General features: G+C 49.1%; 2 pseudogenes; both read left to right on the top strand.

The window, feature by feature from the left end:
* The first annotated feature begins 53985 nt into the window (after positions 1-53985).
* LOC134434661 (olfactory receptor 14J1-like) lies at positions 53986-109416 on the top strand (annotated as a pseudogene).
* Positions 109417-109942: 526 nt separating this feature from the next.
* Positions 109943-131657, top strand: LOC134434660 (synaptonemal complex protein 1-like; annotated as a pseudogene).
* Positions 131658-144179: the final 12522 nt, after the last annotated feature.

Here is a 144179-nt window from a genome sequence, read left to right as displayed (position 1 = left end):
TGTTCTCCTTGGATCCGCAGTACCACACTGGAGCATTGGTTCAATTTGGCCCCAATGTGCCAAAATGGATTTTGGTTCCATGGTGTTCTGCTGTGTCACAATGGACCCTTTGTTGCATGAGTTTGCACAGTGTCACAGCTGACTCCTTGGTTCTGTGAGAAACCACTGACACCAAATCTCTGAAATATCAGAATAAGGCTCCTTAACACTGATTTGCTACTTAAGAGGGCATAATTTATTCAAGCCTGAGTCCTAGTGAGGGATAATTCCTTACATAGACATGTGATTCTACCTGTATGTTGCTTATACACAGTCACAAAATGTGATAATTTTCCCATTTCCATAAAACCCACTCCTAGTTCCCAGATTCACTCCTTGTTTTCTCTATCCCTGCACCCTTGAGCCAGATGACTTCCAAACTTCTTCTCTTCAAACCATCCTTGCTGGGAAAGCAGCCCCTGCATGCCTTGTTCCTGTGCTGAAAGTTCACGGGTAGGGTAAAAATGGAATGAACCCTTTTGGTATCAGCCCCAGGCTTTGTGTGGGCAGGCAGAGGCAGGCAGGAGGCAGAGCTGTCAGCAAAGGAAAGGCCCAGCCAGGTGGGGCAGCCGGGGGATGCCGACAGCCTGCAGGGACAGAGGCACAGGGCAGGGACACCGTGGGACAGCCTGGGCTGCACAGGGCACAGGGATGGGCAGCAGCTGCAAGACAGCCCTGCCAGAGCCAACTTGGGCAGCACTTTGGCCATGGCTGCTGGCCCTGGGCCTGGGGCCAAGAGGGGACAAGTGACCCTTGCAGGGCTGGGGCCTCATTGCCTCCTTGTCCCTGCTCAGCAGCCTGGCAGGGGCCGCCCCATGCTCCTGCCCTTGCCATTGCACATCCCCACATGCCAGTGCCCATCCCGGGAAGAGCCCTGAGCAAGGAGGGATGGACAGGATCTGCCTGGCCAGGGGCTGGGGCTCAGGCCTTGGCCCTTTGCATTCCTGAAACACATCCAGCTTTGCTCAGCACCAGAGACACCTTTGCCTTGTTTGTCCCCAGCTGCCATCACTGCCTCCAGTGTTCTGCTCTGACTGGAGTGTTCTGCTCTGACTGGAACCTGGGGACACTTTCCCAGTCGTATCCCTCAGCGGAACACATTAAAACTTCATGAAACTTTGGAGTCTAAATTTAACTTTGAGTTCTTGAGAAGTTTTTTGAAGACACTCTCAGGGACTGAGTCTGATGTAAACAACATTAAAGCCCCGAGAGGTTCATTAAAATTTTCCAAGTCATGTTATGGAGACAGATTTCAAACACCTTGTAAAAAAATACACATTCTTATTTTAAGGGATGTATTTTATTTTATTTCTCTTTAGAGCAGAGGTGTTGCAGCATTCTGTGATTTATATTGACCCAGGGTCTCTCCTCAGCAGCTCTGGCCTGCTCACAGAAGCTGTTCCTGGAGCTCTGACCCAGTGTGGACAACCTTGCTCCACATTGCCCAGCCCCATCCTGTCTGTGCTCACTGCCCTTGGACCTGCTGTGCTTGCAGAGCTGGCTGCACCCAGCCTAAGAGGGGTTTTCCCTTTTTGTACTTTTTGCAGCAATCTCAAACTGCTGAGTTTCCCCACTGCAAACACACACTGCTCAGGTGTGTGCCAGCCCCAGGTGCCACCAAAGGCACTGCAGAGCTGCCCTGGGCCAGCTGTGAGGGTGGATCATCAGCCCAAGCTGCACTGGGCACTGCAAGGGGCTGTGGCCATGGGCACTGCACTGACCCCACTGCTGGGTTTGGCTGCCACGGCCACCGAGAGAAATGAAACTGTCCTTGGAAACACTGGGGAGGACTGGGACATACTGGGGACACTGGGAACGCTGTGGGAGACACTGGGACATACTGGGAGTGACACTGGGGAGGACTGGGACAACCTGGGAATACAAGGAATGCTGAGGGGGAATGTGGGTGGACTGGGATGGACTGTAGGGTACACTGGGACATACTGGGAGTGATAGTGGGGCAAGCGGGGCACACTTGGGACATTGCAGGAAAGACTGGGTACACTGGGGCATCCTCTGGAGAAATTGGGGTGAACTGGAAGGGACTGGGAATAAACTCAGGTGTATTGGGAGTGACTAGGCTGTACTGAGGATGAACTGGTCTGTACTGAGAGAGATTGGGGGAGGGTGAATGGGCTCTTCCCACCTCCACCGTATCCCATTTGCCGAGGCTCCCGCCCATCACTGCCTGTAGCCAATCAGCGCCAGGGATCCAGGCCTGGAGGAAGTGCCTAGGCTAGGAGCGATCTTTTCTTTTTGCCTACAACTCCCGTCATGCCCCGCGGCCAAATTGAACCCGATTAGAGCCGGAATTAAGACTCCCATCATGCCCTATGCTCCACAGAACCCCCGGGATCCGCCCCCATCTGTGCCATAAGTGTCCCCCAGACCCTCCAGGATCGATCCGTGCCCCCTCAGCGCCTATTTGGCACCCCCAAAGAGTCCCCGGACCCCCTGAGTGCTCCCAACCCCACAGATGCCCGGTACAGCCACTTCTGGGATTTCATCTCCTCTCATCCCCCGCGGCCCCAGAGCCCCTCAGAACACTCCCGCCCCTAAAACTCCTGCCGTGCCCCGCGCCCTATAGAGCCCGGTTAGAGCTCCCCGAGCTACTCCTAAGGGCTCCCAAAGCGTTTATGTTCCCCCAGAGGATCTCAAGTCGCGGCTCGGACGCAGAAATATCCCCCAAGTGCCTTCCCGGACCCCTAAACGTCGTGTTCGAGCCACTTCCGGGAGTACGGCCCCCATCATGCTCCGCAGCGCATGTAAGCACTATTTTAGTCCGGACTTCATCTCCCATCATGCCCCACGCCTTACCGAGAGCCATTGCTGCTGCGCCTCAAACTCCCGTGATGCTCCGCGGCCCTGTTAAACCGTATGATACCCGCGCCTACAACTCCCGTCATCCCCCGTGCCCCAGGGAGCCCCGTTCGAGTCCCCCAAGGGCCCGCCGGGACCCCGAAGGGCCCCTAATTCCCGTCCCCGACCTCCAAGGGCCCCCGTGGAGCCCCAAGTTCTGCCCCGGACCCCGAACTGTCCCTCAGAATCCCTGAGTGCCCCTCCAAGTGCCCACCTGTCTTCCACAAGTGTTCTCAAGACCCTCAAGTTCTCTCTGAATTCCCTCCCCAGACCCAAAAATGCCCCAAATGTGCCCGAGAAATGTCTCCAGGGAACCCAAAGTGCCCCCCCCCCAACCCTGTATTGTTAAAAGATGATAAAAAGTCTATAAATATATCTAATTACCAGAAAGAGGAATAAATAAATAGCTACTAGAGCTTAGTAAATTAATGAAGGTGTAAAAATCGCCAATCACTTGTTTTTAAAATTTTAAAAGTTTAATTGGAATAAAGTGGTTATAAAAATACTAATACAATTAGAGTAAGAATAATTTGGACAAATTGAATTAGGACAATATGAGAGAATAAAGACAAAGAGTTACAGACGTCCAGGTACCTTTTTATGAGCCTGGAAAAGGACACCTGTTATCAAAGGATTAACGCTTAAACCAATAGCATTTTTGTGAGATGCAAAGCTGTGTTTCATGTCAGGTACAAACAGGCGATGTGTGTACTTGTAAATGCAAATGTGTGGACATGGACAATGGGATAGTTGCAAATTCTAATAATATCTGAGGAAAATAAAGCATGGGAAAAGGCCTTTAAACCTATCTTTTGTTTGCAATTAACCCTGGTTGATTTAGGAGCATTGGAATTAAGGTGTTATGGATGTTGCTTTTTGCTTGCATTTAATCCATAAAAAGCTCTTCAATAATAACCTTTTGAAGTATAATTTTAGAATATTACTTGTATCCTTGAAACTATAGCTTTGGAACATATATAAAGGAAATATGTTTATCTCACACCTTATTGAAACAGAGAAAAACAGCTTGAGAAAGGAAGATGAACATCACCTCAAGGGTTTATGGTTTCGACCAAAGGGAAGCTGGACATCACTGTTATGAGATTTATAGTCTCTGCAGTTAAAAGGTGGACCCACATCCGGGGAGCTGGACTCCACCAGATGGGAGTCATCTTTCTTCTTTCGGAAACTGGACCGTCACCATCTGGGGATACTTCTTTGAGATACATCCTGAGAAATTAAAATCACAATAGTGTATAAAATTGTGATGTAATAATTTCGAATAAGAATTGCTGATGAGTAAAAGACTGGAAATAGAAACTGCTGAAAAAAACTGATGGGTACTCCTATAAATACCTGTAACCCTCAATTATCAGTGTGCAGTTGGAGGGAAAACTTCCCCCACTGTACCCAGCACTGTATTGCTCATATTTACCATATTAAATAATAAATTGATTGCTGCTTGAATATTGGCCTAGTCAAGCTTCTTATTCATAACACTGTTAGCTGTGCTCTTCTATGGGCTGGCCATGGCACTTGGTAATTAATATGCTGTCATGCTGTGAACTGAATTCACACCTTACAGGGCTGTGTTTACTGGGCCTGCTGGATCAGTGCCCACTTCCTTCCTCTGCTCCTCCTCGCTCCAGGACTGTGAGAGACCAGCATGGGGTCAAAGACCCTGCAGTATCATTACCCTCTGGTAATGCTCAGAGGTCCTCTAAGGGCTGTGTAATGCACAGCATCTGGGTGTGGGGCCTGTGCTAAGGAGAAAGAAAGAGTCTGTGAGAAAGCTGAGCTGCTCGTACATGGGACTGAAAAAACGACAGGAACTTTTGGCTCAGGGGCCTGTAAACTGGCCCTTAAGACCTAGGTCTCCACTCCTTGCCCAGATCCCCAGCCTCACGGAGAAAGACTTGGGTTTAGGAGCCATGGCTTTTTCTTCCATCAGACTCCATTAAGAAAAAGTCAAGTTAAGCAGTTCATTAACATTTAAAATACTGCACAGTGTGTAAACCAAATATCCCCCTCCCCACAACAATCCCGTGCTCTCAGCGGACACTCTCATGAAGAATACTGCTTTTGGCACTGTTTGCCTTCTCCTTCTTCTTCTTCTTTATGGGATCCATCTCAAAACAGCGGCAGATCCGCAGTGTTTAATCAGCAGCTGCTGAGGCCACTGCTGTACCATTAGGGCTCATGGTCAGGGTCAAGATTCTATCAGTATGAACTGAGGAGGGGAAGGAATGTGCAATCAGGGCTGAGCTGATCAGCACATGCACATTTACTCCTGTATGCTCCCATGAGCCCTGCCAGCTTGCATAGCTGTCTCCCCAGTGGCTGTGGCAGCATGATTTCAGACCCCAACCATACACTTGGATCAATGGTATCTCTTCCACAGCCCTGTGGGCATGCTTCACTCCTAGCATCATGGCCCCGGATACTGTCCTGTATCAGTGATGCTGCAGGCTCCAACCAAGGAGTGCAGCTGTCTTCAACCTCTAACAGCCCCCCCACCACCACCCAGGCCCTGTCCACCTACCTTGCAGCTCTGCAAACCTTGGTCATTGTTGGATACTTCCATATAACCAGCTGATTCTGTGCAAAGCCATGGCCTGAAATGAGCTCCTTGTAGTTTGTTGACCATAGGATAGAAGAGACCTGCGAAGAGGCAGTGACACAGGTGAGACAAGGTGCATGTGCTGATGCTCACCACTTGGAGGCGAGCATGGTCCCCCTCCTTCCCCATGCCTCTGGGCCTGAGGAGCCAGCAGCTCTGTGGAGGTGTGCTGCCAGAAGGTGTTTATCTCCAAGCTGATGTTCATCTCTCACCTGGGAAAGGGTATAAACAGCACTGAGGCGGGCGCCAGAACACACGTTCCAGATGCGGATATGTCTGTCACTAGTACCACCTGCAGTGGCTGGAACATTCATCTGCCATGGGCACCATGCCACAGCCTGAGAGAGGAGAGTTCATTTTAAAACATACAAGAGACAACCTGCACCCAGCCAGTGCTGCATACCTGCCTTGCACACACATATTCGCCCGTGGCAGCTCTGTGCTCACCTTGACAGCACCCTGGTGCTAAGTGAAGTTCTGTAGAGGAGCAAAGTTACCACCCCCACATTGGGTGCATGGCCAGACATTCGCCAGATTGTCATTGCCACCACTGGCCAGGTAGCGGCCATCCAGAGACCATCTGAGTCCGCATACCTCGTGTGTGTGGCCAGCAAGGGTGGCCACGTGATGCTCAGCCACTCGGACATCGTGGTGATGGATGTGCCCAGTCCGTGCACCACTGCAGAGAGAAGAGAAGGCTTGCAGGGTCAGGCTGCACATTTTCACCCAAATCCATTTTTGTTGTTGCAAGACTGCTATACCTGCCACTGGGTTTCAACCAGTGTTACCAGCAACACAGGTCTGTTGGTGTGAGTGAAACACCCACACAAGCTCTTTACAACTTCAGCACAAATTGCAATACAGGAAAGAGGCCTTCTCCTCACAGTCCCAACAGATAAGGCTGAGTAAGAATCCCAAGCCAGGACAAACTTCTCTCTGCCATCCCTAACCCATGCCAAACATAGATTGATGGATAGGAGTTTGCAACAACTGGAAACTGCCCTTGACCCACTGCTTTATCTGGAGAGAATGTAACTGTTCCAGCTGAGGGTTCCCACACAGGCACAATGGCTGGTCATGGTTCGGAGATGTTTCTGCTGCTCAACGTCCCATAGCTGGAGAGGCAAAGCAAAAAGTTCTTCAGAAGAAACCCAATCCTGTTTCTATGCCCTAGGAACCTCACTGCACAGGCTCTGGCATTCAGCTTTCTCAGTAAGGGAACAGAGAAAATGTGTATCTCATGACTATAGCACAGAAGGTAACGCTGCTTATCAGAAAACGCCCAAACCAAACCCTGCCTTGCACACTGGGCAGTTCCACCCCACACCAGGGAAGACAAGTCAGGCGCATGGCATCCTTCCTCTGCCAGCCAAGGTTTTGTCCCCAGTTCTGTCAATCCCTAGAAAACACCTCTAGTTTTACTCCTGCATTCACCTGAACCTCAGCACTACTTGTGCCAACAGCAAGGTAGTCTCCATCTTTAATCCATGACACAGAGGAAATGTAAACATCTGGATGCTCCATCTGCAGCAGGGGGATAATCTCCCTAGTAGTGTGATTCCACAGATAAACAGTGTCATCCAGAACCACTGCCAGGAAGTTCTGGGAGCTCCAGTCTATGAGATTCAGATCTACACTTTGAAAGAGCAATGCAGGTCACACCATGCTTGGCTAGAGAGCCATGCCCTTCACCCGTGCTGCTGCAGCAGGTGCGGGTGCACATGTGCACACACACACGTGCAGGTGAGGGGCAGCCTTCTGAGTGTCACTATGCCCAGCTGCTGGGGCCAGGTACCCTGCTCCAAGGCATCTACACAGTGCCCTAGACCACTGTCCCAGTAAGGCCACACAGGGACACTCCAGAAGGGGTCTGTGCTAGCCTGGGTACACAAAATAATACAGACAGCCCAGTTACACTGTCCTAGGAAGAGCAATCCAGTGAAGAATGTTCTGGATGCCCAGCACTCAACCCTGTAGCCTACTTACAGTAGTCGTTGAACATCTCTGGTGCATCCAAGACCCGTTCTGGCTTTGAGGGAATATTTCTGCTATTCTTCCTGCTGGATCCAGGTGCCATTTTCTGACTGTAGAGCGCTGTCAGGTTATTCTGACAGCCTGTGTGCAGGGGAACAGGTTTGTTAACCTGAGTTAGTTTCCTCCCAGCTGAGTGCTGCTCACCCAACTAGGAATCCCTTGGAGTGAAAATAAAGTCCTAAGAGAAACACTCACAAGCCTGCAGTGCACTAAAATCACTGGCAGTATGAACTGCTGAACAGGGGTGAGCTACAGTTTCCTCATTCATGGAAACAAATTTAACAAACACTTGGGTTTTTGAATCCCATTATATTTAGTTGCAGTTTAAGCTAGAAAGTGCACAGCAGAGGGTTTGATGCTCTTACAGACTTCATGAAGGTTTGGAACCTGCAGTATAGGTGAAATGTCACCGACATCTTTTCATAAAAATCCTTTCTTTAGGATTTTTCCCCCTTCTGAGAAGCTGTGGCCTCAGCAACAAAATGTAAACAATGGTCATTTGCTGCTGGGGAATGCAACAGGTGGATGCATGATTGGTCTCGGGTGAATGTTTGGATTTACTGACCACTCACAGCAGAGCTGGGTCTCACCCTCTGCTGAGACACAGCCCTTTGTTTATTCATTCTTTTTCTATTCTTAGCTTAGCTAGCTTCTGAGAACTTTCCTTCTATTTCTTTTAGTATAGTAACAATGTAATATATATCATAAAATAATAAATCAAGCCTTCTGAACATGAGGTCAAGATTCTCATCTCTCTCTTCACCCTGAAGACCCTTGCAAGCCCTGTAACAGGTGACCAACTGGCAGTCATAGCACCTCTCCTAAATAAATTCACTGTAACTGTTATGCCCTCCCTCGACCTCAGGAACCTTAAGAAAGGAGACTCCAGCCTGTACAGCTCTCAGAAACCAGTTGATTTCTCCTGTGACCACACACAGAGCCTCTGTGTTGCTGTTCCCCTGACCTGATCTCTGCTGCTGATTCAGCTCACACAGACTCTGTATCACACCTTCTGGAGCATTCTGTTGTTTTCCTCTGAGGTGGAGGATTTTTGCCTCTTCTACATCAAAACCATTCAGATTCACTGCACAGGCTTTCTGTTGCTCCTACAGAGACAAATCACCCTCAGTGCAATGCATTTAAAACAATTCCCACACTGCAATTTAAACAGACACCTAAGTCCCCTTCTCTTAAAATCTGAAGATGTTTGCCTGTGCTGCAAGGGTCAGTCACACAGAGGCAGGTCAAAGCAGTTTTTCCTCAGACTTTCATATATTGTCCTGCTCACATTTTCACACAATGGCAAATTCAGTGTTATTGCCAGTGGGAAAAGCCACAGCCACAAAGCGACCAAATGCTTCACAGATTTCAGAAGACAGTGTAAAACATTCCAGAAGTGTTCCCGGTGGAGACATTGTCCTAGAATAGCTACCACCAGCAGTTCCACTTTGCATAGGCTCACAGCTTTGTGTTTGTGTTGCCTGCTACATTTTAACACCTCATTAGTCAAAAGCTAAATTTTGCTTCCGGAAGCAGCATAGGCTTAGAGTGCATGGCAGTCTCTACAGCTTCAATCACATCCTAGGCTCCTGAAGCCCAGAGCTGCAAGTAGTGATGGCTGGGACTCATCAGTCCAGCGTGCCCACTTGATAGAACCTATTGTTCACTGCTCTGTAAAGGGGCAGGAAGGAGTAGCGGTTGTTGAAGCAATTGTAACTTAGCAACATGCTCACCTTCTTGGTAGGGGAATCCTCAGCAGCGTCATTCTTTTTGCTTAGGAGGAAATTTGCCATCTCCATCTGCATAGTGCTGCGGTTGGGAATGTAGCGATCCCCCCCCGGCCTTTGTGGGGTAGCTTTGAATTTTGGATCAAGATTTACCTGCATTCACATATGAAAATATTGTCTTACAGCTATTTAACAGCCTGTATTAGAGCTTTCACGGGAGTAAACCCAACACTCTTCCACATCACACCCACCAGACAAGTAGGACTCTGAGGTCTCATGCCACTCAGTCACAACTAACTTATATTTTCCTCCCTGCCACCAAGTTGGTTAGGGACTGTGTGCACTTGGGTCTACTGCAACAATTCCAGAGTCCAGAGATAGGGGGAAGATACAGAAATGCTCACAAGATGTAAAGCTGTCAGCTGACAGTCCTGCCCACACTCATCCTAGCATACAGCTGTGCCAGCAAGGCTCAGATGGGCGAACAGCAGCTCGCCAGCCCCAGTGCTCAGAGCTCTGCCCCTCATGCTGGCAAGGAGGTGGGTGGCTGTCAGAAGCACAGCCCACCTCCTCCTGCCTGAGCAGCAGCCGGTAGGGCAGCGTGGCAGGGAGCCCAGAGCCCCATGGTGACAGACAAGCAGCCTGGGCAAGGCTCCCGCACTCAACCTCTGCCACTGGTGGCCAGTGCTCACCGGCTGTCGTGGACGGCGTCTTGCTGGAGCTGTGGGAGCGATTGGCCGGCTTCACGGGCAACACACCAACGGGGCTGGGCCCAGGGCCGCTCTCCTTGGCCTTGAGCTGCCATCGCGCAGGCGGCGCGTTCGGGATCAGCGTGTCCAGCTTCAGCAGCCCGTGCAGGTCCGCCTCGAACAGGAACTGCGCCGTGGTCCTGCGGGCAGGCGGGGTTAGACGTACCCACCGGCCGGGCTGAGCCTACTCTGACAGCCCCGCCAGCCTCCCCACCACTGAAACGTGCTAGCGCTCCGGCCGCTCCTCCCCGCCAACGCACACCCCCACTCTCCCCAGCCGCTCCTCGGGACACTCCGTCAGCCGATACGCCCTCCCTCCGCTCCTCGGGGGTCCTGGATCAGCTGGCACCCCTTCCAGCTGCTCTTTGGGGCTCTCTCAGGTAAGCAACATTCTCCCTTCCCCTGCCTTTCAAGGGCAATCTCGTCCCTGCTCTTTCTCTTCCCCACTGTGCTTTGCCTCTGCCCTGTGCCCCTGGGGCTGCTCTTGGCCAGGCAGCCTCAGTGGGAGCCAGCACTGGCTGCAGCCCCAGCAGGCCCCCCAGGACAAGGCCCAGCAATTAGGAGGCCAATGAAAGCTCTGGGCAGCAGCAGAACCCTCAGCAGAGTTCTTTAAATAATCATGGATTGGCCACACCTACACTGCAGCCTCACTGGGAATGTTTCCTATGTAGAGTAGACTTTCAAAAAAAGCTGTTTGAGGGAAAGGTGAACTAAACACTCACTGTCTTCTCAAGTAAGTCCAAATTCAGACAGAGCATAAGATGAAGATCAGCTCCAAAACAAGCAGGCCTGCTGAGAACCCCAGCCAGCAGCCTGTTCCCTGAGAGAAACCCCTTCCAAGGCCCTTCTGGGCATCAGGAACATGTGCTGTGGTTCCAGCTGCACCTGTGGGAGCAATGGGGAGCGTCAGCCCGTGCTGTGCTGCACTGCTGAGCTGGCAGCACGGTGGATGTGGGCAGGACGTTCTCCATTTCCCCCAGAGCTGGGGCCTGCAGGCACCTTGCCGCCCCTTGGCACAGGCTGTGCCACCCAACAAAGCCCAGCAGGCCGGGAGGAGAGCCCAGAGCCAGCAGGAAGCTGAGAGAAGGCCCTGCTCTAGAACTGAGGGAGTTCCACCAGAAGCAAACAAAGATGGTAACTTGAAGAGATTCCCACTGTGCTCAAAGTTTGTCTGAGAAAACTAAGACGTGAGCTTGTCAAAAATCCAGGAAATATCTGGGAAAAGGTTTTATGTATGTTGGTTGTGACTAGGTACAAAGCTCCTGTAGGAAAACAGCCTCTGCAGCAGGCTGGCTGGCTGAAGGGGTCTTACTTCTTTCTAGAATAAAGATTACCACTCAAATGCAATTTTATTTTTTATTGTATGAGGGGAAAATATTTTCCAGAACTCTAAAACCAGTTTCAAAAATACAGATGTGTTGTGGAAAAAGGAATGAAACATATGGGGATTTCTCTCTACAAGAGATATTTCTAAATATTTCTAAAAATGAAAAGTGAAGACAAAATGAGGTCATTTTTTTGGATTCTAAAGCTACTTAGAAAAATCTTTAACTACTATAGGAATTGGGAAGAAATATTTGGAGGTGTGTCTCTACAGAAAACGATTTTGAAATATTTCTACAAATTTCTAATATTTAAAAGTGAAAAATTAAGAAAATGGGTTCGCTTTTTCTCAGGAGCCCCATGCTGCTGCCTGACCCCTGGGCTCCCCCAGCCCTCGGGACCCCACCTCTGGTCCCAGCAGCCCCTGCCTGGCTCCTGCCTGCCCACACCGTGGGCATCCATGGCTGCTCCTGGCCATGGAGCTCAGCCAGTGCTGCTGCCAGCTGGGCTTTGCTGCTGCTGCCACCCAAACACTGGGATGACAGCACCTTCCCTTTAGTGCAACAAAAGAAAGGGCCATCACCTGGCCTGGCAGAGAGCAGGGTTAACTTCAGTGTTGTTTAGATGGCAGGGCCAGGGGGCTCAGGGGCAGAGGAAGGGACATGTTGGGCTCAGGAGAGGCTGGATGGTGCTGGGCTGCTCCTGGGGTCTTTAGAAGTATTCGGGACGAGACAGAGGAGGATCAAAAAAGAAATGAAAGTAGCTTGGGGATATACATGAGGAGAGGAGGTGGCAGTGGGATCTCCAGGAGAATAGGAGATTTCCTTGTCGATGGCTGTTCTGCAGTCTTCTTCTCAGAACTCTTGACAGGGCTACCCAGGCCCTTCTAACTGCTGGAGGAGCTGCTCCTGCTGTTTGGGTGTGAGGTGCAGCCACTGTCTTACAACTCTTCTCCAGAGGTGGAACTGTGGGAAGAGGGGGTGGCTGAGGCCCCAGCTGCCAGAGGCACACAGGGAGCCTCCTGCACAGCAGGGCCCAGAGCTGGCAAGGCTCCCCAGCACGGCTGGAGCTGCTGGCACAGCTTGGCCCAGCTGCACAGCTGTCCCTCAAGGCCCCGGCCAGCAGGGCACGGCTCTGGGCAGGCTCCCGGGCCAGGAGCGGGCCCCAGAGCACCTCTGCCTTTCAAGGGCAATCTTGTCCCTGCTCTTGCTCCTCCCCACCATGCTTTGCCTCTGCCCTGTGCCCCTGGGGCTGCTCTTGGCCAGGCAGCCTCAGTGGGAGCCAGCACTGGCTGCAGCCCCAGCGGGCCCCCCAGGACAAGGCCCAGCAATTAGGAGGCCAATGAAAGCTCTGGGCAGCAGCAGAACCCTCAGCAGAGTTCTTTGGACAATCATGGACTGGCCAAAACTACACTGCAGCCTCACTGGGAATGTTTTCTGTCTGAAGTACAATTTCAAAAGAAGCTGTTTGAGGGAAAGGTGAACTAAACACTCACCCTTTTCTCTTCCAGCAAGTCCATATTTGGACACAGCATAAGATGAAGATCAGCTCCAAAACAAGCAGGCCTGCCAGTAACCCTAACCAGAAGCCTGTTCCCTTACAGAAACCCTTTCCAAGGCTCTTCTGGGCATCAGGAACATGTGCTGTGGTTCCAGCTGCACCTGTGGGAGCAATGGGGAGCGTCAGCCCGTGCTGTGCTGCACTGCTGAGCTGGCAGCACGGTGGATGCAGGCAGGACATTCTCCGTTTCCCCCAGAGCTGGGGCCTGCAGGCACCTTGCCGCCCCTTGGCACAGGCTGTGCCACCCAACAAAGCCCAGCAGGCCGGGAGGAGAGCCCGGGGGCAGCGCAGCTTTGTGGGCATGAGTCCCCTTTTCCCGGGGCTGTGAACAAGCTCCAAAGGCACCTCCAGCTTTGGCTGCTGCTGGGCCATGCAAGGGCAGGCCCTGGGGGAAGAGCTGCAGCCACCCAGCCCTGCCAAGGGCTGAGCCCTGCTGAGCCTGGCAGAGAAATTACCTTCTGAGCCTGTGCCCGTGCCCATGCCTGTGTTTGGCTTGGCCTTCCATCCTGCAGCAGGGGCTGCCAATTGGCCTCTGCTTCTTTGGGGAAACAACTCCTTCTGTCCTGCCTTTTCGCCTATCACTTGAGAAACAAAAAGTACACCTTAAAAGATGGAACTGTTCTCCATTGCTTTGATGGCATGTTCAGGACGTCATGCTTATGCACAGTCTGGTAAAATCAACAAATCATCTAGGCTTTTTCCGCTGGGCCAGGGCCCACCTTCCTCCAAACAGCTGCCAGTGCTGAGCAGAAGTTGTGCGTGGATCGTGCAGGGCGAGGGCACACATGGCCATGGCTCTCTCCTGGCACCTGCAGCGATGCCCCCCTGGCTGAGCTTTGGGATCTGAGCTGGCAGCTCTCTCAGGGGAAAGGCCTTGACCTACCCTCAGCATCTCCCCGAGGCTCAATCCTGAACGTGGGCTGGGAAGCCAGATCACCTTTAGCAACAGGCTCAGCTGCAAAGAAAGGCAGGACAGAACAGCTCCAATGGTACTGCTGAAGATTCTCCTTCAGGCCCAAGTGGCAGTGAGGGCACCTGGGTGATTGGTGCCATCCAAGGGCACCATGTCTCTGCCTTCCACTCAGGAGCAGGGCCAGTGGGACCTCGTGCCTGCAGCGGCCCCACACTGGGATGGAAGGAGCCCCTTGCGGGGCAGTCAGGGCAGAAAGGACTCCCTGAGCTGCCAGCAGCTCCAAACCCAGCCCCAGGCAGGGCCAGGGCTGGGCAGTGGCAGCAGAAGCAGCTCGGGCTCCCTGGGGGTGGCAAAGGAGCTGAGAAAGGCTCAGCCCCGGGGCACAGCCCTGGGCCCAGCCCCTTCCCTCTCTGCTCTTCTCTGTGGCGGCACAGAGCACACAGAAGGACACAGTGGCATTGCACACGGGAGGAGGATGGACAGCCAAATGCCCCTTCCTCCCACTGACAGCGATCCTGTGGGATCACTCAGGGCTCCAGAAGGGAGCAGGGCAAGGTTTCCAGAACTGATCAACCTTCAGAGGAACTTAAGGGAACGGGCTCATGAGTAAGCTCTTGCCACACTGACACGGATTATTCTGTCAGGAAAGGTACATTGAGAACTTGCCTTCAACATCTGGCAAGGTCTTCAAAGCACCATTCACCAGCAGTTCCAACTAATCCCAGTCATGATCCCAGTCGAGAGGGGAGCACAGATGTTACAGAACCATTTCCATGGTGTGCTGGGATCCCCTTCTGCCTTGGGGAATTGGGCACTGCAAAGGGGTGGGGTAAGGCTGTGGGAGCCTGTGCTGTGGCTCCTGATCACTCTGCACGCTCTTTGCAGGTCCTGTGCAACATGCCTGGAGGGGCAGCTGGAGCAGCCCAGGGCCCTGGGGCTCTCTCCCTCCCACACTGGAAACCCTGACTAAATGCTTGGGGAAATCTGCAGTTCCACAGCTGTCGCTCCCAACCTCCATCCCTCCCTCCTGCTTGCCCACCTGCCCATGGAACAGCTCCCACAGCACAAGGGCACATAGCAAGGCCCTCTCAGGACACACTGGAGCCTTGCTCTCCCCCTCTGCCCTTTCCCCACCATGGGCACCCCGTGCAGCCGCTCCCAGGTTTCGGGACGTGTCTCCCACGGAGGGAGCCCAGCAGGACAGCTCAGTACCCGAGTGCCCTGAGCCTGCTCGGGACAATTCCTCTGGGCTGTGCCCATCTTGTCTGGGCTGTGCCCGCAGTGCCAAGCAGCGGAGAGGGCAGCTCAAGCCTCAGCAGGGCTCAGGCCCAGAGGCACAGCAATTACCTCGTGTGGCTGTGCCTGGCATCGCCTCCCTTCCTGCAGGAAATGCCACCTTCCATAGAGCCTCTCTGTCCATCCCTTGAGAAAGGAAGAGGCACAGCTGGATCAGATGGAATCATCGCACATCCAGGAGGTGGCCTCTTCAGGAGGCAATACTTGTCCAAGACATGGGTAAGGATCAGGAAAATCCTGATCCCCCCAGGCTTTTGGGGCTGGCTATGGCCCTCCCTCCTCGATGCAGCCACACCTCAGGATGTGACTGGGGACCGGGAAAATGCAGGGGATCCTTGGTGAGTTTGGGCTGCGTGGCAGCTGATGCCCAATGCCTTCCTGCAGAGGCTGGGGAGAAGCTGCAGCCAGGCCAGGCTCGTAAACAGCCCTGCAGGGCATGGAAACAGCAGCAGGGTTCTTGCTGCCATGGATCCCTTCCCGCTGTTCCGGGCTCGGCGTGTCCAGACGTGCAGCCAGAGCCCTCGGCTGCTGAGCCCCAGGACAAGGCTGAGGGAAATGCTCTCACCATTCCCTTTGAGCAGTTCTGTCACCATTCGTTTCAAGATGTTATTCGACTCATGGAGTTTCATGTGTCCTGGGGCTTTGTTCTTCCCTCTCAGAGGACCTTAACAGAAAGTAGTTCCATTTCCTAGGAATGGATGCCACAGAAGCAGGGCACAGCCTGTGGGGTCAGCAGGGACAACACTACTCACCCCAGCGATGGGAGCCAGGCTTCTCTGTAGGAATCAGCAAAGGGGCAGGAAAAGTCCTCCCTGCAGACACATCTGTAACACAACAGTCACAGTAGCTTGTATAACCTGGTTGCTGTGAAGTTGTCAACAGTTATTACTGTGTAGGACAGTGAGAACATACCTGAAGGAGGCTCCAAAGGCTTCAACACTTTTCTCAACCAATCTAATGGGGAAGCCTTTCGAGCAACCTCATCTAGAACAGAGCACAGGTGAGAACATTTTTCAGGGTGTGTTGGGATCCCCTTCTGCCTTTGGGAATTGGGCACTGCAAGGGGGTTGGGTACGGCCGTGGGACTCAGATGTAAATGGGTAAGGTCAAACTGCACAGGGGCCTCAGGAGCTCTGGGCAGGCTCCTGGTCACTCTGCAACCTCTTTCCATGACCTGTGCAACATCCATGGTGGGGCGGCTGAAGCAACCCAGAGCCCTGGGAGCTGTCACTTCCACAGCTGCAACTCTTGCTAAATTCCTGGGGAAAACTCAGCAGGCAGTGCCACGGCTATCCCCCTGTCCCATTCCATCCCTCCTGCCCTTTCTCCCTCCCTTTCTACCTACTTCTGTCTCTCCAACCGTCTTTTCCCTGGGACAAATCCCCCAGCACACGGGCACATAGCCAGGCCCTCTCAGGACACACTGGAGCCTTGCTCTCCCCCTCTGCCCTTTCCCCACCATGGGCACCCCGTGCAGCCACTCCCAGGTTTCGGGATGTGTCTCCCACCGAGGGAGCCCAGCAGGACAGCTCAGTACCCGAGTGCCCTGAGCCTGCTCGGGACAATTCCTCTGGGCTGTGCCCATCTTGTCTGGGCTGTGCCCGCAGTGCCAAGCAGCAGAGAGGGCAGCTCAAGCCTCAGCAGGGCTCAGGCCCAGAGGCACAGCAATTACCTCGTGTGGCTGTGCCTGGCATCGCCTCCCTTCCTGCAGAAGAGGCTGTCCATGAGCCACTGCTTCCTCCAGGAAAAGCTTCCTTCTGCACAGCCTCTCCATCTGCTTCTGGAGAAAAGAAAAGAGAGAGCTGGATCAGATTTGGGCTCTTCCCCATTGGAGAGGTGGCATCTTCAGGAGGCAATGCCTCTCAAAGACATGGTTAAGATTCAAAAAATCCCTTTCAACTTTTTGGGTAGGCCATGGCTCTCCCTTCTCCATATAGGTGCCCCTTCTGATTTGCCTGGAGATGGGAAATTTCAGGGCATCTCATGCCTGTGGTGCAGTTTGGTCTGCCTGTCAGCTGATGCCCAATGCCTTCCTGCAGAGGCTGGGGAGAAGCTGCAGCCAGGCCAGGCTGGGAAACTGCCCTGCAGGGCATGGAAGCAGCAGCGGGGCAGTGAGCCTGCCACTGAGCCCGTCCACTGCTGGGCTCAGTGTGTCCAGATGTCCAGCCAGAACCCTCAGCTGCTGAGCCCCAGGTGAATGCTGAGGGAATGCACCCACCTTGTCCTGCCTGCTGCATTTCCTTCAGCATTTCCCTCATTTGTTCAGGTGGCTCATGGGGTTTCTTCTGTCCTGTAGCTTTGTTCTTTCCCCTTGGAGGACCTTAGAGCAACACGGTTCCATTTCCCATGATTGGATGCCACAAAAGCAGGGCTCAGCCTGTGGGGTCAGCAGGGACACACTACTTACCCCTGCGACGGGAGCCTGGCTTCTGCGTAGGAATCATCACAGGGACAGGAAAAGTCCTCCCTGCAGACACATTTGTAACACATCAGGCACAGAAGCTTCTGCCATCTCTGCTCAGCTGCACGGGCACCACTGAGCTGCAGGAGCGGTGAGGGGATCGCGCAGGGCGAGGGCACACACGTGCATGGCTCTGTCCTGGCACCTGCAGCGATGTCCCCCTGGCCGAGCTTTGGGCTCTGAGCTGGCAGCTCTCCCAGGCGAAAGGCCTTGACCTACCCTCACCATCTCCCGGAGGCTCAGGCGTGGATGCAGTTTGGGAAGCCAGATCACCTTCACCAACAGGTTCAGCTGCAAAGAAAGGCAGGACAGAATATCACCTGTGGCACTGTAGGAGATCCTCAGGCTGCAGGCAAGGCTCAGCCCTGGGGTACAGCGCCGGGCCTGCCCCCTGCCCATTATACTCTTCTCTGTGACTGCACAGAGCACACAAAAGGACACAGTGGCATTGCACACGGGAGGAGGATGGACAGCTAAATGCTCCTTCCTCCCACTGACAGCGATCCTGTGGGATCCCTCAGTGCTCCAGAAAGAAGCATGCAAGGTTTACAGAATTCTTCAGCCCTGACTTAACGTTAACAAAAATGGCCGATGGGTGAGCTCTTGCCACATGGACACTGATTATTTTGCCAGTAAAAAGGGAAATTCAGAACTTGCCTCTGGCATTCGCCAAGACATTCAAAGTGTCATTCACCTGGACTTCCAAATCTTCCAAGGTGTGATCCAAATCTAGAATGGAGCAAAGACCTGAACCATTTCCTTTGTGTGCTGGGATCCCCTTCTGCCTTTGGGAATTGGGCACTGCAAGGGGGTCGGGTACGGCCGTGGGGGCCAGGTGTGAATGGGCAAGGTCAAACTGCACAGGGGCCTCGAGAGTTCTGGGCAGGCTCCTGGTCACTCTGCACCCTCTTTCCATGCCCTGTGCAACATCCATGGTGGGACGGCTGAAGCAACCCTGGGCCCTGGGAGCTCTCACTTGCACAGCTGCAAGTCTTGCTAAATTCCTGGGGAAAACTCAGCAGGCAGTGCCACAGCTATCCCCCTGTCCCCCTCCTGCCCTTTCTCCCTCCCTTTCTACCTACTTCTATCCCTCCAACCGTCTTTCCCCTGGGACAAATCTTCCAGCACACGGGCACATGGCCAAGCCCTCTCAGGACACGTTGGAGCAGGGTATGCCTCTCAAAGACATGGTTAAGATTCAGGAAATCCCTTTCAACTTTTGGGGGAGTGCAGGGCTCTCCCTTCTCCATATAGGTTCCCCTTCTGATTTGCCTGGAGATGGGAAATTGCAGGGCATCTCATGCCTGTGGTGCGGTTTGGTCTGCCTGTCAGCTGATGCCCAATGCCTTCCTGCAGAGGCTGGGGAGAAGCTGCAGCCAGGCCAGGCTGGAAGTAGGGCATGGAAGCAGCAGCGGGGCAGTGAGGCTGCCATGGATCCCTTCCTGCTGTGCCAGGCTTGGCGTGTCCAGATGTCCAGCCAGAACCCTCGGCTACTCAGCCCCAGGTGAAGGCTGAGGGAATGCACCCACCTTGTCCTGCCTGCTGCATTTCCTTCAGCATTTCCCTCATTTGTTCAGATGGCTCATGGGGTTTCTTCTGTCCTGTAGGTTTGTTCTTTCCCCTTGGAGGACCTTAGAGCAACACGGTTCCATTCCCCATGAATGGATGCTACAAAAGCAGGGCTCAGCCTGTGGGGTCAGCAGGGACACACTACTTACCCCTGCGACGGGAGCCTGGCTTCTGTGTAGGAATCATCCCAGGGACAGGAAAAGTCCTCCCTGCAGACACATCTGTAACACATCAGGCACAGAAGCTTCTGCCATCTCTGCTCAGCTGCACGGGCACCACTGAGCTGCAGGAGCGGTGAGGGGATCGCGCAGGGCGAGGGCACACACGTGCATGGCTCTGTCCTGGCACCTGCAGCGATGCCCCCCTGGCCGAGCTTTGGGCTCTGAGCTGGCAGCTCTCCCAGGGGAAAGGCCTTGACCTACCCTCACCATCTCCCGGAGGCTCAGGCGTGGATGCAGTTTGGGAAGCCAGATCACCTTCACCAACAGGTTCAGCTGCAAAGAAAGGCAGGACAGAACATCCCCCGTGGCACTGTAGGAGATCCTCAGGCTGCAGGCAAGGCTCAGCCCTGGGGTACAGCCCTGGGCCTGGCCCCTGCCCGTTCTACTCTTCTCTGTGACTGCACAGAGCACACAAAAGGACACAGTGGCATTGCACACGGGAGGAGGATGGACAGCTAAATGCCCCTTTCTCCTGCTGACAGTGATCCTGTGGGATCCCTCAGTGCTCCTGAATGGAGCGGGCCAAGGTTTACAGAATTCTTCAGCCCTGACTTAACGTTAACAAAAATGGCCGATGGGTGAGCTCTTGCCACATGGACACTGATTATTTTGCCAGTAAAAAGGGAAATTCAGAACTTGCCTCTGGCATTCGCCAAGACATTCAAAGTGTCATTCACCTGGACTTCCAAATCTTCCAAGGTGTGATCCAAATCTAGAATGGAGCAAAGACCTGAACCATTTCCTTTGTGTGCTGGGATCCTCTTCTGCCTTTGGGAAGAGGGCACTGCAAGGGGGTTGGTTAAGGCTACGGGAGCCAGGTGTGAATGGACAAGGCCAAACTGCACAGGGCCTGGGGAGTTCTGGCCTGGCTCCTGGTCACTCTGCACCCTCTTTGCAGGCCCTGTGACACATCCCTGGAGAGGAAACTGGGGCTGCCCAGGGCCATGGGGGCTCTCTCCCTCCCCCAGAGTAAACCCTCCCTAAAGGCCTGGGGAAAACCATCCCCAGCACTTCCTGGGGAGCAGGGAGCGCTGTCCCGGGAAAGGGGAGCCAGGCTGCCGGCTCACCTGCTCGCCATGCTGGCAGCGGAGCAGCCTGGGCAGCCCTGGCAGGCAGGGCCACGGCCAGGAGGAGCAGGAGGAAGAGGCGCAGAGCAAGGGCCATGCTGCCTTGCCCTCTGCCAGTCCCGCAGCTCTTGCTGCCACCGCTGTCCTGACAGTGCTGTCCCAATGTCAGCACCACTGCTGCCACCGCCGCTGCTGCTGCCGCAACAGTTGTGCTCAACGACTGAGTGCTCGCTCCTTGTGCTGCTGTGCAACCACCGGGTCTGGCACCTCTGTGACCTCAGAGCCTGCTGTGACCTCAGCCTGCTGTGACCCCTGAGCCTGCTGTGACCTCATGGCCTCAGCTGTAGCCCCAGAGTGTGCCCGCATCTGTACAAAAGGACTGCCTTGATTGTTTGTGTGTATCCCAGGTCCATTGCTCAGCAAAACCTTAATTGTCACCTGCTGACATTGTGGGTCAGACTGTGTCCATGGAGATGCTCTTGATGGCTTCCCTCTTTTCCTGGGCTTGCCACTGGAGGAGGTCCAGGCCCAGATGACGCCAGGGAAGGAAATGTGCCCTCAGCCCAGGGACGCTCAGCATGGGCTCCCCCAGCCCTGGGGACCCCGCCGCTGGTCACAGCAGCCCCTGCCTGGCTCCTGCCTGCCCACACCGTGGGCATCCATGGCTGCTCCTGGGCACGGAGCTGAGCCAGTGTGGCTGCCAGGTGGGCTTTGCTGCTGCTGCCACCCAGACATTGGGGTGACAGCTCCATCTGTTTATTGCAACAGAAATGCTGGGCCGAGCTCTGCCCACCTTCAGTAGGGGCCAGAGATCAGGGCCAGTGCCTTCAGGAGGAGAGGACCTTGTTTGGGTGGTGGCAGAACCTGCACAGCAACAAGTTGGTAAAGCAACTGTAACAGGGGCGTCGGGCATGGGCATGGCGATGGGGAATGTCTGGTACAGGTGTCCCAGACTGAGGCGTTTGGCCGGTCCTGTGAAGCTGCAGACGGACGCCTGTTGAGACAGGAGGGTGCTGAGCTCCCAGTTGCAGCTGGCACACAGAGACCCTCCTGCCCAGCAGGAGATTCCCACTGTGCTCAAAGTTTGCCTCTGAAGTTTGAGAGGTGAGCTTCTCAGAAATCCCAGAAAATATCAGGGAAAAGGTTGGTTGTTGTCGCTCAGTAAGAATGTCCAGTGGGAAAAGAGCCTCTCCAGTACGTTGGGTGCCTTGTGATGACTTAGTTCTTCTTAGAGTAAAGATCACCAATTAAATTCAGTTTTAGTTTTTATTCTGCAAGTAGTAAAGTGTTCTACCTTTTTCAGAATTCTTCAACTACTTTGAAAAATCCTGAACTCCTGTGGGAAAAGGGAAGAAATATATAGGGTTTTTTTTTCTACAAAAACTGTTTCTGAATATTTTGAACATTTTCTGCTATGTAAAAATCCTGAACAATTTCTGCTATGTAAAATGAAGACAAAATGGGGTTGCTTTTTCTCAGGAGCCCCGTGCCCAGCAGCTGTCTGCCCAGCCCTGGCTGTGCCCAGACAAGCAGCTCTGCCAGCGCTGGTGGTAGCACACAGACACCCAAGCTGAAGGCCAAAGATGTTGGTGGACTCAGGCCCTTCCCTGGCAGGAGGGCTGCACCTCCTGGCCTGGATGGACACCAGGGTCAGCACCTTTGGGGACAGAGGGTCCTCTTCTGCATGGTGAAGGCAACAGCATGTCCCCAGCAACAAGCTGATAATGCAGCTGTGGGGAAGGGACAATGGACACTGGCACAGAGATGCAAGATGACAAGTCCAGTTGATTCTAGAAGTGTAAAAATGTTCAAAGTTATTCTGAATTCTAAAACTACCTTGAAAAATCCTTACCAACTATGGAAAAGGGGGGCAAATTTGTGACGATTTCTTTATTAGGAAAAAAATAAACCCTACCTATTTCTAAAAGTTTCTAATTAATAAAATGAAGAACTAAGCTAAAATATGGTGTCTCAGGAGCCCCATGCTTGGCCACTGCCTGCCCACCCATGGCTGTGCCTAGACAAGCAGCTCAGCCTGTGCTGGTGGTAGCTCACAAACACATGAGCTGAAGCCCAAAGACGTTGCTGTACTCAGGCCCTTCCCCGTCTGGAGGGCTGCACCTCCTGGCCTGGCTCTAGAGCAGAGCCAGCCCCACTAGGGACAGAGGGTACTGTTCTGGGTGGTGGTGGCAACAGCATGACCCCAGCAACAAACTGGTATTGCAGCCATGGCAGGGACAATGGACACCGGCACGGGAATGAGAGATGACAGGTCCAGTTCTCCCTGGCTGAGTTATTTGGCCAGTCTTGTGAAGCTGCAGAGGCGCTCCTGTGAAGAGAGGAGGTGGCTGAGGCCCCAGCTGCCAGTGGCACACAGGGAGCCTCCTGCACAGCAGGGCCCAGAGCTGGCAAGGCTCCCCAGCACGGCTGGAGCTGCTGGCACAGCTTGGCCCAGCTGCACAGCTGTCCCTCAAGGCCCCGGCCAGCAGGGCACGGCTCTTGGCAGGCTCCCGGGCCAGGAGCGGGCCCCAGAGCACCTCTGCCTTTCAAGGGCAATCTCGTCCCTGCTCTTTCTCCTCCCCACTGTGCTTTGCCTCTGCCCTGTGCCCCTGGGGCTGCTCTTGGCCAGGCAGCCTCAGTGGGAGCCAGTACTGGCTGCAGCCCCAGCGGGCCCCCCAGGACAAGGCCCAGCAATTAGAAGGCCAATGAAAGCTCTGGGCAGCAGCAGAACCCTCAGCAGAGGTCTTTAAACAATCACGGACTGGCCACACCTTGTCGTGGCTTGACCAGAAATGGGACATCTGGGATATGTTGTTTTTGCTGTGGTTACCAATGGGTGTTCGGATTTTAAGATGAGCACCTGGTTTGACCAGTGGGGCATTGGATCCGCCTCTTGAGACCACAAACCCAAGGAGTTAAAAGCAGGGCTCTTTTCCTTCAGAGCTCTCTTTGGATTTCCGGCGGGAAGGAGTTGGGTCTCTCCCCCGGCCCAGTTGCTGGCTGGGCTGGGGGAGGGGAAAGCCATGTGGCCCATCTACGGTAGGCCGGACCCGGTGGAAGGGTGCAGGGGGCACCGAACGACCTGTTTACCCCCCCCTCCTTTTGGAGATGGAGAGAGAATGCAGCCTGTGCTTGAACTGTTACCTTGAAACTTGATATCATGTGCTGGCAGCACGGCTGGGAGGAGAAGGGGGGGGGGGGGGCAGCAAGCAGCCCAGCCGCTTGGGAGAGCTTTTAACCCTTGTGGATAATGAGAACTTCACGGAACATTACCTTTCCTAGGAAAGGGATAAGAGAGGAGGATGAAGGAAGAAATAGGCCAGTAAGGGGGTCTGGCAAAGAGAAAGAGAGATGTTGAAGGAATGGAGGAAGATGGAGTGGCAATTTTGCTGGACTCTTTTGTTGTATATCCATGGACTGCTTCCTGGTGATACAGAGGCTGCATTGCAGGGGGAAGCGGGGGCTTGGAGCCAGGAGAGTTCAGTGTTGAGACCCCTCAGCCCCAGGGGGTGTAGAAGAAATGGGGGGGACAAAGGTCCCAGAGATGTGAGTGTGCTCTGCTTGGAACGAGACGAGGCATCCTTAAAAAGGTCCACCCTGAAAGCAGGCCTCTGCCCCATCCCATGCCTGGTGGTGAGAGCACCTTGGCATGGAAAGAAGATGTCACGAGATAGCAGGACTCCGGGCGGTGCTAATTGTGACAAGAAGTCCGTGATACAAGGAAGGACTCCGTCTACTCTTCATGAGCTGAAGATTTGATTTTCTAAAGGGTGGTGCCAGACTGAGTGTGGATAATTTTGGGAAATGTAAATGTACTGGGGATCTGGTAGGAGGAGGAGGGGGAAGTGTTTCTGTGTAGTTTTCATTTTCCTTGTTTTTTTTTTTTCCCTTTGTGGTTTAGTTTTTTGTAGTTTAGTTAATAAAGTTTTTTTTCCTTTTTCCTTAAGCAGGAGCCTGCTTTGCTTATTTCCGGGTACCACCTCACAGCAGATGCCAGGGAGAGGGAATTTTCATTGGGGCACTGGCATTGTGCCAGTGTCAAACCATACCAACTCTGAATTGGACTCCCTGAAGAAATACCTACAAGAGATTCTCAGGAGCTCCAAACAAGCAAACAGCCTTTACTGTCAACTTTAGAAAATCAGAGAAACTTTGGCAAATGGTTTATCATGACATTGTAGTGGTTTTGGTTTGTTAATTTAAGACTTTTTCCAATCTTGATATCTCTTAATTAATGTATTGATGAGTGTGGTTGGTTTTAGTGTCGGTTAATTATTTATGTATTTATTTTGTTGTGAGATAGGATTATGAGAAAGGTAAAGTAGGCTTAAAATTTTAAAAGGATATAAAGAAAATTTTATTAAAAGCAAATTTAAAAAAAGGTAGTAAGAAATAAATTCTTTAGAACACTTTTTTTTCAACTTTTTTTTTTTAACCTGACAATGTAAAGAAACTAAACTAAAAATTTCTAGTAGTTTACTATTTCTAGAATCGTCTTTTTTTAGTTTTAGGGAGAGAAGTTTTTCTTGATAAGTTTTTGGAGTTTTTTACAGGAGGAAAAAATAATTTTTTGTGGTTCTTAATTTTGTCATGGATAACAGTTGTCTGGGGAGCTTTGTTACTGTGAAGTTCTTTTATTGCTACAACCTTTTTTACAGCTTATTGATGGGTTGACTAATGAGGTATTGTTCTAGAGGTGAGTTGCTCAAAGGTAAATGTTTTTATTATTTACTTATTAAAATATTTTTATCTCTGGAAATAGAGATCTTCTCTTCTGGGTACTGGATTACTTTTTTTTCAGCCTGAACTTTTTATGAAATTGCAGTTATTTTAAAATTCATTTTAATATGGAGGGTTTTGTTTGATATTATTTTGAATAATTAAATATTTGTTTAGTTTTATGTGTTATAAAGAAAGAGTTTTTTCTTTATAGTTTATAAGAGGATTTTAGTTTCAAGATTAAATATTTTTTCTTTTTTTTATTGGGTATTTATTTCTTCCTTACTGACTATGATGTTTTTATGGGTTTTTTTAATGTTTCTATTTTGTTTTTTTCTTTTACTTGAGGGATGATTGAAGTATTGAGAGGGTTAACATCTGACCCGCCAGTAACTTGTGGTGGAAGTTGTGGTTGGGTTGTGTTAGGATTGGTTTTATGGACAGTTTTTGAGTTTCTTTGTGTTTAGTTGTAGGGTTATTTTGTATGAGTTGTAGGATGTAGGAGTTTTTTGTTTTCATTGTGTTAGGTAGGGAGGGGACACGGTGGTAAGATTTTAATAGCTGTGGCTAGCTTTTTTCTGGTTGGGGTTTTGTAGCCTCTTTTGTTTTCCCAGTCACAGCTCTCCCAGTCCCTTCACCCCTTTCCTTGACTCTGAGCCCCTGAACCTCCTTCCCAGCTCTTCATGTCATGTTGTATTCATATTATTGTATTTCATATTTCTAGAGTCTCATACCTTCTCTCTGTGTTTTCTCACACACAGCTGTTCACAGCAGTGTTGCTCCTGCTTCTTCATCAGGGCTCCTCCAAGACTCTCCCTGACTGCCCCACCCCCTTTTATCCCAGCTACCTCCACGGGCTAGAGCTGCTGCCCAATTAAGGACATCACAGCTGCAGCCCATTTACAATAACTCGAATCAGGGCAGGGTCACTTATACAATACAGAGATCTTTTACTGCAATACATATATTTACTCAGACCCCTATAATGTCCCCCTTTTCCTTGGCCTATGGAACCCCCTGGATCCCCAAACTCTCACTTTCAGCCTCCTAGCTCCTTCAAATCTCCATGTCTCCCCATTCTCCCCTCCCTCCAGTACCGGGAAGTGGTGCTGTTGGAGCCCAACCCAGGGGTCCCCAGTCCTTGATTGTGGGGGATGTGGATGGGACCCCCTGGGAGCGCTGGGGCAGTGAGCGGGGCTGGATGGAGCCACAGAAAGCAGGGATGGTGGGAGGAGCTGAGCTGAGCTATTGGAATACCCAGAGCTGGGATATTGGGATAGCCAGGGCTGGGATATTGTGAGAGCCAGAGCTGTGATATCAGGACAGCCAGAGCTGGGATATTGGGATAGCCAGAGCTGGGACATTGGGAGAGCCAGGGCTGGGATATTGGGATATCCAGCCCCGGCTCAAGGACAGGACCCGGCCCATGGCCAACAGTGCCCTGGAGACGGGGCCGGTACAACCAGAGGGGGGAGAGCCGGGACTGGGTTGAGATCTGTGAGAATGGAGGGCTCTGAGGGGCTGGGATGGGATCTCTGGAGATGGGGGGGATATGTGGGGCTGGGATGGGAATCCAAGGGGCTCCCTGGGTCTGGGACACAACTCCATGGATCTGTTCTCTCCTCGTCCCCAGGTCTCCACATGCTGCAAGTGGTTTCCAGCTGTGACCTTCTGTCCAATGAAGCATCCATGGATCCCACTGGTATGGCTACAAGAGCTGGGATTTCCTCCTCTTTCCAGCTGGGACCCAGGAGCCTTGCAGAGTCCAATGGTGCCACCTGGATCAGCCAGAGGTGCTGGGAATCCAAAGGGATCATGGTGGAGCAGATGAAGCATTACCTGGGACACACCTGGGTGGAAATACATCAGATGGAGTTGGGTGGCTCTGGAGCACAAAGGTGAGTGTGGGGTGGGAGGGGAAGGGCAATTCCTATGGGAATGGGGGATTCAGGAATGGGGGACTTGGGAATGCAGGAATTACCATGGAATTTCCATGGCCAGATTTCACTCTCATTCCAGTCAGGTGAGAATTCCATGGATGGTTCTTCCCCCTAACCCACTGCCATGGGAATTCCATGGGGAAATTATTTGAATGGATGACCAATGCAATGCCAGCAGTGCAATGAGAAGTAATCCCTGCTGGGATTCCATGGGACATCAATCCCAATCCTTTGCCCAGGCCGGCTCTGCTGTGCCCGTGGCAGCACCAGGGGAGTGCCCTGTCCCTGCCCTGAGCCCAGCATGAGCCTTTCCTTGGCTTTTCTGTCCCTGCCTGGGGCAGGAGGGCACTGCCGGAGCAGCTTTGGTGGCCCCGGGCACCCGGCCGGGCTGCAGCCACTGCAGGGGCTCCTGGGGAATGTTCCAGAGCAAAGCTGAAAGCAAACAACGGTTCCTGGAGGGGATTCTGCTCCTGGGCCTGTGCTGGGAGCCCAAGGGCAACAGCCACAAAGTGCTGGAGCTCAGTGTCCCTCGGCCAGGCCATGTTCCCTGGCGGTGCCCTGTCCCGCGGCTGTCCCCTGTCCCTCAGCTGTCCCCTGTCCTTTGGCTGTCCCCGTCCGTGTCCCCTGTCCCTCAGCTGTCCCCTGTCCCTCAGCTGTCCCTTTTCCCTCGGCTCTGTGGGGCCAGGGGTGGAAGCAGGACCCGGGGCAGCCCTGGGGGAGAACAACCCGTAGCCCCAGCTGGGCCAGTTCCCCCAGTTCCCCCCAGGTCACTCCCAGCATGGGCCCTGTGGCTCCCAGTCACCCACAGGATGGTCCCAGTCACTTCCAGTTACACTCAGTATGATCCCAGTATCATCACAGTCACTCCCAGTATGATCCCAGCATGGTCCCAGGTGTTCCCATTCACCCCTACTATAGTTCCAGGCACTGAGACAGAGTAAAGATCCATTCTGAATTAGGTGAAGTGTCTAAGAGAGATGAAAAGTCTGTGAGGCCAAAGCTGAAGGAAGAACTCGCATGCTGAGACAGCAAGGAGACAGAGAAAGAAAAACAGAAAAGACCACAAGGTCGATTTGCCCCCGACTTAGAAATTCCTTTGATAAAGAAGAACTGGTGCTAAATGTCACACGGAATGAATATGTATGAACTTATTGTGAAACTGTATGCATATGCATTTGGAAGGGGGATAAAAGAAGACCCGAGGTCTTCAGTAGCACGCATGCCTTGTTGGGGGACTTGCGTCCGGCGCGCATCGTAATAAAAGCATACCGGGCTTTACAACTTTTATAAAGTTGTGAGGTTTCTTCTTTTCTCCGCAAAACATTATGGCGAGCCAAGCCAGGAGTTCTCTGTCCCCGCAGGGGCAGGGGGGATAGACGGACCTCCAAGGCGCGCCCTAGGATCTTTTCCTGGTGGGGCTCCGCTCGTCTCAATTTGCCACCTGCGAGGACAGACAAGGACCTGCTGGCCTGCGGAGGAAGATACGGTATGTACTGAGGGGCCCCCGGGGGAGGGAAAGGAGAGCAAGGGAGTAAACCACCCAGAGACGTCTGGGTTCAGCTGATAGAGCAGCTGTATTAGAGATGGGGTTCATCATTCTGATAGAGCAGACCGCAAGTGGTTCTGGGGGTGAGCTGGGTGAACCCGTGTATGTGTGTTGGGGGTTAATAGTTCTGATAGAGCAGAACCGCTAGAGGCTCTGGGGGTGAGCCGGGTGAACCCGTGTATGTGTGTTGGGAGTTCATAGTTCTGATAGAGCAGAACTGTTGAGCCCGTGTGTGCTTTGTTTGTGTGTGTGTGATGTCCAGACACTGTGTTGCTGTATGGTTAATGTGTGCATTGTGTGGTCGGTGCACTGTGTTTGTAATCGTGCAAGTGTATAAGTGTATGGTGTATAAAAGAGAATAAATCTACAGTGCGGGGGGTCAGTACTACCCGTGTTTGAAGCAGCCGAGTGAGGCCTGAGGCGCCGGCTGCAGCAGGCTGCGGGGGCAGGGACAGAAGTGCCCCACAGAGAAGTGAGTGGAAGAATGTCAGTGATGGTATTTATCGTGTTTAAATGTAGTGATTTGTGTAGATTTGGTACATTTTAACTGTGATATGAGCTCAGAGAGTTCCTTTGCCTTGGATGTTTGATTTTGATCTCTAGACTGTATGTTGTTATTTTGATTGTGTCCAAGAAAATTGATGTGAGTAAATGCTGAATTATGGTATGCTATGTTGTGTTGAGAAAAGCGAGCACTTTGAGAGATATGCCCTTTCCCAGTGGTTTTGTGTGGTGATTTTCTTCCGCTGCATTGTGGTAATTTGATTCTCAGATTGTATAGTAGTGTTTGTAGAGATTTTAAGATTTTGTTGCAACAAGAGTGGCATTTTACATAGGAGAACTATAGTACGGTGATTTATGCTTAACTACGATAGAGTTAAAGGAATTCTAAGAATTCTCCCCCTCACAGCAATTCAAGCCTTGGCTCTAGGGAATTTGAGATAAAGGGGGGGTGCAGGTGCAAGTGTTTGTGTCTGTGGGCATATCAGAGTTTCGGCTGTGACTAGCACAGTCTTTTTGCAAAGCAGTAAAACAAGTGTAAGTAGACACAGTGCTTAATTAACTTGTGCAAGAAGAGAACTAGAAAAGACTGATATTTTGTTTGATCAGAACATAGTGTCTATGTCACGTTTTTGATTAGCATGCTGTGTGAGGCAACAGTGGCTGTCCCCTGGGCACAGGGGCAGCTCTGGCTGCCCCGTCTCCCCAGGGAACACGAGAATGGCCTGTGAGCAAAAGCTGGATGTGCAGGTATTATTGCAGTGCGGTGTTTATGAGAAACACTGGTATTGCTGTTTTACTGTCCTAATAAGTGTCGGGGCACATGTAAATTAGAGGTTTCTGGAAAAGCAGATTCAGAACCTAAGGTCTTAGAGCTTGTGTGTGGGAACCACATCTGATACCTGCCACCTGGAGCTGTGTGTATAGGAGGAAAGTTGAGAAACTACTGTGAAGGTCTGTAAAAAGGTTTGAGTGGAAGCGAGATAGGGCAAGGAGAAATAAATAATGAGAACTGACCAGAGCAAAGAGGTTCCTAAATTAGCCCCTTTTGGGAGGGGCTCACTGGGAGAAGGCTGCCAGTAGGAGCAGCTCAGAAAATAAAAAGATTTATAATACATCATTGCTGTTAGTACTGTTTTAAAATAGGAGGATAAATGGGATAGAGTTTTGTATGCTGAAATGTCTTTGTGTTTTAAGAAATCACCCAGAATGGCAAAGAGACTGTAAGATCAGACCGCCCTCTGGTCTTGGCCCTTGAAAAAGGAAAACAAGGCAAAGAGAAAGCAAATCAAACATGTTGTTCAGCATGCAGCATAAGATAGCAATGTATGAAATCAAGCAAGAGTTATCATGCTGAAATGTAAAGCAATCACAGTTCACAAAATGAGTACATATGATTTGCTAAAGGCTCCTCCCAAGGTAAGGGAGGAAGGGTAAAGATGACCTCCCCAAAAGGGAAGAATTCTTTTTGACACAAGAGCCATATATTCAGTTTTAAATAAAGCTTTAGTACCTGTGGAGAATGTTTATGTTGCAGTGTGAGGAACAACTGAACAACTGGCCAGTCTGAGAAGGCATCCTTGTGCAAACCTTTAAAGTAATATGTGTACTATGTGTATCTAAAAGCTTTTGTACAATTTGCTCAATTTGCTAAACATTCTCAAATGAGAAAGGTTACTCTGGAGGCAAATGATATAAAGATGTTAGGCTTAACATTAACAGACACTGAAATTAAGAAAGACATTAGTAAGGAGATATTAGAATAAGTAAATAAATGTTTTCAAGAGTATAGGCCTCTGCTGTACCAGGGAGACTGAAAGATGCTCCCCCATGAGCATCAAGCTTAAGGAAAGGACACAACTAGTGAGAACTGAGTAGTACCCTCAAAAGGAAGATAAGGAAGGAATCAGCCCAATAACTGATAGTACTGGATTAAGGGCTGTCAATAAGATAACACAGAATTTATACCCTGTGGTAGCAAATCCATATACTTTACTAACTTGTTTAACACCTGAGCTAACCTGGTTCACTGTTTTAGGCCTAAGAGATGCCTTCTTTTGCCTCCCTATCCACGAAGCCAGCCAGAAAATTTTTGCATTCAAACTCAAGCTCACATAGTCCATGTGCCTGAAGGCTTCAAGATTCCCCACTCCGATTGGAGAACAGCTTGCAAAGACCCAGAGTCCCGGGAAGCTCCACAAGAGGAAAGGAGGCTGTTGCAGTACGTGGACGATCTTCTAGTAGCCACTCGGATGAGGGAAGCGAGAGAAGCCTGGACGGTAAGCCTTTTGAATTTCCTAGGACTCCAAGGACGCAGAGTCTCAAAGAAAAGGCACAGGTAGTGAAACAGAAGGTAATCTACCTGGGGTAAGAAGTGAGTGCTGAGCAGCAGACTTTAAAGCAAAGAAGCCCTGTGCCAAACCCTGAAACCCCAGACAATGAAAGAACTCCAAACCCTCTTAGGCATGGTAGGGTAGTGCCGGCTGTGGGTTTATAATTATGGACTGCTCGCCAGACCCCTTTATGCTCTTATTGCCAATGGAAACAGAGATCTCCAGTGGACACAAGATACCACATGGGCCTTTCGCCAGCTAGAGAGAGTGCCCTCATGTCGGCTCCAGCTTTGAAACTTCCAGATGTAAGTAAACCATTCTTTCTATTTTTCCCACGCAAGGAATTGCCTAGGGAATATTGGCTCAGGACTTGGACCCTTACTGAAGGGCAGTTGCTTACTTCTCTAAGCAACTAGATGCAACAGCCAAAGGATGGCCAGGTTGCCTCAGAGCTGTAGCAGCAGTCATACTGAATATTCAAGAGGCACGCAAGTTTACCCTGGGACAAAAATGACTGTGCTAGTGTCCCACACAGTGTCCGCAGCACTGGAAGTAAAGGGTGGCCACTGGCTCTCACCACAGAGGTTTCTGAAATGCCAGGCCATCATGGTAGAGCAAGACGATGTAGAGATAGTGGTGACTAATATTGTCAACTCAGCTTCTTTTCTCAGTGGAATCAAGGAGAAGCAGTACACCATAGTTGCCTAGAGACCACTGAAGCTACCTACTCCAGCCGCCCAGACTTAAGGGACACTACTCTGGACGATGCAGAGACCTGGTTCACTGACAGGGCAAAGTTCACAGTGACTACCTGCAGAGAGGTAATCGAGTCTGGACCCTTACCAACAGGTACCTCTGCGCAGAAGGCTGAGATAATTGCCCTGACCCGTGCCCTGGAAAGGGCAAAAGGGAGGAGAATAACCATCTACACAGACCCAAGGAATGCATTTGGAGTCATACATGCACATGGAGCCATCTGGAAAGAGAGGGGACTGCTGACCTCACAGGGAAAGAAGAGACAATCCAACTGCTGGAAGCAGTCCAGCTACCTGAAAAAGCATATTAAGGCACACCAGAGAGTGAGCTTAAAATTGGAAGAAAGAAATGAGCTGGAGGATGGAGAGGCAAAGAAAGCAGCAAAGGGTGAGGTACAGATTTTCCTCGAAGGTAAGCCATAATACAATAATACTAACCAAAAGAGACGTACAACTGCAAGGGGTGGGCTACCATTGAAAGAGAGGTAATAATCCCTTCCCATTTTCGTGGTTACTAGTGAAGGAAGGGCACTAGAAAACACACTAGGGGCCTAACTACTTAAAGGCCTTTTATAGAGTGTGGCTCCTTTCTCAAAATGACCAAGGCTGCAAGTGATACAGAGTGCATTGAAATGAAGTGTTGACTTTGAAGTAGTAATTTCCACAGGCTTTCTAGAACACACATCTGTTTGAAACAATCGTTGTATCGTTGTCAGGAATTTATATGCCACTATCACTCAGGTAAGCCGACAATGAGATCCTTGCCTCCAGACTAACCCCAAAACACGCCCCCAGCCAAAACTCGGTCAGACTGGGAGAGGCCATGAGCCTGTACAGCAGTGGCAAATTAACTTTTCAGAACTCCCAAGGAAAGGGGGGTATCAGTATTTACTGGTATTGATAGATACATTTTCAGGGTGGCCAGAAACATTCCCCACCAGAACTGTCAAAGCTCAAGAGGTGACCAGATTATTTTTATAAGGAATAATACCACGCTTCAGAGTTCCAGCCACGATATCCTCAGATAAAGAATCACATTTCATTTCCAACATAGTGCAACAGATTAGTAGCCATCTGGGCATAGATCAGGAACTTCACACCCCATACCACCCCCAATCAAGCGGCCAGGTGGAGAGAATGAATCATTTGATTAAGCAGCAAATCATAGGACTGGGGCAAGAAGTTAATCTACCCTAGCCCAAGCTCTTCCACTAGCAATATTTCAAATTCAAACTAAACCTTGAGCTAAAGGAATGCTGAGTCCTTTTGGAATGCCTTATAGAAGACCATATAGAATACAAAGGGAATGTCCAGAATGTCCACCTACATGGTGGCATCAAGCAAACAGCTCAGAGTAATTGAGAAACATGTGGCTGGAACTCAGAGCAGGGAGTTAGATTGCCTGGGGATGATGTATATGTTAAGTCTCTTACAGAGAAGACTTCGGAACCACAGTGGGACAGACCACTGCGAGTACTTCTCACCAACTTCACTGCAATCAGAATCAAGGAGCAGAATGCCTGGATCCATCACTCTCGAGTGAAGAAGGCCCAGAAACCCCTTAAGGAGTGACGCCAGGAGACAATGAACTGAGATTAAAACTTACTCGGGCAAAGTGAGTATATTGCGGTCGGGAGTAGCTCATATTTTAGTTTGTAGAATTGTATTGTGTGTAATCATAACTGAAGTTTCAGAACTTGAGAGTACCTCTGTTCAAAGTAATGCTAAATGGCCTTGGTCCCGGGCATTTAATTAGTATACTAGATCCATAAGAAAACCTTGTGAGATAAAAGATTTAAACATATCTACTGTAGTAATCCACGAGAATCAGGTACGTGAAGAGCAAGAATAGTAAGAACAAGAACTGTAGACTCTTCAAAGAATCAGAAGAGAAGAAATCAAAGTAGAGTGCCAAGTCATCAATAGGGTAGCTTATGAGAGACCAGATGTAATTAGTGTCTGAACCTCCCTTGGTATATATAAACACCAGGAAGTCTGTGGTAACCTAAGTGAATCAGACTGTTGGTGTAATTTCACCTTGATACAGCCTGTAGAAGTGACCTGCCTTTGAGCTCGAATTACTATCAGAATTTCATTTGAATTCAAAGTGGACACTGCACTTTTTACCACAGCAGGGCCTTATACACCCCATACTAGTTCAGACTCTACCCAAACTCCAAACTTGAACCTAACGTAGTAAAGAATGTGACTGAACAACAGCTCCTTAGGCCATTTTCCAAGCCGGTTGGCTGAACACTCAGGCAATGACTGGTAAAGGGTGCTGAACTGCAGGTGGTAAATTAACCCAAGCAAGAAAGGTGATTTTCTTTATTTATAGCTATCCCTTTTCCTACTGAAATTTAGATCAGTGATTGTCCCAGTCTGAGGCAGTTAGATTCTGCTTAAAAGAGGTAGAGAGAGACCCCCCCTCAGAGCTCAGCAGCAGGCTGTAAGATTTTGAGCATCACTTTTGTGCTAAGTGTTTCAAGTAGCAGAAACCTGATCCCAGTTTCTTCTGAGGCACTGCAATGAATTTAAGCTCTTCTCTTAGACTTCCCCTTCATTATTTACTTAAAGCTTGGACCTGAAGCTAAGGGCAAAGTGAGTGAAGTTTTGTAGACCAGGAGAGACATTCTTGCTTGCCACACATCTGGGAAATCAGGTGCTTTGGAGGGGGAAGGAGATTCCCTGAGGTCTTTACATTTCAGAACAAACATCTGCCTCAAATATGACCTAAACCTCTGTCAGATACACTTGTGAAGTGTGTCTGAATTTGCAGTGTGAGCCCAGCACATCCCTCTGGCAGGGAGGGATGGTCATAAACAGAAAGCAGTTCCTGTTCCCCATAACAAACATCTAACTGGCATATTAGGGACAAGATTAGGAGTTTTAAATGGAATTGATTCAGAAATACTGGTGATTAAACTGGCCACTGCAGCAGGTGGCCTAACAAAATTGAAGCAGCCTTTACAGTAATCTCTATTGGCATTGGGAACTAGCCAATGACAGATTTCAAAAGTACTGCCAAAGTAAGGAAGTATGAAAAGGCCGGGGACCAAAACCACAAGTTGATAGTAGAAGCACTTAGTATAGTTCAAGATAATGTGTCTTTAGCTTTCAGTTGTATACAAGCACAGTTATGGATACAAGCAACAGCAGTTCTGATCATATGGGAAAGGGGTGAAGGTAATTTTCCAGCTCAAATTCAAGAAATTGTGTGGGATAATGCAATTGATGTTGAAAGGAACTTTCAATCCTGGCAGACTATGGTGAATTTCACCTATGATCCTGTTTCTAATGTGGCAACTGCCTTTGTGCTTACCATACATAATGCCACTGTTTATGTTATCCATCCCATCATTGCCCTAAGATTAAACCATGAAAAAACAATACTCTATCTTTCAGAACATAGAGTGTGGGCACGAAAGATGAATGGAAAGTGGCAGACAGTAAACTTAGAATCCTGCATTACTAGAGAACAGATGGGATTCATTTGTGAAAGCAATACTATTAATGCTCAGGATGTGTGTTTGGACACTGAACAGAGTATTTGTCACTTTGGAATTCGTCCAGTCACTGACCAGAAAACTGTGCTCGTATATACTGGAAAAGGGTGTGTGCTTGAGAACTGCTTGTGCTGCTGTACAAATTGATAGCAATTATGTTATTCTGTCTAGTAGAAACCATTCTAATCTCTGTATATGTAATTTTGTTAAGATTATTGGATGTGATCTTTGGGTGGTCACCAACTGCAAATGGAATCTTTAATAAGTTGTGCCACCTCATTATAGTTTTACTACTATTAGTTGGGGTAAGCTTAGGATTATCTATTATATTGTTAATTTGGAACTGGAGAATGCTCCAACGAATAGCTGTACTAACATCTTTGTCAAAAGCACATGGTGAAGCACTAAAAGACACTTACTGTTGTGAAGGTAAGTAAAAGAATTTACTTATTTCCTAGGAAAGGGGGGAATGAGACGGAGTGGGGATCCATTCTGAATTAGGTGAAGTGCCTGGGAGAGGTGAGAGGTCTGTAGGGCCAAAGCTGAAGGAAAGGCCGCATGCTGAGACAGCAAGGAGACAGAGAAAGAAAAACAGAAATTACCGCAAGGTCGATCTGCCCCAGACCTAGGAATTCCTCTGATAAAGAAGAACTAGTGCTAAATGTCACGCAGAATGAATATGTATGAACTTATTGTGAAACTGTATGCATATGCATTTGGGAGGGGGATAAAAGACGACCTGAGGTCTTCAGAGGTACGCATGCCTTGTTGGGGGACTTGCGTCCGGCGCGCGCCGTAAATAAACATACCGGGCTTTACAGCTTTTATAAAGTTGTGAGGTTTCTTCTTTTCTCCGCAAAACAGGTGCCATGGCAGTCTCTGACAACAGCAAAGCCGCTGGGACGTCCGGTGGAAGCAGCGGGGGGGAAGCCGGAACTGGGGAGGGAATCACGCTGATCGTGGGATCCGCCACGGGCTGCTCCGAGGGTCCCGCAGGGTCAGCAGCGTTTCCAACACTGTCCTGAACAGGGACTGACTCGGCTTGAGGCGGCGGGGACGCGTGGGAACACTCCGCCGCCTCGTCCCCCGGCCCTGAAAGCGGCGGCAGGCACGGCACAGGGCCGGTGCCGTCCCCCGCCGCTGACTCCAGGGTCCGCTGCGGAGGTGCAGTTGCAGTCTCCGTCGCAGCGCAAACAGGCAGCAGCAGAGCCGGGAGAAGCGGCGGAGCATCGCTGTTGCTTAGCAACAGGTCAATCGCCAGAAGTGTTGTCTCTTCTGCCTTCTCCGACGCTGAGCCGGAAGCTGGAGACGCATCCTCGTCGTTGCCTAGCAACAGCTCAGGAGGCGGGGAGGCCGGTGAAACTGCGGGCGGGCCTGCCTGGAGAGGCGGAGACGGGATCTCCTGGAGTGACGGCTCTGGCAGGGGCGTGGAGGAAACCTCAGAGACCGGTGCCGCCTCCATGTGTGAAGGAGGCGGAGTCTGAGAGGCCGGCGCTGGCTTGAGCGGCCACTCCCATCCCCCCGGAGAGAGAGAATGGGGGGAGGAGAACACTCCATCTGAGCATGCTCCGGAGAAGAGTAAAAAAAACTTCTTCGCCTGGCGAAATTTCAGCATCCCCCACCGCGAAGCAGGGGGGCTGGGAAGCAGAATGTCCTCCCCCACCGCATCTTCTGCCAAAGGTGGTGGAAACGGAGCTTGTCCATAACAGTTAGAGATCCATTGGAAAAGAGCTGCTCTGCGCTTTAAAACTGGGAAAACCTTTATAAATGCTGGGTAGATAGAAGGCAACACGCGTCCCTGACTGTAGACGCACTGGATAATCGAGTCCATGCACTCCCAGACAAAAACATCTAAAGCGTACAGGACATCAGTAAAAAACCCAAAAAGCTTTGCCCATCGAAAGAACTCATAGAGATCTGTTTTTTCAAAAAAAAATCCGTCTTCTCTGCACCAATGTTGCCAGAGGGCAATAACCTTCTTCTCTGAAGGAGTAAAACGAACCACATGCTTCAAAGGGTATCTCCCCCATATAAACAGCCATAATTTTCTCGCGGCTGAACCCTCAGGGATAGAAAAGTGAACTGTACCTTTTTCAAAAGTCCAGCTTGCTCTGGCCAGCTCTGCAGGTATGCTGCTCTTGTCTACCATGTTTCCTGAAGGTTTTTCAGAAGAAGGTTCTGTTGTGGTCAGCCTTGGCTGTGAACTCTGTCCAAATCAGGATCTTCAGTTCTTCAGCTCCTGGCTTGAATCCACTTTTGTGGTCACTTCAAAGCAACCATCAAATGCTACACATACAGGATTTTTACCCAGTGCAGCAATTTTGCTCCTCTGGTTTTATCAGATTAATTTCTGCTCTGAAACGTCGGAGTCACCAGACATTACTGCGCCTGAGTGGGTCGCTGGTGGTGAGAGAGAGACAGTGAATCTTGTTTCTTGAATCAGAAGGCTTGATTTATTAAGATATTATATATAATGCAGTAAGACTATACTAAATAGAATATCAAGAGTGGTTTTGCAGAGCAGCTAGGCTAGGCTAGGAATAGATAGAAAGAAATCTACAACAAAGCTGTGGCCAAGGACTCAGTCCCCTGGCTTGCACTTTGTGATTGGCCCTTAATTATAAACATAAAAAATGAGCCAATCAGGAAACTCCTGTTACATTCCACAGCATCTGATAATAATTGTTTACCTTGGCTTCTGAGGCCTCTGGCCTCCAGAAGACGCAGAAATCCGAAAGAAAGGATTTCTGTGGAGAAATGTCTGCGACATTACATCACATAGTTTCTGTTTTAATATTATGCTATAGCCTAAAAACTGTATTTACCACATTACTTAAAAGATATTAATACAACACTACTTTCCAATATAACACATATAGTATTCATTTTAATATTTGCAAAGAACCAATCATATAATATGCATTTTTCACACTTGATTCTCTATATTTTACCAGTAAAATTTTGTGTCATTTTGACCTTATAGCTCAGTTGGTTAGAGCATGGTGCTGGTATCACCAAGGCTGTGGCTTCAACCCTGTGTGCGCCATTCACTTAAGAGCTGGACTTGAGGATCCTTGTGGGTCCCTTCCTACCAAGAATATTCTTTAGAATCTGGCCATGTTGAGAATATCTGGTTGATGTTTTTCCTGTGCACCAAACTCAAGTCAAGGAACCTTTGGTTACCCCCAGCATTTCAGTGTTCTGGGGTGTTCCAGCCCTGCAGACTCAAAATGGCCTCTTGATTCCATGAGGCCCCACAGTGTCCCACTGGCCCCTTGGTTCCATGAGGATCTGCAGTGTCAAACAGGTTTGTGACATTTGTCCTTGCTGCCCCTCACATCCCACTGCCCCACAAACAGACCCGAGCCACCTGTGAGAGACAGGCCCTGCTGTCCCAGGCTGGGCTCAGGGCTTGGCCTTTCTGCTTCCCCCAGCCAGCCCAGGCCTTGCTCATCATTGCAGTTCCCTGCTCAGAGCCTTTGACTGCCTGCAATCCTGGCTGCAAGGATCTGCTCTCAGCAGTCCCTGGGGAGCCTTTGGCAGTCCCTGCCCTCAGTGGGGCCCAGCGATGCTCCAAGGGACTTGGAGTTTTGCTTCTGACTCCTTGAGCAGCTTCTTCAGCCTCCTCTCAGTGCCTGAGAGTCCTGGACTTAAGTCCAGCCCCAAATCCACCATAGGGATCATCAAAATACAGAAAGCTTTGGGGGCTCTTTCTCTTCCTTCAGTGGTCTTCAAGGTTCCAGGGCTTGTGTAGCTGATTGGAGTCAGTTTGGTGTTCTTGTAAGGAGGAATATTTCAAAGTGCACCTCATGACATTTTTTCTTTAATCAAGTGAATATTTTTTTATTTTCCAGTTCAGAGAAGAGGTGATAGAAGCATTCCCAAGGTGATCTCAATGCTGAATATCTCTCTTCCAGATTGCAAGATGTATTCCCTTACCATCTGTATGGCAGATTATCTTTTGTCAAGTGGGCAGTTTGCTTTATCTCTCTGAGTGACGACAATCACTCCTCCCTTGGGCGGGGACATTGCTGATAACAGACTATTGAATGTCACTGCATGGCTGATAAGAACTACAACATCCCATTGTGAGATGTGAGCCTAGCAGGAGGAGCCAAGCATTGCTACACAGATATAATCCAGAGGTTTTGAGACACCAGCCCAGCTTTCTCCACTGGATTCCCCAGAGGAACAGCAGCTGTCTCTTTTTCCACTGGATCTTTGGAGGAAGAATACATCCTTCTCTACAGGACCCCCTTCCTCCAACAGAACCACACCTGACACTTCAGGAGGACTGCAGCCACATTTCCAATTGGACTGCTACCAACACCCTGACCCACAGGGTGTCAGGTTGGGTTCTGACTCTGTCAGTTTTGTTCTAGTGTACTGCATTGTTTATTTTATCATTTAATTTTTTTCTTCCCTATTAAAGAACTGTTATTTCCTGCTCTCATATTTTTGCATGAGAGCCCCTTAATTTAAAATTTATAGCAATTCAGAGGAGTGGGGAGGGTTTACATTCTCCATTTCAGTGGAGGCTCCTGCCTTCCTTAGCAGACTCCCATCTTTCCAAACCAAGAAAGATTTTGGTGCCCAATGTGCAGCTAAAGGGCACAGAAACAAAAAGGGAATAACAGTTTTTGAGTAATCTAATTTTTTGTGTGCAGCTATAGAAACCTCATTAAGCGACACCGTGTGGTCCAGCTTACCCTGGTTTGGGTGACACGTGATCATGGCTGTATTTCTCCCATTTGTAGACCCTTATCTAAACACGGGTCCTATAACCAAGGCTACTATGTCTGTTATCCGGTTTGTTTGATGGGTGAATAAGGTGAGGAATTAATGGATTTTTAAATTCCTCTGGAAAGCAGGCACATGGATTCACAGCCATCACACACTAATTGTATGTTTTTCAGGTTATTTTAATAATGGCACCTGCTGTAAGGAAATGACATGGGGTGAAATCTTCTCCCAACCCTTAAACCACCTCTTTACGTCTGCCCAACCAGTTTTTGAAGGGTTTAGATCCACTCTAAATATTAATGATATCATACAGTGGCTGGTGTTGCTGATAGGTCTGCTCTATTTAGCATTTAGACAGAAGGGGACACTAACCTGGATAACCATGCTGACACCTGCCCCAGAACCTAATACGCCACCAGAGTCTAGGGATGGTGCGGCCCCAGAGCCTGACCCCTGCCCCACAGCCCACCCCAGATGTGAACTACCCAGATAATATGGGGCGTCTGGTGAAGGAGATATATGAGATGGGCCAGATGCTGAAGGAATACACTTCCCCAGCTGGTGAGAAGCCCTCCCTCTGCCTCAAAGAGGGAGAGTCTAATAGCGCAGCAGTGGAACTCACAGATGTTACAACTGTCCAGGTTCCAGCTGACCTGCAAAGGCAGACACAACCAGCAGCAGTTGCCCCTGTAGAAACAAGGAGATCTAAGATGACAGCAGAGCACCCAGATAGGGGAGGGCCCTCACAACCCACGGAAGAGCCAGTGGTTGAGATCGTCACCGAGTCCCTAACGAACGAAAGGCTCTGTAATCTGCACAAAGACATTGTATGATGGGGACGTGAGGCTTATACAACCTGGTTACTTTGGGTCTGGGATCTTATGGGAACAGGCGTCCAGCTGGATGGTGGTGAGGCAAGGAATCTGGGACCCTCGACCCAGGACTCAGGTATCAATCAGATTTTTGTGAGGGAGCCAGGGTCCCTTTCCCTCTGATATCAGCTTTTAATAAGTGTCAGAGAGAGGTTTCTCCACAGGGAAAGAATGCAGGACCAGCACCATAGAATGCACTGGAAGACTCTTGAGGAAGGGATCCAACAGCTGAGAGAAGTGGCACTATTGGAGGTAACTCTTTGGGAGGGATGGACAGCATGATAATGACTCTGATAAGGTCAGGTGCAAAGACCAAATGCTGTGGAGCCTGGCAAATCTGGGGCCATCTCAATACACCGCCTTTACTGCAACAATTAATGCCGACACCAACCAAGAGATAGTGGGTTCTGTGGCCAAAAAGCTTAGAAATTATGAAAATATGATCAATGGCCTGATGGAGGCTCATGTCTCTGCCGTGGTCCAAGAACTCAGAGAAGAGATGAGGGAGATGAGGGAGGAGGTAAGGAGAAACAGTTCCCACATGGCACCAGTGCGAGTCACAGGTCCCAGACTCAGAGCTCAACATTCCCCAGCTACAGAGAGAGAGTACACCCCACGGGCTGACCTGTGGTTTTTTCTGCATGACCATGGGGAAGACATGGGAAGGCGGGATGGAAAACCCACTTCTGTCCTGGCAGCACAGGTGTGTCAACTCAAGAAGGGAAGCACTAATCAAGGGAACTCCAGTAAAATGAAGGTAGCCTCAACCTCCCATGACCGAGCTGCTGAATATGATCTGTCAGATCCCCTTGAAGGTACCTCTACCATGTATACCCAGGGTTAGAGAGGTCCTGCCTCTAGCCAGGGAGAGGCACGGGAAAACCGGATCTTCTAGATGGTTGTGTATTTGATGGCCTGGCATATTAGAACCACAAAAGTAAAATGCTTTAGTTGATACTGGCATGCAGTGTACCCTAATACCATCGAGACACGTGGGGGCAGAACCTGTTTCATTGCCGGGGTGACGGGGGGATCACAGCAATTGGCCCTGTTGGAAGCCGAGGTGAGCCTGACTGGGAAAGAGAGGAAAAAACATCCTATTGTGATTTGCCCAGAGGCCCCGTTCATTCTGGGCATAGATTTCCTCCTGAACGGCTACTACAAGGACCCAAGGGTCTCAGATGGGCTTTTGGCATAGTTGCTGTAGAGGCAGAGGACATTAAGCAGTTGAACACTTTGCCTGGATTATCAGAAAGCCCATCTGCAGTAGGTCTTCTGAAGGTGGAAGAGCAACAAGTGCTGATTGCCACCTCGACAGTGCACTGCTGGCAGTATTGGATGAATATAGATGCTGTGATTCCAGTCCACAAAATGATCCGTGAGCTGGAGAGCCAAGGGGTGGTCATCAAGACCAACTCACCCTTCATCAGTCCAATCTGGCCTGTTCACAAGTCTGACAAAGAATGGAGATTGACTGTGGACTATCGTGGCTTGAATGAAGTGACTCCATCACTGAGTGCCAGACATATTAGAGTTCCAGTACGAGCTGGAGGACAAGGCAGTGAAGTGGTACGCCACTATAGACATTGTTAATGCATTTTTCTCCTTTCCTTTGGCAGCAGAATGCAGGTCTCAGTTTGCCTTCACCTGGAGGAGCGTGCAGTACGCCTGGAACCGACTGCCCCGGGGTGGAAGCACAGCCCTACCATCTGCCATGGACTGATCCAGACCGCACTAGGAAAGGGTGAGGCTCCAGAACACCTACAGTATATTGATGGCATCATTGTGTGGGGGAACACAGCTGTGGAAGAGTTTGAGAAAGGAAAGAAAATAATCCCAGACAGCCTGGGAGCTGGTTTCACCATCAAACAGAGCAAAGTAAAGGGACCAGATCATGAGATTCAGTTCCTCGGAGTAAAGTGGCAAGATGGACGGCATCAGATTCCTACAGATGTCATCAACAAGATCACAGCAATGTCTCCACCCACCAATAAGGAAGAGACACAAGCTTTAGTGCCATAGGCTTTTGGAGAATGGACATTCCCGAGTACAGTCAGATTGTCAGCCCTTTTTACCTGGTCAGCCATAAGAAGAACGATTTCCAGTGGGGCCATGAGCAGCAACAAGCCTTTGCCCAGATTAAGCAGGAGATCGCTCATGCAGTAGCCCTTGGCCCAGTCAGGATGGGACCAGATGTGAAGAACACGCTCTACTCTGCAGCCGGGAACCATGGCTTGTCCTGGAGCCTTTGGCAGAAAGTGCCTGGAGAGACTCAAGGCCAACCACTGGGATTTTGGAGTTGAAGCTACAGAGGGTCTGAAGCCAACCACACCCCAATAGAGAAAGAATTCTTGGCTGCCTATGAAGGAGTCCAAGCTGTCTCAGAGGTGATTGGTACAGAATCACAACTCCTTCTGGCACCCCAACTACCGGTGCTGGGGTGGATGTTCAGAGGCAAGGTTCCTTCCACTCACCATTCCACCAGTGCTACATGGAGCAAGTAGATTGCTCTTATCACTCAGTGTGCCTGTACAGGTAAACTGATTTGCCTTGGGATTTTGCAGGTAATTACAAAGTGGCCTGAAGGTGAACATTTTGGTGTCACAGATGGAGAACAAGAACCAGTGAAATGGGCTGAAGAAGCTCCTCCATATAACCAACTTCCACCAGAGGAAACACGCTATGCTTTTTCACTGACGGTTCTTGTCGCATTGTAGGGATGAACCGGAAGTGGAAAGCAGCCATATGAAGCCCCACATGACAGGTCGCAGAGGCCATTGAAGAAGAAGGTGGATCAAGTCAATTTGCAGAACTCAAAACCGTTCAACAGGCCCTGGACATTGCAGGAAGTGAGAAATGGCCAAATATCTACCTTTATACTGATTCATGGATGGTAGCCAATGGTCTGTGGGGATGGCTGGAGAGGTGGAAAGAGGTTTACTGGCAGCATACAGGAAAACCAGTTTGGGCTGCTGAAGAGTGAAAAGACATTGCTACCAGGGTAGGGAGGCTACCTGTGTAGGTCTGCCATGTACATGCCCATGTCACCAAAAGTAGAGCCAATGAGGAGCACCAAACAATGAACAGGTTGACCAGGCTGAAAAGATAGAGGTGTCCAAGGTAGACTTATATTGGGAACACAGGGGAGAGTTATTCCTAGCTCAATGGGCCCATGATGCCTCAGGCCATCAGGGTAGAGATGCTACCTACAAGTAGGCACAAGACCAAGGGGTGGATTTAACCATGGACAGTATTTCTCAGGTTATCCATGACTGTGAGACATGTGCTGCCATCCAGCAGGCCAAGGGAGTGAAGCCCCTGTGGTACAGTGGGCAGTGGTACAAGTACAAGTATGGGGAGGCCTGGCAGATTGACTACATCACACTGCCCCAGACTTGCCAAGGTAAATGCTACGTGCCAACCATGGTGGAAGCCACCACTGGATGGTTGGAGACCTACTCTGTGTCTCGCAGCACTGCTCAGAACACCATCCTGGGCCTGGAAAAGCAAGTCCTGTGGAGACATGGCACCCCCGAGAGAAGTGAGTCAGACAACAGGAGCCATTTCAAGAAAAGCCTTATCCACACCTGGGCCAGAGAACATGGTATTGAATGGATATATCATACCCCCTATCATGCACCAGCTGCCAGGAAAGTGGAACAGTGCAATGGACTACTTAAGACTTCCCTGAAGGCAGTAGGCGAGGGAACTTTTAGAAATTGGGAAATGAACTTAGCAAAAGCCACCTGGATGGTCAGCACCCAAGGGTCCATCAATTGAGCTGGTCCTGCCCAGTCTGAACCCCTGCACACAGTGGATGAAGTCCCTGTTGTACACATGAAAGGTATTTTAGGAAAGACTGTTTGGATTAATCCCACCGCAGGCAAAGACAAACCCATCCCTGGGATTTTTATTGCTCCAGGACCTGGTTACATTTGGTGGGTAATGCAGAAAGGTGGAGAACCCCTTTGTGTACCACAGGGAAACCCAGTCATAAGTGAGAACTATGTGTAAGGTTTCATTGTGATGAAGATGGAAATAGAATAAGGGGTGGATAATGTCCTGGATTGCAAGGCAATGTGTGTGTTCTATTCCCATCTATTAGAGGGGTGGCAGTAATCTTCTGTTAATATCTTCTGTCTTCTTTATCTCTTCCACAACCAATTCTCCCTCTGGGGAGACATCTGCTGTTAATGGGCCATTGAGTGTCACTGCATGACTGATCAAAATTACATCATCCCATTGTAAGATGCTCTGCCCAGAGGAAGGAACCAAGCATTCCTAGCTGGATATAATCTGAGATTTTGGGACACCAGAGACAGCCTTTCCCACTGGATTCCCAGACGAAGACCAGGCCCATCTATACCACCACTGGATCTTCAGAGGATGACTACACCCTCTTACAGGATCACTGCTTCAATGGAACCACATCCAAGCATATGCAGATGCTGTACATGTGCCACCTGGCACTCCAGGAGGACTGCAGCCACCATTTAATATGACTGCTATCACCACCCTGACCCACAAGGTTTCAGGTCATATTCTGACTCTTGTCAGTGTTTTGTATTACTGCATTGTTTTGTTTTGTCTTGATTTGCTTTTTTTCTGGTAAAGAACTGGTATTCCTTCTCCTATATCTGTGCCTGAAAGCCCTCTTAATTTCAAAATGATAACAATTCGGCAGGAGGGGTTTACATTTTCCATTTCAGGGGCAGCTCCTGCCTTCCTTAGCAGACACCTGTCTTTTCAAAGCAAGAGAAGGGGAAAGGTTCAAAGCCTCAGTTATAATGCAAATAAAGTCTGAAGGAACAAATAAAATAGGAATTGGGGAAGACCAATTAGTTCCAGATGCAGGGTGAAATTTCTTAGGATGTGATTTACAGGCGCAGTTTGACATTGGAGTGCTCCCAGAGAAAGGGAAAATGGTAGTCAAGCTTCTCCAATTAAGAGAAGAAAATGAGGAGAAAACTCATGAGATGCTGTGGGCAAAACTGAAAAACTGAGGTAAATAGAACATGAAACCTGTAGTAATAAAAATAGTTAATGAGAACCATCCAGTTCAGGTACGAAAATATCCACTCTCCCTGGTAGGGAGACAAGGATTATGGCCAGTGATCCAGGACCTACTTGAGGACAGGAAATTAGAACCATGTATGTCCCCCCCATAATACACCCATATTACCAGTAAAGAAGTCACATGGGACTTACAGGCTTGTCCAAGATTTGAGAGAAGTGATCAAAAGAGCTGTGAATTGATACCCAGTAATGCCTCACGCCTATACACTACTGAGTAATATCCCTCCTTCGCACCGGTGGTTCAGTGTGATAGACCTAAAAGATGCTTTTTAGGCATGTCTACTGGCAGAGAAAAGTGGGATATATTTGCTTTTGAATGGGAAAACCTCAATTCTGGGAGGAAGCAACAGCTTCGGTGGACTGGGTTACCCCAAAGGGTTTCCGAATCCCCAAACCTGTTTGGTCAAGCCCTAGGAGAAGTACTACAACTCTTCTCCATCAAACCTGACATAAAGCTTATCCAACATGTAAATTGTATTCTTCTCCCAGGACAGGAAGAAAAGGAAGTTCGGGAATCCACCATAGTGTTGTTAAATTTTCTGAGGGACCAAGGACTTTGGGTATCAAGAGGGAAACTCCAATTTGTAGAGTAGGAAGTAAAATTCCTAGGACATGTGATTTGTCAAGGGAGCTGGCAGCTGAACCCTGAGAGAATTACAGGGATAGTCTCACTCACATGACCAAAAACTAAGAGGGAAGTCAGAAGGTTTTTAGGCCTGTTGGGATATTGTAGGCTATGGATTGAAGGATACACACAGGCCGTAACATTCTTGTATGAAAAGCTAGTTGAAGAAGAGATTAGGTGGGGAAAAGATGAAGAACAAAAGTTTGAAGCTTTAAAGCAAAAATTACTCAGTGCACAAGCACTGAGTCTTCTTGCCTCAGACAAACCCTTTTATCTGTTTGTGGATCTAGAAAAAAGGATAGCACATGGAGTATTAGCCCAAGACTGGGGAGGATCCAGGAAGCCAGTGGCCTATTTATCAAAATTACTAGACCCTGTCAGTCAGGGGTGGCCAACCTGCATTCAGGTGGGGGCAGTGACTGCCATACTCGTGCAGGAAAGCAAAAAATTGGGGGAAAATTGAAAATATGTACCCCACACTCAGACAGAAGTATCCTAAGCCAAAAGGCTGAGAAATGGCTCACTGATTCCCAAGTGCTAAAGTATGAAGCCATCTTAATACATAATGGTTTAGAGCAACCAACTCATCCCTGCCCAGTTTATGTATGGAGAACCAGATGAGGCACTAATACATAATTGCTCAGAGGTTATTAACTATCAAACTAAATGAAGAGAGGACCTAACAGATTGACCACTCCAAGGTGGAAGACGATTGTACATCAATAGATCTTCACAGGTTGTAAAGGGGCACAGGGTATTGGGGTACGCTATAATGCATGAAGGGTTGGCAGCCATAGAAAAGAGAAAGTTACCTTCCAACTGGTTTGCCCAAGGTGTGAGTTGTATGCCCTAAAGTGAGCTCTAAAAATATTAGCACAGAAAAGGAGAACAATAGATACAGACTGAAAATATGCTTTTGGAGTAGTGCATACCTTTGGAAAAATTTGGGAAGAGAGGGGGCTATTCAATTCAAAGGAAAAGGGACTGAGTAATGAAAAATCTGTCTTAGAAGAGTTAGAAACCTTACAATTGCAAGAGGAAGTAGCGGTGGTATATGTTTAAGGACAACAGAAAGGGGCGCAAGGGAACAATTTAGCTGATATAGAAGCCAAAAATGCAACTGAATCAGAGACAGAAAAAGTAATATTAGTATTAACACCCATGAGAGATATGCAAAAAGTCCCGGTATTCAGGGAGACAGAAGAGGAAGAACTCCTTAAAATAGGAGCCAAGAAACATAATGAAGGGAAGTGGAGATTAGCAGATGGGAGGCAAATGTTGAATAAACCCCTTGTCGGGAAAATGCTAGAAGACATACATGGAACAACACAATGGGGTACACAAGTGCTAAGTGATCAATTTCTAAGGCACTGGGGACGCATAGGAATTTTCAGAATAACTAAGCAAGTAACTGATATGATACGTCAAAAAGTAAATAAGAAAATCATGAGGAAAAGACCTAGAGGAGGGGGAGATCTAGCCTTAAGGCCCTTCCAAAACATCCAAGTAGACTTTACTGAGCTTCCCCACATACAGCGCTGGAAGTTTTTGCTAGTGAGAGTAGATCACGTGACTGATTGGGTAGAGGTGGTACCCACTGTTAAAGCCAATGCCAGTGTTGTGACTAAAACACTTCTAGAATCAATCATTCCCCAATATGGGATGGCAAACAGGATTGATTCAGACTGGAGAACTCATTTCACATTGCAGATATTGCAGAAAGTTGTTCAGGCCCCAGCAGTAAAATGGGAATTACACACTCCATGACATCCACAGAGTTCTGGTCATGTAGAGGATGAATCAAACTCTTAAAAGAGCTCCAGTTAAGCTAATGATTGAAACCCAAATGTCATGGGTAAAATGTCTCCCTTTGGCCTTATTAAGAATTAGAACCCAACCCCAGTCAGATCTGGGGGTGTCACCCTATGAAATGATGTTTGAGTTACCCTTCCTGACCTCACCCCAGAAGATTGCCACCAATGAGGAAGGGGAAGCCAATGCCAAGAAATAAGTGATGTCTATAGCACAAACTTTGGAAGGGCTAAGACATAAAGGGGCGATTCCTCAAACTACCACCCTGGATTTCAGAATCCACAATATTAATCCGGGGATTGGGTGATATCAAGTCATGGAGAGATCAGCCTGTAACTCCTCAGTGGAAGGTCCCTTTCAGGTACTGCTCAACACAGAATCGGTCATGTGAACTGCAGAGTGGCGATGGACTCATGCCAACAGAATCAAAGGCCCAGCAGAAGAACCCAAAGAGTGGACTGTAACATCCAGGCCAGGTGAAACAAGATTGACTCTCAAGCAGAGACTGAAAGACAACCAGGAAAACTCCAAGATGCCCAAAAATTAGAGTCAAGCTTCTACCAACAAGCTTGATAACTGTCTTCCTGTTTTCATGGGTGAGAATTACCAGCATCTGTTGAGGGGAAGTACACAAGGAACTGAAAAAGTTAATGGGACAGCTTCTTTAAGAAAATAAGACGAAAGAAGGAGGGCAAGACCGGGTTGACTCCTTTGTTTGATAACAAGAAGGCTCCATAGGCCTGCTCTGGGTAGCAATCCCGTAGACATGGTAAGGTAGGGACAAAAGGCCAGACCAGACCTCTATAATTCCTCAACTGTCTTTTAATTCAACAGGGACTGGAGGCCAGCATCAAATTGGCCTCTGTACTCACCCCTAAGATACACTGACTATGGGTAGCAGCCACATAGGCAGGGTAGATGGGTATCAAGGGCATACTGGACGTCTCTGATGCCCTTTTGTCCATTCCAATTAAGTGTGTCTAAGGAAAACCTGAGATTTTTTTTCACCTGTTCCCATTGTTCTTGCCCACAATAACTGATGCTGGTATGACTCATTCAAGCAAGCAAGAGAATGTTTTGACTTAATTGTTCCAGCAAAATTATTTTAAGAAAAGGAAAAGGGGGCCTTGTTATGGACGAGTAATCCTATGGTTGATTCTCACAATTTAAGAGTAAGTATTAAATATATGTTAAGAGAAGTTTTGTAGATGTATAATTATCCTTCCCCTTCCCTTGCATTGTTATCACAGGATGGCCTCAGTAGTCGGGGCATTTGGGAGGGTTGGCTTGTTACTATGGCAGCGCCTGAACTCCAGTCAAAGGGTAAGACAGTGATCTCCACCACTGGACAGTGAAGAAGAAGTCAACTGAAAAGACTTTGGGACAGGCTAGAGGTATAAAAGACAGAACATCCATTTTTTAGATGAGCATATGAGACTGAATCATTTGCTCCTGGTGCTGTATTCTTTTCTTTATTCGGTCTTCTGTTGTATTTTGATAAGATCTTAATCAAGTATTTATATTTTTGCAAGTGAAAATAGTTTCTCACACGGAGTTGGGTAATGTGAGGCAAGGTTGTCAACTGGGTCAGCTCTCAAGGTAAAACTTCACTGACCGGGCCAGACCTCCTTAGGAGAGATCATGGATCAATACCAATCAGAATGCTGCAATCATTTCTTGTGTGATAAGAACAACAAAAAGACACCCTTTAAGATAGGAATACATATTTCGTAGAAGATATTTGAAATATTTCCCCAAAATTGCAAAAGCAAATCTTCCTGCTGAACAGAACTAGACCAGAGGAAAATAAAGGCAGAGCCATGGTTTGTCAGGACTTGCTTGATCCTAATGAGCCCCGTGGTGCATTTGGAGATCAGCCATGGAACCTCAGGGCCTGAAAGGAGATTGCACAAACCTTTCCAGGAGTCAAAGCCAGACAAAAGACCCAAAGTATCTCAAAGCATGAATGGCTCCCACTGAGGTCCATCCCAAATACAGGATCCTCATGGACTCCTTTGAGGAGAGAACTGGAGGCCAGAATTGGAAAAAACACTTCTCAGATATTCAGAGTGGAAAGGAACATCCAAAGTACTTTAAAAACCCTGAGTATCTCAAAGCATTAATGAGCCCCACTGAGTGTCAGTACAAAGCTCTCAAGGGACTCCTTAAAGCAGATAATTGGGGCCATGATTGCACAAACCTCTCACATAGTCTGTATCAAAAGGGCAACACCAAATACCTAAAAATAACTGAAGTACCTTGAAGCATTAAAGGCCCACTGGGTGTTTTACTGATAAAGGCTCTCAAGGGACTAATTAAAGGAGATAATTGGAGGTTGTGACTGCACAATGTTTCTCATAGAGTCTGTATCCAAAGGAAAACACCAAGTACTTGAAAATAACTGAAGTACCCTGAAGCATTAATGAGCCCCACTGAGTGTTGTTACTGACAGAGCCTCTCCAGGGACTAATTACAGCAGATTATTGAAGACTAGGATTTCACAAACTTCTCAGAGACTCCAAGGCAAAAGCCAAACCCAAAGTCCTTTGAAAAACCTGCAGTCCCTGCAGGGAGCATTAAGGAGCCCCCAGGCCCATTGCTGAGCAAGGCTCCCCAGGGACTCCTTCCAGCAGATCCTTGAGGCCACTGGGATGTGGGCTAGGGGGGGGATGTTGAGGGCAGGACAAGGGGCTGACAGTGCCCAGCCTGGCTGGGGCTGTTCCAGGAGGCCCCAGTACCTCAGGACAAGGTGTCTCCTCACAGCCCTTGGTGGCACAGACCCTGCTGTGCCCCAGGGCTCCTCTTTGTCCCCACCTGTCATCACTGTCTGCAGTTCTCGGCTTTTCCTGGGGACACTCGCTCAGTCATGTCCCTCAGTGGGACCCATTAAAAGTCCAAGAAACTTTGGAGATGGATTCTGACTTGGAGTTCTGGGAGGGAGCTTTCTTCAGCTCCCTGCCAGGGACTGATGTTCAGGGCCTCAGCACAAAGCCCCAGAGGCTCATTAAAGTCCTGGTGCTGTGTCAGTGCTGCTGAGCTGGGCTGGGCTCCTGGCACAGATGCAGCTCCTGGTAACCAAGAAGAGCTTCAAAAGCACATTTCTCTTGATGAGCAGCTCTTCTGCCAGCCCAGTACTGCCTGCAGCCACCCTGGGCACAGCACAGAGGCACAGAGAGCTTCAAACAGTCAGGGCTGGGAAGGTGCTGAGAAGTGCATGGGGCAGAATCACTGCCAGCCCTTGGCACAGGAACCTCTGGCTGCAGGACAATGCAGCTGCAGCTCCTGGAGCCATCTCCTAAAGCTGCAACATCCCAATGCCTGCAGACTCTGTGAGTACAACTCTGAGTATTTCCAGTGCAGGGGAGGTGAAATGCTCACGAAGCTCTGACATGCTGAAGATTTCTGATCAGTCATGGAATATTTATAAGACAAGGACATTTATTAAGATGTGGAAATTTCCTTAGACTTTATGTTCATTTTCGTACTATTGGAGAATGGCAGGGAGGGGGGATAAATATTAAAGCCTGATTATGAAATATTTATTTTGAATTTTGACAAGTGCCTGAGACATCCAAACTGTTACTTTTAGTGATCAATAGGTTCACAGGAGATCCCTAATGTACTTTCAGCCACTCTGCCCATGGACAGCACCAGCATCACCTTTGTTGGAGCCATCAGGCTTAGTCTGAGCTGTCCTTTCTCCATGCTGCAAACAGAATCTGCCCCCATCTAGGGTCCTGCAAACAGGCAGGGTTCTGTAGGGCCAAGGAGAGTGCACAGAGATTTGGGGTCTTTGAGTGCTGGCAGGGAGGGATCAGGCACAGGGAAAAATCTCCAGGAGGGAAATCTGCAGGAAGCAGAGAGAAGAGCAGGCAAGGAGAGGAAAAAAAAACCCAGCAATGCTGTGACAGGGCAAGTTGAGAGATGCCCACAGGATTCCCTCCAGTGCAGCCCCTCCCTCTGAACAAGCTCCCTCCCTCCTGTGCCCTCAGCCAAGCCTCTGCCCTCAGGACCCGGGCTCCAAGGCGTGCAGCCCCTCCTGTGCAGGCAGAGCTGCAGCAGAGCCGTGGGGCAGCTCTGCAGCCCCGGGCCCAGTTCCCTCTGCAGAGCACAGGGCTGGGAGCAGCTGCCCGGCACTGGGGGCTCTGGAGGGGGCATAGCTGGCTCAGGGTGAAGCTGTCCCCAGTGCCTGGCTCTGGGCAATGCTGTCAGTGCAGCCAGGGAAGGAGCTGCATCTCCCTCAATCCAATGCCATTATAAGGACACTTGGAAGTGTCCCTGAGATTTCAGTCCAAGCTGGGAGCTTCAATCCAGGGTGCAAACCTGTCCTAGAGCATCTCTGAGTTATAAGATTGATGGGGAAAGGCAGAGGTGTTGTGACACTGAAAATGCTGCTGGGTTGGTGAAATGAGCAATGTGAGTCCTTGGCTACAAATGTGGAACTGGGCTGTGGTGGATCTATCTGCTCTCATCTGTACCTGGGTGTTTTTAAAAGAAACATGGGAGTGTGAACATCCTCCGTTTGAGAAAAGTCAAAGCCCAGAGAAATTCTAAACAGAATGAAGTGACAGACCATCTCCCCTCAGTCTCCACTTGTCCTCTTGCCTCAGGGAACTCACTCTGTTCTACCAGAGGGCAGCAGAAATGATGAGGGTTTCTGCTATCCAAGAATATCAGGAGAGACATGGGGGAGGTTAAAAAGGAAACTTCAGAACTCTTAAATATAAAAGAATGTCCATGTATGTTACAGAGGATGGTATATGGGAAATGGCTTTGTTTTTCCTTGCAGCTATCTCCTTTAAATCTTCACTGTCCTTTCTCCATTATTAGGTCCCAAGTCCAACTGCAGTAAATGTCCAACAGCAGCTCCATCAGGCACTTCCTCCTGCTGGCATTGGCAGACACGCAGCAGCTGCAGCTCCTGCACTTCTGCATCTTGCTGGGCATCTCCCTGGCTGCCCTCCTGGGCAACGGCCTCATCATCAGCGCCGTAGCCTGCGGACACCACCTGCACACGCCCATGTTCTTCTTCCTGCTCAACCTGGCCCTCACTGACCTGGGCTCCATCTGCACCACTGTCCCCAAAGCCATGCACAATTCCCTCTGGGACACCAGGACCATCTCCTACAAAGGATGTGTTGCACAGCTCTTTTTTTTTTGTTTTCTGCGCAAATACAGAGTATTTTTTCCTGACCATCATGTGCTATGACCGCTACGTGTCCATCTGCAAACCCCTGCACTATGAGACCCTCCTGGGAAGCAGAGCTTGTGCCCACATGGCAGCAGCTGCCTGGGCCAGTGGCTTTCTCTATTCACTGATGCACACAGCCAATACATTTTCCCTGCCCCTGTGCCATGGCAATAACTTTGGCCAGTTCTTCTGTGAAATTCCTCAGATCCTCAAGCTCTCCTGCTCCAAGTCCTATCTCAGGGAATTTGGGCTTCTTGCTGTTAGTGCCTGTTTAGGACTTGGGTGTTTTGTCTTCATTGTTTTCTCCTATGTGCAGATCTTCAGGGCTGTGCTGAGGATCCCATCTGAGCAGGGACGGCACAAAGCCTTTTCCACCTGCCTCCCTCACCTGGCTGTGGTCTTTTTGTTCCTCAGCACTGCAATGTTTTCCTATCTGAAGCCAGCCTCCATCTCCTCCCCATCCCTGGATGTGGCAGTGACAGTTCTGTACTCAGTGGTGCCTCCAGCCCTTAACCCCCTCATCTACAGCCTGAGGAACCAGGAGCTCAAGGCTGCAGTGAGGAGACTGATGACTGGATGCTTTCAGGAACATTAAACTGCTGACAATTTCTTCAAATCACTTCCAATAAAAATCATCTATGATACTTCTTTTTGGTTTCATTGTGGAGTCATTTGTCCCCTGTTCATGTTGTTCATGTTATCCACAAAGAAATGTCATTGTAGCATTTCTGATTTTGTTTGTCTCTACCTTCCCCATGGCCACAGACTTTGTTAATAAGGGGCTGGTCCCGTGGTGGCATTAAAGGAAGGAAAGGATCTCCCAGCAAAGTATTCTGCAGAGATGCCGTTTTGTTGCCTTCTCTGGAGCTGCAGCAGCAATGTCTGTGTGCAGAGCTGGGGGCAGATCAGTGCCGGCCCTGCAGCTCTGCCCAGCAGCAGCAGCACTTGGTGTTGCCAGTGCTGCTGCCGTGGCCCTGCCCCACTGCCCTGGTGGCCCTGGTGTTGCTGCAGGGCCTGAGTGCTCTTGGGGCCGGGCACAGTCCTGGGGGTGGCAGTGCCGGGGCTGCAGCAGGGACAGGCCATGGGCACTGCTGGGGCAGCACTGACGCCTCAGGCCAGGCCCTGGGGGCTCCAGGCTCCTTGCCCAGGCTATCTCAAGAACACAGCCAGGCCAATGCTCAGCACAGAAAAGCCCTGTGAGCAGCCCTAGGCTGGCCGTGGGCAGGCTGGGGTGAAAGAGCATAGCTGGTGCTCTGCAAGAGCCCTGGGGCAGATGGGAAGGAGCAGCAGAGCAGGGGCTGATCCATCCCCAGTACGCTGCACAGCCCAGGGCAGCGTCCCAGAGCGTCCTGATGGAGCTGCCAACAACATCCCCCCTCTGCATCCCTGGCCTCTCCCCCTAGCTCACACAGGTGCCCCATCCTTGCAGGCACAGACATGGCAGCACTGGCTCAGCAGCCCCTGTTTGCATTGCACACAGCAGGCAGGAGCACCCCCATGCTGTTGGTGTGAGGATATGAACCTGAGGGAGAACAAATGCCATCAGCCCCTGGGGCCAGCAAGGGCTGGGGGATGGCAGGGAAACCACTCAGCTTTGTCCTGGCCTCTGCACTCAGCCAGAAAGTTTGTTCCCATGAGCTGGGAGTTTCCTGTCCCACTGCAGACGCTGTTGCTCAGAGCCAGGGCTGCCTGGCAGCCACGCCCAAACTGCCCTGAGAATTTCCTTTGCTTCACCTTTGATTTGTTAACTCTTCCGTGGTACACATTTCTTCCCATTGTCCACCCCTGTTCCCTCTCCTGCAAACAGCCCATCCCTGTTTGCCCTTTCCTCTCTGGCCCCACTCCCCATTGCAGTTCCTTACTTGGCCCCATGGGAACATCCCTTGGGCAGCAGGATCATCCTGCAAGTGCTGCAGGAATTGTCTGCAGGCTCCTGCAGTGCCTCCTGCTGCTCCCTTGCCAGAGGCACCCCAGGCCAGGGGGGCACATCTGGGCTGCTGTGTCTGGCTCCGGGGCTCCCTGTTCTGGGCAGTGAGGAGGAGCTGCAGAGGCTCTGCAGGACTGACAGGATGGGCTTTGGGGCTGGGAGGAGAAGCTGAGCGACCTGGGCTGCTGGAGCTTCTGAAGAGGAGGCCCAGGGCTCATCCTGCAACTGCTCCAAGGGCAGTTTCAGAGAATCCCAGAATCAGCAAGGGTGGAACAGGCCATGGAGATAATCAAGTCCAAACTTTGCCCTGACACCGCCTTGTCTCCCCTGAGCCTCCTCTTCTCCAGGAAAAACAACCTCAGCTCTCTCAGCCACTCCTCATAGCTCTTGTGCTCTAGACCCCTCCCCAGCCTTGTTGCCCTTCTCTGGTCATGCTCCAGGCCCCTCCATGTCCTTTCTAATTTGGGAGCCCAGAACTGGACACAGCACTCCAGGTGCTGCCCGACCAGTGTCAAGCAAAAGGGAAGAATCCCTGCTGGCCACACCATTCCTGATCCAGGCCAGGAGCCATTGGCCTTCATTGGGCACACTGCTGGCTCATGTCCAGCCTGCTCTTCCTCAGTCCCTGCAGGTCCCTTTTTGCCTGGCTGCGTTCCAGCCACTCTGTCCCCAGCCTGTAGTGCTGCAAGGGTTGTTGTCGCCAAAGTGCAGGACCCAGCACTTGGTCTTGTTAAACCTCACCTTATTGGATTTGGGCCCTGGATCCAGCCTGTCCAGGGCCCTGTGCAGAGCCCTCCAACCCTCCAGCAGATCCATACTCCCAGCCAACTTGGTGTCACCACGGTTCCATGTGGCCTCCCAGTGTCACAATGTCCCTTTGGTTCCATGGGACCTTTTATGTCACAAAGTCCCTTGGATCCTTGGGCCCCTGCAGTGTCACAATGCCCCTTGGTCCCCAGAGGCCCTGCATTGTTGCAATGGATCCTTGGTTCCATGAAGTCTGTCAGTGTAGCAATGTCAATGGGATATTTTCTGAAAATTCCCTTCGCCAGGATTTCTTCTCCTGGGAAGATGAGGAGCTTCAGCTTCTCCGTGTTTTGCTTCTCTGGAATGTGGTCTGGAGATTGTTTATCCAAACTTGTGAATTAACTTAATGACCAATAACCATCAGCTGTATTGGACTCTGAGGAGGCAGTAGTGAGTTTTCATTATCATTCTTGGTAAGCCTTATGTCTCTATTCTTCTTTTTCTAAGGCACAGTTTTTGAAAAGCATAATATAATATAATATAATATAATATAATATAATATAATATAATATAATATAATATAATATAATATAATATAATATAATATAATATAATATAATATAATATAATATAACATAACATAACATAACAAAACATAACATAACATAACATAACATAACATAACATAACATAACATAACATAACATAACATAACATAACATAACATAACATAACATAACATAATATGAATCAGCTTTTCTGAGAACATGGAATCAGATTCTCGTCTCTCACCTTGTCCTGAGCACCTCACAAACAACACACAGCAATACTCTTCTTGGTTCCACAGTGTCACAATGGCCCCTTGGCTCTGTGCTGCCGTGTCCTACACAGTGTCACCATGGTCTGCTTAGTGCCACCAGGCCCTGCAGTGTCACAATGGTCTCTTGCTTCCCCAGGGCCCTGCACTGTCACAATCATCAGAGAATCAACCAGGCTGCAAAAAACCTTGGAGAGCATCAAGTCCAACCTGGGACCCAACACCACCTTGTCACCCAGATCATGGCCCTCAGTGCCACATCCAGTCTTTCCTTAAACACTTCCAGGGTTGGTGACTCACCCACCTCCCTGGGCAGCCTGTGACCTAACACTGTGCTCCCTAACCAATGCCAAGAACAGAGGGAAGCTCACTGTCCTGGTCCTCCCAGACACACGCTTCCTGATTTATAGGAGTGCTAGGGCTTGGATAAGGGAAATGGTGGGGAGAGAGTGAGGGCAAAGTGTTATTGATGGTCAGCCATGAAGAATCTTGATTTTCGTATCTATTCAGACTGCATTAGAAGGTGCTAGAGATCAAAACTAACTGGACATAGCTGATACCAATTTATATTCACGAAATGAACACTAGACAGGAAAAAACCAGTTATCTCTGCATTTTTTTCAACAAAGTATATTCACTTTCAATACACTTCTGAAATCTATCTAATTAACCACAGAAGAATTGAAAACTTAAATTATTCCCTGGGACTTTTTTTTTTCAAGAGTTTTGCATAAATATTTATGAGCCTTTGTGACTAAATTCCTGAACTGAAGAGCTCAAGAAAGAAGAGGCCTCTACAGGAGTAAAATTCAACAGCAAACTCCAAGTGGCTGAGGATCCATCCCCATCAGAGCAGCAATGAACAGAAATGGGCACAGCTTTGTGGCTGCCCCAGCTTTGGCATGGGGCCTGGGCCTGGAGCAGGAGCAGCACTTGAGGGCCCCATGGCTGGGGCTCTTGTGCTGCCCTGGGAAAATGGGATGGCAGTAGGGGCTGCAGAGCTCTCAGCACCTCAGGCAGAGGGAAGCAGGGCAGCCAGGGTGCCTCCTTTGGCCTTGGCCAAGCACCTTCCCCCATGGCTGGGGCTGAGTTCTGTGGCAGCTGCAGCTGCTGCTGTGCCCTTGCCAGGGGCTGAGGCCGTGGGGCAGTGCCCAGAGCAGCCTGGTCTGAGCAGAGCTGTGGGGCCAGAGCCGGCTGGACTGAGCTGGGGAGAGGCCCTTGGTGCTGCCCAGAGCTCAGGGCAGCTGGCAGAGCTTGCAGGGAGCTGGGCCGGGCTCCAAGAGCCTGGCCCAGAAACCATCAGTGTCCATCTCAGCCTGACTGAGCATGCAGGGGCAGGACTGAAGCCAGGCCTTGTAGGGCAGGGTCAGCGCCTGTGCAAGGCATTGCAAACAGGCAAGTGGCCCAGAGAGGAGGCTGCTCTGTGCCCTTGGTGGCATGGACAGAGCAGGGAGGGGGCCCAGGAGATTTGTCACTGCCAGCCTCTGTGCCCAGCCCTTGGCAGCTGTGCCTGCTGAGCCCAGCTTTGGCCTGGGCTGAGTTTAGCTGTGGCCCAGCTCCATCCTCCTGCAGGTCTCAGGGCCTGTTCCCGGCCATGGCCAGCCCTGGCTGCCTCTCTGCTGGCCCAGAGGCCGGCAGAGCCCGGGGCAGGGCTGTCTGTGCTGCCCCACAGGTGCCAGGGGCTCTGCAGGAGCTGGCAGAGGCTGCCCAGCAGGGAGGCCATGGGGCACAGAGCCCCAAGGCTGCTGTGGGCACCATGGCACAGGGGCTGTTCCCAGCCACAATGCTCCTGGCCTGGGCTGGGCCTGCAGAGGGCCTGGGCCACCATGGCTGTGCCAGCACAGGGCCACAAAGGGGTCACGCAGCCGCTGCCGGGGCTGACAGCAAGGCCAGGCACACACAAGCAATTGCTGAGCATGGCCTGCGCTGGCCAGGCCTGACTGTGCCAAAGGCAGAGCTCAGCTGCCCTTGGGGCCTGCAGCAACCGTCCAGAGCCCAAAGAGCCTCCATGGCTCTGCTGGAGACCATGGCTGCAGGAAGGAAATGCAGGGCTGGTGTGGGATGCGGAGGGCATTGAATTCCAGAACACCTTATTTCCCAGGGGTTTGTTGGCTGACAAGAAATGAACATCCCTCTGTGTCTCAGGCAGCTCCTTCTCCAAGGAAAGCAGGTGGGAGTTGGAGCCCAGGAGCTGAAAGCTGCAGGTGCAACCTGGGCTGGAGGGAGCTCAGATTTGCACAAGGCTGCTCTGAGTGCCAGGGCTTGGATGGGGGAAATGGTGGGGTGGGGGTAGGGACAGAGTCAGCCATGAAGGGTCTTGATTTTCATATCTATTCCAACTGCATGAGGAGGTACTTGGATTCAGTGTCAACTGGAATTTGCACGTATCAATACATTGACAGGGAAAAAACCCCTACCGTTGACCTAAGAAATCTTTTCTCACTGTCTTTTTAAATAGAATCTATTCAATTTGAATACACTACTGAATTTTATCTAATTCACCTCAAAAGATTTGAAAATTAAAATCAAATTATTCCCAGAGGCTTGGGTTTTTAAGGTGTTCTCAATGTTAATGAGCCCTGAGACACTGAATTCCTGCACTGAAGAGATGAAGGCTGAACAAGCCCCTGGAGCAGGAAAATTCAGCAGCAGCCTCCAAGGTGCTGAGGATGTCAGCAGCCCTCAGTGAGGCCATCCCTGCCCAGAGACCGTGGGGAAATGGGCAGACAAGGAGAGTATCCCTGGGGCTGGGGCAGCACAACTCAGAGGCACCAGGGGCTCCAGCTGGGAAATGGAGTGTGGAATGTGGCTGGGAAAGCTCTGCCTGGGCTGTGCCAAGCAGGACAGACAAGCCCTGACTCCCATCTCCCAGACAAGTCTCTTAATGAGATATTTAAAAGGAAATTCAATTATTTATGTGCTCTGAGTTGGATGCAGTGGAGAAATGCCATCAAGAGGTTCTCAGGCACTCAAAACAACAAAACAGCCTTTACTGGCAACCTGGAAAATCAAAGAAATTTTTGTGAAAGCTTTAATATTACATATAATCAACAGAAAACACCTCTTTGAGCATTAACTTGACCCATTCAACTTTCCAAACTCTAAACCTGTTCAATTTTACGTTAATAAAAATGTGCAGGGAGAGGGAATTAGAAAGATTTAGAGAAGCATGCACAGAGCTACCAACTCCTGGACTCCAGCACTGTTCAGATGGAAATTCCAAGAGGAGGCAGGGTGAAGATGTGTGCTTGCCTTGTGGTCAGCCTTCAATAACCCTTGGTCTTCCTGGGCCCTTCCCCCAGGTGGGAATTGGGCTCATTTGGTCTCTCAGGAGCTGGGCTGGGGGCTGCAGAGGTGGCTGTGGAGCATTGCCTGTGCTGTGCCAGGGACTGGCAGACACTGCTGGGCTGGGATAGAGGCTCTGGGGGAATTGGGGTCACAGGGCAGGGCAGTGCTGGGGTTGCAGGGAAGGGAAGGTTTGGGGTTCCAGGGCACGGCCAGCCTGGACCTGCCCCTTCCTCCCCCACACATGAAAAGTTTTGAGCCAACAATCTCGTCCAGTTTTTCACAACAGGCAATGATGGAGGTGAAGTTCCAATTCTCTCCATGGGCACCTCGAGGGGAAGGACAGTTCTTTTCTATAGAAAGGAAAGCACAGACCCCGATATTTGCAAGGGAGGTCAGAGCCTCACTGGGCCAAGGCCAGCCAGACATGTCAGGAATGACAGATTTTTTCTGGGAGCAGTCTTTTTTTTAGGAAATTTTGGAGATGGAACCCCAGTCTCAGCCATGGGTTCCTGGAGAAGCAGGACAGCTCCTTCCCATAGGAAGGAAAGTGCAGAGATTTCCCCAATCTTTTGGGGACAGATGGGAAGCGACCATTGTCGCTTCCAAACCACTGCAGCCAGATTTGTACCGGCAATATTCCTATGGGAACAATCCCTGGATATAAGGAAATTTGGGGGAGAAATCCCAAATCTGACCATGGGTTCCTGGAGGAGAAGGAGAATTCTTTTCCATAGGAAGGAAAGCACGGAGCCCCGTGCTTCAGCAGCAGATGAGAAGAGATCTTCAACATGCCAGGGTCAGCTGGACCAGTCAGATGGCCCCTGGGAGGCCAAACCAGCCAGACCTGTTCTGTGTTCCCTTGGTTTTGTGGGGCCCCACAGTGCCAGAATGGTGCCTTGGGTCTATGGGGCCCAGCAGTGTCACAATGGACTCTTGGTTCAATGGGGTCCAGCAGGGTCACAGTGACCCGTAGGTTCCAGAAGGCCTCACAGTGTCATAATGGTCCCACTGATTCCATGAGGACTTACAGTGTGACAATGGTCTCCCTGGTTCCCTAGGCCCCACAATGTCACATGACTCCTCTCTTCCATGAGCCCTGCAATGTCACAATGGACCATTGGACCCTGGGGGTTTGCAGTGTCACAATGGTCTCCTTTGGCTCCACAGTGTCATAATGGACCATTGATGACACGAGGTCCCTCTGTGTCACCCTGGATCCTTGGTTCCATGCATCCCTGCAGTGTCACAACGGTCTCATTTGGTTCCCAGTGTCACAATGGACCTCTGATGACATCAAGCCCTGCAATGTCACAATGGACCTTTGGTTCCATGCAGCCCTGCAGTGTCACAATGGACCCTTGGTTTGATGGGGCCTCTCAGTGACATAATTATCCCTACACTCCAGGGAGCCACACAATGTCAGTACAGTCCCCTTGGTTCCATGAGGCCCAGCAATGTCACAGTGCTCTCCATGGTTCTATGAGGCCCCACAGTGTCACAATGGTCCCTTGATCTCACAGGGCCCCACAGTGTCACACTGGTCCCTTGGTCTCACAGGACCCCACAGTGTCACAATGGTTGTTTGGTTCCATGGGCCCTGTGCTGCTGCATTCCCCCCTCCCCTTCTCAGCTCGCCTTTCCAGCTGAGAAATGCTCCCTGGGCCTCGGCCTTGGCCAACAGTCCCTGGGCTCAGCTCCTCTGCAGCTCATCACAAATACTGTCTGCTCCAGGCACTGCTGCTGCCCAACCAGCTCCTGCTTTCTGCAGCAGCAGGCTGGGAACTGTTTTTGTTCCCTCAGTGGCACAACATCCCTGTTCTCACAGTGCCAAAGAAAGCTGTTGGTGCCAAGTGTGGCCAGGATGAACCACTGCTGGGACTGAAGCCCCTCTCTTGGGGCCCTGCAAACAGCGCTCCAAAAGGAGCCCTTGGAGCTCTCCTGGGCCAGCGACTCCCTCTGAGTGGGGCCTCTCCCAGCTGGGAACAACGACAGAGCCTGGGCCAATCCCCCCACTCCTCCAGGCACAGCCCTTTGCCCTTTGCTGGGGAGATGCCAAAGGATCCTCAGGGAGCATTGCCTGCCCTCAGGGGAATTGCTCACAGGTGCCTTGCACTGACTCTTTGTGTCTGTGTGCACACAGGAGTGCCTGTGCTGGGAAAATGTGGCAGGAATGCTGCTCTCTGAAAGGTTTGAGTGCCTTGGATAAGTGAGTCAGTCAGATGTGTAGATAAGTTTAAGTCACTAGGTCTAAGTGGAGCTAAATGCTGTTAGGAGTTTTTCTTTTGCAAAGTTGTTATGTTTAATTTAAGGTAACTATTGTTAAATGTTATTCCTCTGTTAAATTGCAAAGTCATACGTTATAAGTTAAGGTAAGTACTATTTAGTGTCACAGACATTTTTCCATAGAAATCCTTTCTTTGGGATTTGCTCATCTTCTGGGAAGCTGGGGCCCCAGAAGAAGAATGTAAACAATTGTTATCAGCTGGTGTAGAATGCAACAGGTGCAGCTGTGATTGGGCTTGTGTGAGTGTTTGGATTTGCTGACCACTTACAGGATGGTTTGTCCTTGCTTTCTGCTGGACACAGAACTTTGTTATTCATTCTTTTCTATTCTATTCTTAGCTTAGCAGCCTCTGCAACTTCTCTCCTTATTCCTTTTAGTATAGTTATAAGGTATTATATATCATATATCAATAAATCCAGCCTTCTGATCATGAACTAAGATTCTCGTCCACTTCTCTCATCTGAAGACCTTATCAGTTCGCTGTAATAATTTAGTGCTGTTCTTATGCTACATTGTGAAGTTGAACGTATCTGTTAAGGTTAAGGTGTAAGTTCAGTGCTCTTAAGTTTGAGCCCTGTTAAGCTTTAGGCCATATTCCTTTTATCCTTGCCCTCACTGTCCTTGTGTCACACACACACACACACACACCCACACCCACACCCACACACACACTCACACACACCCACACGCACACACACGGACAGTTCTCGGTTCATTTCTGGTTTGGTTGCCTGGATTTGGTTTGGTTTTGTTGTTGCTTTGTTTCCTTGGTGTGCCTGAAGTGTCCAGTCAGGAGCAGAGAGACTTTTGCCAAGGAACTTTGTGCTCCTTTCCATTAATATTCAATCTGGTTTTTGCTGATCCCTTGTCAGGGATTTTTTCAGCGCTCTCAAGGCCTCATTCGTAAGAGGGTGAAGGAGCCCTGGCCCAGGCTCTGGCCCTGGGGGACACGGGGACGCTTCCACGGGATCCCTGTCCCCCTGTCCCACCCCCAGGGCCCCGGCCCCCATCCCTGTGTCAGGCTCCGGGGTCGATCTCGTGGAACATCCTCTGGGGGAGGCTGCGGCACCGGGGGCGGGGGGACCCGGGGGGACAGGGGACCCCGCTGTGCACAAGCAGGGTTGGACTGCTCTGGGGGGCCGGGGCAGAGTGACCTCCCCAGTGACCTCACACAGCCCCTGTGATGTCACACATCAATCTGTGATGTCACAGAAATCTCTGTGATGTCACAAAGTCACCCTATGATTTCACAATCTGTACTGTGATGTCACCACCTGCTCTAGGATTTTACTCAGTCACCTAGTGATGTCACAACCCACTCTCTGATGCCCCAGTTCCACACTCTATGATGGCACAATTTGCTCTATGGCCTCATACCCTACTCTATGACATCACAGCCAGCTCTGTGATGTCAGAACCCCCTCTATGATGTCACACACCCTCTCTGTGATGTCACACTGCCTGCTCTGTAATGTCACAGCACAAACTTTGACCTCACGGCCTCCTCTATGATGTCATACAGGCATGGCATGATCTCACAGCCCGCTCTGTGCTGTCACACAGCCCCTTGCTGACATCACAGCTGCTCTGTGCCTCTATGACACAGCCACAGAGGTGCTGCTGTGACACGGCCGCCTCTGGGACATCCCACAGCCCCTGCCAGTGCTGAGCCCCTGTGAACTCTGTCTGTGCCCTGCTGGTGTCCCTGAGGGGCCCTGACAGTGCCCCAGCCCTGCTGGGCTGTGCACAGGAGCTGCTCCTGGCCAGAGCTCTCTCTCTGCAGCGCTGCCCTTGCCAGGAGCTGCCTCTGGGCCAGGAGCCTGGCCCAGCTCAGCAGCACAGACACAGCACAGGGACTTTAATGAGCCTCTGGGGCTTGGGTGCTCTTTGCATCAGACTCAGTCTCTCTGAGTGTGCTCAAAGAACTTCTCAAGAACTCAAAATCAGATTCAAAGTCCAAAGTTTTTTTAACTTTTTATGGGTCCCACTGATGGGACTCATGCTCCCAGTGGTCAGACCTAACGTGATAGTGTCCCCAGGTTCCAGTCAGAGCAGAATACTGGAGGCAGTGATGACAGCTGGGGACAAGCACGGGAAAGGTTTCTCTGGTGTTGAGCAAACCTGGATGTGTTTGAGGAATGCAAAGGGCCAAGGCCTGAGCCCCAGCCCCTGCCAAGGCGGATACTGTCCTTCCCTCATTTTTCAGGGCTCTTCCCGGGATGGGCACTGGCATGTGGGGATGTGCAATGCCAAGGGCAGGAGCATGGGGCGGCCCCTGCCAGGCTGCTGAGCAGGCACAAGGAGACAATGAGGCCCCAGGCCTGCAAGGGTCACTTGTCCCCTTCTGGCCTCAGGCCCTGACCCAGCAGCCATGGCCAAAGTGCTGCCCATGTTGGCTCTGTCAGGGCTGTCTTGCAGCTGCTGCCCATCCCTGTGCCCTGTGCAGCCCAGGCTGTCCCACGGTGTCCCTGCCCGGCGCCTCTGTCCCTGCAGGCTGTCGGCATCCCCCGGCTGCCCCACCTGGGTGGGCCCTTCATTTGATGACAGCTCTGCCTCCTGCCTGCCTCTGCCTGCCCACACAAAGCCTTGGCCTTGATACCAAAAGGGTTAAATCGATTCAAAACCAAAAGCTTATTTCAAAAGGGTTAATCCAATTTTTACTGTGCCTATGAACATTTAGTACAGGAACATGGCATTCAGGGGCTGCTTTCCCAGCTAGGGTGGTTGGAAGACAAGAAAAAGACATTTGGCTCAAGAACGCAGTGATAGAAAAAAGAAAATCTTAAACTGGGAATTTAGGGTGGGTTTTATGGTAATGGGTAAATTTTAATACACATTTAGTGACACTGGTAGAATTACATGTCCACACAGGGTTAGGAGTTATCCCTCGCTAGACCTCAGGCCTGAATAAATGATACCCTCTTAAACAGGAAATTAGTGTTAAGGAGTCTTATTCTGATATTTTAGGTATTTGGTGATGGCGGGGCCTCACAGAACCAAGGAGTCAGCGGTAACACTGAGCAAACTCACTGAGCACATGGTCCATTGTGACACAGCAGAACCCCATGGAACCAAAATCCATTCTGGCACATTGGGGCCATATTGAGCTAATGGCCCATTGTGATACTGCAGATCCAAGGAGACCCTTGTGACTCTAAGAAACCTCTTAGAACCAAGGGGCCATTGTGACACAGCAAGGCCTCGTAGAACCATGGGTCCATTGTGACACTGCAGAACCTCATGGAACCAAGGTGACCGTGTTCAACGGCGGAACCTCATGGGACAAAGGTTCCATGGTGGCACTGCAGAACCAAGGAGACTGCTGTTGGCAGCATGAAAACTCATGGAACCAGAAGTCCATTGTGACACAGCAAGGCCTCAAGGAACCAAGGGTCCATTGTTAAACTCTATGGCCTCATGGAACCATAAGCCATTGTGACACAGCGTGGCCACATGGAGCCAAGGGGCCACTGTGACCCTGTGGATCCAAGGAGACCATTGTGACTGAGGAACGTCATGGAACCAAGAGTCCATTGTTCCACTGTGGGACCCTGTGGAACCAAGGGGAGCACAGTGACTTTGGGGGCCTCATGGAGCAATGGAGACTGTTCTGACACTTTGGGACCCACTGGAACCAAGGGGCAATTATAGCATGGCAGGGCCTCATGGAATCAAGGGGACTAGAGTGATCCTTGTGGGTCTCCATGGGATGAAGGGTCCAATGGAACCAAGGATACCATTGGGACACTCTGGGGCATCATGGAACCGAGGAGGCCATTGTGACATTACAGGACCCCATAGAACTAAGGATTCATGGAACAGTGCTGGAACACATGGAACCAAAGGTCCATTGTGACATTGCTGGGCCTCATGGAATCCTGGAGGCCATTCTGACACTTTGAGGCCTCACTGAATCAAGGGGCTCTGTAGGGCCTCAGGGCACCAAGGAGACCCTTCTGAAATTGTGAGTCCCCATAAAACCAAGGGTCCACTGTGACACCATGGAACCAAGGAGAACGTTGTTGGCTGTTGTTGGTAGTACAAAAGCTCATGGAACCAAAAGTCCATTATGACAGTGTGGCGCCTCATAGAACCAAGGAGACTGATAAGACACTTCAGGACCCAATGGAATCAAGGGGCCATTGTGACACCACAGGGCCTCATTTAACCAAGGCAACCACTGTGACACTGCAAGGTCTCATGGAAGCAAGGGGCCATTGTGTCACTGTGGATCCCCATAGAAGCAAGGGACCATTGTAACATATCCAGAACCAAGGAGATCATTTTGATCCTGGGGAACCCAGTAGAACCAAGGGGTCATTTTGAGACTCTGTGACCTCATGGAACCAATGGGCCATTGTGCATTGCAGAGTCCCATGGAAACAAGGAAACCATTTTGACATTGTAAGGCCTCATGGAAGCAAAGGGCCATTGTGCCACTGTGGAGCCAAGGAGACCATTGTTATATCACTGGGCCTCATAGAAACAAAGATCTGTTGTGATCCTACAGGGCCTCATGGAACCAAGGGGCAATTGTGATGCTGCAGGGCCCCAAGGATCCAAGAACATGGAACAGGTCTGGCTGGCTGGGCCTCCTGGGGACTCCTGGGGCCTCCTGGGGCCTGACTGGTCCAGAAGACCTTGGCATATGGAGGGTTGCTTCTCATCAGCCCCTGAAACCCTGGAGTTCTGTGCTTTCCTTCCTGTGGGAAAGAACCGTCCTCCTCCAGGGGTTCATGGCTGAAATTGGGATTCCTTCTCCAAATTTGATTATATCCAAGGATTATTGCCATATGAAACCTGCCAGGATAGACAGCTCTGGCTGGCCTTGGCCTCTTGAGGGCCACCTCTCATCTGCCTTCAAAATACTGCAGGCCTGTGCTTTTCTTCCCATGGAAAAAGCCATCTTTCAAGTCCAGGCATCCATAGCCAAAATTGAGAATCTGCCTCCAAAATTCCTTATATCCAAGGATAGCTCCAAGACTAAAACTGCCAGGACTGTCCAGATTCTTTTGACTTCCTGAGGGCCAGCTCTCATCTGCCTTTGGAACACTGGGGCGCCTTACCTTCCATCCTATGGAAAAGAACTGCCATGCTCATCCACATGTCCATAGACAAAAGTGGGGTTTGGTCTCCCAAATTCTGTCTATCCAAGGATTCCTCCCTGACAACAGGTCTGGCTGGCCTTGGCCTCCTTGGGGTCGCCTCTAATCAGCCTTTGAAACACTGGGACTCTACCCTTTCCTTCCTATGTAGAACTGGCATTCCAGTCCAGGCACACATGGCTGAAATGGAATTCCACCTCTAAACTCCCCTTATATCCAAAGGTTGCTTTCAGACAAAAGTTGCAAGGACAGACAGGTCTGGCTGGCCTTTGCCTCTGGTGACTGCTTCTCATCTGCATTCAAAACCCTGGGATTCTGTGGTTTCCTTTCTATGGAAAAGAACTGTCCCTCTTGTCCAGGCACCTATGGCCTCAAGCACATGAGCACTGTATAGGGACACAGGAGCTCTGTGCTCAGTGGGGTGGAGACTGAGGACAGCAGAAGAGAGGCCTGGGAGGGACTGAAGGATGGTTTCAGAGATGGTGGATCCTTTTGACATAGTTGAGAACAGCCAGAGAAAGAAAGAATTATTCCATAGGCAGCCAGGGAGGCCCAGACTGGAAGCAAAGAGATAGGAATTTCTCTGCCAGGATAGGGCTGTGGTGCTACACATCCCCCAGAAGGAGTGTGAAGCAGCCCAAGGCTCTATGGGGGCAGGCAGAGGCAGGCAGGAGGCAGAGCTGTCAGCAGAGGATGGGGCCAGACAGGTGGGGCAGCTGGGGGATGACGACAGCCTGCAGGGACAGAGGAGCAGGTTTGCTCAGCATCAGAAACACCTTTCCCTTGCTTGTCCCCACTTTTCATAACTGCCACCAGTTTTCTTCTCTACCTGGAACCTGCGGACCCTTTGTCAATCTTGTGCCTCACAGGGATCTACTGAAAGTACAAGAAACTACAGTGTTTGCATATTACATTGAGTTCTTGACAAAATTTTTGAGCCCTCTCTGAGAGACTCAGTCTGATGCAAAGGGCACCAAATCCCCAGAGGGTCATTAAAGTCCCTGTGCTGTGTCTGTGCTGCTGAGCTGGGCCAGGCTCCTGGCCCAGAGGCAGCTCCTGGAAAGGGCAGCGCTGCAGAGAGACAACTCTGGCCAGGAGCAGCTCCTGAGCACAGCCCAGCAGGGCTGGGGCACTGTCAGGGCCCCTCAGGGACACCAGCAGGGCACAGACAGAGTTCACAGGGGCTCAACACTGGCAGGGGCTGTGGGATGGCCCTGAGGGGGCCGTGTCACAGCAGCACCTCTGTGGCTGTGTCACAGAGGCTCAGAGCAGCTGGGATGTCAGCAAGGGGCTGTGTGACAGCAAAGAGTGCGCTGTGTGAGGTGACAGATTGGGCTATGACATCACAGAGTTTGTTGTGGGAGGTCACTGAGCAGCTACGGCATCATAGAGAGGATGCTGGGACATCACAGAGCAGGCTGTGACATCTTGGCATGGCTGTATGACATCTCAGAGCAGGCTGTAATGTCAAAGTGTGTGCTGTGACATGACAGAATGGCAGAATGACATCACAGAGGGTTTTGAGACCTCATTGAAGGGATTGTTACGTCACAGAGCTGACTCTGGTGTCATAGAGTAGGGTGTGACACCATAGAGCAAATACTGCCATCAGAGAGGATGGCTCTGTGACATCACAGAGCGTGTTGTGACATGACTCAGTGACTGAGCAACATCACAAAGCTGCCTGTGACGTCACAGAACAGGCTGTGATGTCACAGTGTGACTTTGTGACATCACAGAGTCTTCTGCAACATGACAGAGTACCTGCATGACATCACAGTATGACACCTCAGAGTAGGCTCTGTGACATCACAGGGGCTGTGTGAGCTCACTGGGGAGGTCACTCGGCCCGGCCCCCCTCACAGTTCCCCCCAGAGCAGTCCAACCCTGCTCGTGCACAGTGGAGTCCCCTGTCCCCCTGGGTCCCCTGACCCCTGGCCCCGCAGCCTCCCGCAGAGGATGTTTCACAAGATCAACCCCAGAGCCTGACACGGGGACAGGAGGGCGGGGCCATGGGGGTGACACAGGGGGACAGGGACCCCCCGGCAGCGTCCCCGCGTCCTCCAGGACCAGAGCCAGGGCCAGGGCTCCTTCACCCTTTTCACAACGAGACCCTGAGAGCGCTGAAAAAATCCCCAGCAAGGGATCAGCAAAAAAACAGATTTAATATTAATGGACAGGAGCACAAAGTTCCTTGGCAAGAGTCACTCTGCTCCTGACTGGACACTTCAGGCACACCAAGGAAACAAAGCAACAACAAAACCAAACCAAATCCAGGCAATAAAAACAGACATGAACTGAGAACTGTCCCTGTATGTGTGTGACACAAGGACAGTGAGGGCAAGGATAAAAGGAATATGGCCCAAAAGCTCAACAGAGCTCAAACTTAACAGAACTTATACCTTAACCCTCACTGACACCTTCAACTTCACAATTTAGCCCAGGGGCTGTTGGCCAAGGCTGAGGCCAAAGGAGCATTTCTCAGCTGGCAGGGCAGCCTGAGAAGGGGAGGGGGGAATGCAGCAACACAGGACCCATGGAACCAAGGGAGCATTGTGACACTATGGGGCCCAGTGAGACCAAGGGACCATTGTGGCACTGTGGGGCCTCATGAGACCAGGGGACCATTGTGACACTGTGGGGCCCTGTGAGATGAAGGGACCATTGTAACACTGTGGGGACTCATGAGACCAAGGGACTATTGTGACACTGTGAGGTCCTGTGAGACCAAGGGATCATTGAGAGCACTGTGACTTTCTTGGACTTCATGGAACTAAGGGGTCTGTACTGACGCTGTGTGGGTCCATGGAATGCAGGGATCATTGTGACACTGAGAGGCTCCATCAAACCATTGTGACGCTGCGGGGCTTCATGGGGGCATGGAGACCATTATGACACTTTGCACTGTCATGGAACCAAGGGACCATTGTGACACTGTGAGACCCCATGGTCTCACAATGGTGCCAAAGGTCCATTGTGACATTGCAAGGCCTCATGGAACCATGGAGACAACATCAGGACACTTTACAGCCTCATGGAACCAAGGAGACCATTGTGACACTGAAGGGACTCATGGAATGATGGAGACCATTGTGACACTATTCATTGTGACACGCTTCATGGAATAAACAAATCATTGTGACACTGTGAGGCCTCATGGAACCAGTGAGACCATTGTAACACTGGGAGTCCCCACAGATCCAAGAGGACCATGGTGAAACTGTGGGGCCTCATGAAACCAGGAGGCCTCTGTGACACTTAGGGCTGCATGGAACCAAGTGGCCATGGTGACATTGTGGAAACCCATTGAACCAAGGGCTCATTGTGATGCTGCTGGGGTGCATGGAACCAAAGGTCCATTGTGACACAGAGGGGCCGCAGTCATCAATGGTCCATTGTGGCACTCTGGACCCAAAGGAACCATTGTGACACTGCAAACCCCCAGGGTCCAAAAGTCCATTGTGACATTGCAGGGCTCATGGAAGAGAGGAGTCACATGACATTGTGGGGCCTGTGGAACCACGGAGACCATTGTGACACTGCAAGGTCTCATGGAATCATTGGGATCATTGTGAAACTGTGGGGCCTTCTGGAACCTAGGGTCCATTGTGACATTGTGGGACCCCATCAAAACAAAGGGTCCATTGTGATACTGCTGGACCCCATGGAAACAAGTCACCATTGTGGCACTGTGGGGCCTCATGGATTGAAGGCACCATTGTAACACTATGGGGCCCCACAAAACCAAGGGAACACAGAAGAGATCTGGCTGGTTTGGCCTCCTAGGGTACCCAACACTGGTCCAGCTGACCTTGGCATGTTGAGGGTCTCTCCTCATCTGCTGCTGAAGCACTGGGGCTCTGTGCTTTCCTTCCTATGGAAAAGAACTCTCCTTCTTCTCTGGGCATCCATGGTCAGAATTGGGATTTCACCTCCAAATTTCCATATATCCAGGGATTGTTCACATGGGAATATTGCCAGGACAAATCTGGCTGGTAACAAAGGGTCACGTCTCATCTGTCCCCAAAGCACTGGGGAAGGCTCTGTGGTCTCTTTCCTTTAGGAAAGAACTGTCCTGCTTCTCCAGGAACCCATGGCTGAGACTGGGGTTCCATCTCCAAACTTCCCTATGTGCAAAGACTTCTCCCAGACAAAATCTGACATTCCTGACAAGTCTGACTGGCTTGGTCTAGTGAGGCTCTCACCTGCCTTCCAAACACTGGGGCTCTGTGCTTTCCTTACTATGGAAAAGAACTGTCCTCAGCCAGGTCCACATGGCCAGAATTGGGGTTTCACCTCCAAAATTCCCAATTGTAATAGACTGGAGGAGATTGTTGGCTCCACACATTTTGTGTGGGGGAGGAAGGGGCAGGTCCAGCCTTGCCCTGCACTGGAACCCCAACCCTGCCCTGCCCTGGAACCCCAATCCCCCCAGAGCCTCTCTCCCAGCCCAGCAGTGTCTGCAAGTCCCTGGCACAGCACAGGCAATGCTCCACAGCCACCTCTGCAGCCCCAGCCCAGCTCCTGAGGGACCAAATGAGCCCACAGTCCCACCTGGGGGAAGGGCCCAGGAAGACCAAGGGGTATAGAAGGCTGACCACAAGGCAAGCACACATCTTCACCCTCCCTCCTCTTGGAATTTCCATCTGAACAGTGCTGGAATCCAGGAGTTGGTAGCTCTGTGTGTGCCTCTCTGTATCTTTTTTATCTTTCTCTCTTTCAGTTGTCTTCTTCTTCTGTTTCTCTTGCAAATTTTGATTAACATTAAATTGAACAGGCGTAAAGTTTGTGAAGTTGAAAGGGCCAAGTCAATGATTTGAGAAGAGTTTTTTGTTGGTTGAATGTCTGTCGTGGTTTGACATGAGAAGAATTTTAAAAAGTAATACAAAATTTTTGTGAAACTGAAAATCTATGAAACCACTAAGATACTGAACACGCCTCTATGAAACAGTATGTTAAAGATGAAAAAACCCAGGAACCTCCTCCTTCCTTTCCAGTCAACAAAGAAGCAGCAGGCTCTGGCCCCGGCCCCCATCTCAACCAAACTCAGCTAAACCAAACCAAACCAAACCAAACCAAACCAAACCAAACCAAACCAAACCAAACCAAACCAAACCAAACCAAGCAACTCTTCCATGGGCTGAGCCCCTTCCCACCTCCCCAGGCTGCCCCCCCCCTGCAATCGGCCCCATTCTAACCAAACCAAACCCCAACAACTACCAAACAGGAAAACAAGAGAGGCTACAAATCCCTAACCAGAACAAAGCCAGCCACAGCTACTAAAATCTTACCATCAAGTCCCCTCCCCCCAAGACAATTAAAACAAAAAACTCCTACAACCTACAACTCACACAAATTTAACCCTACAACTAAAATTAAACAAAAACCCCCTACAGAAATGAACCATAAAACGAATCCTAACCCAACCACAACTTCAACCACAAGCTACTGACAGGTCAGGTGTTAATCCTTTCAATACTTCAATCCTCCCTTGAGTAAAAGAAAAACAAAATGCAAGCATATAAAAAACCAACATAAAACCATCACAGTCAGTAAAGAAGAAATTGAGTGCTGTCACCACTGAACATGAACCAGAGATGCTTCTAGGGTTGTCTTTTAAGGATGCTTTGTCCCAATCAAAAAAAAATGCAGTCTCAACTTAGGGACACCTGTCCCCCCCAAATTTCACCCCCTGGGACCAAGGGGTACCAACACATAACCCTCATGTTTCTGAACCATTGCCTCCCCCTGGATGCAGTCTCTGTGTCACAAGGCTCTGTCCATGGCTATACAAGAAGAATCCAGCAAGCCACTCCATTATCTCTTCCCACCTAAGATTCTTCTCTATTCTTCCAACATCTCTCACTGGCCCAGACCTCCATCACACTTGCCCATTTCCTTCTTCATCTTCCACTTTATCTGTCTTCTAGAAAAGGTTAATATTCTGTGAAGTTTTCATTGTCCAAAAAGGGGTCGAAACTCCCACAAGCGGCCGGATGCCTTCTTGCTGCAAAACCCGCCCCCTTCTCCGCAAGTCAGGCTGTGCCGCCAACACATGATATCAAATTTCAAGGTAACAGTCCCAGGCACCAACTCTCTCTCTCTCTGTCTCTCAGGAGGGGGCTGCCCGATACATCCCAGTGCTTCTCTCTCTTCCATCCTTGGGCCAGGCCTACCTCCCATATCTGTCCAAGGCCTGGCCTACCTCATGGCCGCTTGGTTTTCCCCTCCCCTCGCCCAGCTGGCAGCTGGGATGGGGGGAGAGATTCAAACTCTTTTCCCGCTGGAAACCCAAGAGAGCTTCCCAGTGGAGTGCTCTACTCTTTGACCCCTGTGTTCTCACAGGCGTATCCAATGTCCTCAGTGGGCACACCAGGTGCAAATATTCAAATCCGAACCTCATTGGTGTGACCACAGCATATCACAGAAAACCTACATCCTCTCAAACCATGTCAGAGGTACTTGAATGATCAGAAAGGAAGTAGAGGACCAAATCTGGGAGCAGCAGGAAACACAAAGATCCAGCTGCTCTAAATGAAAAGATGTTCTTACAAATGGCCATTTTAACCGAAGAGTTGGAAACATCTGAAGGAAGAGTGAGATTAAAAAATAAACTGAATGTTGGTGACACAAGTAGATGAGAAGATCAATATTTCTTCTTCTTCTGCCATTAGTCCACTTCCAGGAAATCCCTGTTCCAAATGGGAAAATTTTGTCATTTCTCAAAAGTACTCAAATGACCCAGATAATAAAGACTTGCTTGTATAATATGATATAAACAGGTATTAAAACCTGTGCCCCTTTCCAGGCAGACATCAGTTGTGTGCCCATGAACAGGCAGTGCCACTTGTGCCCTGAGGTTCCCAGCTGGGACTGGATCTCTCCGAGAGCACCTGAGGGAGAACAGAGCTCTTTGCAAGCTGCAGGTCCCTGACAGCCCCGCAGGGTTACTCTCCCATCAACATCTGCTCTGCTTCAGTCTGAAACAGGGCCCAGCATGATGCCGGGATCATCAGAGAGCTGAGGTGTGGGCTGGAATTCAATGCCCTCCCCATCCCACAGCAGCCCTGCATTTCCCTCCTGCAGCCTTGGTCTCCAGCACAGCCATGGAGGCACTTTGGGCTCTGGAGTGTTCCTGCAGCCCCCAAGGGCAGCTGAGCTCTGCCTTTGGCACAGTCAGGCCGGGCCAGCAAAGGCCATGCTCAGCAATTGCTTGTGTGTGCCTGGCCTTGCTGTCAGCCCGGGCAGCGGCTGCGTGGCCCCTTTGTGGCCCTGTGCTGGCCCAGCCACGGTGGCCCAGTCCCTGTGCAGGCCCAGCCCAGGCCAGGAGCATTGCGGCTGGGAACAGCCCCTGTGCCGTGGTGCCCACAGCAGCCTTGGGGCTCTGTGCCCCATGGCCTCCCTGCTGGGCAGCCTCTGCCAGCTCCTGCAGAGCCCCTGGCACCTGTGGGGCTGCACAGACAGCCCTACCCCAGGCTCTGCTGGCCTCTGGGCCAGCAGAGAGGCAGCCAGGGCTGGCTGTGGCTGGGAACAGGCCCTGAGCCCCGCAGGAGGATGGAGCTGGGCCACAGCCAAACTCAGCCCAGGCCAAAGCTGGGCTCAGCAGGCACAGCTGCCAAGGGCTGGGCACAGAGGCTGGCAGTGACAAATCTCCTGGGCCCCCTCCCTGCTCTGTCCATGCCACCAAGGGCACAGAGCAGCCTCCTCTCTGGGCCATTTGCCTGTTTGCAATGCCTTGCACAGGTGCTGGCCCTGCCTCACAAGGCCTGGCCTGAGTCCTGCCCCTGCACGCTCAGCCAGGCTGAGATGGACATTGATGGTTTCTGGTCCAGCCTCTCTGAGCCCAGCCCAGCTCCCTGCAAGCTCTACCAGCTGCCTTGAGCTCTGGGCAGCACCAAGGGCCTCTTCCCAGCCCAGTCCAGCCGGCTCTGGCCCCACAGCTCTGCTCAGGCCAGGCTGCTCTGGGCACTGCCCCACAGCCTCAGCCCCTGGCAAGGGCACAGCAGCAGCTGCAGCTGCCACAGGACTCAGCCTCAGTCATGTGGGAAGGTGCTTGGCCAAGGCCAAAGGAGGCACCCTGGCTGCCCTGCTCCCCTCTGCCTGAGGTGCTGAGAGCTCTGCAGCCCCTGCTGCCATCCCATCTGCCCAGGGCAGCACAAGAGCCCCGGCCTTGGGGCCCTCAAGAGCTGCTCCTGCTCCAGGCCCAGGGCCCATGCCAAAGCTGGGGCAGCCACAAAGCTGTGCCCATTTGTGTTCATTGCTTCTCTGATGGGGATGGATCCTCAGCCACTTGGAGGTTGCTGTTGAATTTTATTACTCCAGATGTCTCCTATTTCTTCAGCTGTTCAGTTCAGGAATTCAATGAAAAAGGCTCATAAGCAATAGTTCAAAACAGTCAGACAAGAAAAGCCCTTGGGAATAATTTAAGTTTCAAATTCTTCTGTGGTTAATTAGACAAATTTCAAAAGTGTATTCAACGTGAATCTGCTATATTGAAAAAAAAAAACAGAGGCAATTGTTTTGACAATTATTTTTTCCTGTTTATAGACTGCTATCAGCAATGTCCAATTGATATTGACCCCCAGTACTTTCTAACGCAGTCTGAACAGATATGAAGATCAAGACCCTTTATGGCTGACAATCTATTACACTTTGTCCCCACTCCCTCCCCACCATTTCCCTCATCCAACCCCTGGCCCTCCTATGGATCTGGAATGGTGTGGCCAGAAGGACCAGGGCAGTGATTCTTCCCCTGTGCTCAGCACTGCCTGGGCAACAGCTCGAGTGCTGTGTCCAGTGCTGGGCCCTCGATTTAGGAAGGACATGGAGGGGCTGGAGCGTGTCCAGAGAAGGGCAACAAGGCTGGGGAGGGGTCTGGAGCATAAGTCCTGGAGGAGTGGCTGCGGGAGCTGGGGTTGTTTATCCTGGAGAAGAGTAGGCTCAAGGGAGACCTCATCACTCTCTACAAGTCCCTGACTGGAGGGTGCAGCAAAGTGGGCATCAGATTTTTTTCCCAGGGAACAGTGACAGGACAAGAGGAGCTGCACGAGGGGACTTTCAGGCTGGACATTAGGAAATATTCTCCCCACAAAGGGTGATTTGGCATTGGAATGGGCTCTCCAGAGAGATGTGCGAGTCACCAACCCTGGAAGTGTTTAAGGAAAGACTGGATGTGGCACTGAGTTCCATGGTCTGGGTGACAAGGTGGTGTTGGGTCCCAGGTTGGACTTGATGCTCTCCAAGGTCTTTTCCAGCCTGGTTGATTCTTTGATGATTGTGACAGTGCAGGGGCCTGGGGAAGCAAGGGGCCATTGTGACACTGCGGGACCTGGTGGCACTAAGCAGACCATGGTGACACTGTGTACGACATGGCAGCACAGAGCCAAGGGGCCATTGTGACACTGTGGGGCTGGATGGAAGAGAGGAGTCCATGGTTACAGTCTGGGTCCCGGTGGAACCACAAAGGCCACTGTGACACTGCAGGGCCTTGTGGAACCAAGGGGCCATTGTGCCACTGTGGACCCAAGCAGACCCTTGGGAGAGCCTGGGGACAATGGAATCAAGGGGCCATTGCTCCATTGCAAGGACTCTGGGAACTGAGGGAACAATTGTGACACTGTGGTGCCCCATGGAACCAAGGCTGCCCAGTGACACTGCAAGATCTTGTGTCACCAGGGCTCCATTGTGACACTGCAGAACCAATGAATTCATTGTGGCACTCTGAGACCTGGAGCCAAGAGGCCACTGTGATCCTGCAGGGCCTAGTGGGACCATGCAGAGCATTGTGACAGAGCAGGACCTGGTGTCAGGATGGGGCCATTGTGACACTGCAGGGCCCCATGGAATCAAGGGGCCTGTGCAGCTCCTCAGGGACTCCTGGAATGAAGCAAACATGTTTGACACCGTGGTGGACCTTGGGACCAAGAGGCCATTGTAAACCTGTGGAACCAAGGAGAGCATTGTTGCACTGCCAGACCTCATGGAACCAAGGATATCCCCAACCAGGGCCTTGGGGGACCAAGGGCCACTGTGACACTGCAGGGCCCAAGGATCCAAGGGATTTTGTGACATCACGGGGTCCCATGGAACCAAAGGGACATTGTGACACTGGGAGGCCTCATGGAATCATGGAGACCTTTGGGACACTCTGGGGCCTCATGGAACTGTGGTGACACCAAGTTGTCTGGGAGTGTGGATCTACTGGAGAGTAGGAGGGCTCTGAACAGGGCCCTGGACAAGCTGGATCCCGGGCCCAAATCCAGCAAGGTGAGGTTTAACAAGACCAAGTGCTGGGTCCTGCAATTTGGCCACAACAACCCCTGCAGCAATACAGGCTGGGGATAGAGCGGCTGGACAGCAGCCAGGCAGAAAGGGATCTGCAGTGAATGATGGACAGCAGGCTGGACAGGAGCCAGCAGTGTGCCCAGGTGGCCAAGAAGGCCAATGGCTCCTGGCCCGTCTCAGGAATGGTGTGGCCAGCAGGAGCAGGGCAAGGATTCTTCCCCTGTGCTCAGCACTGCCTGGGCAGCACCTGGAGTGCTGTGTCCAGTTCTGGGCCCCCCAATTTGGGAAGGACATGGAGGGGCTGGAGTGTGTCCAGAGAAGGGCAACAAGGCTGGGGAGGGGTCTGGAGCACAAGTCCCATGAGGAGCAGCTGAAGGAGCTGGGGATGTTTATCCTGGAGAAGAGGAGGCTCAGGGGAGACAAGGCAGTTTCAGGGCACAGGTTGGACTTGATGATCTCCAAGGACTTTTCCAACCTTGCTGATTCTGGGATTCTCTGAAACCACCCTTGGAGGGGTTGCACAATGAGCCCTGGGCCTCCTTTTGAGAAGCAGCAGTGGCCCAGGTCCCTCAGCTTCTCCTGCCAGCCCCAAAGCCCATCCTGTCAGGCCTGCAGAGCCTCTGCAGCTCCTCCTCCCTGCCCCGAAGCGGGAGCCCCATAGCCAGACACAGAAGCCCAGATGTGCCCCCATGGCCTGGGGTGCCACTGGCAAGGGAGCAGCACCAGGCACTGCAGGAGCCTGCAGACAATTCCTGCAGCACTTGCAGGATGATCCTGCTCCCCAAGGGACCTTCCCATGGTGCCAAGTCTGGAACTGCAATGGGGAGTGGGGCCAGAGAGAAAAGGGCGAACAGGGATGGGCTGTTTGCAGGGGAAAGAACAGGGATGGGCAAGAGGAAGAAATTTGTTTCAAGGAAAAGCAAATAAAGCAATGGTGAAGCCAAGGAAATGCTGAGGGCTGTTTGAGGGTGGCTGCCAGGCAGCCCTGGCTCTGAGCAACAGCATCTGCAGTGGGACAGGAAACTCCCAGTTCATAGGAACAAACATTCTGGCTGACTGCAGAGGCCAGGATAAAGCTGAGTGGTTTCCCTGGGTGGTCCCCCAACCCTTACTGGCCCCAGGGGCTGATGGCATTTGTGCTCCCTCAGGTTCATGTCCCCACAGTAACAGCATGGAGGTGTCCCGCCTGCTGTGTGCAATGCAACCAGGATCTCCTGAGCCAGTGCTGCTGTGTCTACGCCTGCAAGCATGGGACACCTGTGTGAGCTGGGGGAGAGGCCAGGGCTGCAGAGGGGGGATGTTGTTGGCAGCTGCATGAGGATGCTCTGGGACGCTGCCCTGGGCTGTCCAGCGCACTGGGGATGGATCAGCCCCTGCTCTGCTGCTCCTTCCCATCTCCCCCAGGGCCCTTGTAGAGCACCAGCCATGCTGTTTGCCCCCAGCCTGCCCACAGCCAGCTTAGGGCTGCTCAGCGGGCTTTTCTGTGCTGAGAATTGGCCTGGGCATGTTCTTGAGAGAGCCTGGGTAAGGAGCCTGGAGCCCCCAGAGCCTGGCCTGAGGCGTCAGCGCTGCCCCAGCAGTGCCCATGGCCTGTCCCTGCTGCAGCCCCAGCACTGCCACCCCCAGGGCTGTGCCCGGCCCCGAGAGCACTCAGGCCCTGCAGCAACACCAGGGCCACCAGGGCAGCGGGGCAGGGCCACGGCAGCAGCACTGGCAGCACCAAGTCCTGCTGCTGCTGCTGGGCACAGCTGCTGTGCCAGCCCTGATCTGCCCCCAGCTCTGCACACAGACATTGCTGCTGCAGCTCCAGAGAAGGCAACAAAAGAGCATCTCTGCAGAAAACTCAGCTGGGAGACCCTTTACTTCCTTTAACACCACCAAGAGTGCAGCCCCTCATTGACACAGTCTATGGGCACAGGGAAGGTGGAGAGAAACATACTGAGACATGGTATAAACAATAACATTTCTTTATGGATAATATAAAAAAGTTAAACAAAGAAAAATAAGCTCCAAAATGAAATCAACAAGAAATATCAAAGATGACTTTTACTACAAGTGTTTTGCAGAAAATTGCCAGCAGTTTAATGTTTCTGAAAGCATCCAGTCATCTGTCTCCACACTGCAGCCTTGAGCTTCTGGTTTCTCAGGCTGTAGATGAGGGGGTTCAGGGCTGGAGTCACCACCAAGTACAGAACTGACATGGCCACATCCAGGGATGGGGAGGACATGGAGGGATGCTTCAGGTAGGCAAACGTGGCAGTACTGACAAACAAGGACACCACAGCCAGGTGAGGGAGGCAGGTGGAAAAGGCTTTGTGCCGTCTCTGCTCAGAGAGGATCCTCAGCACAGCCCTGAAGATCTGCACATAGGAGAACACAATGAACACAAAACAGCCAAATGCTAAACAGGCAATAATCGCAATGAGCCCAAGTTCCCTGAGGAAGTTGGAGTGTGAGCAGGAGAGCTTGAGGATCTGAGGCACCTCACAAAAGAACTGGCCCAGGGCATTGCCATGGCACAGGGGCAGGGAAAATGTATTGGCTGTGTGCATGAGAGCGTTGAGAAAGGCACTGGCCCAGGCAGCTGCTGCCATGTGGGCACAAGCTCTGCTGCTCAGGAGGGTCCCATAGTGCAGGGGTTTGCAGATGGACATGTAGCGGTCGTAGTACATGATGGTCAGGAAGGCAAGCTCTGCTACAGTAAACAGGATAAAGAAAAAGAGCTGTGCAGCACATCCTTTGTAGGAGATGTCCTGGTGTCCCAGAGGGAATTGTGCATGGCTTTGGGGACAGTGGTGCAGATGGAGCCCAGGTCGCTGAGGGCCAGGTTGAGCAGGAAGAAGAACATGGGCGTGTGCAGGTGGTGGCCGCAGGCTACGGCGCTGATGATGAGGCCGTTGGCCAGGAGGGCAGCCAGGGAGATGCCCAGCAAGAGGCAGAAGTGCAGGAGCTGCAGCTGACATGTGTCTGCCAATGCCAGCAGGAGGAAGTGCCTGATGGAGCTGCTGTTGGACATTTGCTGCGTCTAGCCATGGGGATCTGTTCATGGAGAAACGGATAGTGAAGATTGAAAGGAGATACCTGTAACCAAATTCAAAGCCATTTCCCATATATCATCATCTATAGCATACATGGACATGCTTTTGTGTTTAAGCGTTCTGAGATTTTCTTTTTGATCTTCCCCCATGTCTCTCCTGGTTTTCTTGGAAAGCAGAAAGCCTCAGCAATTCTGCTGCCTACTGGTAGAACAGAGTGAGTTCCCTGAGGTGAGGTGATGAGTGGAGACTGGGGATAGATAGTCTGTTGTTTGTACCTGTTCAGAGTTTCTTTGAGCTTTAATGTTTCTCAGGTCGAGGGTGATCATCTTCCAGTGCTTCCCCTGACATGTCACCAGACACAGCTGAGAGCAGGTGGATCCACCACAGCCCAGTTCCACATTTGTAGCCAACGACTCACACTGCTCATTTCACCAACCCAGAAGCATTTTCAGTGTCACAACACCTCTGCCTTTCCCCATCAATCTTATAACTCAAGAGATGATCTAGGACAGGTTTGCACCCTGGATTGAAGCTCCCAGCTTGGACTGAAATCTCAGGGAGACTCCCAAGTGTCCTTATGATGGCATTGGATGAGGGAGATGCAGCTCCTTCCCTGGCTGCACTGACAGCATTGCCCAGAGCAGGGCACTGGGGACAGCGTCACCCTGAGCCGGCTGTGCCCCCTGCCAGAGCCCCCAGGGCCGGGCAGCTGCTCCCAGCCCTGTGCTTTGCAGAGGGAACTGGGCCCGGGGCTGCAGAGCTGCCCCACGGCTCTGCTGCAGCTCTGCCTGCACAGGAGGGGCTGCACGCCTTGGAACCCTGGTCCTGAGGGCACAGGCTTGGCTGGGGCACAGGAGGGAGGGGGCTTGCTCAGAGGGAGGGGCTGTACTGGAGGGGATCCTGTGGGCATCTCTAAACTCTCCCTGCCACAGCATTTCTGAGATTTGTTTTCTCTTATTGCCTGATCTTCCCTCTGCTTCCTGGAGATGTTCCCTCCTGCGGGTGTTTCCCTGTGCTTGATCTCTCTCTTCCAGCACTCACAGACCCCAAATCTCTGTGCACTCTCCTTGGCCCTACAGAACCCTGCCTGTTTGCAGGGCACTGGCTGAGGGCAGGTTCTGTTTGCAGCTTGGAGAAAGGACAGCTCAGACTGAGCCTGATGGTCAAGAGCAAAAGTGATGCAGCTGCTGTCCTTGGGCACAGTGGCTGAAAACACATTAGAGGTCTCCTGTGAACCTATTGATCACTAAAAGTAACAGTTTGGATGTCTCAGGCATTGGCAAAATATTAACTAATAATTCATATTACCTTTAATATTTAACCCTCCCTACCTGACATTCTCCAATAGTAGGAAACTGAATAAAAAGTCTTAGGAAATATCTTCTTTTCTATCAAAATCCTTGACTTGTAGATATTCTATGACTGAGCAGAAACTCTCAGCATGTCAGAGCTTCATGAGCATTTCACCTCCCCTGCACTGGAAATACTCAGAGTTGTACTCACAGAGTCTGTAGGCATTGGGATGTTGCAGCTTTAGGAGATCATTCCAGGAGCTGCAGCTGCATTGTCCTGCAGCCAGAGGTTCCTGTGCCAAGGGCTGGCAGTGATTCTGTCCCAGGCACTTCTCAGCACCTTCCCAGTCCTGACTGATTGAAGCTCTCTGTGCCTCTGTGCTGTGCCCAGGCTGGCTGCAGGCAGTGCCCCAGCCCTGCTGGGCTGGCAGAAGAGCTGCTCATCAAGAGAAATGTGCTTTTGAAGCTCTTCTTGGTTACCAGGAGCTGCATCTGTGCCAGGAGCCAAGCCCAGCTCAGCAGCACAGACATATCACAAGGACTTTAATGAGCCTCTGGGGCTTTGTGCTCAGGCCCTGAACATCAGTCCCTGGCAGGGAGCTGAAGAAAGCTCTCCAGAACTCCAAGTCAGAATCCAACTCCAAACTTTCTTGGACTTTTAATGGGTCCCACTGAGGGACATGACTGAGCAAGTGTCCCCAGGAAAAGCCGAGAACTGCAGACAGTGATGACAGGTGGGGACAAAGAGGAGCCCTGGGGCACAGCAGGGTCTGTGCCACCAAGGGCTGTGAGGAGACACCTTGTCCTGAGGTACTGGGGCCTCCTGGAACAGCCCCAGCCAGGCTGGGCACTGTCAGCCCCTTGTCCTGCCCTCAACATCCCCCCCCTAGCCCACATCCCAGTGGCCTCAAGGATCTGCTGGAAGGAGTCCCTGGGGAGTCTTGCTCAGGAATGGCCCTGGGGGCACCTGAATGCTCCCTGCAGGGACTGCAGGTTTTTCAAAGGACTTTGGGTTTGGCTTTTGCCTTGGAGTCTCTGGGAGGTTTTTGCAATCATGGCCTCCAATTATCTGCTGTAATTAGTCCCTGGAGAGCCTTTGTCAGTAACAACACTCAGTGGGGCTCATTAATATTTCAGGGTGCTTCAGTTATTTTAAGGTACTTGGTGTTGCCCTTTTGATCCAGACTCTGTGAGAGGTTTGTGCAATCATTGCCACAATTATCTGCTTTAATGAGTCCCTGGAGGGCTTTGTGCTGACACTCAGTTGGGGTCATTAATGCCTTGAGATACTCAAGGTTTTTAAGGTACTTTATGGATTTTAGAATAGTTTTATGTACTTTTAAGGATTTTCCTTCCCACACTGAGTCTTTGAGAGGTTTTTGTGCCATCCTGGCCTCCAGTTCTCTCCTCCAAGGAGTTCTTTAGGAGCCTGTGTTGGGTATCTTCCCCCTTTCCGTTTTACAATATAGATGGAACTGAAAGAATTTTGTAAGACCTTCTAAAAGCATCCAAAGAAAAATGGGACAATTAACATTACAACAACAACCGCTAGGAGAATTAATAGTCCTGTTTTAGCTAGACATCATCCAACCCTTTAGTCCCTTGGATTGGAAGACTTTTTGACCCAGTATTTGTTTTCCACTTGAAGCTTCTTGAACTCTTCCTTCAGTACCTGAATGCTCTTGTGGATTGACTTACATTGGCTGGAGACGTTCATGCAACACATCCCTCAGAGTCTACACTGCCATGCCCATGTGCCCAGAGTAAAAACTCTATCACTGTTCTGCAAGGTGGTGTGTCCGATGGTCTCTATGTCTGAGAGCAGGTCACTCAGTGCAAGGGAGGTAGCATTGGTTTGCTTACCTAACAGGCACACAAGATGGTCTAATTGTCCTAAAGCTTTAGCTGCAGCCACTGAAGATAGTCCTAATTGGGGGTGCTGCCATCCAATACCTGGATTAATGCTTGCAAAGCCATCTCTTTGATATCATCCAAATACCTGCTGCTTGATCATCTGGTAGGCTCTGTTGTCCTTCTTCAGCTAGATGGTTGGTTGTCAATTCCGCCCTTGCCCCCTTATTATCATAGTCTCCTATTAATTGATAATGTAAACACTTCCATCCCCCTTCCCACAGGGTGTATTCTGTAGGTGACACCAACATGGTCATAATATATTTTAAATCATAGGGAGTTAAGATGTGCTGTAAACATGGCCCTCATTAGTCCATTAAAACAAAGTAAGTCCTTCCTATGGTCTTTAGCTGCCCTACACAGATCCTTGATTTCCCCATAAATCAATGCCTGATACCTTTGATTCTTCCCCCTTCTTTCACACGGGAGCAATGAGGAGTGTCGAGGGTACTTGCCAGTCTCCTTCCTTCACTGGAGGCATGGCCCAGAGTGGAAAGGATGATTGACAGTGAGGGCTTGACCCGCAGTTTTTGGGGTGGAGTCTGGAGGTTTGTTCAGGGCAGAAGAGAAGGTTGTGGTAGCAGGAAGTGGAGGAGCCAAGACGGAGGGAGGATGCTCAGGCTCCTGAGCCACATTTGGGCCCCTTCTATCTTGACTCTCCAGAGCATGATGCTCTAAGACAGCCTGGCCATTGCCATCTTGGACCATCATGAAAGGTCTGAGAAAGGCAGGTTTGAAGGGAGGTCCCGAGTTAGGAGTGACCAATGGATTGAGTTTTCAACACACTGCTTGCTGGTGAAGGGTCTCAAGGATAGTATGGAAGATGGGAAGCATGCGGGGTGCAATGGGGTCCCTTTTGATCAAAAGGTTGTACAGTTTAACTCCCACTGAGTCCCAAAATTCAGAGGTATGGATTTCGTCAGCAGAGGCGTCTGGAAAATTTTTAATGATCCACCCCATGATTGATTTAAATTCATCCTTTGAAAATATTATATCATGATCAGTGAGAATTAAAGCATCCATATATGCTCCTTTCTACTTTGGACATCTGGCTGCCCATTTTTCTCTTTCTCTGCCTTATGGGGAAGAGCCACCGGAACACTGCAAACCAATTATGGGATGTGGGTGCCTATTGTAAAAACACCGTGGCAAAATGGGCAATAAATGTCTTGCATTTCCCCAAACCCACCTGCAATCCTGTGCAGGTGAAACCATCATTGTCCCTGCTGATGCTGGGCAAGGTTCTTTGAAGCAGTGATGAATCCGCCGGGCCCAGCACAATGCAAAATCCCGGGGAGTGCTGGCCTATCCATCAGCTAACCCCAGCTGATGTGACTGACACAGGGAGCCGTGAATGTCAGGGTCCCTGTTCGGGCACCAAAAGTCACAATGAAGGTGGCTGTGACAAACCTCTCTGGTTCCCTGACTTCAGGGCAAGGGTGGCAAAAATGAAAAGGGGCAGGATCAATGGAGTTGTTTAAAATGAACTTTAATAACAGAATGAAAAAGAATAAACATGGAGAAGTCCAGCACAGTACAAGGGGCAGGTTCCTAAAACCTGAGACAAAGGGGAAGCAACAACATAGACACTTGGGGGTAGAACGCTCAAGAACAATAAACTTGTAGGGGAAACAAGTAACCAATAGAGGAGTAGAACTTGGACAAATTAGCATAGCAACACTAAAGGCTTATGGGGGAACTCTCAAACTCACCCTAAGTTAAACAAATGATTCCCAGGGTTTGAAACTCATGCCCAATTCTTTTGGGATAAAATCTGGCTGACTCTGAGTTACAGCTGGGCTCACTACCACACCGCTGCTTTGCACTGGGCCCCTTGGGACCATGCGGCCCAACAGAGCCACAATTATGTCCTTGGTTCCAAGAGGCTCCACAGTGTCAGATTGGTCCCTTGGATCCATGGTGCTCTGCATTGTCACAATGGCCCCTTCATTTCACCAGGCTCCCAAATGTCACATTGGTCTCCATAGGAAGAAAACCACAGAGCCCCCATGTTTCAGGAGCTGATAAAAAGCAACCACCAGAGGCCAAGGCAAGCCTGACCTGTCTGTCCTGGCAGGTTTGCTTGGAGCAAACCTTGGATATTCAAAATTATGAATGTGGAATCCTAATTTCAGAATGTTTTGCCAGGAGAAGCATGGATTTTTACATACAAAGTAAAGCACAGAGCTCTTTCCAGTGTTTGGAAAAAGGTGAGTTCTGGCACTCAGGAATCAAAGACCAGCCAGACCTGTCTGTTTGGCAGCTTTTGTCTGGCAGCAATTCTTGGATACACAGAAATATGGAGGTGGAATCCAAATTTTGGCCATGGATGCCTGGGAAAAAATGGACAGTTCTTTTCCATAAAAAGAAGAGCCCAGAGTCCCAGAATTTTAGGGCCAAATGGGAGTGGCCTTCCACATTCCAAGGTCAGTCAGACCTGTCAGGTGAACCCTGGGAGGCCAAGGCAGCCACACCTATTTCACGTTCCCTTGGTTCCACAGGCCCCTGCAGTGTCACAATTGGTCCTTGCTTCCATGAGGCCTTGCTGTGCCACAATGGTTCTCTTGCTTCCATGATGACCTCTGGTGTCATAATGGCCCCTTGGTTACACAAGTCCTTACGGAACCTAATGGTCTCCATGGTTCCACAAGGCCCCATGTGTCATAATGATTATTGGTTCCATGGAGCCTTGCTGTGTCCAATGGCCCCTTGGTTCCATAGGCTCCAGTGGTGCCACAATGATCCCCTTGATTCTACAAGTTCCCATAGTGTCACAATGGCCCCTTCCTTACATAAGACCCTGCAGGGTCACAGTGACCCTTTGGTTCCATGAGGCCCCACAGTGTCGCAATGCTCTCCATGATTCCATGCGGTCTTGCAATGTCACAATGGTCTCCATGGGTCCACGGTGCCCTGCAGGATTACAACAGCCCTTTGGCTCCACGAGGCCCTGAAATGCAGCAATGGCCTCTTGGTTCCACAAAGCCCTGCTGCTTCACACTGGGCCCTTGGGACCATGCAGCCCAACAGAGTCACAATGATGTCCTTGGTTCCATGAGACCCCACAGTGTCACAGTGGCCCCTTGGATCCATGGTGCCCTGCAGGGTCACAATGTTCCCCTTGGTTCCAGAAGTTCCTACAGTATAACAGGTTCCACACCGGCCTGACGTGTCACCATGGCCCATTGGTTCCACAATGCCCCACAGTGTCAAAGTGGTCTCCACAGGAAGGAAACAAGTGAGCCCCAGTGGTGTAGGGTCAGATGAGAGGCAGTCACCAGAGGCCAAGTTTAGCCAGACTTGACTGTATGGGCAGATTTTGTCTGGGAGTAGCCCTTAGATATGGAGAATTTTAGACACAGAATCCCAATTTTGGCCATGGGTGCCTAGACAAGAAAGAAAGTTCTTTCCCATAGGAATAAAAGCACAGAGTTCAGTGTTTCAGGGTCAGATGGGAAGTGGCCCTTGACATGTCAAATTCAGTGGGACCTGTCAGACAGCCTGCAGGAGTCCAAACCAGGCAGACCTGTTCCATGTTCCATTGACTTCACGGGTCCTAACACTGTCACAATGGTCTCCTTGATTCCATGAGGTCTGGCAATGTCACAATGGCTTCTTGATTTCATGAGCCCCAACAGAGTCACAAGGGTCCATTGGCCCCATGTAGCTCTGCTGTGAAACAATGGCTCCTTGTTTCTATTTTAAATCAATCACAATCAAACCACAATTTGATTGTTGATCCTTGCTTCCACAGGGCCCATGATGTGCACAATAGTCTCCTTGATTCCATGATTCCTGGATTCCACAGTCTCTCCAGGGTCTCCTTGGACCTCCATTGTCACAAGGACCCTTGGTTCCATGAGGTTCCGTAGTGTCACCATGGTTGCTGTCAGAGGCTGGATGAGATCAGTGTCCTGAGACACCTTGGGATGCTCGGAATGCCCGTGTGGGGCCAGGGCCGGGTCAGGCCTTGCTGTGTGGTGGGACAGAGCCCCGCCCCCAGCCCTGGCCTGGCAGAGTTGTCAATCACACAGCAGGGGGCTGTGCTAACCCCACTCTGATTGGCTGAGCTGTCAATCAATCACACACTAGCAGCTGGTGCTACCTGGGCTCATATTGGACAAGCAACTGGCAGTCCCACCCCAGGGGTGGGCCCATGAAGGCCCAGGGGCTTAAAAGCCAGAGCACGAGGCCAGCTATGGGTCTGGATCTTGTCTTCCCCTGGGGTTTCTCTGTTAGCGATGCTGGAACCTCAGTAGCTGGTACCTATGTGTGTGTCTTTCTATGGATCTTCTGTCTTTCTGTTGTTCTCTATTTCTCCTCCTTCTAATCCTACTTTTCTGGAACATTTTTGGTAACTTCACATGTTAAGGGTTAAAGGTTTTTAGGTTAAATGTGTGGGAATCTAGGGTACAGGGAATATTTCTGTGTCTGCTCTGAGGGGTCCTGACACCCAGAGAAACACTGCCTTTATATTACCCCCATGGAGAGGACTTCCAGGACTTTGAGACAGATTACAATTTACCAAAGTCTGAAATAGATTAGAGGGTAGTATAGCATGTCCCTTGGGTGAGAAATTTAGATTTTGGGATTTTTATTATGATGTAGATAGGAAGCAAGATGGAGGAATTTGGATGTAGTCCCTGTCTTCTTCTTCATCTACTCCATTTTCTGCAGTGTTTGTGGCACAGGGTGATTGGTTAAGGAAAGCACAGTGCAGAGGTTGCAGTGCAAGGAATGAGTATTGGTAGATAAGTAGAAATAATGTACGTTTTAAGAGTTAATTGGGTGAGACAACTTTAAAAGGCCTTGAAACCATACATTTTAGAGCCATTTTGAGGTGTTTGTCCAGCGTGCTGAGCCTGGTATGCACAGCATGCAAAACTTTAGAACAGATAACAATAAACAAGAAGCCAAAGACCAAAAAAGTCCTGTGCATCTCCTTTTACCTGGCACAGAACTGCTACAGGAGGGTTTCCCACATCCAGAGAGTCCCCAGAAAGGCCCAGCATAAAACAAACATGATTAACTGGCACCATGACAACATTTATAATAGGTTGTTTTTTCCAAAAAGTTTTTAATGAAGAGTGTTCTCTTCATTAACCAACCATGTGAAATGTGCTGATTAAATTACCAATGAGGTCCACCTGTAGCAAACTAAGGTATAAACGAAGAGGATTGAAAAAAGGGTGGCTTTGAGCCCTTAGACTTGTGATCGGAGTCTGGGTCATCTCTGATTGAATGGTGACATTTTGGGATCTATGGGGGCTTTTGGGGCTCCTTTCTGAACCTCGAGACCCAACAGGAGCTTCTCTAAAAAACTCTTCCTGAAGCTCCCACTATGCCCATGACAGGAACCCTGTGAGTGTCTGGGACATCCTGGCTCTTTGGCAGCCTGGGGACTCCTGGGATGTCACTGTGCTGCCCCCGTGAGTGCCTGTGACAGATTGGTGCCTGTGCAGCCCAGGGTCCCCTGGGATGTCACCATGGAATGGCTGTGACTGCCTCTGACCACAGGGCTCTTTACCATCCCAGAAAGCCCTGAGAGGTCTCCATGGAGCCCCTGCCTCTGCCTGTGACATTCCAGCTCTTGAACAGCCTGGAGACTCTTGGAAAGTCCCCATGGAACCGCTCTGAGGACCTGTGACAAATCTGATCCTTAGCAGCCAACCATCACCAGCCCTCTATTGCTATGGTCAGTTTCCATGGAAACTATCTCCAGCCCCCTGTTGCTATGGTCAGTCCCTTGGCAGCTCCATGGAGACCCCATGGCTGGAGTGGTTGCCATGGACACCAGCTCAGGCCTGTAGCCAGAGCCTGTTACCATTGTCAGCCCCATCCCCAGGCTCATGGGATCCCAGAATCACAGAATTGGCCAAGCTGGGAGGGACCCATCAGGATCCTCCAGTCCAACTGCTGGCCCTGCACAGGACACCCCAACAATGCCACCCTGGGCCTGGCAGCGCTGTCCAAACGCTGCTGCAGCTCAGAGAGCCCTGGAGCTGGGACCCTTCCTTGGGGAGCCTGGGCAGGGCCCCAGCCTCTGGGCAAAAACCTTTTCCTGACATCCAACCTGAGCCTGCCCCGACTCAGCTGCAGCCATTCCCTCCACTCCTGTCCCTGGGCACCAGAGGGAAGAGGTTCCCACAGCCCCAGCCAGGGACCCGCTCCCAAGGCTGTTGCCATGGCCACCAGGGCTGGGACCAGCTGGGATGCTCGGTTTCCATGGGCTGGGGTTCAGGAATGGGATTCCCCAATTTCCTGCCCGCGCTGCCCTCGCTGCCCTCCCGCTTCCCCTGGAAAGCACAAAGGCAAAGATCCCGGGCTGGGATAAGAACAATTTATTAAGAACAACAATGAGATAAGGAACGAATGGAACAGAAACAATATTGATAACAGAGTGTATAAATAAAACTGTTTACAGGGAAAACTAAAACACAACTTACTGGGTCTGTCTGGCCGCGTACTTCCTCCTGCCTGGAAAGGACACCCTTCTCCTCAGGGACAGAGAGAGAGAGAGAGAGCGTCCCTTTTCTGTCCCTGGCAATGTCCTGAGGTGGGAGTGAATGTAATGACACAGTCATTGCCAGACCCTCATGTTCTTCCATCCCACATCATGTCATTGGCAGAGGCAGGAAAAGGGACAGGTGTCTTCCTAACATGGATCAGAAGGAAAAATGGATCACCAGGGCTCTTCCCAACATGGATCCTCCAACTATAGATGAAGTTGGGGCAGTGCACAAAAGTCCTCCTCCATTGGGGCATTGGCAGAGCTTCCCTTACAGGTTCCTCCATTGGTGTCTAGTTAAGACTGTGGAGAGTATTATTAATAATTGGTTAGCTGAGAAAGGCCACACTGACATAATGCCACTGGTAAAACTGAAGGAGAAAAGTCAGCAGTCAGCAAGCTAAAAGGAAGAGTCAGCAGCGACCTTGCTGCAACATGAGGATAGGGAGTTGAGATTAGTCCTGAATACATCCTAAGAATATATAGAAAGTATCAAAAGTAGAACCATAGGAATGTAGAAGTAGGCGTAGGTGCTGATATGCAAGCTGACCAATCCTGAGCTCAACTTTTGCAATATGTATGAAGCTCATTATTAACTGTATTTAACCCGCCGTACTGATCAATAAAATTGAGCCTGTGATGATCAAAATGATGTCCTGGTTCCCTTCCGTCGACATAAGACAGAGATCTGGGTGAAGCTTTTCCCACACTGGGGCACTCGTAGGGCCTCTGCCCCGTGTGGATGCGTTGGTGTATGACAAGGGCAGAGCTGGAGCTGAAGCCCTTCCCACATTCCCCACACTCATAGGGCCATTCCCCAGCGTGGATCCTCTGGTGGCTGATCAGGGTGCTGCTCTGCCTGAAGCTCTTCCCACACTCCAAGCACTTGTGGGGCTTCTGCCCATCATGAAGCTGCCCATGGACTACCAGCTCCGAGTTCTGGCTGAAGCTCTGTCCACCTTCCTGGCTCAGGGTGGGTCTTTCCTCCTCAGAGAACCCTGGGTTGGGTTTGGAGCCCCTCCTCCTCATGGGGGATCTCCAGGGCTTTTCCTCCCCATTGGATTCTTTTCCCATGGAGCCACTCAAACCGGCCTCTTCCATGAGGTTGTGCTGTGGGGATTTGTCGTCCCTGATCTTGATCCTCAGCTCCTTCTCTGGTAGAGGAAGGACAAGGACAGGATGGGATTTCCCTCCGTGCAAGAGGGAAGGGGAAGGAGATCCCCCCAGTGCATCCCCGGCTGGATGGCATTGGCAGCAGGGATGTCCTGCAGCGAGGGGATTTTCTGGGCTGGGAGATGGAGCAGGAGAGAGGGGGAAAGGGGCACTGACTTCCTCCTCACCTGCCTGGGTGTCCTGGGGCATCCTCATCTTCCTTGAGTTGTCTTCTGCCATCTGGCCAAGTTGTAGGAACGGGATACTCCTAAAACAAGGGAGGAAAACAAGGGATGAGTACAATGAGCCTTGTACTGATTTAAAGGCAAACCTGAGGAAGAGTCTAAGCCAGAATTCCAATTCAGTAACAAAATAAGGATCAAGGCAGATACAGAAACACTGGCTTAAACAGAGTCAGGATATAACCTGACACCCTGTTGTTCAGGGTGGTGGCAGCTGTTGTTCAGGGTGGTGGCAGCTGTTTTGCAGAGAAAAGAAGAAACCTCACAACTTTATAAAAGTTGTAAAGCCCGGTATGTTTATTTACGACGCGCGCCGGACGCAAGTCTCCCAACAAGGCATGCGTACTTCTGAAGACCTCGGGTCTTCTTTTATCCCCCTTCCAAATGCATATGCATACAGTTTCACAATAAGTTCATACATATTCATTCCGTGTGACATTTAGCACCAGTTCTTCTTTATCAAAGGAATTTCTAAGTCGGGGGCAAATCGACCTTGTGGTCTTTTCTGTTTTTCTTTCTCTGTCTCCTTGCTGTCTCGGCATGCGAGTTCTTAATTCAGCTTTGGCCTCACAGACTTTTCACCTCTCTTAGACACTTCACATAATTCAGAATGGATCTTTACTCTGTCTCACAGCAGTCCCAGTAAATGGTGGCTGCAGTCCTGTTGGAGAGATGAACACGATTCTGTCGAAGCAGTGATCCTGTAGAAGGGTCTGGTCTTCCTATGGAGGTCCAGTGGTGGTTCTGGAGCTCTTGTCCTCTGGGAATTCAGTAGGCAAACTGCTCCTGGTGTAGCAAAGTGTCAGCTTATATCCAGGTAGGAATGCTTGGATCCTCCCCCTGGGTGGAGCATCCCACAATGGGAGGATGGAATTTTATCAGTCCTGCAGTGACACTCAATGGCCCATTCACAGGAGATATCTCCCCTGGAGGGCTTTTCAGGGGTGAGTCATGGAAGAGATAAAGAACACTGCCCCACCTGTTTATAACAGTTGCTGAAGGTGGGGATTGAAAACATGCATTTGGTTACATCTTGCATGGCAACCTGAAACAGTGGGGTAATCCCTGCTCAGGGGGTGAACACCACCCCCCTTACCCAAACTGGCTCAGCTGTAAAACCCCCACCCTGGGAATGCCACGCATACAGGGGACAATGTCACACTTGGCCCCCTCCAGGGGAAGTCTGTTTCACAGGCTGGGGAACTTTTCCAAATGTTAGAATAATTTTCTCTTTGTTCCTGTCACCTTTGTGACAGCTACGCATAGCTTCCCCTTCCTTTTCATAACCCGTATTGGGCCTATTTTCCACTTTTCTTTTTTTAGAATGTGCCAGCAGCTGAGCTGGAGCTGTACAAGACCAAAGGAATTTGGATTTGCCACAAAATAGCTTCTATTATAAGCTTATAAAATTTTGGGATTTATTTGCCTTTCCATCACAAGTGACTTGTGGGAAAAATAAATTCAAGGCATTTTATCTACGGTCAATTTTGATTTCTGACAAGAAACAACATTACTTTGTCTGGTGTCCAGGGGATGCTTGTGAAGCCTCTGTTCCTCTTGCCCTGGGAGATGCTTGGGGGGGTTTTTCCCTGTCCCTGTCACCCCAGGCCATTCCCCAGGGGGTCTCCATCATTCTCACCCCAGAGAATGCCTGGAGGGTCTCCCTCCCTCTCACCCCTGTGCCAGGGGGTACTCAGGGCAGTCTCTGTCCCTCTCAGCCCAGGGGATGCTCGGGGGTCTCTGTCCCCTCACCCTGGGGGATGCTCAGGGGGTCTCCATCCCTCTGGCCTCAGGCAATGCCTGTGCAGGGCTGGGGACCAGGGGCTCTGTGTCCCTCTCACCGCTGAGGGTGCTCGGGCCTGGGGGGGCTCTCCGACCTTCTCACACCTGGGGAGGCCGGTGGGGTCTCTGTCCCTCTCAGCCCTGCTGTGACCCCACCCAAACATCATCGGGCTCAGAGGGACAGAGACACCCCCAAACCCCCAGAAGGGCTGAACCTGGGATTTGGTTTGGGGCTGAGGATTTAGGAAGGGGCTGGAATTGGGGCTGGGATTGGAGTTGGGGTTGAGATTTGGATTAGTGCTGGGATTGGGGTTAAGGCTAGACATGGGATTGGCTTTAGGGCTGGGGTTGGGGTTGGGTCTTGGGATAGATGAGTCTGAAACTGGGATGAGAATAAATACAGAACTGTGAGTGTGTCTAAATGTGGAGTGAGACTGAGACCAGGATCAGGGTTTGGGATTGAGCTCACCCAGAGCCCAATGATGTTTGGGTGGGGTCACAGCAGGGCTGAGAGGGACAGAGACCCCCCCGGCCTCCCCAGGTGTGAGAAGGTCGGAGAGCCCCCCCAGGCCCGAGCACCCTCAGCGGAGAGAGGGACACAGAGCCCCTGGTCCCCAGCCCTGCACAGGCATTGCCTGAGGCCAGAGGGATGGAGACCCCCCGAGCATCCCCCAGGGTGAGGGGACAGAGACCCCCGAGCATCCCCTGGGCTGAGAGGGACAGAGACTGCCCTGAGTACCCCCTGGCACAGGGGTGAGAGGGAGGGAGACCCTCCAGGCATTCTCTGGGGTGAGAATGATGGAGACCCCCTGGGGAATGGCCTGGGGTGACAGGGACAGGGACAAACCCCCAAATCCCTCCCAAGCATCCCCCATGGCGAGAGGCACAGGGACCCCTCGAGCATACCCTGGGCACTGGACAAAATAATTTGGCAGAAATCAAACTTGACTCTGCATAAATCACTTTGATGAATATTTGATTTTCCCACAAGTCAGATGTGATGAAAATGCAAACAAATCCCAAACATTAATAAACTGACAGTACAAGCCATTTTGTGGCAATTCCAAGTTCCACTGGTTCCTGCACAGCTCCAGCTCAGCTGCTAGCACGTTCTGATAAAAGTGTAAATTCAGCCCAATACAGATATCATTAAAAGGAAAGTAAACTCTGTAACTGTCACAAAGGCGAAGAGGGATGAAGAGAAAAATGATTCTCACATTTCGCAAAGCACTCAAGCCTGGGAATTCAGGAGTTATTTGGGAATTTAGCTACTTGAGCTGAGCTTCTTGTAGGACTTTTAGCAGCCTTGTGTTCCTCACCATGGGGTGAATGAACCTTGTCAGTCTCGCTGGTATCATTTGCTCCCTTTCCTCCTGTGATTTTAAAAAAACATTTCAAGGAAGGATGTCGCAGACATTTTTTCATAAAATCCTCTCTTTTAGGATTTGTCCTTTCTGGGAAGCTGAGGCCCCAGAAGAAAAATGCAAACAATAATTATCTGCTGATTTGCAATGTAACAGGAGCATCTGTGATTGGTCTTCTGTGAGTGTTTGGATTTGCTGACCACTTACAGGATGGTTTGTCCTTGCTTTCTGCTGGACACAGAACTTTGTTATTCATTCTTTTCTATTCTATTCTTAGCTTAGCAGCCTCTGCAACTTCTCTCCTTATTCCTTTTAGTATAGTTATAATGTATTATATATCATATATCAATAAATCCAGCCTTCTGATCATGAACCAAGATTCTCGTCCACTTCTCTCACCCTGAAGACCTTCATCAGGTCGCTGTAATAGAAGGACAACAAAATATTTTCTTTACACTCCGGGCCCACAAAGGCGATTTACCTCATCGGTTCTCCCATAAGTCACTCAGAGGAAGCTGCAGCCCAGTTTCAAAGAGTTCCTCCAGAGAGAACCACAACCTCCTCAGAGGAGGGCACCATGCTGTTGTCAAAGGCACTTGGGGTCAGAGAACAGTGCCTAAACTCACTGTGCCAAAATAATTTCACAGTCTGGTGAGTCTGGTTAAGAAAAGTGTTTGAGAGATTCCTCTGCCCCAATTAAGGTGATAATGAGACCAAACCAAAAATGAATTTTATTGAACAGTAAATGGGATAGAAAAAGGGGGACAGGAAGGGAATGACGGGAAAAAGAGCGCTCCCCTGGGGCAGGGTAAGTGTGACATTGTCCTCTGTGTGTGCCCTTCCCAGGGTGGGGGTTTTACAGCTGAGCCAGTTTGGGTAAGGGGGGTGGTGTTCACCCCCTGAGCAGGGATTACCCCACTGTTTCAGGTTGCCATGCAAGATGTAACCAAATGCATGTTTTCAATCCCCACCTTCAGCAACCATTATAAACAGGTGGGGCAGTGTTCTTTATCTCTTCCATGACTCAGCCCTGATAACGCCCTTCACGGGAGATATCTTCTGTGAATGGGTCATTGATTGTCACTGCAGGACTGATAAAATTCCATCCTCCCATTGTGGGATGCTCCGCCCAGGGGGAGGATCCAAGCATACCTACCTGGATATAAGCTGAGACTTGCCACACCAGGAGCAGCTTGCCTACTGGATTGCCAGAGGACAAGAGCTCCATAACCACCACTGGACCTCCAGAGGAAGACCAGACCCTTCTACAGGATCACTGCTTCGACAGAATCACCTTCATCTCTCCAACAGCACTGCAGTCACCATTTACTGGGACAGCTGCCACCACCCTGACCAACAGGGTGTCAGGTTATATCCTGACTCTGTCAGTTTAAGGCAGTGTTTCTGTATCATTGCCTTGATCTTAGTTTTCTTTTAAATTGTAATTCTCCTTAAGACGCTCCAAAGGTTTGCCTTCAAATCAGTACAAAAGAAAATGTGCGCACCCTTTGTTTTCTTCCCAAACCAGGATTTCCCATTCCCAGACCTTGATTGGATGGAGAAGGAGGCTGTGAGGAAGACGAATGAGCCCCGGGACACCCATATAGGTGAGGAGGAAGTCAGTTTCTATTTCCCCCTCTCTCCTGCTCCATCTCCCAGCCCAGCACAGGCCCCAGCTGCAGGACAACTCTGCTGTCAGCCCTGTCCTGCCAGGGATGTACTGGAGGGATCTCCTTCCCCTTCCCTCTGGCATGGAGGCAAATCCCATCCTCTCCTTGTCCTTCCTTCCCCCAGGAAGAAACTGAGGATGGAGACCAGGGAAGAAAAATCTGCATGGCAGAACCTCGTGAAAGAGACTGTTTTGAGTGATTCTAGCACACAGGAATCCAACAGGGAAGAAAAACCTCAGACATCCCGAATGAGGAGGGGCTCCAAACCCAGCCCAGGGTGCTCTGAAGAAGAAAGAGCCACCCTGAGCGAGGAAGGTGGACAGAGCTTCAGCCAGAGTTCAGAGCTGGTGGTCCATAAAAGGCTTCATGATGGGGAGAAGCCCCACAAGTGCTAGCAGTGTGGGAAGAACTTTAGGTGGAGCTCCCACCTGATCAGGCACCAGATGATCCACACTGGGGAGTGGCCTTACGAGTGTGGGGAGTGTGGGAAGGGCTTCAGCTACAGATCCAACCTTGTGACCCACCAACGTCTCCACACTGGGGAGAGGCCCTACGAGTGTCCCCAGTGTCAGAAGAGGTTTCCGAGCAGCTCCAATCTCCTCCAGCACCAGCGGATTCACACCGAGGAGAGGCCCTTCCTCTGCCCTGAGTGCGGGAAGGGCTTCAAGCACAACTCCAACCTCATCAAGCACCGGCGCATCCACACGGGGGAGAGGCCCTACCAGTGTGCCACATGTGGGAAGAGGTTTCAGACCAGCTCCAGTCTCCTCCAGCACCAGCGGATTCACACGGATGAGAGGCCCTTCCACTGCCCTGAGTGCGGGAAGGGCTTCAAGCACAACTCCACCCTCATCACCCACCGACGCATCCACACAGGGGAGAGGCCCTACAAGTGTCCCCAGTGTGAGAAAAGCTTCACCAGTAGCTCTCACTTGACCAGACACCAACGGAGCCACCATTAAGGGAAGCCCTGCAAATGCCAAAAATGCAGGAACAGCTTCATGCACCACTCCAGCTTCATCCCCCATTAGAGGGCCCACATTGGGAAGAACCCTGGTGATCCAGTTTCCCTGTGGTCTATGCTGGAAAAACACCTGTCCCTTTTCCTGCCCTTGCCAAAGACATAATGTGGGACGGAAGAACATGAGGGTCTGGCCATGGCCGTGTCATTACATTCACTCGCACCTCAGAACATTGCCAGGGGCAGGAAAGGGACTCCCTCTCTCTCCCTGAGGAGAAGGGTGTCCTTTCCAGACAGGGGAAATTGTGGCCAGGAAGAGCCTCTTGTTGATGTATTAGTTTTCCCAGTAAACTGTTTCATTTATCCCTTCTGTTATCAATATAATTTCTTTTTCTGTTTGTTCCTTATCTCATTGTTGTTCCCAATAAATTGTTCTTATCCCAGCCCAGGATCTTTGCCTTTTGTGCTTTCCATGGGAGGCGGAAGGGCAGCGAAGGCAGCACGGTTTTAGCAGGGGCAGGAAATTGAGGAATCCCATTCCTGAATCCCGGCCCGTGGAAACCGAGCATCCCAGCTGGTCCCAGCCCTGGTGGCCATGGCAACAGCCTTGGGAGCGGGTCCCTGGCTGGGGCTGTGGGAACCTCTTCCCTCTGGTGCCCAGGGACAGGAGTGGAGGGAACGGCTGCAGCTGAGTCGGGGCAGGCTCCGGTTGGATCTCAGGAAAAGGTTTTTGCCCAGAGGCTGCTGGGGCCCTGCCCAGGCTCCCCAGGGAAGGGTCCCAGCTCCAGGGGCTCTCTGAGCTGCAGCAGCGTTTGGACAGCGCTGCCAGGCCCAGGCTGGCATTGTTGGGGTGTTCTGGGCAGGGCCAGCAGTTGGACTGGAGGATCCTGATGGGTCCCTCCCAGCTCAGCCAATTCTGTGATTCTGGGATCCCATGAGCCTGGGGATGGGGCTGCCAATGGTTGCCATGGCAACGGGCTATGGCTGCAGGCCTGAGCTGGTGTCCATGGCAACCACCCCGGCATGGGGTCTCCATGGAGCTGCCAAGGGACTGAGCATAGCAACAGGGGCTGGTGATGGTTGCCATGGAAACTGACCATAGCAACAGGGTCCCGGTGATGGTTGCCATGGAAACTGATCATAGCAACAGGGTCCCAGTGATGGTTGCCATGGAAACTGATCATAGCAACAGATGTCTGGTGATGGTTGCCATGGAAACTGATCATAGCAACAGGGTCCCAGTGATGGTTGCCATGGAAACTGATCATAGCAACAGATGTCTGGTGATGGTTGCCATGGAAACCGACCATAGCAACAGGGGCCCAGTGATGGGTACCTGCTAAGGATCAGATTTGTCACAGGCCCTCAGAGGGGTGCCATGGGGACTTTCCAGGAGTCTCAAGGCTGTTCCAGAGCTGGAATGTCACAGGCAGAGACAGGGGCTCCATGGAGACCTCCCAGGGCTTTCTGGGGATGGTAAAGAGCCCTGTGGTCAGAGGCAGTCACAGCCATTCCATGGTGACATCCCAGGGCACCTTGAGCTGCAAAGGCACTGATCTGTCACAGGCACTCACGGGGGCTCCACAGTGACATCCCAGAAGTCCCCAGGCTGCCAAAGAGCCGGGATGTCCCAGACACTCACAGGGGTTCCTGTCATGGGCACAGAGGGAGCTTGAGGCAAGAGCTTTATTTCTTTATTGGAGAAACTCCTGCCAAATCATGAGGTGGAGAAATGACACTGAACAGTCACCATGGATCCTCAAACCCTTGCAGGGCCTGTAGACTTCTAAAATTCCTTCTAAGAGAGGAGACTGGGAGTGGCTGGATCCAATCCCAGCCCCAGACTTTGTCAAAGGTGTAAAAGATTGAACAGGTGGAATTCAACTTCAACACAATTTGTCCCACAGGATTAATGACAGAATACCAGATACGTTTATATAAATATGTCTCTGGCTTATTCTGATCATGGTCAGATGGAAAGATCACTAGCACAGTTATTTACTCCACAGTTCAGGAGCTATAACCATTATTAGAATATAGTGCTCTAGGAAGCAGTTTTGAAGTCAGCAGGGCCTTGCTGGAGTTGTTGGAGCCCATTGCAGGCAGAGCCTCCTGCCCCAGCAGGAACTGCCTTTCCTGTGCCATGAGCAGGGCCGGTCCCACTGCAGGAAAAGCCCCAGGCCAGCCCCAGCACAGGGAAGGGCTCGGGCACAAGGGCAGAGCGCCGTGCTGGGAGCTGTGCCAGGGAGAGCCTGAGGCACCAAAGGCACCTTGGCAGCAGCAGCTGCTTGCAGGCCATGGCCAGAAGCCTCCCTTGGCAATCCGGCCTGGTGGCCACCACTGCAGAGCTGCTGCCTCAGGGCTCATTCCTGGCTGGGCTCTGAAAAGCCACTTCTGCCCCAGGAGCCTGACTGGGAAGCCACTGGCCCCAGCACCTTGGGGACAAGATATTAATGACAAAACTCTTCATGCCAGCAGAGCCAAGGCAGGGGCAGAGGAAAGGGCAGAGCCAGGCCCAGGGGACAGGGCTGCCATGGTGATGGCTGTGAGGTCACTGCCCCTGCAGCAGCCTGGCTGCCCTCAGCAGACATTCTGGCCAGAAGTGCTGTGAGGGCACCCAGCACATCAGGGAACCCACACTACAGGAATTCTGTCCTTAGGGATGAGAGGGTTTCACTGGGTCAGGCTGCACAAACATCCTGATCTTAGACAGTTCCTGTGACGGGGCATTCCTTTCTCTGGAAATACACTTGCAGCTTTGTGCCTTTCTCATAACTATAAAAGATTTCCTCATTCTATCAAATGTAAATCCACACTCATTCATTTAAAGATATTGACCCTTGTTCTGTCACTGCAAGATTTAGGAGAAAAATCCTTTAATCACTATTTTTCCATTTTCACAGGTCTTGGAGAGGACCAGAAAATCTCCCAAGATGGGGTTTGGAGGCCTCATCAGATAAGCACCAGGGAGAGGCTGATAGCTCTGGGGTCACTGGGGTAGAGATTGAGGACTAAATGGGAATAGCCTGGGAGGGATGGAAGGGTGGTTTCAGAGAGTCTGGAGCTTTTTCTTCATAGTGGGAATGGGCCTGAAGAAGACATAATAGCACCAATGGCATCTGGGGAGGCCCAGACTGGCACCAGGAGAAAGGACATTCCGTGGCAGGGCAGGGCTGTGGTGCAGCACGTCCCCAGGAGGAGCCTGGAGCAGCCCAAGGCTCTGTGTGGGCAGGCAGAGGCAGGCAGGAGGCAGAGCTGTCAGCAAAGGAAGGGCCCAGCCAGGTGGGGCAGCTGGGGGATGCCGACAGCCTGCAGGGACAGAGGCGCAGCTTTGCTCAGCACCACAGACACCTTTCCCTTGCTTGTTCCCACCTGTCATCACTGCCACCTGTGTTCTGCTCTACCTGGAACCTGGGTACATTTTCTTGGTCCTGTCCCTCAGAAGGATCTATTTAAAGTATGAGAAACTTCAGTGTTTCACCCTCTTTTTGAGTCCCTGCGAAATTCTTTGAGCACATTCTGGGGGATGGGTCTGAAGCAAAGAGCACCAAAGCCCCAGAGGGTCATTAAAGTCCCTGTGCTGTGTCTGTGCTGCTGAACTGGGCCGGGCTCCTGGCCCAGAGGCAGCTCCTGGCAAGGGCAGTGCTGCAGAGAGACAGCTCTGGCCAGGAGCAGCTCCTGTGCACAGCCCAGCAGGGCTGGGGCACTGCCAGGGCCCCTCAGGGACACCAGCAGGGCACAGACAGAGCTCACAGGGGCTCAGCACTGGCAGGGGCTGTGGGACGGCCCTGAGGGGGCTGTGTCACAGCAGCACCTCTGTGGCTGTGTCATAGAGGCACAGAGCAGCTGGGATGCCAGCAAGGGGCTGTGTGACAGCACAGACTGGGCTGTGTGAGGTCACAGATTGGGCTGTGACATCACAGAGTTTGTTGTGTGAGGTCACTGAGCAGCTACAGGATCACAGAGGGAATTGTGTGACATCACAAAGCAGGTTGTGAAATCATGGTATGGCTGTATGACATCATAGAGCTGGCTGTGAGGTCAGAGTGTGTGCTGTGACATTACAGAGTGGCAGTATGACATTGCAGAGAGGGTTTTGTGGCATCACTGAGACTGTTGCAACATCACACAGCTGCCTGTGACAATAAAGAAAAGGGTGTGAGGCCATAGAGCAGATCCTGCCATCATAGAGGGTGACTCTGTGACATCAGAGAGTGGGTTGTGACATCACTGGGTGGCTGTGTAACATCACAGAGCAGGCTGTGACATCACAGAACAGACAGTGACATCACAGGGTGCCTGTTTGACATCACAGTGTTTTCTGTGACATCACAGTGCAGCTGCATGACATTCCACGGTGACATCCCAGATTTGGTTCTGTGGCATCACAAGCGTGATGTGTGACATCCCAGAGTGGGCTGTGACATCATTGGTGTCTATGTGACATTGCAAAAGAGGTGTGTGGCATCATAAGGGGCAGTGTGACATCACAAGGGCAGTGTGACATCACAGGGGCTGTATGAGGTCGCTGGGGAGGTCACTCTGTCCCGGCCCCCCTCACAGTTCCCCCCAGAGCAGTCCAACCCTGCTCGTGCACAGCGGGGTCCCCTGTCCCCCCGGGTACCCCCGCCCCCGGCCCCGCAGCCTCCCCCAGAGGATATTCCACGAGATCGACCCCAGAGCCTGACATGGGGACGGGGGCCGGGGCCCTGGGGGTGGCACAGGGGGACAGGGACCCCCCGGCAGCGTCCCCGTGTCCCCCAGGGCCAGAGCCTGGGCCAGGGCTCCTTCATCCTGTTAGGAACGAGGCCTTGAGAGCGCTGAAAAAATCCCCAGCAAGGGATCAGCAAAAATCAGATTTAATATTAAGGAACAGCAGCACAAAGTTCATTGGCAAGAGCCACTCTGCTCCTGACTGGACAGTTCAGGCACAGAAAGGAAACAAAGTAACAACAAAACCAAAGTAAATCCAGGCAATCAAAACAGAAATGAGCTGAGAACTGTCCCTATGTGTGTCTATGACACAAGCACAGTGAAGGCAAGGATAAAAGGAATACAGCCTGAAAGCTTAATAGAGCTCAAACCTAACAGAATTTAACTTACACCTTAACCTTAAGTGATACCTTCAACTTCACAATTTGGCAGAAGAATGCTACTTAACAGTATTTAACCTAACTTATAACTTACGACTTAACAATTTAAAACAGGAATACCACTTTAAAAAATTAGGTAATAACTTAAAATAAACTTTATATCTTAGCAAAAGAACAGCTCTTAGCAGCATTTAACTTAGCTTAGAGCTTGTGACAAAACCTTACTTACCAATACCTGGATATCTGACTGACTCAGCTATCCAAAGCACACAAACCCTTCAGAGAGCAGCATTTCTGCCACATTTCCCCAGCACAGGCACTCCTGTGTGCACACAGACACAAAGTGTCGGTGCAAGGCACCTGTGAGAAATTCCCCTGAGGGCAGAAAATGCTCAGTGCTGATGCTTTGGCATCTCCCCAGCGGGTGAAGGGTTGAGCCTGGAGGAGTGGGGGGATCGGCCCAGGCTCCGTCGTTGTTCAGGATCCCCGAGTGCAGCAAACGGGAGAGTTCCCAGCTGGGAGAGGCCCCACTCAGAGGGAGTCGCTGGCCCAGGAATGCTCCAAGGGCTCCTTTTGGAGCGCTGTTTGTAGGGCCCCAAGAGAGGGGCTGCAGTCCCAGCAATGGTTCATCCTGGCCGCACTTGGCACCAACAGCTTTCTTTGGCAGGGTGAGAACAGGGATGTTGTGCCGCTGAGGGAACAAAAACAGTTCCCAGGGCTGCTCCCAGAGAAAGCAGGAGCTGGTTGGGCAGCAGCAGTGCCTGGAGCAGACAGTGTTTGTGATGAGCTGCAGAGGAGCTGAGCCCAGGGGCTGTTGGCCAAGGCCAAGGCCCAAGGAACATTTCTCAGCTGGCAGGGCAGCCTGAGAAGGGGAGGGGGGAATGCAGCAGCACAGGGCCATGGAACCAAGGGACCATTGCGACACATTGGGGCCCTGTGAAACCAAGGGACCACTGTGACACTGTGGGTCCCTGTGAGATCAAGGGACCATTGCGACACTGTGGGGCCTTGTGAGACCAAAGAGCCAGTGTAACACTGTGGGACCCTGTGACATCAAGGGACCATTGTGACACTGTGGGGCCCTGTGACATCAAGGGACCATTGTGGCACTCTGGGGCACAATGGAATCATGGAGAGCACTGTGACATTGCTGGGCCTCATGCAAACATGGAGACCATTGTGACACTATGAGGCCCCGTGGAATAAGCAAACCATTGGGACACTATGAGGCCTTATGGAACCAGTGAGACCATGAGGAAGTCCATTGTGATACTATGGACCTCCTCATGGTGGCCCTGGGAGGACCATTGTGATACTGTGGGGCCTCATGAAATCAAGAGGCCTTTGTGACACTACAGGGCTGCATGGAACCAAAGCTCCAGGGCAACACAGAGTGGCCTCATGTCATCAGTGGTCCATTGTGACACTGTGAAGCCAGAGGAGACCATTATGACACAGCAAAGCCCCTTGGTACAAAGGTCCATTGTGACATTGCAGACCTCATGGAACAGAGGAGTCTCATGACATTTGGGGCCTGTGGAACCATGAAGACCATTGTGACACTGTGGGGCCTTATGGAACCTAGGGGCCACTGTGACATTGTGGCACCCCATTGAACCTAGGGACCATTGTGGCACTGCAGGTCTTCTTGTAATCAGGGGGCCATTGTGACACTGCTGGAAACCATGGAATCAAGTCACCATGATGACACTACGGGGCCCCATGGATCCAAGGCACCATTGTGACATTATGGAGCCCCATAAAACCAAGGGCACACAGAACAGCTCTGGCTGGTTTGGCCTCCCATGGACTGCCTGACTGGTCCAGCTGACCTGTGTATGTTGAGGGTCACTTCTCATCTGCTGCTGAAACACTGGGGCTCTGTGCTTTCCTTCCCAATTGAAAAGAACTGTCCGGCTCCAGGCACCCATTGCCAGAATTGGGATTTCACCTCCAAATTTCCTTATATCCCGAGATTGTTCCCATAGGAATATTGCCAGGACAAGTCTGGCTGGCAGTGGTTTCACAATAGTCACTTCTTATCTGTCCCCAAAACACTGAGGGAGGGTCCATGCTCTCCTTCCCATGGGAAAGAACTGTCCTGCCTCTCCAGGTGCCCATGGCCGAGATTGGGTTTCCACCTCCAAAATTCCCTAAATTCAAAGACTGCTCCCAAAGAAATCCACCATTCCTGACACGTCTGGCTGGCCTTGGCCTACTGAGGTTCTCACCTGCCTTCCAAACCTTGGAGCTCTGTGCTTTCCTTCCTATGGAAAAGAACTGTCCTTCTGAAACAGGTGCCCATGGCCACAAATGGGATTTCACTTCCAGCATTCCCTGTAGTGACAGACTGGAGGAGATTGTTGGCTGAAAACATTTTGTCTGTGGGGGAGGAAGGGGCAGGTCCAGCCCTGCCCTGCCCTGGAACCCCAATCCCCCTAGAGCCTCTATCCCAGCCCAGCAGCGTCTGCCAGTCCCTGGCACAGCACAGGCAATGCTCCACAGCCACCTCTGCAGCCCCCAGCCCAGCTCCTGAGAGACCAAATGAGCCCAAGTCTCACCTGGGGGAAGGGCCCAGGAAGACCAAGGGGTATTGAAGGCTGACCACAAGGCAAGCACACATCTTGACCCTACCTCCTCTTGGAATTTCTATCTGAACACTGCTGGAATCCAGGAGTTGGTAGCTGTGTGTGTGCTTCTCTGTATCTTTTTTGTCTTTCTCTCTTTTTAATTCATGCTTCTTGTAAAATTTGAGTAACTTAAAATTGATCAAGCTAAGAGTTTGTGAAGGTGAATGGGCCAAGTCAGTGCTTTGAGAATTGGTTGTTGATTGAATGTCATACTAAACCTTTTGCCAAAGTTTCTCTGATTTTTCTAAAGTTCCCAGTAAAGGCTGTTTTGTTCTTTTGAGCTCACAGCCACATTCCACACTCCATTTCCCAGCTGGAGCCGCTGCTGCCTCTGAGTTGTGCTGCCCCAGCCCCAGGGACGCTCTCCTTGTCTGCCCATTCCCCCACGGTCTCTGGGCAGGGATGGCCTCAGTGGGAGCTGCTGACATCCTCAGCAACTTGGAGGCTGCTGCTGAATTTTCCTGCTCCAGAGGCTTGTTCAGCCTTCAGCTCTTGAGTGCAGGAATTCAGTGTCCCAGGGCTCATTAACATTCAGAACACTTTAACAAGCCAAGCCTCTGGGGATAATTTGATTTCAGTTTTCAAATCTTGTGTGGTTAATTAGGCAGATTTCAAAAGTGCATTCAAACTGAATATATTCTATTTTAAAAAACAGTGAGAAAAGATTTCTTAGGTCCCGTTTAGGTTTTATTTCCTGTTAATAAATTGATATGTGCAATCTTCAATTGACATTGAATCCAAGTACATCCTCATGCAGTTTGAATAGATATGAAAATCAAGACCCTTCATGGCGGACAATCCATCAGACTCTGTCCCTACCCTCACCCCACCATTTCCCCCATCCAAGCCCTGCCACTCAGAGCAGCCTTGTGCAAATCTGAGCTCCCTCCAGCCCAGGTTGCACCTGCAGCTTTCAGCTCCTTGGCTCCAACTCCCACCTGCTTTCCTTGGAGAAGGAGCTGCCCGAGACACAGAGGGATGTTCATTTCTTGTCAGCCAACAAAGTTAGGGGAAGGTACAGCTCCATCAAATGCAACAGTCATTCCTCTGCTGGATAATAAATCCACTTTCCATTGCAGACAGCCTCAGAGCAATGGAAAACACCTTCTGTGCCCAGCACAGATCCCAAGGTCTCCCCAAACCCTCCCTGCCCCAGTTCTGCCCAGATTTGCTCTTTGCACACATGAGTCACACGCTGAAGTCAGGAGCTCCCTCCATGCCCAGAGGGAGGAAAAGAGAGAAAGGGGATGAAGAGCTCTCCAGTGCAGAGCCAAGGTCCAAGTGCACTGGGATGTCCCAGCACCATCTGACAAGTCCACCATCCCCCAGAGATTTCCGTACAGCAACAGTTTCAGACAAAGACAAAAGAAAAGGTAATTCTGTGAGATGTAAACACAATTAAGATGTTGACTAATATGATATCATTTGAGCTTCAGAAATATTTGGCATTTCCCTGAAGCATGAAGCATGAAACCAGTCAGCTGAAGGGCACTTGAATGACCAGAAAGCATTGGGAGGAGTGCTGAGGGTTTTTTGCAGGACAATGGACATATGCAACATGTGCACAATCCAGCCTTCATAGAAACTGAGTAAGGTCTCTATGCCCTTGAAGGACACAAAAGGAGAAGAACATGCTCAGCAGCAGACAGTTCAGGATGCAAAGGCAGACAAGAAAACCTGCAGCAAGATGCACCAAGAAGAAAGACTAACTAAAATTAACTGAAATATCAAAATGCATGCGTAAAAAGGATTTAACCAATCATGTATTAGCTTGAGGTGTGAACAGTAGAGAACAGTATAAAAATGGCTTGCTTTTTGTAATAAATTGGCTTCACTTGATCATATTGATCATGGTGTGATGTCCCGTTAATGATCCTCCACACCTAGGGACCAGAAATGCATGCAAGCCTCCACCCCAAGAGACATTATGAATTCAGAAAACATGGCCATTAACTGCTTGATACCAACACAGAGTAATGGCAACCAAAATGCACTCAGACCAGGGGTTTTTCCACTCTCTCTCAAGCCCCATGCGTTGGGCACCAAATTTTGTCCTGGTTTAGGGCAAATTTGGGAGAAAACCTCCAAAGGGGCCCCTCCAGAAAGGAAACCCACACAGCCTCTCTCCCCAACCGGGTTGGGAAGGATTCCTTGGGGAGAAGTGGAAAGAACCTGTTTATTTAACAGGCAAAGCACCCCCAGCACACAAAATGAACAATACCAGGTGACAACACTCTTTCACCACTCTGAAAAAGATGACAAATTCAGAAAGTCTCTCTTGGGAGTGGTCGCTCTGTTATCAGTCCCTCTGGTGCAGGAGTAGCTGCTGCAGCCACAAGGTGCAAACTCTCGGTGTTTCCCAGGGCCCAGTCCAGAGCAGGTTTGAGTGGTTCCAAAAAACGGAAAGGAAAAACAGTCCAGGGAAAAATTCAGACTGCTTAGCTAAACTAACTAATGAGCAGAAGCAAAAGCAAGAGCAAAGCAAAAAGCCAAACAAAAAGCCAAAGCAGCACCATGTACTGCCCTGTCTCTGTGTCCCGCCAGCCATGGGGGAGCAGCTGATAACAAAACCAAAACAAAACTTCGCTCTTCAGAGCCAGTCTTGAAGGCACAGAACATAATATCCAGCATAAAGAGAACACATGAATGGGGATACAAGCATCATAACGTCACCCTAGGACAGCAAAGTTATTCCAAACTGCCCCCCAGCAGCCCCCTCCTCACCAATGCCATCTGCTGGGGCTGTGCCAGCTTCAGGAGATGCCTCCAGGGCCTGCATTACCTGTGTGAAAAATGCATATTGTATGACTCGTTTTTCACAAATATTAAAATTAATATTATATGTGTTGTGTTAGAAAGTTATGTTGTACGAATTTTCTTAAGTAGTGTCTTAAATCTAGTCTTAGGGTATAACATAATGTTAAAATAGAAACCATGCTATGTGAGATACTTTTTTAAAGAAAGGACTCACAGTGAGATAGCAGCCACAGGACACCTAAATCTTTCAGAGAAAGATAATTTATTGCTCTCTTATCAGAACAAACAAACTTCTTCCCGCCTGCTCTGACATGGAGATGCCGTCAAGATTCAGAGGAAGAAGCTGACACTGACCAGACAGAAATCTGTGTTTGAATGGAATTTGTGCATCATGGATGAGGTGTATGAATATGTAACAGGTTATTGTTTTTAAGGGTTGATCCTCTGTTAAAGTGTGTCTTTTTTCAGGCTTATTTTGCCCAGAAAAAGGTACTTGGACATCCATAACGCTTTGTTCTTATTGTCTTGTATTGTCCTAAAACTCAATTGTCCAAACTTTTACTACCCTAATTATATGACTCTTTTTATAACAATTTAATTACTATTAAACTTTGAAAATTTTAAAAACAAGTGATTGGCATTTTTCACTCAGTGTCTGACACACAACATCCCATGTAGCAATGTTTCTGGGGGAGCCATTTACAACACGGGGGGGTTACAGGATGTGAAAAACACCAATCACTTGTTTTTTAAAAATTTAAAAGTAATAAAATGGTTATAAAAATAGCAATATAATTAGAGTAATAATAATTTGGGTAATTTGGATTAATATTTGCGAAAAGCCAATCATAAAATACGCATTTTTCCCACAGGAGGACTGGGCTCCCCCAGTTATTCCCTGCACAGGCGGGACCCCTCCCTTCCCCTCAGAGCTCTCCCGCGCTGAGGGGCCGCTGCCGCTTCCCGCCCTTCGCGCCCGCCCTCAGCGGCCGCCGGGAGCTGGGGCCGCCCCGGCCGCCCTTTTATCGGAGCCATGGAGAAGGAAAACCGCTTTAAATTGTTCATGCCGCCGCGCCTGAGCGCTGGGCAGGTGTCTGCCGGCAGATCCCAGGTAAGCGCTCGGCCGCGGGGCCGCTGAGGGCGGCCCATACCACCCCCCCCCCCCCCCCCCCCCCACCCGGCCGCCCCCTCGGGCTGTGCTGCTCTGGAGGCCGCGGCTGAGGAGGGGACGGGGGGAAAGCGCAGGGGCCCTTCCCCGGGGACACGGGGACAGTGCTGGGCCCGGGGAGTGCCCCGGCAGGGCCCCGAGCTGGAGGTCACACATACTTGCCCCTTGTCCTGGCCTGGAGCACACACACACGTCCCGGCATAGGCCGGGACGGCTTTTGCACTCGACTCATTTCTGTGCGTGTGCCTTGAGTGGCGTATGCACAGACATCTTCGGTTTGAATTTCAAAGACTTTTGTTGTTGTTTTCTATCAAAACTGAAGGGAATCATCTTCTCGAGTATCCGCTCTGTGTTGTCAGTCCATGTGTGATGTGGGTAATTCAGCCCAGAGAGCGAGCAGGGCTCTGTCGCATGCCGGGCTCTGTGTACAAATCACCAACGGGACGGGACTGCTCAGGAACTGCCTTGAGCTGTTTTATTTTCCAGCATCAGTCTCATGGAATGGTTATGATAATGGGAAGATGCCAGCAGCTCACATCCCAGGCAGCAGACAAAGAACTTAATGTTACAACTTACTTTAAAAGTAAAAAACTTTTAAATACCAATCACACAAAACAAAAGCATATTGACAGCAGTTCTACCCAACCATTATACGCACATGTACCTTTGGTTAAGACAATGCTTGCTTATTTTGAATACAATACCTGCTTGTAAGCCTTAAAACACAATGCACACAGCTCCATTCTTAAGCTTTAAACTTCTTAATACCTCCCTAGATAAACCTTTCTGTAACTTAGGGAGTTATTCTGGCCAAGCGTTAATACACAGACCATTGTTCTATTTGTCCTTACTTTTCTACTTTTTACATAATTTTTCCACTGACCTATCTCATGGCTGCTGCTTGGCTCTGATCACAGTTCTGCTGTCTCTGAGGCCTGCCTTTTGCAGCTTTCCCAAACCCCTCTGATTTTATGGATTCCCATAGGCCCCGCTCAGATCCTCACACTGGTGTTGGTGTCTTGGTCTCGCCAGATCAGGTGTGCAGTGAAAATGTTCTGTCCCCACACTGAGTTATGAGAATGCAACAAGTTATTTTTTCATGTCAAAGCTCCTTATGAAATATGTTGAGATTCAAACAGGATATTCTGACATCAGATGAGTTAGCTGTTTACAGGATGAACTTCTGTGACTGAAAAAACTTGTAAAAGAGTATTTTCATGCTGAAACATAATCAGATGTGGTTTAGAAGTGCCCTTGGAAGTAAAGCAAAGAAATATCAACTACTGGTCTTCAAAAAAGTAATTTGTCTCCTTGAGTCCTTTGCCATGCAGCAGTGCCCAGACAGGCAGGAGCTGCTGAGTTCCCTGCATTGAAAGCTCCCCTTTGGCCACAGTCTGTAAATCAAACTGCAGGACACCAACAGTTTGATCAACCACTGGGAAGTAAGAAGTGAGTTCCAAAGCCATTACCAATCCCTTGGGCTTTGAAAATTGTAGGCAGCTGTTTTATTAATGACAATTCTATTTTCACATTATCTGTAGGGATTCTTTTTCCCTGGATTTTATAATTCCTCTTTACAAATCTGCCCATAAGGAACAAAGAAACTAAAAATTCTTAAATTTGTGCAGGGTTTTAACAGATGCTCAGATGATGAATTTAAGCTCCCATTGGATGTGTCGAGCCGTGGCGAAATCACTGATTCAGGTACGATTGGAATATTTGCCATGCACCTTCTTTAGATTTTTATATATTGTCAAGTTTTAATTTTCATGAGTAGTCCCACAGTTTCCTGTCTGTAACTGTTAAATACAGTTTCACTGTTACTTTTTTTAGAAATACATTGATCAAAATCTCTTCATGTTTCAGATACAATTTGACAGCAAGTGAAACTTTGCTCTGAAGTAGATGAAGAGGTCAGCTAAGTATCAGCTCTGCACATCTAATTCCTTGGGGTCTTTTGAATTTGTTCCCAAACAGTGCCTAAAGCATTATTCAGTAGATATTTGAGGGCTAAAGGAAGTAGTCAGAAGGGAATAATGTTTTCTGTCTCCTGTTTAAAGCTGAATCACTTTAGAGGAGATATTTGTGATTTAGTGAACGTGCCTGGAAACAAATTTTTAAAAATTAAGGTGATTGCAATATTGTTGTTGTTTTTTTCTTTGTTTGAAGTGTCTGCAAAGTCTATGAGATTTAATTAGAGTAAGATTTAAACACTTAACTATCCTTGTGGAACTGCCTCTGAATACTCTGTTGAGGGGCAGAAGGGTTGAAGTCAGAGTATTCTTTGGAAAACTGAAGTGGATTATCCCAATTGCCTGGTCTGGATTTATTTTATCTGTAAAACAATGAATTCAGTGGTTTCCTCAAGCACTGGATTCCTTTCACAGTGTATTTACCAGCAGATCTCTGCTGTAACACAATTCAGTACAGCTCATTTTTTTTGCAATAGCTTCTGTACTTTGCAGCTACAGAACACTGTTTGCTACCACAAAATAAAACACATTTCTTGTGCTCTCTGTGCTGATTTTCATATCCCTGACAACTTTTTAGACTTATTTAATCCTAAGCTATTAAAGTACCATCAGGACTGTAACAAAACTGTGATGCAGCCAAAACAAGGATGGTGTTTGGGGCTGTTGTAAGTGAACCAAAGGGCCCTTGGGGCTCATGTGTTGCTCTCCCTGCCTCGACCACTGGCCCAGCCCTGCTTGTAGGGCACTTTCAAGGTGTTCTAAGGGCACAAGGGTGGTGGTTTTCCTTCCTGCTCCGTGTGTGAGCAGAGAACTGCTGGGACACTTGGATATTTATAAATCCCTGGGTCCAGATGGGGTCCATGCCAGGGTGATGAGGGAGCTGGCAGATGAGCTTGCCAAGCCTGTCTCCATCATTTATCAGGAGTTGTGGCTCACTGTGAGGTTCCAGATGATTGGACACTGGCCAGTGTGACACCCATGTACACAAAAGGTAGGAAGGGGGATCCTGGTAATTCCAGGCCAGTCAGCCTGGCCTCAGTGCCAGGTGAGATAATGGAGCAGTTCATACTGAGTGCTATCACACAGCACTCACAGCATGGCCAGGCTATCAGACCCAGCCAGCAGGGCTTTACCAAGGGTGGGTCATGTCTGACCAACCTGGGCTCCTTATGTGAGCCTGGTGCATGCAGGAAAGGCTGTGGGTGTCGTGTATCTGGGCTCCAGCAAGGCCTTTGGCACTGTCTCCCACAGCACACTCCTGGAGAAGCTGCAGCCAGGGCTGGGACAGGAGCACTCTATGCTGGGCTCAGAACTGGCTGCATGGCTGGGCCAGAGAGTGGTGGTGAATGGTGCTGCATCCAGCTGGCAGCCAGGCACCAGTGCTGTCCCTCAGGGCTGTACTGGGACCAGTTCTGTTCAATATTTTTATAGACGACATGGATGAGGGCATCGAGTCCTTCATCAGTAAATTTGCAGAGGACACTAAGCTGGGAGCTTGTGTTGATCTCTTGGAAGGAAGGAGGGCTCTGCAGAGAGACTTAGATCAGTGGGATGGATAGGCAGAGTCCAGCGGCATGAAGTTCAATAAGTCCAAGAGCTGAGTTCCACATTTTGGCCACAGAAGTCCCCTACAACGTTCCAAGCTGGGGACAGTGTGGCTGGACAGTGCTCAGGCAGAAAAGGCCCTGGGGGTGCTGGTGACAGCTGGTTGAACATGAGCCAGCAGTGTGCCCTGGTGGGCAAGAACGCCAATGGCATCCTGGCCTGGATCAGGAATGGTGTGGCCAGCAGGAGCAGGGAGCTCATTCTGCCCCTGTATGGGCACTGCTGAGGCTGCACCTTGAGTGCTGTGTCCAGTTCTGGGCCCTCAGCTTAGGAAGGACGTTGAGATGCTGGAGCACATCCAGAGGAGGGCAACAAGGCTGGTGAGGGGTTTGGAACACAAGCCCTGTGAGGAACGTTTGAAGGAGCTGGGGCTGTTTATCCTGGAGAAGAGGAGGCTCAGGGGTGACCTTATGGCTCTCTGCAGCTTCCTGCAGGGAGGTTGGAGCCAGGTGGGGTAGGTCTCTTCCACTGGGCAGCACTGACAGAACCAGAGGACACAGTCTCAAGAGACAGCAGGGAAGGGATAGGTTGGATATTAGGGAAAAATTTTTCATTAAAAGAATAATGAAGCACTGGAATGCTCTTCCCAGGGAGGTGGTAGAATCTCCATCTCTGTATGTGTTTAAAAAAGCCTGGACATGGCACTTGGTGCTGCAGTTGAAGTGTCAGGGCATAGGTTGGACTCAATGATCTGAGAGGTCTCTTCCAACCTCATTATTCTGTGATTCTGTGATTCTGTGATTCTGTGATTCTGTGATTCTGTGATTCTGTGATTCTGTGATTCTGTGTGTGTCCATGGCAATATCACAGATACTCCTGGGCAAAGTCTCTGAAGCTGCTTTTACTTAACTCAGCAGTGTCTGTCAGAAGGAGAGGACAGAAATGGGGTGAAGAACCTGCTAGAAGGAATTTTGGCTTCACTGATAATTCTGGCAAAATTTTTGTTGATTTTGGTGGACTGCAGTTATCCATGTCTTTAAGCCCATCTATTTGGTGATGTCTGAAGGGGATTTGGGATATTTCATTGTATTTGTTTCTCCTATGTGCTCTGTAATGCCTTTTGATACGTACACAGAGGATGCACAAAGATTTAAACTTGGGCTCCTGATCATATCTAAGCTTATATCACCATCTGTGGAAAAAATATTACTCTTGTGATGTTTCTACGAGATAAATACATTATCTACAACAGTATTAATTAGATATTATATACTATTAATTAGATAGTATTTGAGATTAACTTGTGGAACCTGTTTTAATAGAATCCAGAAACAACGAATGAATTGTTCTCAAAACTCTACAAAGAGGCTGAGAAGATCAAGCAGTGGAATCTGACTGTGGAAAGTGAATTAAACCAGAAAGAAAGAAAACTCCAAGAGAATAGAAAGATTTTTGAAGCACAGAAGAAAGCCATTCAAGAACTGCAGGCCAGTATTGTATAGTGTACATTGAATATATGAAGTTCAATGCTTCCTGATTCAGTTTGACACTTTTATTGATACAATTAAATATTAAAGACTGTTGCAGTTTGGTTTGTGCCTTGAGAAAATGATTATTTTGAGAAGTTGCAGGCACCTGTCCTGTGTGAGGGTGTGTATGAAGAATACACCTGTAAGTGTCTCATTTGCTGGTAAATTATTGTTCATTAATTATTGCATCTTTCATGCAAAATATGACTCAGCATGTAATACCAGATAAAACAGACTCTGTCTACTGATGCCCCAAATGACTTTTTCATGAGGGATTTGAGAAGTTCAAGTGCATTTCTAATATATTTTTCAATAACAGTGTCTTTTTGCATTTGTTCCCAATGAAATCAGTTTGAAAATGAGAAACTCCATTTGAAACTGGAAGGTGAGATATGTGAAAATAAAGATCTCTTGAAAGAGTAAGTAATAGAACCAAGGATATATTTTTGTGGTGGAAATAATCCGTTTCCATGTGGGCAGTTTTATGTAGCTGTTAAAGTTTGAAGGTCATTTCCATTGTTACTCCTTAGGTACACAAAGCACTGTGCACTCCTGTGCAAACATGATATTTTTCCCTCCTTTAGAGCTGCTGCTTCAAGGCATCTGTGTAATCTGCTCAAGGAAACCTTCACTCACTTCACAGAGAAGACCAGCAAATGTAAATGCTTTTTTAGCTTTTATTTATCAGAGTAAATGTACTTCTAGCTTGCTCTAAATTCACAAACAGAAGAAAGAAGAAGAAATTTCTCGTGCTGTTCAGAAAAGTTCTCCAGCTGAGATTGACTGGATGTGGCTCTCAGAGTGAAAAGTGAATTTTAAGTGGCTCACAAAATTGGAAGTGAAGCCCCAGGTCTAACAGACTTGTGGTTTGTAATGCCGAACGCAGAGGGCTTTTGAAGGCAGTGAGATTGTTTGCTGCAAGGCTGCCAGCCTGGGAGCTCTTTGGGTGCCCAAACAGTGCTCCAGGTTTGAGGCAGTGCCCACAGCCCCGACTGGCACTGGAGCCACTGCAGAGCAGGGCAGGGCTCCCCAAGGCTGCTCAGCCCATTGAAGCTTTGCAGTCCCAGCCACACTCTGGGAATATATTCAGACATGAGAAGTGACACTTCATGCCTGGTTTTAGGCAGTAGAATCTACTCTGAATTCCCAGCACTCTGGGATTTCCAGAGCTGACATTTCCTGTTTTCAGCCATACACATTTATGGGGAAAAAAGGTCTGAACCCCAAGGTATAATGAGTAACTGGAATTCTTCTCATGAAACGGAACAAGCCAAGACAGTTGGATAACTTATTGAAGTTTAAATTCTTGAGGTTTTAAAATATGTTCTTGATTGGAAATCCTACTTTATATGCAACTTAGAATTGGTATTATAATCATTAGAATTTTACTAACTTGATCCTGGATACTTAAATGTCTGTTTCTTTTTAGCCTTAATTCTAGAAACACTTGTATATAGTTGTACTGTTCTTTTTTGATAGCTGTTTCTGTTACTGTTCTCTTTTTAATTGTTTTCTTAGGAAAAAATAGTATCAATTACAAAAGTGAAAGGAAAGAAGGAAAATATGGACCTGGAGTGTTGTTGCAATTTTATAATGACAGCTCTGTGGTTATAGGTATCTGCTGATAGGAAGAAATTCAGTGCTAAACCCTAGATTACAGTTTATCAATACTAACAGTTATGATACATTATTATTAAACAGCATTAATACTATAATAATTAATATGGTCACATAAACTGATCCAGAATTACACTTTTCACAGAAAAAAATATCTTAGGAAGGAAATTTAAAAGCTGAGCTTGCTCAGTGTTTCAATGAAATACACATTTTCCCTAGATTCTGTAACTTCTGGCACCATGTTTCATAATGACTTATTTAATAAGAATGGAGCTGAGAATTCCTTTTTGAATTCATTTTGCTGATTAAGTATAATGACTTGGGCAGCTGGCATTCTTGTTCAAAAGAAAAACTTTCTCATATGTTCTTGCTTTGATAGATGAACAGGAAAAGGAAGTTACAATACAATTGTATGAGGAACTTCACAGCAACATAGAAGTAAGTTACCAAGCTCGATGAAAGGAATGTGAGTTACGTGAGCTGAGCTGAGTTCCATGTTTATGTTGGGATACTGTTTTTATCCATCCTGTGTGGGTATCATGTCATGTGTGATGCAGGAAGTTGGGTTTTCAATCCCTTTTCAAGAATTATTTTTGTGTTCTATCAAACACATTCAATGGAGAAGGTGCAGCAGTGTGTGGGATGTAGATCCCTGTGATCTGGGTGATGTGTGCTTAGTGCTGGGTCACTGCCACAACTTCTGGCTTCTTTCTGGGCTCTGTTTCATCTCCCTGCTGGTTCCTCAGAATGGCTGAGGTGGGCAGCAGCCCCTGGGGAAGTTCCAGGGTTTCCAGTATTGAATTTCAAATATTAAATTTTGTTTTTAGAGAATGACAGTGGCATTTGAAGAGCTTCGTGTGCAAGCAGAGAACGACAGATTGGAAATTAGTTTCAAATGTGAGAATTCTGTTTATTGAGTTTATGCAGCTGGCTCAGTTTTGTACTTCATAGCTTGTGTTACACATGCAGTGTCAGGGCAGAGAAATGTGAAGGGCTGGAATGGTGAGCAGCTCACACTGAGACACTGGGACCCTTCTTTTATTCATGCTGCCTTTGGTCACTGCCTGGCCCTTTCTGTTGCTGTTCCACTGGGCCAAAGCTGGAACTTTATTTCTCAAACAGTCACTCAAAATTGAAGTTTTGTCTGTGAAGTACAGTCTAAAGATCAATACTTACTTCCCATAGTTTGTTTATTTAAATGACAATGCACTAGTGTATAGCTACAGAAACTTTAGCTAAATGCTCTCTCTCTGTATGTATAGCCTGCTATGTTCCTGTTTCATTCTCACATGCTCTTTTCTGTTTGTATTTTGATTATAAAATCAAACATTGCCTCAGCAATTACTCTTGGGAAACAAATGGTACAGCTGTACAATTCCAAGCAGTCTTAAAGTGGAAGTTATATTGAACTTGGAGTATATTTCAGCTAGAATGTTAACTATGGATGTTACTGTATCTCCAAAGTAAAAGAAGAAGCAAAAAAAAGTGGACAAGTTTGAGAAAGACTGCAAACTGGAAGTCAGTCAAAAGGAAAAGCAGGTTTGCTCATTTTACCATCTAACATGTAGAGCTTTATTTGTGCCTAAAGGGGCAATGCAAGAGCCAAGAAGTGTTTCTGGGTATTAGTAAAAAAGACAAAATAACATCTGAAGCTGCATTTAAGTCAAATTCCGCTAAGTTTAGTGGTGTTTCAGTACCTTTAGTCTCCTGGAATTTATGGTTTGATTTTGAATTGGAGAACTTTTTTGTTTAGAGTTATGTGACTTGATCAATATTTGGCTAAGATTATATCTAAACAAATATTATCTATCTGTCTTTCTGTCTGTCTGTCTTTCTGTCTATCTATCTATCTATCTATCTATCTATCTATCTATCTATCTATCTATCTATCTATCTATCTATCATCTATCTCTGTTTGTCTATCTATCTGTCTAATCTAACTTGAATGACAGCAAAATGGCTGCTTATTATACCTGGATACAAATGAAAATTAATATCTGTCCCTTTTCCAGACTTAATAATGATACTTCTTGCATTTTTCTAGATTTCAGCTCTTACCATACAGAGAGATGAAAAAGATGATGTCATAAAAGACATCGAGGCTCAGCTGCAGACATCACAAAATAAGATTGCTGACTTAATGGAAGCAAAATGTAAGAGTTCTGCCTGCTGTGTTTAAATGTAATTGTTTATAGAATTTCAATGTAGTTGTTTATGAATATTTATTTATTATACGTAATTGTTTATAGAAGCATAGGAAACAGGGCCATGATAGTCTTATTCTGTTGCTGGTTGGCAGCAGAGTTTTGGGGCCTTGAAGGCCTTATTTTTGTTTGGAACAGGAGCTGCTCATGTGGGAGCAGGACTGGCAGGGCAGTTTTTAGGGTGAGTCAAGCATTAAGAGCTTTTGAAAATTACAAGGGAAAAATATGTTGCTTCAGTTTTGCAAATGTACAGTCAGGCAGATGACACTGAGGGAACTTACTTTTCAGAACTTGATTGCCAATACTTTTAAGCCATCTATATTCAAATTTTATATATTATTTTATAGTATATGATGTCAGTACCATTGGTCTTTGTTACATTCTTTAAATGTATGTAATTTTCCACTTTTAACAGCATTTTTTAGTAAATATCCTATTTTTTAAAATATAAACATCTTTTTTTGTTTAGTACATAATGAAGAAATGTTAAAGGGATCCCAGGGCAGTAAAGAACATTTGAGGGCAGAGCTGGAAGAGGGCAAAATTTCATTGCAAAAGGCAGAGGTACCCCTTGCTTGTAGTTTTACAGTAGAAATAGATTAGATGAGTATTTGCATAAATAATTATGGATACTTTGGACATGAAACAGCTGTAGCTGTTTGTTGCAAAAGATGTTTAGAAACGATATCATGTCTTGAAGGTTGCTCAGAAGAACTTGGAAACTGAATTCCAAACTACAGTGAAAACATTAATTCAGGTCACTGGATAAAAGGAAGAGCAGGAGGAAGAATGTAAAAAACTGAAGGCTTTGCTTGCAGCCCTGACAGAGGAGTTTGAGACTTCTGTTGCCAATTTGAAAAGTTTGCAAAATAGGCAAATGAATGAGTTTAAATTCCAGGAGTGATCTTACAGGTTGCAGTCTATGACAAAATCAAGAACAACTGGAAATGAAGCTGAAATTTGGAGGTTTCTTTCACACAGTGGTCTAAATGCAGAGAACTTAATGTAATTTTTTTTTGTTTGTGATAGTTGATACTGTATAAAAAGTAAATTTTTGTCCCCTTCAACTTTCATAATTCTGTCTTTAAGAAATACAGATTTCTTAAAGGTAGGTATATATTTGTTTACTTTTATGTCTGCTGTTCTGAGGTTGTACAAGTGAAATTTGATATGTATTGCAGGCAGATATCTCATCTGCCTGGTGAAAGGTAAATGTTCTTAAAGTGCTTGTGGTAAGACTTTGTCTTATTGTCCTTGAAGTTTCAAATGCAGTGCTTTGTACTCTACATTTGGGGTTTTTAATTTACCATTTCCTTAGATTAAAGAAATCTGAAGATGATTCAAAGCTGCTTACCTTGGAGCTCCAGAATAAATCTGCTGAACTGGGTAAGGCTTGTAGAAAGGCAGAAAATGAGCTGGGCAGTAATAAAAATGTTTTCTGCTCTTTTCTGGAAATGGACTGTCTCTGGTAGTTGGGAAGTGATTTTACATTACCTGTACCTGTCAGGAAGGCCTGGATTTATTTTTACTCGGCTGAACCCTTTTCTTTGGGGCTCATTGGTGCTGGCAGCAGCCACAGGGCAGTGCTGTGCACAGCTCCAATAGTCAGACCATTCATGCATGAATTCCTCTGGAGGTAATTTTGGTTTGCAACTCAGAGCAGCAGCACTGCAGGTGCCAGGAGTGACTTCTGCAGCAGAGATAAAACCCTCCCATGGAGGTTTCTGTGACCCTCCCCATGCTGGAAGTGGAATGATGCTGGCAGGGATTGTCTTTAAATATCATCAATTTGATACCCTGTGGTTTCTAGGGATGTGCTCCTTAGTCCCCAGAGTAAGCGCTCTGTCTTGCCATTGAGAACTTGTAAAAAATACCAGAATTGTGGATGTGCACATAGAAACCATCTCGAAGTTAGTAACAACTGGTTTCCTTTCTCAGCATATCCATCTGATACCTTCAGCAGTTCAGATTTTTTTTCTGGAACAATGCAGGTGCATCAATACTTGGAGAATACTCTAGTCTTACAGTCCATGGTTTATTTGAAGCTATATTTGTGGAAAACATAATGGGCTCTAAATTTTATTTAGGGTAAATATTTAGTTTCTCTTCAGATATAGATTTGCTAATGTCTAAATCATTTCCTCAAGTCTACATTTAGATTAAGTCATAAATTAGCTTTTCAGTTTCTTAACTTAATCCAACAAGTTTTGAGAACTGGGTATTGCAAAAGGGGAAATGTTTTATACTGCCTGCTAAATATGAAAAATCATTTATGTTCTGTTCATTTTACATTCCATGTGCTGTAGAAGAGATGACTAAAGTGAAATGTGATAAAGAAGTGCAACTTGAAGAGCTGTCAGAAACTCTGGTAAATGTTCATTTTATTAATCTCATGGCATTTGCTCTTCATATGAAATTCCTCTTGCTTTGTAAGTATCTTAAATGCCTTAAATAAACTCCATCTAGTCAACCTTAACATTTCTACTAAACTTTCTCACATACAATTTCAGTGTTTTCTTTGAAGAACTTCTTTATTGCCTCTGTTTTTCTTGTCTCCTGTGCTTTTGGTTTTTCTTGTCTCCCATGTTTTTGGTTTTCCTTATCAATTTTTTTGGTTATTTCCTTCTTTGTTCATGCCCATTCAAAGGCCACTCCCTCTGGATATAAAGTTTTCTCATTTTTTCTTCCTTCCAGGAAGGTAATTAACTCTGGCCTCTGTGAACCCTGCTGTGCTGTGACACAGGCCCATTTTCTGTCACAGCAGTCTAAGCTATATGAAATACACTCTTAACAGAGGTTTATTTTCATTATGATTTTATATTTACAAGTCTAACAAGAATCCATATCAACTAAAGTTAAGATAGTCTGAAATCATGTGTGCATTTTACTGTGTCTGCTTGTTGTTATAATCTGTGCATTGAATGTTCTGAACTGAGTTTCACTCATTTTCTAAAATGGGTAAATTGGAGGACTTTTATTGAAGAAGAATCTTGAGGCTACTGTAGAAAATATGCAGAGAGAGAAAAATGTGGAGAGATAAATGAAAATGCTCTCCAGATGAGAGAGGTCTGAAGCAGGGCAACAGTAACATGTTTTTAGAAATAGTGAAGTTACACATCATGACTTGGATTCAAGTTTATACATAAGAAACAGCACCCAGAGCAGGGTCCCACCCTAATTGTGCAGCCCAGGTAATGAAACTCACAGCAGGGGACAGACATGAACAGCACCGGTGTCACAGTCCACTGTCTCACACCACTTCCAGATCCCAGCAGAGACTGGAAAGATCCAAACTGGATAATCCATGGCATGGATGTTTTTGGGTTCTTCTGAAAGCCTTGTGCTCTTAGCTCACGTCTAAAAACCTCCAGCAGTTGGAGTTTGCACATGGATACTGAAAACTCTTCCTTTCCATTTTGCAGAAAGAATTGCAGGATTTGAAAGCACAGCTGACATTTACAGCTGAGAAGGAACAAGATTATTTAAAGCAGCTTGTGACTCTGAAAACAGATCTTGAACAAGAGGCGTATGACCATTTTGAAAATATAATATTGGATTAGTTTTGGTGTAATATAGAAGTTGCTTTAATCCACAGTGAAATGAACTATGATTGTTTTCTAATGGAAGTTTTGAACCACATATGTGCCATTAATTATATACTTACATTTCTAAATTCCACTTTCTCTATTTGTATGTATTCTATGGCATATGTAGTTGTTCCGTATCTCTCTGACTTATTTAACAAGAAGAGCAAGTTTCTGAATTCATTGCTAATCTTGCTTTGAACTACATCACCTTCACTAACCATTATATTTATATAAAAGTTGACTCTGAGTTTCTTTCCTTCTTCTGTCCCCTTTTTACATCTCTTTGACTCTGCTGCAAAGCTTATATTTGTAGATAAAGGCCTGGACTTTTTTTCAGCATGGAATAACACTTGATAATGGGTAAGTTTAATTTAAAAGGAGATTCAAAATGCATCTTCTTATTCCTCTTGGCCATTTGGTTTAAATTAGGTTAAAGAATGAACAGCTAACAGTGTATCTCAGTAAGCTTTCACTAGAGAAAGAACAAACAGCACAAGAGAAAAATGCTGTGGCTGCAGAACTCCAGAAGCTGCAAGAACAACAAGAGGCAAGTTGTAAACTTCCAGCTTTCTTGAAAGGACAACACTCAATTTGACAAATGACTCAGTTTCACAAATTAGATGATGAGCTGCAACATGACTTGGGTCTGTAGAGTACCTGAGCTATTTTTTGTATTTGAATTGGAAAGGAAGTATATTACACTTCTGAACAAGGCAGGTCAGTGTGCTCTGGATGTATTTGAATTTTTTAAGAAGTCACTTTGAATTTTATTTCTTTGCTGACACGTGGGTCTTTATTTAGGATAGTAAGAAAGAAGAAGAAAATACAAAGCAGTTAGTTGAAAACCTAGAAGAGGCAAATAGCCAGCTAAGGCAAGTAAAAACAAATAATAATAACTGATATTGTTCAAGGAAGTAGACTCAGTTTGTTCTGTTCATATGCTGCTTTCTGGGATTTTTTGATTAATGTTTTTCTAGATTACATAGTTAAACAGAAACTATTCAGAATTGCTGTTGGCCAAGTACAAATTGTCTCAGATTAGAAATACCAATGGCTGCAGGAACAATGTTTGCCATCATTTTGTATTACACGGTAGGAGCTGTCTTGTTTTGCATTAGACATCTCAGGTGTGAAAGAAATTAAAATGGAAACTGAAGGTTATGGATTAAATGTGACAAGGCAAAACTGGATCAGAGTTACTCTCTGTATCCTCCCCAGTTCAACAGACAGGCAGCTCCCATGTTTCACAGCTGCATTGCAATAGTCCAGGTCAGGATGTATCTTCCTTGGGGTCCTGGAACATCTTTTCCTACTTAAAAGAAGTATGGACAGTTCACATATTGACTTACTGGGCATGTTGCTGCATTTTAAGAACATTTTCGTTGAGCAGGTTATGAAGTTCACATCAACAATAGCAGCTCTTTTCAGAAAATAAAATATGGGTTTATTAGAAGTACTGAAAATAAGTTAAAGGCAATAAGGAAATATTTACTAATGCTTGTTAATTTGGCACTTAGAAATGAACTGGAGTCTTTGAAGGAGAAAATGGCAAAGCCAGGTGAAGAGATGAAAAGTACACTGGATGAAAGAGAGGAAAATGTATGTCATGTGTCAGGAAAATATCTTACAGAACCTGCAGGGCAGCATTCAATGTAAAATCTTTGTTGGGGTTTTTTCTGCAAAGCTCTGCCTGGGGGATGTGATCTCTGCCAGAGGTTTCTTCTTTCCCAGCTGCTGCCAGCTGTGCCATTGTGTGTCCACATGTGAGCCCTGGTATTTCAAAAGACAAGCACAGTCACTGGGATGTTCACTCTGTGCTGGAAGTTTAATATTAAAGATTTATTTGTTTGTTTTCAGGCAAACAGAGAACCTGCTTTTGTTTTTTCATATACCCACTCAGTGATGGATGGGCTCTGGATTAGCTTTTTTTATGTAGTGTGAGTTTGAGCTTAAATAGATTCAAACACTTTACTTTTCTTTCTATTGGTTCAAAGCAACCTGGGGTTTTTAGCAAATTTCAAAATTTCATTGTAAAAGTCAAAGATTTGCAATTTAATTTCAGGTTAAGAGAACTGAAAATGAAATTTCAAGAAAGGAAAAGCCATTGAAGATTCTAGAGAATAATTGGGAAAATTCATTTTTTCATGGATGTAGGGAACTTCATACAAGTGCATTTTTTAAATTGTGAAGATCTTGGGGTTTTTTTCTTCTTCTTTCTTAACTCCATAACCACTAAAGAACTGGTTCACTGCTATTAATTAACATCTTATGGTACTTTATGGCTAAAACTCTGAATATTCTAACATGTCAGCTGGTGTTTCAGTCCCATTGGAACAAACCAGACTGGTGCAAGGGCAGGTTTGAGAACATCTGCAGGAATTGCTCACATAGGGAGCCATTTGTAGAACTTACTAATTCATGTCTGAAATATCTCTTTCAGATTAATAATTTAAAGAAACACATGGAAAATAAAACCAAATGCATTGAAGAGTTGCAGCAGGAGGTGTGTTGAGATTTTAAATGTCACAAATACATAAATACATTATAGTTTGGGTTGCTTTTCAGCAGGTTTGGGTCTGCTGTGATGTCTTTAGATACACCTATGTAATTTAAAAATTCTCCTTTCTTATCCTAACCCTGAGCAAACCTAGGGAGTCATCTTAGGGATCACTTAATTTGTTAAATGAGCCTTAATTTGAAAAAAACAATTACAAAAATAGTATCTTTAATAAACTTCTACTCTTTTTCATTTAGTGCATAGTGTTATTTATGTACTTGTAATGAGTATCTCAGTTACCACTAGTAGAAAAGAATTCTGCATGGCACAAACTGTAGTAACTTCACTGTAAAAATAAATAACTTGTGGTTTTGGTCATGAACATCTTCACACCTTCTGTCAGCAGCGTCTTAGTTTTAATTCCCATTCTGCACCTCATTTGTTATTCCCTGCTGCTGCTCAGGAGGAGCCTTTCTGAAGGTCATAAAGAAACAGTAATTATCACAGAAATTAGCTGAACATTCATTTGTTTGAAGAATTGTTCTGGAACCTGAGCTGCACAACAGAGAGTTATTTGCCTGATGAAAGCTGGAATTTCTTGATGCAGTTAAACCATGACATAATTCTATTAATTTATTAAGGTACAGTGCTTGTTTTGTTTAATTTCAACAGAATAAGGTGCTGAAAAAGAAAATTACTGCAGAAAGCAAGAAAAGCAATACTTATGAAGGGAAGATAGGTTTAAATAACATCATGTAGAAGATGAGGTGAGTGTTTTTAAGTCCCACTGTAAATAATGATAATACTTATTAAATACATTCTGAACTGGTTTTTGGATCTGGGATACAGACTTTGCAGGAATGATCTCATAGTTTTTAGAAGATGCTTCCATTTTTAATCATTGGGCACTGACTATTGGACATTTAAGAGATGGATTCACATTGCAATTGATTGTGTTTTTAATCTGTTCCTTACTTTTTTTTTCTTTTGTTGATAGTGGACTGAACAGGATTCAGCAACTTCATTGTAACAGAAAAGCATTTAAAAGACATATATATATATATATATATATATATATATATATATATAACTCTTTTTAGGCTGTTCTTTAAATGTGTTCTGCAGTGGCAATCCCTCTGATGGGAATATTGTGTCCAGCTTTGGGTACTGCACATGAAGAAAAGTGAAGTTTTTGAGGATGTTCATATGATAAACTTAAAAGGAAAAACTGTAAGGATAAACTTAAAAGGAAAAAATCAAAATGAACAGCTGGGAGGAAAATGTACCATAAAACCTGTGAAAATCTGATACAGATTTACAAGAGAGGGAATAAAATCTCCATCTGTATTTGTTTTTTCCAAGGCATTCACAGCATTTAGGGTGACTGCTTAGGGCAGTCTTCCCCATTGTGCTGTTGCCATTGCTCCTTTGAGTATTTTCTAACTCACTTCAGGCCAAAGTTCAACTCTTTATTAAAAAAAGCTGAACTTTAAATAGGAAACACTTGAATCATTAACCTGAAAAGTAACAATGTGTTGTGTGTTTGTGCTCAAAAATAAGAGGTAAGAAAAAAATCATCAACATAGTAATTCCTAAACAAATAACAGCAGCAATTCTACTTTCTCCAAAGGTGAATAAATTGCAGTTAGAGATGGAAAATATGAACAAGCAACATAAGGAAGAAGTTGACATCTATCAAAAAGACATAGAAACAAGAAAAGTAAATGAAAATAAACTTCGTGAAGAGGTGAGAGGTGTTAAATTTTACTGCAATTTAATTTTTTTTAATTTAAAATGTTTTTATGAAACTTTATTGGCCAGAGTTCTTGCTCTTACTTTTCAGATATAAATGGAACTTGTTGTGAATCCCTTTGAGCAAAGCTTTAGTACATTAGGTGTTTAGGTTGAAGTATTTGAATATGTCTTTGAAAATGAGAACTCCATTAAAAATTCTTTCTTTCAAGATATAGTTCAAAGAAATTCCACCCTTGGTATAAAGTCAGCCCAGTTAAATTAGATTATAACGTCTCCCACATTAGGATTTTTCCGCCCACACTTTTTTTAAGGCAATGCTAAGAAATATTAGGGCAGAGGGCTTGAAATGGCCTTTTGGTTTGCAGTGAGCTTGCCTGCCATGGATGTACCTTTGATCTTGCCCATGTTAACAATCTGCAGAAAAGATGAGGGATTGGAAAGGGATCTTAAAAGCAAATGAAGCTCAAGTGGGACTGCAAACTTTGCACCCACAGGGGGAAGAAGAAATTAAGATTTAAAAGAAATATATTATTGTGTTGATGAATTAAATGCAATTTATTACTGACAGGTAGAAAAGATGAGGTTGCTTTGTGAGGAAACTGCAATGATACAGAGAGAAACTGATGCCAGATGTCAGCACAAGATAACTGAGATGGTGGCACTGATGGAAAAGCACAAGGTCAGAGATTTTCCTGCTTGGTGTGGTTTGCAGTGGGTGATACCATGTCAATACCATGTTTATAACTTGTGACACCACATTAATGACCTTTCAAAAGCAGAAACAGGCCTGAGTCTGGGAAAAGGAAGCTGAACACATGCTGGACTTTGCATCATCTAAAATCAAATTCATTTGAAGATTATGAACACATTCCTATGGGCATCTAAACTTCTGGGATTTTTATATTTTTTTTCAATTCAGGCTTCCTTTGATACCATGTGAATGCAATATATTTTAGTATCAGTTTGGCTCTTTCTCTGAGGTTACTTAGTGACTGTCAGCAGTTTAGCCTGACACATTTTAGTTTACCTTTCTATTCCTCATTTTGCAATATCTTTAGCAGATACATTAATAAAGATGGCACAGCTGGCTTAGTGCTGAGCACATATTGCTGCACAGAAATAAAGCACTCTCTGCCAGTCCACAAAATAATACTTGAATTGAGCATTTCCTGTTTTACAGTTTCTGCAGAAGCATCAATGGATCTTTTCTTTCTGAAGCTTAAGGGCCTGGTTTGAAAAAAATGTTTTAAGGCTGGATAACTCTATAATTGCAACATTTAGTCACATGTTTCGAGTTTGTTGTTGGTTTGGTTTTTTTAACACAGAATGAATATGATAAAATGGTTGAAGAAAAAGATGCAGAGTTAAAAGTATATAAAATGAAACAGCAAAAGCAGTTCTCATCAGAAAGAGCACTGGTAAGGAGCACTTTGGAATGGTCAATAATTCAGTGAAGGGGTTGATGTCCTTGTGTAGTGGTTTTATACTGGCTAAGTGCAGGCACACACAAAAAAACATTCAGTCATTTTTCTCTGCTGTAGTTGAGCAGAGGAGGGGAAAGAAAAATTCAAGGACTGAGTTCAGATAAGGATTAGGAAAAACACTTTGAGGGTAAAGCAGATTGAAACTTAAATAGTATAAAATAATAATTATTAATAGAATTAAAAGTGAGTAATGAGAATTAATATAAACCTTTAAAACATCTTTTTTCCCAATCCCTCTCTCTTGTCCACTGTCAGCACAGAGAGACAAAAGATGCGATCTTCAGTCAGTTTGTGACTTCTAAAATCTTTTTTCAGTTTGCTTAGAGAGTTCCTTTTCCTGCTGTGCTCTGGGGTCTTTCCCACCACAGACAGTTCTCTGGGAACTTTTCCAGTGTGCTTTTAATTTTTACCAGTAGCAGTGCCACCCAACCCGCTGCGAAAGATCTTATTCTGGGCACTAAAAACTCAAAATGTTTCTAAAAATAAATTGCAGTAGCAGTGTGTTTGTGTCTGCTCTTCCAGATAGTGTGTCATGTTCTGACTTCCCACTTTGATTAGGAAACTTTTGTTTTAAATATTTAGATTGTGCCCTCTCACCCCTGCTCTCCCAAGGGTTTTAAGGTATTACCTTGAACACTTCTGATCAAGTACCTGTTTCTTACAGTGCTTCAGTCTTTGTTAAACAAGCTAAAGCAAAGCTTCAAGTATAGGGCTGAAAAGCACATAGAATTATCTTGTGTATCTAATGAGTGTCCCTGTTAATTACTGTCTCACCTGGGACTGTTTTCCTTTTTCTGGGCTGTGCAGAGTTAACCCTGTCCTTTATTTAATGGTTTGTAGGAAAATGAGCTGTCATGATTGAAAAGGGACTGTCCTCCCTTAAGGAACAACTGAAAGCAGAAATGGAAGAAAAGGTGGAGTTTTTTATTCCCTGAGCACTGGGGGTGACAGGTGTGGCCTGGGCTTGTGCTGTGGGAGGAGTTGGGTAAGAAATGAAACTGAACAGAAAAACAGTGACTTTGGAATGCTGGGCTTGTGCTAAATCTGGTCATAGATTTGTGTGAACTTTGTAACGGTCTGTGATTATAGATTATATATAAATAAACAAACAACAAAACAAAACTCTCCCTTATTTTTGGTAATTTTAACTAGCTAAAGCAAAAAAGTTCCCTAAACTGCAGAGTTTTTTCAGTGACTTTTGAATGCTGGGGTTGTACCAAACCTGGTCATATTTTTGTGTGAACTTTGTAACTGTCTGTGATTATAGACTGTGCTCTGTCATTACACCAAGAAGATTTTTAACAACTGAATTCAAATAAATATTTCCTTGCTGTCACATAACTCTTTGTAGGAGAATCTTGTAAAAGAGCACACTGGCAGTATGAATGCTGAAAGTGAAAAGAAACACAAGGTAACTTGAACTTTTTAATTGCTTTTAGAATTTGGGAGTGTTTATATGTGTAGAATCAATTGAAGTGCCATGAGAATTTATTTGCATTCAACAAAAGACATTGGAATGCTTTTGACTTCAAACTTTTTAAATTATAGAAAATACAAACTTATGTTCCTGGGACTCCTAAACCTTGTTTAGATCTATACAGTGAATCTATTCATGTAAAAAATAGAAAGTCTCCAAATTATATTCCTAAAATTAAAAAAAAAAAAAAAAAAGTAAAAATAAAAAATGTGTTCTTCAGAACAGGAAGTCCCTTGGACAGTCCAACATTGAAGTTTTGTAACTCCTAACAGTGAATTTTTCTTGTTGCATTTTTCTGCCTGTATTTCTTACTTCTCTGTAGATGATTTTTTTTTTTTCCCCCGGGATAAGAAGGGATTTTAAAGGGTCACACCATTCCATGGAGATATTAGACAGCAGTTTCTGGAAGGGCTCCCAGTGTGTAATTTTTCTTGCTCAGTTGCTGATTTTTTATGTCTCTAGAATTATTTTACATAGTCTTACAAGTGTCCATTTGTAAAGGCACTTTTCCTCTATGGAAGAGAAAAAACCTGATGTAGCTGTAAAAATGGTCAAAGTATCAAAGTAGTCCTGACTGCAGAACTGACCCTTCTTCCTGTCAGGAGTTCACTTGTGGTTTTCACATTGCAGCAATGGAATCCAGCACCATTTTGATGTTATCTGTCTAAAAAAGGACTGCACTGGACCATTCAATGCTTCTCTGTTTAACTTCTAATGAAAAAACTATTTTAAGTAACACCAATCTTGATATAGCTATCAATCTTTCTCTGAAAGCCTTTTCCTGCAGTTTTGTTTGTTCCCATTTTCTTTGATGTTTGATAGAGTCCAATGTAGTGGCTACAGTTCAGAATAACCTGGATTTCTGCAGACAAGCATGGAGAACTTAAATACAATGTGCCATGAAACTCAGCTCTTCCATAGCTTCCCTTCATTCTCCTCATTTGGCAACAAAAAAATTATAAGAAATGATATTTCCACCCCTCCCCACTTTGTTTGGGTCTTTGCTCCGTGTTTGGATGGAAAGATCAGAGTTCCACCATTTCTGTCAGGTGAATTCTTGGACATTCACACTGTAAACTGGGTCCAGAGTTTGGCTTTAGATTCCATACTTACCCCATAAAATATAATCTAAAAAGAGAAACATTTTCTTTCCCAGACATATGTTATAAAGACTCCTCCAGTGGATAAAATGCAGAGTGGAAGAAGCACAAACCTGCCTGCAGAGCAGAGCAGCAGGAAAAAGCAGAAAGTGCTTGTGCAGCTGGACACTGAGTCAGACAGCTCTGAGCACACTGACCTCCTGGTAAGAGTCAGAGAACAAATCATGTGCTGAGCAGCTCTTTGTGCTCACTGCTGGGGCTGAGAATGGAAATAAAGAGTTTGGGCTTCCACATTCCAGCCAATATTTATGTGTATATTTTTAATTTATTGGTTCTTTCTGGAATTGTCATTGTATGTACATAATTAACATTCTTTTTATTGAACTGTTATGCCTCATAATGACATCTTAACTTTTTTTTTCATGGTTTAATATCCTTAGGGGAAAGAAAAAGTATTTTTAATATAGTGTGACTAAGTAACTTTCTAATTTATTACAGCATAGTCTCGGAAGAAGAAATGTTTAAAAATTTGTACAAAGATTATCCACAAGCTTCACAATTACATTCCACAGCACCACAAAAGGTATGTTAGCCTTTCCTAAGATTAAACCAAGCAGTTAATCAGATTGTTTACAGAAACTAAAGGATGGATTTATTTTCCTTCCCAGAGCCCAGCTCCATGCAGCGTGAAATCTCCAGGCTCTGCTCTGAAACTCAAAACCATGAGGAGAATGTGCGAGGCGGGCTGAACTGTGCTCTCCAAAATGGATAGGAGAAGGAAAATTAAAGACACTGTAAAGCTCTTTGCTTAAAATGCAGAAATGCCCAGTGCCCTGGCACTGCTTGCAGGGTTGTTTTTCTCTCAGAGTTGGTGCTTTGTTGCATTTTTCTGTCATACTCAGTGTGTTTAATACTGTGTTCATTCCTTTACACATATAAACTTTATAGATCCATAACTGCAACCCCTGCAGAGCATCTTCCACCTTTCCTCCCTTGTGCTGCAAAATGTTGGGACACAAATTGGCCACTTTTAAATTTGGAAATAAAGAGAACTACATAGAACTACATAGAAAGTTGTTTCAAAGCTGTTTCTAGCATTAGAAATTCTAGTTTTAAATAATTTCTGTTCTTTTACATTTACTCTGTTTCTCTTAACACATAAATACTTAGTGGAGAAAATGTAGCTGTTAAATGTATGTTCTTTTACTGAAGTCCTCTTGCTTTTTCCTGCATTTTAATGGCTGTTAGACCTGTCTTTTAGATTGTTTTATTTTCAGTATGTTAAAATGGTTTTGAAACTTCTAAAATTTCAGCAGAATTACTTGTATTTAAAAAAATTTCAGCTTCATAAGGATTGAAATATGCATGTTATAAGATTGTGAAGACAATGTTAAGATGCCATTAAATTGTTTATCTGAAATATAAAGTGTGGGACTATTTGTTGTTGCTTTACATATTTGAACACAGACAGAAATCACCCCCCAGCCTTCCTAGGGACCAGCACAAGTGCAAGGATAGTTTAGAACATCTATTTCTGTATTAATCCTTGATTAATCTTGGTTTCACAACAATGACAAACCCTACTTCAGAGCCTAGACATAACAAGAAAACTACAAGTACATCTTAAAATATCATGAAAAATCAAAAATCCCAAATGCAGCTGAAGTGGGAAGCAAAACATATTTGTTTTATTCTTTTTGTGTAGTCTTAGGGATAGGCCAGTAGTTTGGGTTCCTTATGTTGAGCTGTTGAGCAATGATGTAAATGAGATTTGTTATTGTATGCAGCTAACAAATATTGTGCAAAGACCTGGAAGAATATGATGTGCTTTCCCCATGAGCACCTGAAAGTGAAAAATGGAAGTTTGTACTGCCCACTTCTAGACTCAAACAGTAACTAATCAATTAGAGCCTTGGTAATTTTAGGGACATGAATCCATGGTATATCACATAATTCTCCTGATCCTGTGAGTGTGTCCTGTGAGGTGCTGTGTCAATCACCTGAAAAAGGACAAAAATATTGCCAGCAACACTGCAGAAAGCTTGCAGGAAATGCAAACAGCAGGGGAGGGTGTAAAATCACATCTGCCCGTGTCTGTGCGTGATTTCATTAATGGATGAGGGTGCCCTGCTTGTGGCCATGGCAGCAGTGCACGGCTCCATCTCTCCTGTCTCTCTCTCTGGCCTCAGGCCCAGTTCCCTGGGGCACCCATGGGGGAGAATCCAGGGAGTGAGAGAGACAAAGAGCCCAAACTCCTGGGCTCAGGCACAGACAGGTCTATGGGGGAAGGAAAAGCTGTGCAAGGAGGCAAAGCCAGGAATTCATTCCCTGCTTCCCATGGGCAGGTGAGTGTTCGTCCGTGCCCAGGTGAGCAGGGCTCCAGCCCAGGCAATGGTGACCTGGGGACACAAATGCCATCACTGCCAGCATCTCCCCCTTTCTGCTCCTTCCCCCTCTTTCCAGACTGATCCTTCTTCCACACACTCTGGGAATGCCCTGGGCTCGAGTCAGGCTCCCTGTCCCAGCTGTGTCTCTGCCCCTTTCTGCTGCTCCCCCAGCCCTTCACTGCCAGGGCAGGATGAGGAACAGGAAAGGCCTCGGCTCTGGGCAGGAACAAAAACCTCCTGGAACCTTCCCTCTGTTTCCAGGCCAAACACAAGCCCTGCCCCAGAGAAGCCCCTAGGAAGGAAGTTCAGCCTCCCCAGCCCAAAGCAGTGCCCAGAACCCATCCCAGCTCCAGGCACTTCCTTCCCTGGAGCGTCTCCTCTAGGGCAGGGACACCCCAGCAAGCGCCAGGCCGGTGGCGATTGCAGCTCAGGGGAAAACAGGCGGGAGGGGATCCATGCTGGAGTTCCAGTGGTGCTTTATGGGCCAGCACACCCAAGGGCTCCAGGCACAGAGAACCAAGAACAAAGCAGAATCCAGGGTTTTATATGGGACAAGGGAGGTGGAGCTTTGGTGCTGCCATGGTATTTTCTGAAAAATCCCTTTGCCAGGAGTTTTCTCCTGAGAGGCTGAGAAGCCTCAGAGGAAAAGAAAAACAATAATTATCTGCTGCTGTGGAATGCAACAGGTGCATCTTTGATTGGTCCATGTTGGTTGTTTCTAATTAATGGCCAATAACAGTCGGCTGGCTCGGACTCTCTGAGAGTCACGAGCTTTTGTTATTCTTTTCTATTCCTTGCTGGCCTTCTGATGAAATCCTCTCTTCTATTCTTTGAGTATAGTTTTAATACATCATTTTCTTTTAATATATTATAAAATAATAAATCAGCCTTCTGAAACATGGAGTCAAGATTCTCATCTTTTCCCTTGTCCCGGGGCCCCTGCAAACACCACCACACTTTGGCTCTGAGGCCAATGGGCAGAGGGAACAAGGGCGGTGCAAAGGCGGCACAAAAGGGCAACAACCAACTGGGATTCAGGGGAGGAGCTGCAGGGAACGGGAACCAATGGGAAAGCGGGAGTGGGGAACATTCTGGAACTGGGGAGGAGAACAAGGATGATTTAACTTGGGTCACCAACATGTAACGGGCATGATGCCAGCAGGACACGCACCAGGGGACAATGTCACCACACCTGTGGGGACGCTGCCACCAGGACGCCTCCAGTGACACCAGCATGGCCCTGCATGGCCCCTGTGGGTGACACTGACCCTTGCCCTGTCCCCAGGGGCGGTTGGGGTCCCCTGAGCGCGGTGGCCCTGGGACACCCTGGTGGCTGTCACTCACTCCTGGGCCACTTGTCACCAGCTGAACAAGCTCCCATCCTGCCCTGCTGGGGGGTGACATTCGGCTGGGACACCACAATGGTGGCAGGGGGAACGTGGTGGCAGGAACTGGATCAGGCAGTGCCATGGCTGAGATGAAGGTGCTGGTGGCAGTGATGCTGTCCCAGTTCATGTCCCCATCCATGTTCATGTCCCCCCATGTCCCTGTCCATGGCCATTTCCAACCCAGGTCCCCACCAAAGGCTGTGTCCTCACACGTGCCCATTCAAGCACGTTCAATGTCTTGATTTTTACCCCAATTTCAGGGCTTTCAAAGGGATGAAAAGAAACCTTTGTGTTTGAAGGCCAAAACAAAAGGATTTCTGTGTCCCTGCCAGAAGAGCATCCACGTGCTTGGGTGGGTCGGAAGAACCTTTTTTGGAGGGGTTTCTACCGAACTGTTTCCAAAATCATGGGTTTTGCCCCAATCCGACCTGATTTGGTTGTGGAAGATGCCTGTGGGGCAGAGAGAATTAAAATGATGGATTTATGTTGGAGAAGACCTCCAAGGCCATCCAGTGTTACTTGATGCCAACAAAAGACGCAAAAAGTGAGATTTTTCTGGGATCAGAAGTTAACAAATCTGCTCAATGTCGCTATAAGACACAAAACAACAGGAGCGCACATACCACTGTTGTCAAGGTGAAAAAAGGAAAGTTTATTTTCTGACTCCAACATTTATAGTTTTCCAAAAGTGACAGCGGATCAGAGGGTGAAAGTCACACCTCTCCAATGACTCTGGAAAAACCAACAGTCCATCAAATTTCTCCTCCTCCATCAAAGAATGCAAAACAATAAGTTATTTACAGGAAGTGTGTGAGAAAGTTTGCTACAAGAATGTAAACATCAGAAGGCTTAGAAAATCTTAAAAAATCAGGGCGACAGCTCTCCACAATGGATTTCTGATGCTGGTCTGTGGATGTGTCCAGGTGCTCATGGGGAGCCAGGAGCCAGCCAGGTCTCTTCCTAACACAGATCACTGGCACCAGAGGTCACCAGGGCTCTGCCCACTGGGGTCACTGGGGATCATCCAGTGCTGATCCTCCAATGAGGGATGGAGCTGTGGAGCTGGAGCAGCACATAAAGCCCTTCCTGCCCTGGGGGCACTCCCACAGCTTCCCTCAGTGCTGGCTGCGTTGGTGCTGGGTCAAGGCTGACCTCTGGGAGAAGCTCTTCCCACACTGGGGACACTCGTAGGGCCTCTCTCCAGTGTGGATGAGCCGGTGTCTGATGAGGGTGGAGTTCGCCCTGAAGCCCTTCCTACAGTTGGGGCAGCGGAAGGGCCTCTCCTCTGTGTTGAATGCGCTGGTGCTGGAGGAGATTGGAGGTGGTCTTAAACCTCTTCCTGCATTTATCACACTCGTACGGCCTCTCCCCTGTGTGAATCTTCTGGTGGAGGATCAGGCTGGAGTTGTAGGCAAAGCTCTTCCCACACTCCCCACACTCGTAGGGTCGTTCCTTCGTGTGGCTGCTCTGGTGGATAATCAGGCTGGACCTCAAACTGAAGCTCTTCCCACACCTGGGACACTCGTAGGGCCTCTCCCCAGAGTGGATGAGCTGGTGCCTGAGGAGGCTGTGCTTGTGCCTGAATCCCGTCCCGCAGTGGGGGCAGTGGAAGGGCCTCTCCTCGGTATGAGTGCGCTGGTGCAGGAGGAGGCTGGAGCTGCTCTGAAAGCTCTTGCTGCATTTGTCACACTCATAGGGCTTTTCCCCTGTGTGGCTCCTCTGTGGAAAATCAGGCTGGATCTGGCTCTGAAGCTCTTCCCACACTCAGGACATCCGTAGGGCCGCTTCCCCGGGTGGACGTGCTGGTGGCGGATCAGGCTGGAGTTGTGACTGAAGCTCTTCCCACACTGCCCACACTCATAGGGCCGTTCCCCAGTGTGGATTCTATAATGGTAGGTCAGGTGGCATCTCTTGCTGAAGCTCTTCCCACATTCTGAGCACTTGTGGGGCTTCTCCCCATCCTGAAGCTGCTCAGGGACCCCCAGCTCCGAGCTCCAGCCGCCTCCCTGGCACAGGGTGGGTCTTTCCTCCTCAGATCCCTGTGATCCACGTTTGCAGCCCCTCCTTGTGTGGGATCTCTGGGACTTTTCCTCCCCATTGGATTCCTGTCCTGTGGAGCCGCTCAAAACGGCCTCTGCCAAGAGGTTCTGCCGTGGGGATTTGTCCGCCCTCCTCTCCAATCAGCTCCTTCCCTGGGGGAGGAAGGACAAGGAGAGGATGGGATTTGCCTCCGTGCCAGAGGGAAGGGGAAGAGATACCCCCAGTGCATCCCTGGCTGGACAGCATCAGCAGTGGGGCTGTGCTGCAGCCGGGGGCTGTGCTGGGCTGGGAGATGGAGCAGGAGAGAGGGGAAAGGGGCACTGACTTCCTCCTCACCTGCCTGGGGGTCCTGGGGCATCTTCCTTCTCCTCGCAGCCTCCTCCTCCAACAGGCAAAGGTTTGGGAATGGGAAGTCCTGGCTTGGGGAGCAAAACAAGTCCTGAGCGTGTTGGGTTTGATGGTCCCGGTGCCCAAGGGCAGCTGGAGAAGCCAGCCCCCCTTTCAGGCTCGGGGGTCCCGGACCCCACTCATCCCCAGCCTCCCGCACCCCTCCCGGCTGCCGGGGGTCCCTCTGCACCGGAATCGCCCCCTCTCCGGGGCTCTCCCCGCTCCGGGGCTCCCGCGTTCCCTCCGGCTCTCCCGGGGATCCCCAGAGCCGGGATCGCCCCCTCCCTGCCGGTACCGGGCCAGCGCCCCGCGGGACCCCCCGAGATCCCTGCAGGGGCATTTCCCGCTCGGCTTTGGGCTCCTGCACGATCCAAACATCCCCGCCCCGCCAAAAAACCCTCCCAGAGACCCCCCCGCCATGGGCTTGGGGCGACTCCCCCCTCCCCGCTCACCTGCGGGCTCCGGAGGGGCGGAACCGGGGCAGCCGCGGCCCGAGGGGGGAACCGCGTGGGGTTGGTGCTGCGGCTCCTCCTCCGCTGCTCCTCTTCCTCTGCTTCCCGCTCCTCTCTTTCCCTTTCCCTTTCCTTTTCCTCCTCCTCTGTCCCTCCTCTCCCTCCCGCTCCTGCTCCTGCTCCGCTCCCAGCCCGGCCCGGGCAGTGCCGGCACCCAAAAGCAGCCGCTCTCTGCCCTGGGGGGGTTCCAAAGCGGCCCCGACCCGCGGGGCTGGGAGCGATACTGGGAGCACTGGGAGCGATGGTGAGAGCAGCGGGCAGGAACTGGGAGCGCTCTCCCTGCCGGTGCCGCTCTAACTGGGAGCACTGGGAGCTATGGTGAGAGCAGCGGGCAGGAACTGGGAGCGCTGTCCCTGCCAGACTCGCTCTTACTGGGAGCACTGGGAAGGAACTGGGAGCAAACAGCGCTCGGAGGCGGCAGCAGCCGGCGGAGGGCGGGGCCGGAGCAAGGGGCGTGGTTATGCTAATCCGGGAGCGATCGCGCGCTGGGATTGGTGGGCGGGAGCAGCGCGGGGTTTGCGCGGTCGCGTGAGGGCCGGTGGGGGGGCCGGAGCGGTGGCGGCGGCGTCCGGTGAGAGGCGACAGGGAGCGGGAATGGGTGCAGGGAATAGAGACAGGGAATGGGGAATGGGGACAGGGAATGGGGACCGGGAATGGGGAATGGGGACAGGGAATGGGGACCGGGAATGGGGAATGGGAAGAGAGAATGGTGATAGGGACAGGGACCTGGAATGAACTGGAAATACGGTACAGGGACCAGGAATACAGGACAGGGAGAGGAATGGGGTCCAGACTGGGATGAGACCAGGACGTGAACGAGATAGGGGGGACATGGACACGGGCCGGGTGAGTGGGAGTGACAGCGGGAATGGGGCAGCCGCTCCAGGGGACACCAGGCATTGGGATGGGGGCACAGGGGGACAGTTCCAGGCAGGGGGTCCTTGATCAGCTGCCCCAGAACCTCTGCCAGGGTCTCCCAGCGCAGCTGGAGCTGCTCGGCCTGGGGTGCCCAAAGCCCTGAGCAACCCCCAAGTCCTTCCCAGGAGCCCTCAACTCCCTCGGACCCAGCATCCCCCACATCCCCTGGTACAGCCCCCCATGTCCCCATTCTTGTCTTGCCTCAATATCTTTGTTTTTACTCTGTTTTTAAGGGGTTTGAAAGGGCAAAGAGAAATGAAAAGAAAATCCAGGCCATGGGGAGCCAGGAGGATGTGGAGCCCCAGCCAGGTGTCTTCCCAACAGGGATCACCGGTACCACGGATCACTGGGGCTCTACCCACCGGGGTCACTGGGGATCATCCAGCACGGATCCTCCCCGTGGGGATGGAGCTGGAGCAGCACACAGAGCTCTTCCCACACTGGGGGCACTCCCAGGGCTTCCCTCAGTGCTGGCTGAGTTGGTGTTGGGTCAGGGCTGAGCCGTGTGAGGAGCTCTTCCCACACCTGGGACACTTGTAGGGGCTGTGACATCCCCAGGAGCAGCGCTGGGATGGGCTCTGGTGCCTGGGATGGGCTCTGGTGCCTGGGACATCCCCAGCAGCGGGGTCTCTGTGATGCCCTCCAGTGCCTGGGCCATGCCCAGGGGTGCTGCTGGCTGGGTTTGGGTGGTGCCTGTGCAGTGTCCAGGGCAGGGTCACAGCAGGGCAGCTCTCAGTGTCCCCAGCAGGTCACACTGTCCAGGGCAGCCGTGCCAGTGCTCACTGCACACACGGGGCAGCCTGGGCTGAACAGGGCTCGGGGCACAAACGCCGCCCCCGGGGCTGGGCTCTGCCCCTGCCTCTGGGGCCCAGCCCCTGCTGGCAGCGCACTGGGCAGGGCACAGGGCTGCTGCTGGCCCGGGGGGGACAGGCCTTGCCCCTTGCCAGCTGCCCAGGCCCCTCGGGTGCCTGTCCCATGTCCCTGTGCCTTCTGTCCCCGCTGCTCCCCGACACCTCCACTGCCTCCAGCAAAGCCCCTCTCAACCTCTGCACTGAGACCTCTGGAATAAACAGAAGGACAGGAAAGAAAAAATGAGGGGAGGAGAGGGGAGGGGAGGGGAGGGGAGGGGAGGGGAGGGGAGGGGAGGGGAGGGGAGGGGAGGGGAGGGGAGGGGAGGGGAGGGGAGGGGAGGGGAGGGGAGGGGAGGGGAGGGGAGGTGTAGCTGATTGACCCTGCTGGGATGCCAAGCCTGGACCCACCAAAGCTGTTCTCTCACTTCCCTCCAGAGATGGACAGGAGAGAGAAAACGAAGGCTTCATGGGTTGAGATCAGGATGAGGACAGATCACTCAGCAAATGCCATCATGGGCAAAAATTAAGTTCAAAATTAGAGACATTAGTTGAATTTATTTCTATCCAGATCAGGGCAGGATAGTGAGAAGTAAAACAAAGCTTCTGCCCATCCTTCCCTCCTTCCCAGCTCTGCCTCCTCCCCCAGTGGTGCAGGCAGACAGGCACCGGGGGCTCTGCTCAGTTCATCTCCCATTGTTTCTCCTGCTGCTCTGGGAAAGGAGTCGTTCTCCTGCTGTGCCAGGGGTCCCTCCTGGAGACACTTCTCCATGAACTTCTCCAAGGTGAGTTAATCTCAGGGACAGCAGCTCTTCCCAAACTGCTGCAGCTGCCTCTTTCTCCATGGGCTCCCAAGTCCTGCCAGGACCCTGCTCCAGCGTGGGCTCCTCTCTGCAGGATATGCAGCTCCCTGCCCGGTCCCTGCTCCAGCACAGGTTTCTCATGGGGTCACAGCCCCTGCTCAGGCACCCCTTGCTCCAGCACGGGCTCCTCCAGGTGTTGCAGGTGCATCTCTGCTCCCTGAGCCCTCCATGGGCTGCAGGGGCCCAGCTGCCTCCCCAGGGGCTGCCCAGGGAATCTCAGGGCAATCAGCTCCAGCCCCTGGAGCAGCTCCTGCCCCTCCTGCTGCCCATCCTGCCCTGGGCTGTGCAGAGTTGTTCCTCTCAGTGTTCTCACCCTGCTCTTTCCTGCTCACACTCACACCTACACATCACCCATCTTCTGAAATCTCTCACCCCAAAGGTGTCACCATTTCCAACTGGCCCAGCCTTGGCCAGCAGCTGCTCCATCCTGGAGCCGGCTGGAATTGACTGTGGGATGCAGAGGAGCAGCTGCTTCCAGCAGCCTCTCACAGAAGGCACTCCTGGAGCTCTGCCGTACCAAAACCTGGCCATGCGAACCAAGTATAGCATGGCAGGGTTTTTATTACCATTATTGATTCTTCTTATTGCTATTGTGGCTATTATTGCTATTAACATTAAGCTATTATTTTTATTACTACTAATATTTTTTAGTATTTTTGACTCTTTAAGTAGTGGCTATAGTAGAACTCAAAACAAAAGTTCTTCATTGCAAGTATAAGTTATAATTCTGTCAGCCTCTTGCCCTGCCCTGTTCTTTGTCATTGCTGTGTGTGAAGCTGCTGCTGCCCTATTTCCCTGGTTTGGGAAATTCCATGGCATTGCTCACATGTCAGAAAGAGAGGGCTCATTCCAATCAAATGGATTGCCTGAGCTCTTCTAGTCCCAGTGCTGGAAGCTTGTTTTCTAACATTGTTGGCTTTCTCAGCTTCTGTCAACATTTGTGATTTTATAACAAAATGTTCTGGGATATGATTTTGCAAGATTCTCTAATCAGATTTCAGCTTTGCTCTTGGATTCCTGGATGGTGTGTCAGGGCTGAAGGCAGCAGTTTGGGTGGGAAGCCTTCAGTGGGAGCTGGGGTTGCCTCAGCAGTAGCTGGTTGTGCCCATGTGTGAAAAACACCTGTCCTGGTTTAGGGCACATTTGTTAAAGAACCTGCAAAGGAGGGCCCCTCCAGAAACCAAACCCACATGGCCCCTCCCCCGCAACTGGTTCGGGAAGAATTCCTCGGAGAGAAGTGGAAAGAACCTGTTTATTTGACAGACACAGCACCCCCAGCACACAAAATGAACAATACCAGCTGACACTGCTCTGAGAAAGATGGCAAAATCAGAAAGTCTCTTTCGGGGGTGGTTGCTCTGTTCTCAGTCCCTCCGGCACTGGGGCAGCTGCTGCAGCCAAACGGTGCAAACCCTCGGTGTTCCCAGGTCCCAGTCCAGAGCAGGTTCGAGATGGTCACAGAAACAGGAGAGGAGAAACAGTCCAGGAAGGAATGTGGACTGTTTAGCTAAACTAGCTAATAAGCAGAAGCAAAAGCGAGAGCAGAGAGAAAGCAAGCAAAGCAGAGAAGCCAAAAGCAAAAAACAAAAAGCGAAAGTAGCCCTAAGTACTGCGTGTCTCTGTGTCCCTGATAAGAGAAACCCAAACAAAACTTTCACTCCTCAGAGTTGGTCTTAAAGGCACAGAACAGATGAATGGGGATACAAGCATCATAACGTCACCCCAGGACAACGCCAATCACTTGTTTTTAAAATTTTTAAAAGTTTAATAGTATTAAATGGTTATAAAGAATAGTGACACAATTAGAGTAATAACAATTTGGACAAATTGAATTAGGACAATATGAGATAATAGAAGCAAAGAGTTGCGGACATCCGGGTACCTTTTCTGGGCAGCACAAGCCCGAAAAAGGACACCCGTTAACAAAGGACTAACCCTTAAGAACAATAACCTGTTACATATTCATAGCCTTCATACATGATGCATAAATTCCATTCAAACACAGGATTCTGTCTGGTCAGTGTCAGCTTCTTCCTTCTAATCCTAACAGCGCCTTTGAGGTGAGAAGAAGTTCGTTTCTTCTGATAAGAGAGTAATAAATTCTTCTTCTCTGAAAGATCTAGGTGCCCTGTGGCTGCTATCTCGCTGCAAGTCCTTTCTTTTAAACAAAGCATCTTACATAGCATAGTTTCTATTTTAACAATTTTTATAACCTAAAACTATATTTAACGCAGTGTTGTGGTGTGCTGTATTGTCCCATTTTGGCCTTCCAGGTCACTTTCCCAGGTGTGCCTATGTCTCTCTCCCTTCCCCCTTACCCCCATGCTGAGTGAGTCCTGTCACTCGGACCTAACGTTCCAGCAAGGCGTCGTGTGGTTGGTCAAGTTCAAAAGATGCCCCTATGCCCAGAGGTCATTGGCCTGTCTGGGTGTCATCTTCCCCTGAGACCCTGCCCCTCTCACCTGGTTGGTGGCTCACCTGTACCTCCCCTCCCCCTGTCCCTGAGCTTAAAAAGGTGATCAGACCATGCGGTCGCTGTTCTGTTGGAGCAGGTCCTCACGTTCAGACCTCTGTAACCATGGAATAAACCTCTGGACATTAAACCCTCCAGCAGAATCCATCTCCTTTTTCTCTTCACCATCGCCTGAAGCCATTCCTCCTGAGGTAAATGGGGTTCCTTACAAGCCTGGACTTGTTCAGTGCCCAGCTGCAACCACCAGCAAGCCGAGGTATCTCTGCGGTGATACACCGCAGTTGCTGCCTTTGGCCCAGCAGCGAGGGTCAGACTGGCCCAGGCACAATCTAACTGGTAATATTGGGAGCTTTTTTTTCCAATATTTGGCGTCCCTGAGGCGGGCTAAGTGACTCTGCAGCCCAACACGGACCCGCAGTACCTTGGAGAAGCTTCTGGCAGCTGTGCATCCAGCTGAAAGGGGCTTTGGTTGCAACGCCCTCGGCTAGAGACTTTGGGAATAGTCCCAGAAGAAGTTTCGTGGACTGTTCGGCGCCTCTGGAAAGCCCAGCTCCTTTCTGGTGAGCAGATTTTCCAGAGGGAGGGCAGGGGAGCCTCTCTCGCCCAAGAGAGGTCCTGTTCCGGTGAAGAGACCTGCCTGTGCCCAGCCAGCTACAGCTTCCATTTTGGGTGAGTATCTCTGCTCTCGGTAGGGCAGGAGCTCAAAAACAGACTCTGCCGTGAGTTCTGTTCCTTTTTGCATTTGCATTTTTGGCTGCGCAGCCCCACAGACGGGAATTCATTGATTTCTAGCTATTAGCTTTCTGCCGCGTGTTTTGCTGTCTTTCGGAATTCGCGCCGGAGCGGGAGTGCTCTCTGTCCTTCCCCCAGGCTCTGCAGCGCAGCGTGCTCGGGCTCTCCACGTGGTCGGGAGATCTTTCTCTCTCTCTGTGCGGGGGAGGGGGGGCTCTCCGCTCTCTTGCCTCGGGGGATCCCTTCTCTTTCTCTCTCTGTGCGGGGGAGGGGGGGTTCTCGGCTCTCTTGCCGCGGGGGACTCTCTTTCTCAGCTCTCTGTGCGGGGGAGGGGGGTTCTCTGCACACGCGGTGCGGGGGGCCCCGGTTTCGGCTTGCCGCGTGGCGTGGCTGCTCTCTCTGCTCCGCGGGGAGGCTGCATTCCACGGCGGGGGAGGCTTTGTTTCCACCTGAGCTCAGCAGGGCATGCCCTGCTGCTGCTGCCCGGGAATTTTAAAAGCAGTATATACAGCTGCATTGTGAAGCTTTTGTTGGCTCGTTATCGCTTTCCTATCTCTGTTTTTTTTTTTTTAGAAATCGGTAGCTGATTTTAGCTTTGTTTTTGGTCAGGCGGGATTTAGTACTTTACTTTTTACATCTAACGTGGGTTTGAAACTCAGCATTGTACAAAAAGGAGTGTTTTATATTATTGTTAGCATTTTAGACAGTGGTAATGTGAAGTTCTCAAAGGGAAAATTGAAACAGTTTATAAGATGGCTTTTCCTCCACTTCCCACAAATCTCCCCT

This window comes from Melospiza melodia, unplaced genomic scaffold (genome assembly GCF_035770615.1).
Source record: "Melospiza melodia melodia isolate bMelMel2 unplaced genomic scaffold, bMelMel2.pri scaffold_45, whole genome shotgun sequence".
Taxonomy (NCBI): Eukaryota; Metazoa; Chordata; class Aves; order Passeriformes; family Passerellidae; genus Melospiza; species Melospiza melodia.
This window is presented reverse-complemented; position numbering and strand designations above follow the sequence as displayed.